The 141,547-nt window shown below is 49.7% G+C and overlaps 2 protein-coding genes across 2 annotated transcripts; both read right to left on the minus strand.

Annotated features, from left to right (window-relative positions):
- Nucleotides 1–3,215: 3,215 nt before the first annotated feature.
- Nucleotides 3,216–33,615, minus strand: Tnfrsf1b (TNF receptor superfamily member 1B). Its single transcript, XM_051171425.1, has 10 exons — nt 33,456–33,615; nt 17,479–17,581; nt 15,424–15,552; nt 13,823–13,975; nt 13,349–13,442; nt 12,805–13,037; nt 11,870–11,947; nt 11,459–11,493; nt 8,485–8,692; nt 3,216–3,847 (listed from the first exon to the last, which is right to left on the minus strand). Exons 1-10 carry the CDS (start codon nt 33,531–33,533, stop codon nt 3,534–3,536), a joined length of 1,425 nt encoding a protein of 474 aa, XP_051027382.1. The 5' UTR covers nt 33,534–33,615; the 3' UTR covers nt 3,216–3,533.
- Nucleotides 33,616–53,931: 20,316 nt separating this feature from the next.
- Nucleotides 53,932–86,416, minus strand: Tnfrsf8 (TNF receptor superfamily member 8). Its single transcript, XM_051171098.1, has 13 exons — nt 86,399–86,416; nt 85,859–85,946; nt 80,870–80,986; nt 79,168–79,317; nt 75,676–75,766; nt 75,210–75,376; nt 72,558–72,648; nt 72,126–72,223; nt 69,468–69,566; nt 69,290–69,340; nt 61,550–61,575; nt 58,611–58,821; nt 53,932–54,260 (listed from the first exon to the last, which is right to left on the minus strand). The coding sequence occupies exons 1-13, from the start codon at nt 86,414–86,416 to the stop codon at nt 54,028–54,030; spliced, it is 1,440 nt and encodes a 479-aa protein (XP_051027055.1). The 3' UTR covers nt 53,932–54,027.
- Nucleotides 86,417–141,547: the final 55,131 nt, after the last annotated feature.

Consider the following 141,547-nt stretch of genomic DNA (forward strand, 5'->3'; position numbering starts at 1 on the left):
ACAGCCAAGGCTATACAGAGAAACCCTGTCTCAAAAACCCAAAAAAGAAACACTTTAAAAAATTATTTTGGGGGCCGGAGAGATGGCTCAGAGGTTGAGCACTGGCTGTTCTTCCAAAGGTCCTGAGTTCAATTCCCAGCAACCACACGGTGCCTTACAACCATCTATAATGAGATCTGGTGCCCTCTTCTGGCATTCAGGCACACATGGGGGCAGAGTGCTGTATAAATAATAAATAAATAAAATCTTAAAAAAAAAAAAAAAAAAGGAAAGAAAAGAAAAGGGTTGCAGGTGATGTCTGCCCAGAGAAGAAGTAACACTAAGCACTCATGCGGCACCTAAAAAAATAAAATAAAATTATTTTGTTGCTACTTCATAACTGTAATTTTACTGTTATGAATTATAATGTACATATCTGATATGTGATCCCCCCCAAAGGGATTATGACTCACAGACTTGAGAACCACTGCTTTAGGGGCTCTTGAATTCCACAAGCATTCTTTAGTAAATAGAGCTTCGACAAAGCCAAGTGCAGAGTTCCCTGGGGCAGCAGAATGCTGGCCATGTGTGTTCAGGGGGACTTAACTCCAATACAGATGTCTGCTTGGCAACAATGTTAATAGCTCACAGGTAAAAAGTAAAGTGTGAGGCTGGGCAAGTCCTCAGTTGGCTGTGTTTGCCTAGCATACTCCAGGCTCCTAGGTTGAATCCCCACATGACCCACAGTATAAACAACATTTGGGAAGAGGTTAGAGGATACAAAACTCAAGGTCATCCTTAGAGGAAGTTTGAGACCTATATGAAAAAAACAAGATTAAGTAAATAAAATGTAATGCCAAAAAAAAAAAAAAAAAAAAAAAAAGTCTTGCCCTGGTTGCACATGCCTATAATCTCAGTGTTCTGGAAACTGAGGCAGGAGAATTTTCAGGTTCAAGGTGCCTAGAGTACGCAGCCAGCTTGGTTATATAGCAAGACCCCCATCTAAAAACAAGCAGAAAATAAGCAAAAATGGGCTGGAGAGATGGCTCGGTGGTTAAGAGCACCACCTGCTCTTCCAAAGGTCCTGAGTTCAATTCCCAGCGACCACATGGTGGCTCACAACCATCTATAATTGTAACCTGTTGCCCTCTTCTGGCCTACAAGCAGACAACACTGTATACTTAATAAATAAATCTTAAAAAAAAAAGAAGAAGAAGAAGAAGCAAAAATAATGATAAAAATCAAATAAACTTATTTTAAATTTTTTATTACATTTATTGTACATATGTGTAAGAATGTGCGTGCACACATGTGCAGAAGCACGTGTGTGGGGGCATCAGAGGACAACTTGCAGGAGTCGGTTCTCTTCCTCGGGATCCAACTGAGGTCATCCGGTTTGTCAGCAAGTGCCTTTTCCCACTAAGCCATCTTGCCAGTCCAAAATTGACTTATTAAACGGGAAGAGAGAGCACCTGGACAGATGTCTTTGTGGACAGAGTGCCTGGTACCCAAGCATGAGAATCAGAACTCAGATCTCTAGTATCCACGTAAATGCCAGGCAGGCATAGCCATAGGCCTATAATAACCCAGCACTCCAGAGACAGAGCATCCCTAAAGCAAGCTAGACTAGCAAATACACAAGGTCTGGGTCTAGATGAGAGTCCTGTCTCAGTACATTGGATGGAGAGTGATCAAAAACACCCAAAGCCAACCTCTGGACCTCACACATACATGGAAACATGCATACACACACACACACACACACACACACACATACACAGGCAAACACATACATATATATGCACACATATACATGCAAACATGCACACACATACATACATATATACCACATACATACACACATATGCACGAACACAGAAGCACACAAATATATTCAAACATGCATATTCGTACAAATAACACACATACACACACACAAAGAGAAAGAGGGAAGTTCTAGAAAGCTGCTCATCCTTCAGGAATGTGTCAGAGGCCAACACTCAAACTGTTCCCCGAACCCCTTCTCTGCTCACTGAGCCCTGAGCTGATCCAAGCACCCAGAGATGGGCTTGTGGTACATTTCAGACCCCATGGTGTGGGTTTCCCAGACGGCAGAACCCACTTCCTTCCAAGAACACAATGTGGAGGCCAGATTTAGGTGACAGGGTAGGAGGTAGGGACACATATAGAGACTAGCTGGCTGGAAGTTCCCTCACGTTCACAGGCTCCAAACGAAAGACAGCCAGGTTCTCAGCAAAAGTGGCTGTAAAGGTGGGATGGGGGTGGGGCGGCTCCAGAGCTCATCACTTCGTGGACTTCCTGGACCTCATACATTCGAGGTATACCTGCAGGACCACAGAAAAATGACAAACCAGCCCCCAGACACAGCCAGGGATCAGTGTAAAAAAACAACAACAAATGCGTTTATAAGCAGGAATTCTCTCCAGCATACAGTGCAAATGCTCCTTAGCAGACCCGGTTGGGATGTACACAAGCATTGGAGCTGAGGTCACACTCAGAACAGTCCTTTCAATTCATGCTTTTGCTGCTTAGGGAGGCTGAAGTAATCTCAGTACTGGCCACCAGGGGGCAGACGTGTTCCATCGGGTGTCCAGTCCGATATCGCAGAGCCTAAGTAGTCAGTCCAAAACATTGATCCAGAGTGCTGAGCTTTTTAAGTCTCCATGGTAACAACTGGGCTCCTCTACTGAGTTCATACCCAGTGGAACTTGTGAACACGGAATCCATGCACCTGAGACTGAACTCGCCTCTTAAGGAGTCTCCTGAATCCTTTCCTTCCAGATCTGAGCCTTCTAGGGGAGCAGGTTGATGAGAAAATGGATACAAATCCTTTGAAAGCTTCAGCTGTTTCTGGGTGGGCTGGTCCAACCCACAGTGCATAACACAGACACACTCGGCGGCAGGGCGGCACAGGGGGTACAGTACCAAGCAGTTGTTAGGGAGTTTGAGGGAGTGCTCCAGGCTGAGGTAGGAAGAGACAGGTGGCTGCAGGGGCCTGGGATCTACAGTCCCTGAAAATCCCTGAAAAGAAGGTGTGGCCTTGGAAGGGCTCATTAGAAGGCCAGGAGGAGGAGGAGCTGGAACCCTCTGTGGGGACTCCCCAAGACTCTAGCACTAACCTGAAGGACCTTTGTGCCCCATGAGGCCACCACTTCCTCCTCCCTGCTGGGACCACCCTGTGGTGTCAACATTGAAGCTTAACAGCTGTACTATCCTTTCTCCAACTATGGAAGAGGATGTTAGCTCTTGAGGAGGGAAAGACACTGGGGCCTCTCAGGAGGCAGAGTCAAGCCAGAGCCCAGGAGATCCAGAGGGTCGCAGAAGAGCAAGAACTTGCTGGAACTTCTCCATAGAACAACCATGGCAGGAGCTTTTGGCCACTCTAGCTGCCTGAACCCTCACTTGACCTGCAAGTGGGGCTGCGGAGGCCAGTAAGGGAAATGGGCCTAGAAAGAGTCATGAAGTCCTGTGGGTTGAGGGTCTAGAAGGACTCGGGGGTGGTCTCTTGGCAGGGTGTCACCCCTGCCGGGGGGTCAGGCCACTTGGACTGCAACCTGGTTATACCAGCCTGGTTGGCTGGGCTTCATGCCCACATCGGGCACACCAAGGGGCAAGGGCTTCTCCTGGCACTGCAGTGTCTCTGGGGTCTCCCGCTGGCCTTGAGAAGGGCACTCCTCCTGGGAGAAAGGGACCTGCTCGTCCTTTGGGGACACTGAGGGGTTGGCATCTGGGTCCCCCACTGTGGTGCTGGCTTGAGAAGAACATTTTGAGCTGTGGTCAGAGCTACTGCACACGTTCACGATACAGGTGACGTTGACATGGGTCCCGTGGCTGCCCTGGGAAGAATCTGTGAAGCACAAGGCGGGGTTGGGAGGTGAGTCTGGGGGTCTTGGAGTTGGGGTGTCTTTACAGCTCACTTCTCATCACAGACGCAGGTTAAGATTATGGGAGCGAGCAGTAGGCCAAGGGCCAAGAGGCCAGAGATTGCTGCTCACCTCCACTATGACATCAGATGCGTCACCTGCCCTCATGTGCCTGTTTGCTCACCTCCCAACTGCCCAGCCCAACTCTCTCCCTATGGTTGGCTGGAGGCAACTACCTAAAGCAGACAAAGGTACTCTAAGAACAAAACCTTGGGCTGAAGAGATGGCTGTGAGTAAAGGGTTTGTCTTGCAAGCACAAGGACCTGAGTTCAATCCCCCGGGAACCCACATTAAGAGGCTGGGCATGGTGGCTCGCACTTGTAATCCCAGTACTTGGGAGACAGAGAAAGGGAGATCTCTGGGATTTGCTGGCTAACCAAACTAGTGTAAGTGGTGAACTCTAAGCCAATGAGAAACTTTGTCTTAAAGGAAGTCACCTGAGGCTGTCCTTCATATGACAGAGAGAGAGAGAGAGAGAGAGAGAGAGAGAGAACACTGTGCCCTAACAGAGAACATGGCCATGGCCAACCCTTTAAAGAGTGTTTCCCCACAACCGCTGAAAGGACAAGGGATAAATGGATCAAAACCAGCCCAGGTGCATCTTGATTTCCATGAGGATCGTGACTTGGCTGGCAACATTGACATTTCAGGGGTCGGCATCTTAAAGCTCCAGGGAAGGAGGCACAGTTCAAGGGGGAAAGGCTTGCCTCCCACACATGAGGAGTTTGATCCCTGCCACCAGGATATGGAGAAGCGTATGCCACTGACAGAATGGAGATCAGGCACAGTGTACCCAGCATGCATCCCGTCTGGCCCCTGTGGGCATCTAACTTCCTAAAGTTGGTGAGGAGTAGATGCCAGACTATCGGGGGGTGAACATAAAGGGCTTGCCACATGACAGTTACCCCCAAATGTCACTTGGGTGTTAGTTGCTGCTACATCTGCAGAACCCGCCACTGGGGCCAGCCAGCATCAGTGGCAGTTGGCTATTCAGCCCGGCTCCGGACTCCAGGAAACTGGAACTCAAGGAAGGCTGGGTTAGGACCGAGCCAGCCACTCTGCTCAGTGCAGCCTCAACTACACAGGCAGAGGGAGAGCTGAAATCAAGGGACCACAAAGAAATTTCTACCCTGGGCCTCCACGGCACCCAAATGTCAAAGTCACCATGGCTTTTGCATGTCATGAACAAGACATTGTGGGGGTGGGTAGGGGCACAGTTCTAGGGTTGACAGACTCCCACCATAGAGGAAGGTGTCTATGGGAGGGAGGGAGGGAGGGAGGGAGGATGGAAGAGGGAGGGAAGAGCAAAGCAATGGGGAGACAGGGTACAGTACATCTGTGAGAAGAAGTGGAAGGGGCAGAGATCGGAGGAGAAAGGGGATAGACATCTTCAGAGGCCAAGGAAGAAGCCACACTGGGCCATCATGGGGAAAAAGAAAGCCAAGAAAGATGACAAGCCCTGACAAGTCACCACGCACTGGTGAGGCTGGGGGCTCTGAGGTTGAAAACAAAGACGCACACACGGGGGCTCCTGTGGGCAGCAGGTGCCAAGGATGCTACAGGAAGAGAAGACTGCATGGGCACAAGCAAGCACAGGGCACAGCAGTCAGGGGAGCAACAGAATGTGGGGAGGGCACAGTGTGGCCGCAGCTGTCAATCCCCTGTCAAGTGCCCAATGCTACAGTCTCTCATCACCAGATAAGGAAATGGCGGTTCATGGGATTTAGGGACCTGCTTAGATTCTCATGGCCCCAGGACAGTTAGTTAGTTGGCTGCTCTGGGTGAATGACCAAGTTCATGTTTACTTTCTATTGCCCCACTGGCCAGTGCTGCCGGGGGAGAGAGGGACAAAGGCCAGTAGACCTGACCTTTCTACTACAAGCCAAAGGGAGTCCCAGGGTTCTAGGGAACCCCGCCAGGGACTCTAGTGTGGACACTAGAGATGCCAGTCACGTCTCTATCATAGGTCATATCTATATCTAGGGTAAGATTCAGACTGAGTAAACGCAAGAAGTCCGAACATCCTGCCTCTGGCTCAAAGTGACTCTCAGTGGGCTACAGTGAGTAGAAGAGCACCACAGGAATGGGGCTGGAGAGACGACCAGCAGTTAAGAGCTCTGGTTGCTCTTTCCAAGAAGGTGGGTTAGATTCCCAGCACCCACATGGCAGTTCACAACCATCTGTAACTCCAGGGCTGGAGAGACGACCAGCAGTTAAGAGCTCTGGTTGCTCTTTCCAAGAAGGTGGGTTAGATTCCCAGCACCCACATGGCAGTTCACAACCATCTGTAACTCCAGTTCTAGGGGATCTGGCATCTTCTTCATGCATGCAGTAAAACACCTATGCATGTAATTTGTTTTTGTTTTTGTTTTTGTTTTTTTTTTGAGACAGGGTTTCTCTGTGTAGCCTTGGCTGTCCTAGACTCACTTTGTAGACCAGGCTGGCCTTGAATTCTCAGCGATCTGCCTGCCTCTGCCTCCCCAGTGCTGGGATTAAAGGCGTGCGCCATGTTTTTGTGTTTCACGACAGGGTTTCCCTGTGTAGCTCTTGCTGTCCTGGAACTCACTTTGTAGACCAGGCTGACCTCAAACTCACAGAGATCTGCCTGCCTCTACCCACCCCCACCCCACCCCCGAGTGCTGGGATTAAAGGCCTGCACCACCACTGCCCAGCTCACATAACTTTCTTTCTTTTCTTTTCCTCCTCCTCTTCTTCTTCCTCCTCCTTCTTTTTGAGACAGAGTTTCTCTGTGTAGCCTTGGCTGTCCTGGACTCGCTTTGTAGACCAGGCTGGCCTCGAACTCACAGCGATCGCCTGCCTCTGCCTCCCGAGTGCTGGGATTAAAGGCGAGCGCCACCACTACCCGGCATCTTTCTTTCTTTCTTTTTTTTTTTTTTTGTTTTGTTTTTCGAGACAGGGTTTCTCTGTGTAGCCTTGGCCATCCTGGACTCACTTTGTAGACCAGGCTGGCCTCGAACTCACAGCGATCTGCCTGCCTCTGCCTCCCGAGTGTTGGGATTAAAGGCGTGCACCACCATGCCCGGCTCTCTTTCTTTCTTTTTTAAGAACTCTGGAGGAACTTTTTTATTCATCTCACAGTCCCAGGACTCTGAAGCCCACAGGCCAGAGCTGACTCCTGGTGCTTAGGGATACTAGCTGTATGCTCTTAACAGGGTGCTTAACCTTTCTGGGCCTCAGTTTCCTCAGCTGGAAAATGGGATGGTAACGGTAACCATTGGCAGGCAGGTTTGGTTCAGGCAAAGCACCCAGGACAATGATCGGTACATCACAGCTCTCCAGGAAGCTTTAGCTTATAAAACTAGACAGGCCAAGATGGGTCTTTAATCCCAGCACTTGGGAGGCAGAGGCAGATGGAACTCCGGAGTTCATCTAGGTCTACAAAGTGAGTTCCAGGGCAGCCAGGGTTACACAGAGAAACTCTGTCTCCAAAAAATGAAAAACAACACCAACAAATCTAGCCAGACTAGTGCTGGGCCCAGGGATATATAGGCAGGGCGTGGCTTTTGGGATCACACATGCTGGTGAAGGGCCGAAGACAGACAATCCTGTGGAAGGGAGGCATGACCTTGGGGATCCTAGAAGAAGAGCCAAGCCAGCGGGGATAACAGCCTGGAGGGAGGGGGAGGGGGGATTAAGGAATAACTTCCACCTGATATGAGAGGGTTGAAAGGCAAAGTGGGGGTGTCTAGCAGAAGAGTGAGCCAGTGAGAGGATCAACAAACAGCAAGGGGGTGTACTGCACGTGAGCAGGGACCAGGAGGTCAGCCGGCAGCCGAGGCTGGCTCCCCAGGGCCTCTCCAGGACACTAGCAGAGTTTAGGTAAGGGACACACAGGCTACATTGTGGGAAGGAGTAAGCTTTGTCACAGGTGGGAGCAGTCTTGGCGGGCTTTACCCTTGGGGCACCCCATGAATACCTTGTGACAGACTGAGTGGAGCCATCCTGGGTCTGGAATTCAGGAAGCAGACCTGGGAACCCCACCTGGACTATTGTCTTTCTAATGGACCCTCACCAGGAGAAGGAGCCGGTCCTTCCCACGTGACTGAAGGAGTTGGGGAAGAGAGAATAAGCAGCGGACAAGCTGGATCAGCACGCCGGCCAGAGAGACACCTAAGGATCCGTCCCGTGGAACGGCTACCGGAAGGTTCACTCTTTCGTCCCTTTAACCTTTTTCCTTCTTTTATAAGCTAGTTGGGTTGCATAATAAAGTTTAATTGCTAAGAAACAGAGTCAACACTACATTACTTACAGTGGCCAGACTCAAGATTTTGCGGCTTGACATTGGTGGGAACAAGATACATGTTCCAAAGAAGCTGTGCTTAACACTGTGAGCCTGGACCTTGTTCGGAACTGGTGGAATACACCAGAGCCACATACATCTATCAGTCATCATGGTTGCCAGGTGCGCTAAAGGCATTTTCTTCTTGGGTTATTTTCAACCATTAGGTGGAGGCCCGCCTATCTGCGCTGAGCAGGAGAGACAGAGAGACAGAGACAGAGAGAGAGACAGAGGGGGGGGGGGCTGGTTCCTGCCTCTTACCTGAACTCCTGGAACCTGCACAGGCTCCCTGAGACCCTCGGGTCTCCTCTTTGGCTGTTGCTTGGGGATGGCCCCTAAGGGGCGCCCTCTTGTCCCCAGTGCTGCCTGAGCTCTCCAGGGAACTGCTGCTGGAACTGGGTGCTGTGGTCAACAGGTGCTGTTGCTCAAGGCCTATCGCACCCCGGGATTGCTCGTCAGGCAGGTGAGGCTGGAAAGGAGATGGAAATTAGTAATTAATTTGCTCTCCTTGTCTCCCCTGTCACCCACACTCCGCAGCTTACACATTTCTGCCCGTGCTACACGTTTCCACACACGGGGCACTAAGAGTTGATTTCTGAATCCAGACCATCTGAGTCTAAAGTTCATAACTCATTGGCTGTGTGACCTTGAAAAAATTACCTAACCTCTCTGGGCCTCCATGTTCCCATGAATAAATAATTATTTGTGTCCTTGGGTTGTTGGGAAAACGAAGCAGCTCGGGATTTCAAGGATAGTTGTGGGGTGAGTGAGCCCCACACAGGGCACTATTTATAAGAACATGGCAGAGGTCAGGCAGTGCACGCCTTTAGTCCCAGCACTCAAGAGGCAGAGGCAGATGGTTCTCTATGAGCTCCAACCCAGTCTAGTCTGCAGAGCGAGTTCCAGGACAGCCAAGATTACACACAGAAACCCTGTCTTGGAAAACAACAACAAAACAAAACACACACACACACACACAAAAGAACTTGGCAGGGGTGCCCCCAGAGGCTGGTACAGCCTGCCAGCCAGTAATGCTTTTCATGTTTTTAAATGGTTCTATGTTTCAGCTGGGCGTGGTGGCGCGTGCCTTTAATCTCAGCACTTGGGAGGCAGAGGCAGGCGGATCACTGTGAGTTCGAGGCCAGCTTGGTCTACAAAATGAGTCCAAGACAGCCAAGGCTAACGCAGAGAAGCCCTGTGTGTCGTGGGTACCTGGTGCCAAATACTGTGCCTGAGTCACATCTGCCTCAGCTCTCCAAGACTCAGTATAGCCTAGCACCATCGAGGCTCTGCAGACGTGAAAACTGAATTTCTTGTCCAAGGTCATGGTTATGATACAGTGCAGTCGAGCTGAAACTAGCCATGCCTTTTCTGGGAGTCTGAGACTCAGCTCTGGAGCCTTAAGAAAAAAAAAAAATCCCTATTCACAGCAACCCAAACTGAGGAGAACACCTAAACATACCACTTCAAGGTCACTGTCTGTCCACACAAGCCGGAAAAGTGGCCAAGCTAGGGAAACTCAATGCCAGGTGTGGTCTGAGCCGAAGCCATAGTCTGACTTTCCTTGCTATGGCTGGTGCTTTCTAACACCACTGAAACCTCCATCTGGGGGGCGGGGCCCTGCCCACTGTTGCCATGGCTTCTTAGATGCCCAGTTGTGTCCTGTGGCCTTGAGTCCTTGTTTCCTACCCAATCCACAGCTTCTGACTCTGGACTGAGAGGATCTTATACACGCCATCTTCATGAGGCCACAAAAGCCCACAGAAGTTGAAGCCTGTGCTCAGAATTACAGAGCTGGCTGAAGGCCACAGCCAGAGACCCTGGGCCAGGGTATAGAAGCATGCACCTGGCATCCTCTTGCCTCCGCTGGAGTCCTGTCAGCCAGGGACCCCAGTCTGGAAGGGATGGAAGGCATTCTGAATTCACAGTCTGACCTCGGCCCCAGCCTTACCCCCAGAGACCTGCAGAAGCACTCATAAATGTCACACATCATCGGCCACAGAAAAGGAGCTTCTCTGCCTGGGCGTCCTCCTCTCTACTTGTGGCTAGAGCAAAGCAGAACAAAATCCCCCAAAGGTCACAGCTATCTTCCTCCCCCAAAGCCACAAGCTGCAGCATTTCAAGTCCAGACACCATCACAGCCATATGTCGCTGGCTGGGACCCCACTGAGTAAGCACCAAAGACCTCAGCTTGCCTGGCTTCTCCTAAAGGTCCCCCTGGTCCTGCTATATGGAGCTGGGACTGGCAGAGACATGGCTGGCTCCTGTAGGCCTCCAAACTAAGGGTGTCTATATATGTAGGGCTATGTGGGGCATGCCTGAGAGTGGCTAGGTAGTGAGATACTTTCCTAAGTTTGAGTTTCAGGCCACGCCCATTAGCTATACCACCTCAGGACAGTTATTTGAGAGTGTCTGGGCCATGTGTCCCTAGACTCTAAAGCTGGCGGGGGGGTGGGGGGAACGACCAACAACCACCCAGCCTGTGTCACAGCCAGCCCTGCAAGAGTCTGTAAGACCTCAGACAGGTCTGGCTTGAGTTCAGGACCCAACGATTGCCGATGACTAAACGTGAGGCCCTGCGCATGACTGGGGGAGGTGTAGATGAATTCACATACTGTTTTTCCAAATAACCCTGCTTTTCCCAGCCCTCAGAGTAGGAATTGAGTCATCGCTGGTTCTGACTGACAACCTCGCTCTAGCACACGAGGACACCATCCACTGGGCTCCCAAGTAGGGCCCTGAGGCGGGCAGCTGACAAGGCACAGGGCTGGGAAAAGAGTGGCATCTAGGCTCTCCAACTTCTGGCAACCAACCTTGGAGAGCAGGCCCTGTTGGGAGAGGCCGGACTCAAACACCTTTGGATGTGTCTACCAAACCTGCCTGCTCAGAGGGCTGGAGCACCAGGGCACACCACAACCTTCCGAGAGGGACCATAGCTGTTAAGCCTTGATTCCTCATCTGTACGAGGAGCCAGGGTTCCTTACTCATGGAGACCAGTGAGGAGTCAGACATAGCAGAGAGAACAGTTGGCTTGCTTCTTCCCAACTAGAACATAGCTAGAAATGAGCTGGCTCCGACGGAGCATTTAAACTTCTGATCCTCTGCCTGTCCCAACTCTTGGGATTACAGGCATGTGCCACCACATTCATTCAATGACAGATAAAGAACTGGAGGAAGAGGAAGGGGAAGAGGAGGAGGAAGAGGAAGAAGAAGAGGACAACACAGGGATGCTCACCACCTGGGCTTCTCTTTGTAGGCAGGAGGGCTTCTCTACAAAGAAGAAAGAGGGAACAAGTCAGGAACTGGGTTCCCCTCCGCACAGCTCCTGCCTCAACCACACTCCACCCACCGAGACCCAGCCCAGCTCACAGAATCCCAGAAAGCCCAGACTTCCTGTATAGGAACCCTGAACTTCAATCCCCTGGGGATAGCCTTATCACTACCTTCCTGTGGCCACTTAGAGGCTGTACCTTCTGCCCCAGGCTCTAAAGCTCTTAGAGAGCAAGAGGCTACAGTCTCCCGACCCATTTGAGTCTATGATTGTGTCGTGCCCTGTACTAGAACCGCAATCCGAGGCACTCAGAAATGTGGCGGGGCAGGGGAGCGGGGAGGGGACACCTAGAAACATGGAGGAAGCAGAACTTACTTTTCTTTTGCACCAGGATGAAGCAGTTCACCAGCCCCAGCAGCAGCAGACCTAGAGCGGTCAACCCCACGATCAGACCTAGGAAGAAAGCAGGGTACTCAGAAACAAAGGTGCGTGCAGGGGGGCTGGAGCTGGGGCTGGGGCTGAGAGCAAACAAATCCAGCCTTAGGTCCTCAAACTCAGTGAGGAGCCAAAGATGAACATCTGTGAACCACACGTAGCCAGAGCGCCACAGTCTAGGGCCTCAGGCTTGGTGCCGTCCCAATCCCAGAGGGAAGCCAAACACCGCCAGTCCTGCGAGCCAAATGGGTTCATCAGAGCCAGCAGCCAGAACCTGTGTTCCCACTCTTCCCACCCCGGCTCCTATGACAACATCAGGTCATTGGAGACTCCACATCTGCATCTGCTCTGAAGGACAGAGACCAGGTTCCGAGGTTCGCTTACAGGGAACCTTCGAGAAGCTAGAGAGGAGGAGAGAAGGAGGGAGAGAAAGCGCCTCCTTTTATATTTCATTTTTGGTTTGGTTTGGTTTGGTTTTTTCAAGACAGGCTGTGTAATAGCCATGGCTGTCCCAGACTCCCTTTGTAGACCAGGCTGGCCTTGAACTCACAACGATCCTCCTGCCTCTGCCTCCTGAGTGCTCGGATTAAAGGCGTGTGCCACCACGCCCTGCCCTCTCATCTTAATTTTGTTGGGGATTTAACCCCCAAGCTAGTCAAACACTCTACCACTGGGGTTACATCCTCAGCTCCCATTAGAAGTATTTTTGTTTTGAGTCAAGCAGGGTCTGACTAAGTTGTTCAGATTGACCTTGAATTCACTCTACAGCCAAGGTTGGCCTTGAACTTGCAATTCTCCTGTCTCGGCCTTCCCCCCAGTATCTCAGACTGTACACTTCCAAGCTTGGCTGGGTCATTCTTGAGGCTGGAACTTACCAATTGGTAGAGAGATGTCACCCTTGGGCTGTACACTGTTCAGGGTTGAGTCCACAGAGACCAAGAAGGTGTCTGAAGTGTGGCTGGGCCCTGGCTTTGGCTCCAGGATCTGGGATCTTGTGGGCTCTGGCTGAGATGCATAGACTGTCCTTGGGACAGTGCTTGAAGTTGGGGACTCCGGTGCACAGACAGCATCCATGCTTGCATTTCCAGGAATGGCCAAAATGCTACAGCTGAGGGAGGAAGAGTATGGCCAGGAGGCCACAGAGGACAGTGAGCTTATTTCAGGGAGCCAGGCCAGAGGACAAGGGTCCCAACAGCCAAGCAATGAGTATAAGCCATGCCCTCTAGCACTAGCCCCCTCATGCACCCCAGCACTTCCACCCGGCGTCACTCCATCCAGCCTTGCCTCCATGTCAGGCTCCTGCTCACATCATCCACTGTCTGTCTGTCCCAGAACCCAGCCCCAGAGATAATGAAAGACAAGTTGTCCTACACCCTGGGCCCTCCTTGCTCCTTCAGAACCCAGGAAGTCAGCACTCACGTGCGGTGGGGCCTGCACACATCTGTGGACGATATGGTATCAGAGAAAGTCCCTGGGGCACAGGCACTGCACACCACATTCCCGTTTGCAGATCCTTAAAGAGAGCATCCAAGGCTTGTCAACGACCTGAACATGTCACACAGCCTGGTGGGGAGTAGCTTAGCAGTGGGGCCACAGGGGAGGCCTGTTTGTAATTCTCTTCCTCAACATACATACACATAAACGTGTACCCACATCTATACACATGCAGGAAACACACATACCCATGCATGTACACATGGGTTCACACATGTACATGGTCCTGCTCTCCAGAGCTTTCCTACCAACTTACGGCTTAGTATAAGCAGGGATGGCAGTAGACATATACAACAGAGGCACGGGGCAGCCACTAGGAAGGTTCCTAGGTGAGGCTGAGAGCTCGATGCTTGTGACACCTCAGGAATATTCATGCGGCAAAGAAAAAGGGGTCCTTACTTGAATGGGTCACTCCGAAGCCGGGGCCACACTTGCTTAGCTTCATGCACAGTCGACAGCTGCCAGAACTTGTTTTCAAGGCGCAGTACCTGTCGGCTTTGCAGGCACACACTCGGTTCTGTTGTTTTGTGCAGGTATAAATCTCCACCTGGTCTAAGGAAGGAAGGACAGCCGAGGTCATTTCTACCTCCACTCACCTGCTCTGCCCTCCCTGCCAGAGCTGGGAGACCCCCTCAGCATGAACCCAAAGGACCCTGGCCATGTTGTCCCTCATCCTGTTGTCTGTGCATCCAACTCCACCACAGCGTGAATATGCACATCTGCTCTCTCAGGCTCTACATCTTCAACTCTGACCTCACCTCCCCACCACCCACTTCAGACACCAGATGAAGATTTGGTGAGATCCAGTAGGAATATGTCATCTGGAAATGGCCAGGCAAGGTGTCACGCACTTGTAATCCCAACAGTGGGGAAGCTAAGGCAGAGGATGGTTTAAGTTTAAAGTTAGCCTAGGTCTCATAGAAAGTTCTAGGCCCACCTGGGCAACTTAGCAGAAATTAATCTCAAAATAACAAACAAATAGCTGATAGGTCATGGCACATACCTCTAATCCCATCACTTAGGAGGCAGAGGCAGGTAGATCTCTGTGAGTTCAAAGCCAGCCTGGTCTACAGAGCGAGTTCAGTTCCAGTACAGCCAAGACTACACAGAGAAACCCTATCTCATAAAAACCAAAACACCAAAACCAAACAACAACAACAACAACAAATAATAATAATTAAAAAATAAACAAAAAACCTGAACTGAAAGCTGTGTCCGGGAATACAGGCCTGTAATCTCAGCTACTCAGGAAGCAGAGGCAGGCAGTTCATAAGTTCAAAGCCAGCCTGAGCCATCTAGCAAGATTCTGTCTTAAAGGTAAAGAAAGGGCTCTGGAGGCAGGCACAGTGACACACGCCTGTAATCCCAGCACTCAGGGAGGCAGAGGTAAGTGGATCTCTGTGAGTTCAAGGCCAGCCTGGTCTACAAAGCGAGTCCAGGACAGCCAAGGCTATACAGAGAAACCCTGTCTCAAAAAACAAACAAAAAGGTGAAGGGCTCCGGAAGGATGTAGCTAACCTACAAGGCCCTGTGTTCAATCCCCAAAATTGCAAATAAAATTGAATTTAGGGGCTAGAAAGATGGCTCCCCAATCAAGCGGTTCTTGCAGAAGACCTTGATTTCAGTTCTTAGCACCTACAGGGTGTCTAACAAAGGTCTGTATGTAACTCATTCCAGATCTGATGCTCTGTTTTAGCCTTTACGAACACTACATGCCAGCAAAAAAACTCATACACATACAATAAAAATAAATAAATCTAAAAAGTAAATACATTTTTTTTTAATTAAAAAAGGTCTGGGGTCTGATGTGGCTCTGTTAAAAAGTGTTTGTTTTGCCAGCATCAAGGCCCAGGTGCCAGCCACATAAATACATATATGTATGTTCCCTGACACACCTGGAAGATGAAAACAACTGGCCCCGGGTCTAGCCATCCGCCTTCCAAGGCTGGAGGGCTAGAGACCAGGGAAGATGTTGAGACCATCCGGCTCAGGCCACTCACCAGCGCCACAGGGAGAACTACAGCTCAGGCAGGTGGAAAGCTGGTTCCAGAGCTGGGTGTACGTGCTCTCCTCACAGTCAGCACACACGGTGTCCGACGTTTCATTGCAGAGGTGCTTTGCGTGCTGACCTGAGAAAGCAAGGAGCAGAGGTCTCAACGAAAGACCTCAGATCCCGGGGCTCCGAACCGTCACCAGGAAAGCCCCCTCAATGAACTGGGTCTCAAGCAAATGACACAAAGTAAATAAAATCAGAGTTCTTCGTGGTGACCTTACTCGTCTTATTTAATCAAATGTGTATTATTATCATGATGGTGGTGGTGGAGGTGGAGGTGGTAGTGATGGTGGTGATGGTGGTGGTGGTGGAGGTGGTGGTGGTGGTGGTGGTGGTGGTGGTGGTGGTGGTGGTGGTGGTGGTGGTGGTGGTGGAGGTGGTGGTGATGGTGGTGATGGTGGTGGTGCTGGTGGTGGTGGTGGTGATGGTGGTGGTGGTGGAGGTGGTGGTGATGGTGGTGATGGTGGTGGTGCTGGTGGTGGTGGTGGTGGTGGTGGTGATGGTGGTGATGGTGGTGGTGGTGGTGGTGGTGGTGGAGGTGGTGGAGGTGGTGGTGATGGTGGTGATGGTGGTGATGGTGGTGGTGGTGGTGGTGGTGGTGGTGGTGGTGGTGGTGGTGGACTTGGTAGTGATGGTGGTGGTGGTGGTGGTGGTGTGTGTGTGTGTGTGTGTGTGTGTGTGTGTATGTGTGTGTGTAATCTGTTCTCTCCCTCCACCATTGGTTCAAGCATCAAATTCAGGTCATCAGGCTTTCTCAACAAGTGCCTTTACACACTAAGCCATCCCACTAGCCCTCATCTCTTGGCCTTTGTCTCCCAGCACTCTCTTCTTTTACTCTGGGCCACACACACCAGCCTCAAGTTTCCTTGAGCTCACTGAACAGGCTCCTTCCGGGCCTTCTATTTGGGTGCTTTCCTCTTACTTCCTGGCCTGCTGTCTCCTGTATATTTGTGTGGCTTGCTCCCGCCCCTGTTCCAGGCCTCAGAGAGGCCTTCCTGGACCACCCAACCGTATCTGGAGCGCACATCCTTGTCTGTCACCATCAGCTCTGTGTAGCCTTCTCCCTGTCACAGCACCTCCTGGCAGACAGCACCACACACATCTGAGGCCATTTGTCTGTCCTCCGTCAGAAAGCAGACTTGAGCTGGAGAGACGGCTCAGCAGTGAAGAGTACTGACTGCTAGTCCAGAGAACAGGGGTCGATTCTCAGCACCCACACAGTGACAACATCTGTACTGCCAGTTCCAAGGCTCTAATGCCCTCTTCTGACATCTAAGGGCACTTTTATGAACGTGGTGCACAGACATACATGCAAGAAAGACACCCATACATGTAAAATAAAAATAAATCTTACTATTTAAAAAACAACAACAACAACAACAAAGAGCCACACATGGTGGTGCACGCCTTTAATCCCAGCGCTCGGGAGGCAGAGGCAGACAGATTACTGTGAGTTCGAGGCCAGCCTGGTCTACAAAGGGAGTCCAGGACAGGTAGGGATCAGGAATGCCTGCCCAGATGTATGCACACACTCAACATTGGGGCCAGCTACTTGGTCCTCCCCACCAGGGTCAGGGCTCGGGCTCACCATCTGTAACATAGATATATATTCACTCACTCAATAACTATGTACAGGACATCTATATGGGCCAGTCATGTGCTGGGAATTTCCCAGGGACCAACCTACAGGCTCTACTCTAGAGGAGCACACAGTAGGGCTACAAGAAGAACCAGGCTACCATTGCAGTGTGAGGCAGGCTTCCTGGCCAAGAGGACAGGGTCTAAGATGTAGGTGGATAGGTATTTAAATAAGAGAAGGCAGTGAGAAGTGTGCTGAGTGGAGGGGACAGCATGTCCAGAAGCCCAGGGCAACATGAATCATGGGCCCTACAATGCACATCCCTTGAAGCAGCCCAGTGAGAATTTAGAGCCCTCATCCCCTGGTCAAGCACCCCTTCCATGGCACCACCTCCCGAAACTCCAGCAGCTGCCGCTCGCTCACCACGTGGACACTTAGCACAGCACATGCGAACCCTCCGGTTATAGTATTCCTCTGGGCTCCGGCAGTTGTTGCCAGGTTCTGGCATGTAGGGCGTCAAGGTAACCTGGAAGGGAGCAAGTGAGGCAGCCATTAGCACAGTGACTCTGAGCTCCAGCTCACCTGGGTTCTTGCATTGGAGGAGGAGGAGGAGGGCTTGAGAAAGTGGAGTCCTGGCTTTTTCCTTCTTGGCCCGCCTCCCCTCTTCAGCATGGCACACTTGTGCCTGCAGGTGGAGGTGCTGGGCGAGGGAGTGGGTTCCTTTAGGCCTTCCTTCCTTCCTGCTGGATGAGTCCCAGGAAGGCTCTGAGAAGATGTAGTTTTTGAAGCCAGTGGCTCTGATCACAAGGACAAGGTCATCCACACAAAGCTGCTCTTTCTAGGACACCTGCCCATCTGTCTTTCTGTCCTTCTGGCTGAGGTCGCTCTCCTCCCAAAAGTACCCCCTGACTCCCCTGGGACATGTGTAGGCCCTTCCTCCTCTGTGCTTTCTCTGAACATAGATATGACCTATTCTGATGGTCATGTCACAGTTCTGAAATGGCACCGTGTGCCTTTTTATTCACATCCATGCATATGCACACAGGTGTATGTACGTATGTTCACAGGCTGACACCTATGACACAGAGGGCCTAGACAGTGGCCTTGTTACCTCTAGACCAAAGCTTCTGACACAGGCCATGGCAGAGCTGCCTCAGGGAGTTAACACCAGGTAGAAACAACCCTGTGTACGTCCTCACACCAGTGCTGCAGTCCTATGGGCTTGGAAAGTTTGGACTAGCGGGGACTCCCGGCCTTACTCAGAATCCCACTGCCAGGAGAATGGCCTCAGCATTGGCTGACAAGTCTCCAACTAAGGGACAACACCTTGGCTGGCCTCAAACCAGGCTCAACGCCCATACATCTTGTCTGGCTGGCAACCATGTGGCCATACTGCCACATCCTGCCACCCCACCCTCTTGCCTGAGAGCCTTCGCCCGTCACAAGAAGCCATGCCCCAGGCTCTACTTCCAGAAGTTGGACCTGAGATGGGAGTATTGTTGCAGTCAGTTCTCTACCAACCAGCCAAGGTGGGCTTTGACCATTATATAAAAAGAAAACATAGGAACGCTGAGGGTAGGTCACCCATCTAAGGTTCCAGAGCCAGCGATACAAATTTGAGCCCAGATTCTGTCTGCCTCTCTTGTCCATGTTTTCAGTGGTTGTGTCAAGTACCTCCATGGAGAAGACGAGCAAAGCAAGGAATGATAGGGGTGGGGGAGGGGTTCAAGAGCTGGACCAGCTGTTAAGAGCACCCAGCACCCATAAGGTGGCTTACAACTAACTGCTTGTAACCCTAATTCCAGGGGATCTGAATCTAAGTTCTACATCCTTCTGCATGCATGTGGTTCACACACATACATACACTCAGGCACATTCATATTATTTTAATATTTTAAATAAGTAGTTATGAAAGACAAATGAGAAAGAGAGAACAAGAAAACACCACCCACACAGCACAGAACCAGCAGTGAGAAACACTTGCAGGCCCTCGCTCAGCCCTGCAAGTAGCCTTGGGAAATGTGCAGCAGGGGCAGCAACTGTCACCACTGTGCCTGCCCTGGTACCCTGGCGACCTGCCTAAGCTCCAGCCTTCCTTCTAAAAGATGGGATGGTGATCTGAGCCTTTGGGGACAAGCATGAATTAGCCACTTCTGCAAGAATGTGACCTCATGAGCAAACACTGGAGTGAGTCTACAAGGGCAAAGAGGGTGCACATGCACACACCCAGCATCCCTGAAGTTCCTGCTGACATCACCTGGAAATGACCAGGGGTGGATCTAGGTTAGAGTCGAGGACTGGCTCCTACTCTTTATTGTACCGACAGCTGCCATCTTGTGGTCAATAGGAGCTCAATGAACGTTTATTTTGTTTTTTGTTTTTGTTTTTTTTTGTTTTTTGAGACAGAGTTTCTCTGTTATCTTGGCCGTCCTGGGTTCACTTTGTAGACCAGGACGGCCTCGAACTCACAGAGATCTGCCTGCCTCTGCCTCCTGAGTGCTGGGATTAAAGGCGTGTGCCACCACCACCTGGCGTCAATGAACGTTTATTAAACCAGTAACCCTGACAAGTCCTCTCTGACTCCTCAGATAAAGATAGAGAGGCATGGTTTAGTTTTCTCCTTCTACCACTTATCAGCTGTATGATCGATCATAAGCCAATAGTCCACCTCCTGACTCAACTCCATGGAAGCAAGAGAGAGACACACAAAATATCCAACAACTATCACAACAAAGGTACCAATCAGTTCCCGTGAAAAGCAGTTTGTAAGACACCCACTTTAATACTGGGCTCATCTGGTCCATACAGACTGAAGAAACGCCCATGATCTGTGGGCAGTGGCTCCACCTCCTGCCTCCTTCCCCACCCCCATCAATACCTGGAGAGCATCACTACCTGTCCAGAGAGTGATGTGTGAGCAGCTTCCTGGATGGTTTTCTTTGCTCAGCCACCAAGCTGCTCAGTGATAACAGCTGTAAGCAGGTTCCCTGCTGTGGACAGTCTGGCTCTTCTGGTCCTGCCACTGTGCCCTAGCTGTCTCATGCTCCTTCTGGCCAAAGTACACACACACACACACACACACACACACACACACGTACACACACTATCCTGACTGTTTCCCCTTTTCATTTCACAACAAAATGATCAGTTGTGGCTGAGCACCCGCTGTAAGGGCAGCCCACATTGCCTGGGGCCTTAATCATTCTGTTCAAGGCGAAGGGTAATGCCAGTGGTGCTGGCTGCCCCTTTCATACATACAGGGGGTGTCTCTGGGCCCGGGAGCCATGCTGCTCAAAAAGAGAAAAAAAGAAAACAAAGAACTCTCCCCAGGGCCTAGAGCACCCTCTGCTGTACTCACCCAGGTCTGGTTAGCCCACCCCATGGAGAAAGAAGATAAGCTGAGAGCAGGGAATGAGGAAGGCACACAGAGCAGACCTAGGGGGGCCCCGAGCCCCAGAAATCAGTGTCATAGTTCATTTTATACCCATCATCCCACAGAATGCTAACTGACACAGAAGGCCTGAGTGTTCCCCCAAAAAACTCCCACATTAGTCTTCCTGAAGAAACTGTCTCACTAACAAAGCAGCGTCTCTTCACCACACTCCTTCCTCTTGATCAAACAGCAGCCTCCCTCCCCACACACAGGGGCAATAGCTGGTCTAGATCTTCTAGAACCTTCTTCTTCCTGCCATCTCTGGGTTTTACCCGCTGGGTGGTGGTAACCAGGGAGCCTCTAACTCATCTGGGGCCTGGGCAGCTTCTAGTGGTCCAGAGAAACCCTGCTTTGGCTAGGAACAACGTCCTGCCAGACCCAGAGGGCCTGCTGGGAAAGGGCCTTGCCTCAGCCAAATTGGACTATGTCACTGATCCACTCATTGACAAGGGCTCCTGGTAGCCAGCTGAACCCCATAACCCTCAGCTTCTGCCTTCTGGGACCCTCCTTGTTCCTACTTCTCTATGCATAAGCTCTCTGGTGCTTTCTCCTGCTGCTATGTGTGACCCCCAACCCCAGCAGCTGGCAAAGGGGCCCAGCCCTCCCTCAACAACCTCGAGGCCTGTTTATTCTCTTGGACAGAGGAAAAAAAAAAAAAACCAAACCACAATCTCGTCAGGGCTAAACAATGAGGAACAGAAAGCCCCTGTACAACGCAGAACAAAAGGTCACTCCTGCATGGGGAGCTACTCAGAGCCCCAAAACATAGCCCTGGGAGCTGGGCCTCAGGGCCACTCAGGGGCTGTGGGGGGGGGTAGGGGGGGTGCAGAGGGCGTATGACTGGACACAGGCCTAGTCCTGAGATTTCCAAGGCTGGGAAGACACACATCTTTTGCTTTGAATTGGAGAGCTACAGATTCGCCCTCACCCCGCCCCTCCCCGTCCCCAAGTCCGTGGGGGATCTGACACTGAGGAATGAGGAAATGGACCCAACTGGACTTGATGTTGTCAGTATGTTTATTTGAGCCAGCTGTTCAAAAGACAAAGCCCCAAGCAAGGATTAGTAAAGTGGTTCATATCTTCAACCCCAGCACTCAGGAGGCAGAGGCAGAGGCAAGAGGATCTCTAAGTCTGAGGCTAGCTTGCTCTCCATAGAGAGTTCAAGGACAGCCAGGGCTACATAAAGAAACTGTCAAAAACAAACAAATAAACAAAATCAAGGCTCCAGGTCAGAACTGGAAACCTTTAGTACAAATGAACCATCCACTGAACAAGTAAGAATTAACTGTACCTGGTAATCAAAGACTGAACAGAGGATAGGTGGATAGAGAAGGATAAAAAATGGATAGATGGCCAGGCATGGTGGCGCACACCTGTAATCCCAGCACTCAGGGAGGCAGAGGCAGGCAAATCCCTGTAAGTTCGAGGCCAGCCTGGTCTACAAAGTGAGCTCAGGACAGCCAAGGTTACACAGAAAAATCCTGTCTTGAGAAAGATAGAAAAAAAGAAAGAATGAATGAAAGAAAGAAAGAGAGAGAGACAAGGAGGGAGGGAGGGAGGGAGGGAGGAAGAAATATGGAGAAATGGATGGATGAAAAATAGAGGAAAGGAGAGATGGATGGATGGGTGGATGGATGAGTGGGTGGGTGGATGAGAAATGGAGGGAGGGAAAGAGAAATGGAAAGATGAAGAGACAGAACGATGGATGGATGAAAAGGATAGATACATGGGTAGGTGGGTGGATGGACAGATGGATGGATATAGAGATGGAGAGATTGGGAGATGAATAGATGATAGAAGAAAAGACCCTGGGCATTCATCTACCACTGAGGCATGGAGCAAGATGGGCGGGGTGGTATGGAAGAGCTTCCAGCTTGTGGTAAAGAGTATGTACGCACCAGCACCACCGTCACCTAAAAGGACTAGTAAGGCTTATTACCCAGAGAAAGTACGTAGTGTGTGAAGTGACAGTCTGGGCACACTCACACGAATTTCCCTGCTTTTCTCTCTGAACCAAACCATTGAGGTCGGGACGAGCCTTTGGAGGTTTGCATGGGAATGGCTCCCATAAATGCATATATTTGAATGCTCTGGCTCTAGTTGGTGGAACTGTTCTGGGAAGGATTTGGAGGTAGGGTTTCTGTTTTGTTTTGTTTTACAGAGTTTGTCTATGCAGTCCTGGCTGTTGTGGCGCTTTCTATGTGGCCTTGTTGAAGGAGGGTGACATGACAAGAGAGCTTCAAGGTTTCGAAACCCATGCCAGGAGGTGTTACCTCCCTCCCTCTTTCCTTTTTCTTCCTCTCACTCCCTCCTCCCTGCCCCCTTTCTTTCTCTCTGCCTCCTGCTATGAATAAGCTGTCCGGTCTCAGCTACTGCTCCACCACCATGCCTGCCTGCCTGCCACGCTCCCCGCCTTGACAGTCATGGACTCACCCTCTGGAACCGTAAGCTCCCTGTCTTGTGTAAGGTGCCCTAGTCATGATATCTCTTCACAGCCATAGAAAAGTAGCTAAGACAAAGCCCATTTCACAGTGAAGAAATGGTGGCTCCAGGAGATTCAGTGCAGGTGCAAACAGGGAACTCATCAGACTTACATCAGCCTCCACAGCTGCGGCAGTGTCAGAACCTGTGGTCTGTGTTGTGTCCGTCTGTGTAGAGGAGATGTGTGCACATCTGTTTGTGTGTGTTCAGGTGCACATGCATGTATAGGAATACAGGGAGGGTAGGCATGAGCGTGTATCTCCCCATGAGTGTGCAGGTATGTATGAGTGCACATATAGCTGTTCTGTGTGTACATATGGGTGTGTGTGTGTGCATGTGTGTGTGCGCGCGCGTGCGCGTGCGCGTGCATGCATGCATACGTGTCTGTGCCAGAATTCAGCCTCAGGTGTTGTCTCTTCTCAGTGCACTGTCTTGGGCCTGGGGCTCACCAATTTGGCTAAGCTGACCATTCAGTGAACTGAGGGATCTGCCTATCTCCACTTCCCCAGTGCTGGGATTCCAAGCATGTGCTATGCCTGGTATTTTTACATGTGTTACAGTCCTCATGCTTGCACTTTCCTGCCTCACCATGGTCATTACCACCCTCCTCCTCCTCGAAGCCCTTTGATACAGCCTTCTCCGCCTCCCGCTGGCTCTCCTCAACACCTGGGCAACTCCTGGCAGCTAGCCTCCTCACTGTTGGTCTCCAGTATCTGTCCCTTTGTAGGCAGACCTAAGTCCCCTTCCTACTTCCATATGCTGTGGTCTTGTCTTGCTTCACAGAGTGGTGAAGAAATCAGTGATGTTTCCGGGCTAAAGGGCAACCGCATCCCGGGGCAAAAGAGACAGCATCAGGGACAGGCAGAGGCATCTGCCCAAAGACCCTCCACTCAGCCGGAAGCTATCTGCCAGCACTAGAGAGGCCACATAATTTGCATGGTAGGTGTGGGGGGGGGGCTGCGTTTCAATTTTGACCTCGGAGGTTCACAGAAGGCCCATGGACTGTGGGGGTACAGCCACATCAAGCCAGGCTGTCACAGGGACGCAAGGCCTAGGCGGCCAGGCTTGTCAAGCGTCATGGAAACAAAGAGCATTGGCGTCAGGAAGGGACCAACCACATCACAGGTGGGTGGCCCAGGGGTGACACATCCCTCCTCCAAGCTACCGCCTCTGATGTGCTTCAGAAGTGAGCTGAAGCAGACAGGAAACCCACGCTGGGATCCGGTTCTTAGGGCCAGGCTCCTGGCTCCATGCCAAGGTCTCTGCCACCACGTAACACTCAGCTCAGTGACAGAGAGCAGGCCACTGTCTTCATCCGTTATCATCCTCCCTGAGGCCCTTTGATACAGCCCTCTCCACCTCCCGCTGGCTCTCCTCAGCAGCTGGGCAACTCCTCTCAGCTGGTCTCCTCACTGTGGATTCCCCAGCATCTGTCCCTTTGCAGAAAGACCTAAGCCTAACCCTTTCTACTTCCAAGACTGGCCTTCCTCAGATGTGTTCAGCAGCCCACATTGCCCTCAGTCCGGAACAAGCCCCTCTGGCACCTGCTGCACCTGTCTTCATCTGCCACTAATGCAAAGCATCCGACTCCCACACTCCTCTTCCACACCCTGACCTCTGCTGCTCCCTCCGGCCACATGGACCCCCCCCAGGCTTCTCCAGAGCACCTCCACACACACTGCCTCCCCAACCATCATCTCACACTCATGTAAACCTCTGAAGCCCAGATAAGAGTCACAGATCCTTCCAGGAGGCTCCTGTGGCAACCTAGGACTATTTCTATATGTCCCAGGTTAGAACATATTTAGGTTAATTCTTTGTTCACCTTGTGTCTCCCCTGACACCCCCATTGTGATCTCTCCTTGAGGCAGAACCTGGGCCAGGTGTCCAATACATAGACACAGTGCTAATCAGCAAAGACAAAAGACTGAATTTCCTGTTCAGTGAGCCAAGTTTGGCTCACATTAGAACCGGACAAGGAATGGACAACAAGACAGTGTCCCCAGAAGCATTCAGATCACAGCCCAATGTAGTGGCCTCAACCAACCACCATCCCATCTGGGTGGTAGCCAAAACGTGACTCTGGTACCTAAGGATGGAAGCCGGGTTCTGGCTGGTGAGACAGCAGTAGGACTGCAAGTAGGCCTGGCCCTCCCATCTCTTCTGCCAAGAGCAGCGGCCTGCTGCCCCGCTGGCTGAGCATGGAAGGGCACCATGCATTCAATGCACCAGACTCATGTCCGGCTCTCCAGAGACACCACAGACACCAGCTCAATTTCAAGTCCACCCCAGTCAGCGTGGGCAGCCAAGGTGATTACAGCAAGACTGTTCCTGTGGCTGACCGAGAAAACCTCAGAGAAGGCTGGAGCGAGGCTCAGTTGGTAGAGCGTATGCCTAGCATGTATGCGGGTTCCATTTTCCAGCGCTGCATAAAAAAACAGGAATGGTGGTACATATCTGTGATCCCAGACACTGGTATGAGGAGCCAGGAGGGTCACCCTCTGATACTTGGTGATTTCAAGGCCAGCCAATTACATGACAAAGACAGGTCATCCAACTCAAGTTGGGCAGTAAACCTCTATACAAGACTGAGATAGAGGGGAAAATATGGCCTGACCCCCACCTCAGCCTTTTCTTGTCTCAGCCCTCCCACACCCCCCCCCACCTGCTGCCCTCCCCACCTCACCTGAGTCACCACCACAGCCTCCACCCGTCTGCCCTTCACACTAAGGCCTGATGATGAGCCCACCTATTCTCTGCCCCAGGCCACCTCCTTGCCTCCAAACTATTGGTGGCTCCCCACTGCCACCTCTTCTGAGGGGAAGAGAGTGTGGCAGTTGACAACAGGCAACAGTATGAAAGCGTGGCTTTGAACTCAGACTACACCCCCAATCAGCAGGCATCGTGACAGAATTATTTTTCTTTGGGGCTTATTTTTTAATTAATGTAATTATCAATTCACTATACATGTCTTCTTTCTTGCACAGTAGTATCCTCAGCCCATTTGCTGTATTTTTGTCTTTATTACATTTGAAAAAGATACATTTATTTATTTATTTGTTTTTCAAGACAGGGTCTCTCTGTGTTAGCCTTGGCTGTCCTGGACTCACTTTGTAGACCAGGCTTTCCTTGAACTCACAGCGATCCACCTACCTCTGCCTCCTGAGTGCTGGGATTAAAGGCGTGCGCCAGCACACACCCAGCTTACAGTTGCTTCCCCGCCCCCCCCCCTCGCCAGAACAGTGCTGGCCTGGAACTTTCCTACTCCAGCCTCCCAATTACATATGCAATCCACCACACCTGGCCCAATAATTGTTTAATGTAACTGGCATTACTTCTTCTATAACCTGGCCCCAGACATACAGCTTCATGTATCTTGTTGACTTTAGAAAAGTCAACAGCTAAAGGGGTCTAGACTGCCCAGTCCCTCCAGCCTCCAGCTGGTACCCACTCCTCTCCAGTCTGCCATGCTTTAGGACTCAAGGCTAGAAAAGCTCCCTGGGAGTTCTTGCAGGAGGGGAGAATGTGGAGAGTATCAAAAGGGTGACAAGAGAGGGCAAGGATGTGACCGCAGGACCAAGCCACAGGGAGTCGAGAGGAGTAAAGACGGGAGAGGATTGGACTCCTGCCAGAGGCAGCAGGAAGGAGCAGGACCCAGGTTCATGGCCAGAGGCGTACACAGGCGGTCTGAGAGGCAACAGCTGGTGACAGCCTCATTAGGAGCCTTGGCGCTGGGACTATAGACAGAAGCGGGGACTGTAGGTCCAGGGAAAGCTAGGCACAGGGGATAGCTAGGCTACTGGGAGGAGCTCTGCAAACTGAGTCAAAAGGCCAGAGACCTTCTCCCGTAGAATCACTGTCCCAGCCAGAGCTACAGTCTACCCTCTGTTCCAAGCTACTGAGCTTCCTGCCTCCTTCCAGCAACTGCAGGCCTGGATTCCAATGCTTGGCCCTGAGAGGTCCTCACTGGCCCAGTGAGGGCTGGCGCAATGGAGATTCAGAAAAGAGAACCGGTGACCCAATTCCGGCCCAAAGTCGAAACCACACCAGGCCTGGGCTCGGCACTCTAGACCTCGGGCTCTAAAGCCTCCACCCTGTCCTAAGAGGACAGCAAATGTCTTTGTGCATGGCCTGTAAAACTGCCTCCAAGTTCCTTCTGACTCAGCTTTCAACTTCAGACTAACGCAATTTCCTGAACCTCAGGTCACTATAGTCCTAAGGCCAAAATCAGATGAAACCCACACTGGCCACCCTAATGGACAACACCAAGGGTAGTGGAGGAGTGGGGAGTCTTATCTGTGTCTTGACCCAAGGCCCAGGCTCCCAAAGAGGACACAGTGGTGGTTCCCAGGCCTCTCGAGGACCCGGCACCCCCAAGCGAGTCACTGGTCACTGTCACTTTCCGGTTTCAACAGAAAAGCATCCTCACGCAGGCTGCGTGTGGGCTGGGAGCAGGGCCTTCTTAAATGGGGAACAGCACAGCATCCACAAACCTAACCCTTCCAGCTCCACAAAGAGGAATCAGAGCCTGGTGTGGTAGCACAAGCCTTTAATTCCAACACTCGGGAAGCAGAGACGTGTGGCTCTCCTGTGAGTTCGAGACCAGCCTGGCCTCCAAAGCAAGTTCCAGGCCAGCAAAAGCTACAAAGGAAGACCCTGCTTCAAAAAACAAAACAAAACCAAGAAGAAACAGGGTAGGTGGGGAAAGACATCAAAGAGATCAGGTAGCCTGTCAGTCATAGAGGTCAGGTAGCCGCCTGTCATCATAACGCCAGCTGGCAAGGGTCAGGCAGAACTACAGGTTGGAAACACACCAGCTACCCTAGCACAGCTCACACTCGGGGTACAAGGAAACCCTCTCCCTCAACTTCCTGCTGGCAAACTAAGCAGACTTCCTCTTCTCTGGCTCACAGCCAAGCAGCCCCCAAACCACAATGGTGTCGCTGTCAGCTATGACATCACAAGGTATCATGGTGGAAAAATATGTGAGTGGGCCCCAGTAGGGTAGGTCCGGGAGCTTCAGAGCCCCTGTCCCACCTGAGGGGTGGGCCCCAAACCCCAAAGTCCCTGCCCTGCATCCCAGGACGAGAACACGCACTGTCAGGCCAGAATCACCACCAAATAAAGTTATTCCCTCTATGGATGGCAAAGAGCTTCTTCTAGGAAACAGCCTCCCAAACGGGGCTTCCTTGGGCCTGTAAGCTCCTTTGCTTGCTGTTATGCAAACCCTGACTTCCTTGGCAACTGGAGGCCCGCCTCACTGCTGACACATCAAAGGTGCTAAGTTCTAGGGAACAGGGTCAGGAAACGCAGACTTCCAGGCTTGCCTGAGATATCAGCACCCCAGCTACGGGCAAGCTGATGGACAGCAGCCATGAAATCTGGATGCCAATGGGGCCTAAGACAGGGAAATAATTCTAACCAAAGCAAGAGGAAATCAAGTGAGCAAGAGGGGCTGGAGAGAGAGCTCAGCACATAAACACTTGCCTACAAGCCTGAGGACCACAGCTGGGCTCCTCAGCGGCACAGGGGAGAAAGGGACAGAGCTCCTGAGACAAACTGGCTACCTAGACTAACTCCATCGCTGAGCTCCAAGTTCAGTGAGAGACCCTTCCTCAATCAAATAAAGTGCAGAGTGAGCAAGGGAAGACATCTAATGTTAATCCAGGCACCGGCACACACAGACATGCACCTACACACATGCAAACATGCCCACACATGTGCTGGCACACCACTCATACATACATACAAAAAAGAAGTGAGAAATAAGAAAGAGAGAGAGATATCAACTCTTTTTTTTTTTTTTTTTTTTTTTTTTTTTTTTTTGGTGACTCACAAAGCTACCAGCCCCACCCCTTCTGGGAGAACATTGAGACTAGTGCTGCTGGAAGGTTTAAGTTCAGAGAGGTTAAGTAACCAGAACAAGGACACACAGCAAGGCAGTAAAACTCTGCTCTTCTAATACCCAAGCCATGTCCTTGCCTCAAGGCTGTCCTGTCTTAAAAGTCACTTGGGCACAGGGATCTAAACAGCATCAGCTCAGAAGAGGGCTTCCCCATCTAGGGTCATAAGTAAACAGAATCTCAGACACACACACACACACACACACACACACACACACACACACACACACACACACACATTGAAGATGGAAAAGATTAGACAGGGACCAGCTATAGCAGTGGATCTCAACCTTCCTAATGCTGTGACCCTTTAATACAGTTCCTCACGATGTGGCAACCCCCTCCCCCGGCCATAAAAATTATTTTCATTGCTACTTCATGACTGCAATTTAATATCTGATATGCAGGACAGTCTTAGGCAACCCCGTGAAAGGGTCTTCTGATCCACAAAGGAGTCACAACACACAAGTTGAGAACCACTGAGCTAGGGCCTTCTATACTCCTTCTGTCTTCTTCAAACATACCTCTCATTGTCCCCAAATGACATTTAACACCTGCTGCTGAAAGGGTAAGGTGACGGCTTCCTGACCACATAGACTTTGCTACGATGCGGGGTCCCAGGCCCCAGGCAGGCAAGTGATCTGAGGGGCCCGGCCAGGGGAGGGATGGGGCCAGGAAGCACAGCAGGAAAAGGTGACAGGAAGGAAGTTGGTCTTGGGGTACCAGGCAGCAAAGTCACTCAGGCAGGAACTTGGGGTAACTGGATATCTGACGCCTAAGCTTTGGGGTCCTATGGCTCCCAGAGATTGGCTCTGAGTGTATTGTGGTTCCCTGCCTAGCTGAAAGCACTGCATATAACCAAGTCAGGGCAGGCTACTGGTGGCTCCAAAAGACACCAGTGGCTTCAAAGCAGGTAAAACACCTTAGTCCTAGCCGCCGCCGCCAAGGGAGTGTTTTCCACTGTACAGAGAGCAATGAGGGGAATCCAGATCACGCAGCCACAGGCCTGCAGAGTAAGGTTGTGAGCTGACATCTATGTGACTCAGGCCTTGGGCCTTGGCTGAGGGAGCTGGTACCTGATAGTGTGTGAAAACAGGAGTGTATCATGTGCACCTCACATCTTCTCCCTGGGACCTCCCCCAGTGTCAACCCCCCCAACTTCCCTCCTTGTCCGCACCAGGGCCTGAGCCACTACCACTGAGATGGTCCAATCATAAGCCAGGGTGGGCAGGGGTAGGGGTGTGTGTGAGCTGTTTAGGGAGAGGATCTCTGTCTCATCACAGCAGACGGAGGAGCCCAGAGAAACTTTGAAAGAGAAAGGCCACCAGAACCAGCATCTACCCACCAACCTGTCACATTTAGCTGTAAAAACAGGGTCACGAGTCACTACAAAGGTCAGCCAAGTATCTCTGACATTTAGTAGAACGTTTTTTTGGTTTGAGTTCTTTTTTTTTTTTTTTTTTTTTTTTTTGAGACAGTTTCAGGAAGCCCAGGATTGTCTCAAACTCCACATGTAGCCAAGGATGGCCTTGCATTGATAATTTTGCCTGTATCACCTTGAGTGCTGTGATTAAGTCGTCAGCATGAGGAAGAAGAAATGTAACACATATACCAAGCACGGTGGCAAACCTCTCCCTCCCCCTACAAAGCCACCTTGGGTGAACTCTCCCCTCTCCTGACAAAGGGGACCCTGACAAGCAACCCTGGCTCCTTCTCTAGCATTGGCTAACAAGGGCCACAAAGTTATCAAAGTGTCACCTAGCCCTGGAGACAGACAAATGCTTCAGGAAGTCACGGGGCCAGGCACCAGGACTATTGTCTGGGTCATTCTTCAACCCAAGAATGCCAGACAAACACTCAGGATGGGATGCAGCTGTGAGGGTCCTAGCCTAGCGTGCAGGGACACACGTCCAGCCCTACACAAGTAGGATGTTGATGGCACACGGCTGTAATCCCAGCGCTGGCGATGTGAACGGAAGATCAGGAGTTCAAGGTCATTCTAACCAAACCAACATAGTGAACTGAAGGTAAGCCTGGGCTACACACAAGACAGCATCTTTAAAAAAAAAAAAAAAGAGCCAAGCAAGTGCTCTCTTCCCACGAACAGAGGAGTAAACAAAAGCTAACTTAACCCAGGTCACATAGGCAGTTCGGAGCAAAACCTGATCCTGTAAAGTGTGTAACCGTGCTGGCAGTGTGGTTCCTAGCGTCCTAGAGCTGGGCGTGTGTGAGAGCTGATGCATGCGTGGCACTGTAACAGGGTGCCTGGCCACCTGCCCGCTGCCACCTGAAGGTCCCAATCACAATTCTCACTCACAATACAGATGCTCCAGAAAGATTCTGGTTAGTGAACAAAGGACAGAGGTGTGAAGAAAGAAAGAGCTCTTGGGCTCAGCAGTACCGCAGGTACCCATCTCCACTCCAGTGCCAGCCAGGGATGCTGCAGACTTTGGTCCAATCAGCAAACAGTAGCACCAAGACTCCCAGGGATCATGAGGCCACACCCACCAGGTTAAGACCCTGCTCAGAATAAGTGCTCATCTACCCTGCCTTCACATGCATTTTATTTGCCCAATAACTGAAAGACTTGAACAGGTGAGTGGTAAGTTTCCTGTCAAAGGGTGTGTGACAAGAGCCCCAAGGGTAAACTGAGTCTGCTGCCCCTAGAATCTGCTCAAATGTCCTCAGACAGTTCTCACCCACCCAACCTAGCTACACACAATGTCTGTGAGTCCCATAGTAGGGGCAGGAGTGGGGATACAGGGTCTGGGGTAAAGAACACCGGGAATCAGGCCAGCAGCTTGCCTTCAGAGCTCACCCCATCACCTTCCAGTCCTGTGTTAGTGAGAAATGCCATAGCTTATCACCCATTCCCACACCTTTCAGTGTAACAGTGGCATCCCCCTTGTAGAAACAGCTGGAAGGGAAGTTTTGGAGCCAATATTTGACAGTGTCCAACAGTGTCTGGCATGTGAGTGTACCAATCCAGGAGCTACCATAAAATGCGTTCCTTTCATCCTTGAGGTGGGTAGGACATACAGACAAGAAAAAGTAGTATGCAATCTGTGCTCCAAAGAACAGGTCACGTAAGTCTGGGAATGCGGACAGGCCTTTCTGGATAATTGGTATTTACAAAAGGCTTGGAAGAGTTAAGGGGTGGGTGGTAGAGTGGACAGCGTGTGTGCAGGGCTCATACATGCACAACGGCAGCCACCTAGAGACATCAGTTTCACAGAGCATAGCTGCAAGTGAGCTGGTAGACACCTAGTCATCAGTTTCACAGGGCATAGCTGCAAGGGAGCCAGCTGCACAGATACCTCTGGCCTGGGATACCTGGAAGGGAAGGGTTCTGCCCCAACCCCTCCACTAGGAGGCGCCACAGAGGCTTCCCAGACATGGATGTCTGAGCTTGAGCAAGGTCTTTCTGTCTAAAGGGGTTTGTGTAAGTAGGAACAAGGGCAGGCCAGCTATATGTCCACGGCAATAGTCATAGAAGGCAGGTGTCCAAGCTGACCTGGCACTGGTCACGTAGGAAAGGAAGTGTGAGGGAGACCCTCTCCGATCACACCAGCATGCCACCCAGATTCCCAAGGAGCCTGTGCCTCCCGTCTTGTATGGAAGCTCATAAGCTCTGGTCCCAGGGACAGACCCCAGCTCAGTGCCCAAAGGGCTATTCTTCCTTGGAGCTCAGAGCACAGCCCGCAGTCAGGCTGGTGGCCACAGCCATGCATAGTCACACTCAGGCCTCAGAACCAGGGCTGTCCTGACCCAGAGTGCATTCAAAGTGATTTCTCTGGGCCTCACCTTCCATACTTGTAATCTGTGTTCCCTGTACCGCCAGTGGAGACAGGATGGAAAAACAGAATAATAGGTAGATCGACCCTGTTCTTGTGTGAGTAATGTGAATACGGGTATCTTTACTCTCCGTTTTCCTGAAGCTCGCTGGGTAGCTGCCCTCGTCTCAACTCTCCACTGTTCCGAGCACACAGAGAATGTTCTGAAACGGACTCTGAACACAGCAGGCGGACCCATGGGAGGGTTCTGGGTGAGTGGCAGAGAAGTGACTCACTGCCCAACTGTCTCGTTAAATTAGGTGCCTACTTAGATTCCTGGCCCCAGTGTTTCTAGGAAAGAGATAGCCCGTGGCACAGAGAAGGAAGTCTTCAGAAGAGGCAACCTGCTCAGGCAGTGGCGTAGTGGCTAATCTGTCTCCATCGACCCGTCCCAGATTTCACCTTCCCACCTCAAGCGCGCGGGACAGAAGGGAAGGGAATTCGCAGGGTCACTGGGAGGAACGGTGCTCCTAAGCTTAGCTGGGGGTTACCCACGCCCTAGCCGTCCTCGTCCTCGCAGAAAGAGCCACGGGACGTTTCTGGACCATGAGGTTGGTTGCTGGGTCCCGAGCTCCAACCCAGGCTCCCAATGTGCCAGGCTTAGGGTCCCAGTGGGTGCCCCAGAGGTGCGTGGCGCGTGTCTGTTGGGGATGAGATGGTCTCCCGCGCTGTCCCGGAATTGTGCAAAATTGGGCACTTTGTGGAGCACGGCTGTCCCGCCCCCCCCGCGTGACCCCAAGAGTCACTCACCTGGGCGGGCACGCTGTGCCCGGTGGCGCACAACTGTAGTCCGACGACCAGCGCGACCCAGAGGGCGGTGGGCGCCATAGGGGCGGCGGTGGCTCCCGCCCTTGGGCCTGGAGCTCAGATGCCTCAGCTGCGTTCTAGCTGGTGACTGAAAGCGAAAGCCTCAGGCCTGGAGCTAGGGCAGACTAGGGGGTGGGGGAGGGCGGGAATGGGCGGGGCCAAGACCTGAGGACACGCCCCCTCAAGTAGTCCTCTGCTCTCCCTCCGCATCTCCACCTGGACCTCCCTGGGAACCCTCTGGGCCTCATTTCCCAGCATCTCTCCTAGCCCAAAGTGACTCAGTCTCTCTCCAGCTCCCCTTCCCCTTCGAGTCACCCTTCCGGTAGAGGAGAACAGACTGACAGCGGAGACAGGCGCTCATTATATTTATGACTGAGTGCCCAGGTTGGGCCTCCCCTTAGCTAGTCTGTCTCCATCAACCTGTCCCAGATTTCACCAACTTCCCCAGTGGTAGGACATTGGGGAAAACAGCTCCAAAGCTGACTCCCGCTCTAGGGGATCAAAACGTTCTAGATCATTCACCCATTTAGATCTAAAAGCCAGACTAACTACATGTGAATGTTTGTATTTTTTTTTAAAAAAGGAGCTTGCTAATGTAAGGTAAGTAGTATAGATCCTATAGAAAGTGGCATGTGAGCCGGGCGTGGTGGCACATGCCTTTAATCCCAGCACTCAGGAGGCAGAGGCAGGCAGATCTCTGAGTTCGAGGCCAGCCTGGTTTACAAAGGGAGTCCAGGGCAGGTAAGGCTACACAGAGAAACTCTGTCTCGAAAAGCCAAAAATATAAAAATAAAATAAAATAAAAAGAAAGTGGCATGTGTCTGCTCACTCGGAGTGCACAGTGACCGTGTAGGCAGCATTGCATAAGTACAGCTCTTGTAATTGGTTTCATTTGTTCGCATTCCCTTAAGCTTGCTGGGAGCCTTCCGTGAGAGCAGTCCTCCCCTTTGGCTGACAGGTAAACAGAGGCTGAGGGAGAAGCCATCCAGGAAGTCACGCTTCCTAGAACTGGTCTCATCAGAGTAGCTGCCATCTGAGTGGCGGCCCCCCAAGGCCAGCATGTATTCCTACAGGCCTGAACATCCAGCATTTGGAGAGGTAGGGTGGGCAGGGAGGCAGGAAGGCAGGGAAATATTCTACCCCCTCCTCACACACACAATTTCTCACTGTAGGCTGATAGGAGATACCAAGAGGCCAGCAGCCACCAGCCCTTGGGAGGGAGGGCAAGTTCAAGGATGGTGCTTCTAGGTGCTGGGGAGAAATTAGGAAGTGACCCTTCAAAAGATGGGAAATCCCACCTGCTGGTCAGGAGTCTGGGAAAGCACCTGGTTCCCACATGTTTCTGAGACATAGGGCCCAGTCCACAGCCTTCACCAGGAAGATGGGCAGCCTCTGAGCAAGCAGGGAGAGATCTGGTCTCTAAGCCAGGGTGGAAGACCTGAGGGTGGGGCGGTGGGCGCTCTGGTCTGTCTGGGAAAGCTGGAAGCCAGGAATGAGATGTCAACCTGTCAGAAGCAAGAGTCAGTGGTCTGCCCTGGATTCTGCCCAGTGGACCCAACTCACTCACCCTCTCCAGCCAGGGAAGACTGCCACCAGGAACTGCACATGGGAGTCCATAGGCTAGCTCCTCTCTTAGTCTGCATTCTGCTCTTGGTACCTAAGTACCAACACTGCACGCAGTATAAATACAAGGGGATGATTTGGACCCATGGTTCTGGACCAAGGTCAAGGGGCTACCATTGACAATGGCCTTGCTGCCAAAGTCTACATGGCAAGAGGCAGTGAGCAAATGTGAACAAGGTGTGTGTGTTTCTTCCTCTTCTTATAAACCCACCAATGCCAATTACAGGGGATCTACCCTGATGATTTTTTTAAAAAGATTTATTTATTTATTTATTATGTATACAGTGCTCTGGCTGCATGTACACCTGCAGGCCAGAAGAGGGCATCAGATCACATTCTAGATGGTTGCTGGAAACTGAACTCAGGGCCTCTGGAGGAGCAGTCAGTGCCCTTAACCTCTGAGCCATCTCTCTAGCTCTCTGATGATTTTTTTTTTTAATGCTAGGCATAGCTTTATATAACATTAGCTGTTATTCTGTGAAAATACCACAGCCTGCCCCCCCACTGCACCCCCTCATCAGCTAACTTTGTACCTGTGCAGGAACCTTGCAAATGCTCACCAGGGGTCACTTGCTGTTCACACTAATAATGCTTAGTAATTGTAAAACCAACAGTTACTGGGAGGCTACTGTGGGTCACCAACCTGTGTCTGTGGGTACACATGGTCTTGCAGGGAGACGAAGCTTTGTAGAGCCTTTCACAGCCAGGAGGGACCATAGATTCAAATCTAGTTTAGTTGCCTTCATAACCAAGTAGCTCCTACCCAGCTGGTACCTAGAAAACACACAGAAGAAACAGCTCAATAAAGCAGGTGTGAGTGAGGACTTCTGCTAAGTATACACAGGAGGCAATAAAGAGGTGAAAGCTAACTAGACACAGTGGTGCCTGCCTTTAATTCCAGCACCAGGGAGGCAGAAGCAGGTATAGATCGGTGAGTTCAAAGTTAGTTTGATCTAAATAGTGAATCTCAAGACAGCCAGGGCTACAAACAGAAACTCTGCCTCAAAACCAAGTAGGGAACATAAATGAATGAATGAGTGAATGAATGAATGAGTGAGTGAATGAATGAATGTGTACTTATCTGGGTTGGAATCCAGCCCATCCCAGTCAGTCCTTGGCTCTACCTACCTGACCATGCATCTTTTAGGCCTTCAGCCCTATCGTACAAAAAAAAGCCCTTTTACTCTTATATGGGATCAGCAGAGAAAGAACGGTGGCAGACAGATCATCTGAATCCGGTCCCTCCCCACTTCCCAGGGCAGCCCAGTCCTGCCCAGTCCTCCCACCCACACCGCACCACCTTGAGCTAGCTTCTCTGCTCTTGTAAACAAAAGACTCACCTTTGACAGGCAAGACCCACAGGGCTGCCAAGGCTGTGAACTGAGCACGAACTGTATGCCAGACAGCCTAGCAAGCCTCTGCAAGGAAGCATTGCAGCTTCAGCCAGCATCGACACCCACCTGTATGCACCCAGAGAGAATGAGCCAGAAATGGCATTATTCCCAAGGCCCCAGTGCCAGCATCCCATGGCTTTTTTTTTTTTTTTTCTTTGCTGGTGTTGGCCTAACCCTATTCGTGAGCTTGGAATGACAAACCAAAGCATGATTCTACCCAAGTTCACCCTGGGGAACCACTGAGTTGGCCAGACTCTGTAGAGAGAGCATGGTGACCCCAAAGCAGCCACACTGGAGAGTCTTCATCCAGCATGGATAATGGCTTCCACAGAGCAGCATGGAATCCCTCCTCTAGCCTTCCACAGTCAAATACTCTAGCACTTCCAGGGACACACTCAGGCCCCCAGGAGCAATTCAGACAGAATTGTGTACAAATGTCTTGGAGGAGGCAGGTGGTGGTGGCACATGCCTTTAATCCCAGCACTAAGGAGGCAGAGGCAGGAGGATCTCTGAGTTTGAGGCCAGACTGGTCTACAGAGTAAGTTCCAGGACAGCCAAGGCTACACAGAGAAACCCTGTCTTGGAAAAAATAAAGTCTTGGAGGAGTGGCTGGAATGTCAAGGTGAGGATCCAATGGCCTCTCCACCCCCCCCCCACCCCCTGCACCAATCCCCCCCCCCCCCTGCCCCGCTCCGGCCCCGTGCTGCCTTTTCCTAGGAAGGAAATGTAACGGTCCATAGACCTGGCAGCGGTGATGGGCTCTTTTTTGGCACAGCTGCGTTTTTGGAAGACTGCATTGTTTTCTAGGGAAAAAAATGCCTTCTATGACAGGGTGTGGTGGTGATGGTGTGGGCACACTCAGAGGCACATAAATGTATGTATGTGCATCAAGACCAGAAGTTAATGTCAAGTGCCCTCCTCAATTCTCTGTACTTTGAGGTAGGGTCTCTCACTTGAGCCCAGCGCTCACCTATTTGGCTGGTCTAGCTAGCTTGCTGCACAGATCCCGTTTCCACCTCCTCAGTCTAAGATTACAGGAGGACCACCATATCCACTGTGCTCCCTCCCGACGTGGGTGCTGGGGACCCAGTGGGTCTCATGCTAGCATTCACTGGGCCATCTCCACAGATCCTTCATGATCTGATTGTTGCGGGGGGGGGGGTCGTTGTTTGGTTGGTTTTGGCTTTGGTGGTTTTGCTTTTGTTTGTTTTTCAAGACAGGGTTTCTCTGCATAGCCTTGGCTGTTCTGGACCAGGCTGGCCTCGAACTCATAGAGATCCGCCTGCCTCTGCCTCTGCCTCTGCCTCCCTGAGTGCTGGGATGATAGGTGTGAGCCATTGAGCCTGGCTGGTTGTTGTTGTTGTTGTTTGTTTGTTTTGATGGGCCTACACACACCCCCTGGACTGAGAGAAAGCACCAGAGGGTTTAGGTGCAGTATGCAGTGGCTTGAGGGGTGCTGGGAGAGGCAGCTTCCACTAAGAGGAAGAATCTCTAACATTGTTTTCTTGAACTCCTAGAAACAGCCCCAAAGCAAGCTCCTTCCAAGATGGCCCCTAGGCGCACAGTCTCTATAGAGATGCCTCAGGGCAAAGGGATCCCCTCTCCTTCCCCATCAGTGTTCCCAGCCAGGACCTCTCTTGTCTGACTCTTGCTTGGTTTTTATCTGCACACCCAGAGTGTGCTGGGTCAGCCCCTTGGTGAGTCACAGACTAAAATCATGAACAGGAAGCTGTGCCTGGTGCTAGCCACAGGCTCACAACTGTCTCCCCTGGACACACACACACACACACACACACACACACCTAGAGCTAATGTTACAGGTGGTTCTGAGCAGCCTGCCACAGGTGCTGGGAACTGAATTCTGAAAGAGCAGCGAACAGTTGTAACTGCTGAGGCATGTCTCCAGCCCCTCATTTCAAATTCTTTCACTCTATCATTAGACTAGAGGTCTTTGACCCTGAGCTCCAGTTCTTACTCATGTGGTTCCTTCCCAAGGACAGTTGCTTTGGGTTTACTCTTTCTGTAGTCAATTTTCTGCCTTGGTAGGAAAATAAACAACACAGAGGATTCCAGCGGGCCCTCAGATCTGTGGGCTCCACATCCTGAGGTTTACTCAGCCAGGGACCAGGCATGTTCTAGAACACAAACAAGCAAACTGAACACACACAGACCTTTTTTCTTAAATAAAATAAATAAATAAATAAATCTTTATTTATTTATTTATTTATTTATTATGTATACAATGCTCTGCCTGCGTGTACACCTGCATACCGCAAGAGGGCATCAGATCTCATTATAGGTGGTTGTGGGCCACCATGTGGTGGCTGGGAATTGAACTGGAGACCTTTAGAAGAGCAGGTGGCTCTCTTAACCTCTGAGCCATCTCTCCAGCCCCCAGACCCTTTTTTCTTGACATTGTTGATTCTCTAAACTCATATAGGCGTTAGAAGGACCACCCAACTGCCTCAAAGTCTGTAGGCGAATCTGTGTGTTACCCAAAAAGCCCCACACTCTTTTACATAAGGTACTAGAATGTGCACGGTTTGAGCATCCTGAAAAGCAGGGATCCCAACTGTGAGCATCCATGGATTGGAGTATCTGTAGAAAGGGGTTCCTGGAAGCCACTTCCAGGAAATGCTGAAGGGCAACTGTGTTTCATAGGCATGTGTACTCACCTGTACAAACCCAAAGGGCAGGGGCGTGGTCCAACCTGTAGACAGCACTGTCTTTGAGATGAGAGCATCATCCACATTGCCGAGTTCAGTTCTAGCTTACTTTTTCCCTTTCAGTTGCTGTTAAAGTTGGGCGGTGTACTTGCCCCAAGACCTACCCCTTTTTTTCACTGCTCCTCTGTCGTGGACTTTTGAGGGTGTGCAGCGAGCGCTCTATCTCTTAGACTGCCAAACATAGTCTTGTCAGAGGCACAGGAGAGTTTCCCCAGGTGGTAAGCCTAGAAAGTAGGGCAGGTGGGGTGGGGCAGGATGCACATTTTCATTTTCACTGGGTCTTGTACTCTGAACGCCAGACTCCCAGGACCCACACCTGCAGTGCCATCTCATCTCCTGTCTCCTTTTATAAGTACTCTTTCTCCTCTTTCCCTCCCTTTCAAATTAAAAAAAAAAAAAATTCTTTTTTTTTTTTTTATTATTTATCTTTATTTCATGTGCATCAGTGTTTTTGCCTGAATTTATGTCTGTGTGAGGGTGTTGGACTCCCCTGGAATTGGAGCTACAGACAGTTGTGAGCTGCCACGTGGGCGCTGGGAATTGAACCCAGGTCTTCTGGAAGAGCAGCCAGTGCTCTGAACCGATGAGCCATCTCTCCAGACCTTACAAAAAAAAAAAAAAATTTTTTTTTTTTTGAGGCCAGATGTGGTGGTGCACACCTTTAATCCCAGCACTTGGGAGGGAGGCAGAGGCAGGCAGATTGCTGTGAGTTTGAGGCTAGCCTGGTCTACAAAGTGAGTCTAGAACAGCCAAGGCTACACAAAGAAACCCTGTTTCGGAAAACAAAAACAAACAACCCCTCCCAAAAAGGGGGGGTCTTATGTAGCTGAGGCTGGCCTCAAGCTTACTATGTAGAAAAGGATGATCCTGAGCTCCCAATCCTCCTGCCTCCACTCCCTGGTGCTGGGGTTACAAGTGCTCACCAGGTGTCCATTCATGTCATGTTAGGGATGGGACCCAGGGCTTCTTGAGTGCTAGCAAGCATACTAATAACTGAGTTATAGCTCCAGTCTTCCCCACACCACACACACCCTTTCTTCTTTATTTTCTCTGGTGCTTGGATAAGAACCCAGGACTCTGCAAATCCTAGGAAGGGGCTCTACCTGAGTCACGGCCCTGCACTCTTTATCCTCAGAGTGATTCCAATTTACCTGCCTTCCACACCCTGACCCCTCTTGCCTGAAATCTGAGAGCCCGTTCCCGGCTCCAGTCCTCTTACCCTCACTCCTCTCCCCCCACACCCATTCTTCTTTCCCCCATCTTCACCATCTGTCTCCACACCACCTACTCCCTCAGCAACTCCGCATCTCACATGTTTCTGAGGGACAGGGAGATGCTGGGTCCCATCCATGGACCACAGGCTTCTAGAAACAGTCTGTAAAACAAGCAAAGGCTGCCCCCCACCGTCACACACTCCATCGACTCTGGCCTCAGTGTCCCTGCCTCTCTCTCGATAAATGGCCTCTCTGCCCTTTGTTGCGCTTTCATGTGTTTCCTGGGCATTTCATAATTGGGTGGCAGGTCTGAGCATAATTTATGAATAACCCCTCTTGATCACTAGCTTATTTGACCCTAGGTCTAGAAGGTAGAGTGAATTATATGATTCAGACTTTGCCATACAAGGCTCCTGTGTGTGTGTGTGTGTGTGTGTGTGTGTGTGTGTGTGTGTGTGTTGGGCCTGAGCTCAACCCTCTTGCACATTAAATATGTACTCTACCACTGAGCTACTCTCCAGCACAATTCTTTTTTTTTCCCCTCTCAAACTCTGTTCTCCTCACTGCAACTAGGATCCCTACTGCTGCAATCGGTCTGGTGTGGCTTAGGGGTGTTGGAGTGTCTCAGGAGTGGGCTGTGGAACCACGGGTTACCAGGTACATGTGGACCCATTTCCCCAACACCGTGCCGCCCACGCGTCACACCCCACCAGCGGGCCAGGGAGTTCTTATTTTGGCACGTTTTCCCCTGAACTCCCCACTGGCCAGCGGGAGTGCTGGGTGTGTAGCGGAACCCACTGGCACCCTCATTTGCATTTCTCTGAAGTTCGGGGCTCTGAGCACCTCTTCACTGCTGCTGAGTCATCCGGGTTTCCCCTCCTGTGAACTGCTTTTTCAACATCCTTTCAGCCGATCGCTATTATTTCCTGTCTTCTTGTAGATCTGCTCTAATTCCTTGTATCTTCTAGATATTAATCCCTTGTCATTTTCAGATATTATAAATACCTCCTCCATTCTGATACATGTTTGCTGTCCTTACTCACGCTTTCCCCTCATTGTTTAAAAATTGCTTTTTCTTTCTTTCTTTTTTATTTTTTATTTTATTTTATTTTTTTTGGTTTTTCGAGACAGGGTTTCTCTGTGTAGCCTTGGCTGTCCTGGACTCACTTTGTAGACCAGTCTGGCCTCAAACTCACAGCGATCCGCCTGCCTCTGCCTCCCAAGTGCTGGGATTAAAGGTGTGCATCACCACTGCCGCGTTAAAAGGTCTTTTTATAAAAGTCCTTAGGTTTTTTTTTGTTTTTGTTTTTTTTGCGCGAGGAGGAGACTGTTTTGTTTTCTGAGGCAGGATTTCTCTGTTTAACAGCCCCTGGCTGTCCTATGAACCAGGCTAGCCTCAAACTCAGGGATCCACCTGCCTCTGTGTCAAATGTTGGGATTAAAGGTTTGAGCTATCACTGACAGGCTCAAAATCCCTTAGTTTTTTTTAAAAAAGATAATTTATTTCTTTTTATTTTATGTATGTTGATGTTTTGCCTGCATGTATGTCTGTGGGTGTCAGATCTTGGAGTTACAGACAGTTGTAAGCTGCCATGTGGGTGCTGGGAATTGAACCCAGGTCCTCTGCAAGCGCAGCCAATGCTCTTAACCTCTGAGCCCCAAAATCACTTAGTTTTAATGTAACAAAAACCCCATCAATATTCTCCATTAGATCACAGTTTAACGAGCCTTCCTTACCTGGAAGTCTTGGAGATATTTTTCTCTATCTTTTCCTTTCACTGGTTTTCTAATCTTAGCTATAATAGCTGGGCCAATCAAACGTGTGAATTATATGCACTATATAAGATCCAAAGACCCAACTTTGTTTCTTTCAGCCCATCTTTCTTACACCACCAACCACACATCCCATGCCCCCACTGTTATTGCAGGTGTGTGGCTCAGTTGCTGAAAGAGCTCACCTCCTCTTTCTTGTTATTTCTGGACGGTTCCACACTGTTGTTAGGAGACCCTTGAAGAATGTTTAGTAGACAGGGCGAATTCTTCGTTTTCATAATTGGCTAAAGGTAAGACTATCCCCCCACAGCAAATAATAATAATAATAATAATAATAATAATAATAATAATAATAATAATAATAATAACTGACAAGATGTCTTCGTGGGTAAGAGTGCTTGCTGTATAAGCATGCGGACCTGAGTTCAAATCCCCAGCACTCACGTAAGAAAGCAAGTTTGGTCATGCATGTCTATGTCTGTAACCCTAGTGCTGTAGAGGGCAGAGACGAGGGTTTCTGGGGCTTGCTGGCTGCCAACCTAGCTCCAGATACGGTGAGAGACTCTGTCTCAAAAGAAGAAGGCCGAGCGTGAGAGAGCAGGACCCCTGAGGTCTTCATCTGGCCTCTGTGCGTGTACACATGAATATATGCAGCACTGCCGCTCCATCGCTTCCCCCCAACTAAATCCATTTGTCAAGTTCCACTGGAGGTGAGATGGCTCTGCAGGGAAAGGCACTTGATGCCAAGCCTAACAACTTGAGTCCAGTCCCCAAGAGGCACGCTGTGGAAGGAAAGAACCAGCTCCATAAAGATGTCCTCTGACCTCCACACACTGTGGCACGTGCACGCGTGAGCACACAGATAACGAATATATGTAGACATGTCTGGATTGAGACTTCACTGCACTGACGCGTGAGTTTCGAGAACCAACTTACTCCATTCACCAGCACAGTCCAGCATGTTTCCCTTCATATATCTTCTCATGGTTGTCTTCTCTCTCTGGTCATTTGGATGTGGCGGGGGCCGAAAGACTTACATCTCCCCCCTCTCACACACACCCCTCACAGCTGGTTCCCAGGTGATGTCTGCAACACTCCAGAACAGACAAAAGGCAGGGCTTTATAAGCTCATCTTTTATTTTAATCAACTCCCACGAGTCCTCACGGCCAATATAGCTCGGGCACCCCGCACAGAGCAAATCTCATGAGAATCCCAAGTCTTTGTAGTACAGTTTGCCAGGCCATGGCTGATTGTTATGTTGCACAAGGCACTCCAAAGAGGCTCCAGTTCACAGACAGGGAACTTAAGGTTCTTCGGGTGCCCTGAACATACAGGATTTAGAACTCAGACATCGAAGCAAAAAAAAAAAAAAAAAAAAAAAAGCCATCATTTTCATCAAATTAGTGGTACTTCTTGCAAGGGTCCTTTGTGATCTAGCTTGTTGACCATTGACATCCACTCATAGAAAGAGGGGGTAAGGAGGGTCACTGGACCCCTCACTTGAGTTTGCAGCCACCAAATTCTGCCCTGACTATGTGTGCCTTGTGGTCTCAGGAGATGATGGAGTACACAGACTTGGAAATGATAACAAGGAGGGGCTCTTATAGGGAAGCCACCATCGATGAGCTCCATCTGTGGGTTACAGAGAAGCCACCATCTTTGTGGCTCTGTCTGTGGGTTAAAGAGAAGCCACCATCCATGTGGCTCTATTTATGGGTTATAGAGAAGCCACCATCCATGTGGCTCCATCTATGGCTTACAGAGAAGCCACCATCCATGCGGCTTTGTCTGTGGGTTATAAAGAAGCCACCATTATTGTGGCATGAAAAGTTTTCCAGTGTGGCAGCTTTGGGGCCAGTCAGGCTTCTGTAAGTCGCCCCTCTTTCATGCTAGTCAGGAAGCCCAGTAAAGTCAACTCCCCAGTGTGAATTTCAGTAAAATCTTACTTTGGAGCCGGGCGGTGGTGGCAAATGCCTTTAATCCCAGCACTCGGGAGGCAGAAGCAGGCGGATCGCTGTGAGTTTGAGGACAGCCTGGTCTACAAAGGGAGTCCAGGACAGCCAAGGCTATACAGAGAAACCCTGTCTTCAAAAACCAAAAATCAAAAACCTAAAAAAAAAAAAAAAAATCTTACTTTGGTTTGTCCTCAGGGCCTTCTGATGAGGGGGTAAAGATTGTGTCAGTCTCCCTCTGGGAAGAAATTCTCAAAACAATATGACTTCTTCCAGGAATAGTGCCTTGAATGTGGCCCTGTGGCCACTGACTTTGTATGACCTCAGCATGCCTCCCTCCTCCCTGGGCCTCAATTTCCCAGTCTGCAGTCTGAGAAGGAAAGGTTACGGGGCCACAGAGTTATGAAGGCCTCGTGTAGCTCGGGTTAGGCCTGCATGCTTCTTCCAGGCTATGCCACCACACTGCCTCTCCCTGGGCACCAGCAGCCCATGAGCCAGCATGGAGTGTCTGCATTTCTAAGTTGTGAGCCTTCCGCTTAGAGCCAGAGTGGAGATGAAGAGGAGTGGTGGGTGTGGTCTCAGTTCTCTGCCAGGCTGGACACAGGATGGCTCTAGTCCCATTTCAGGAGGCAGCAGTCAGCCTCCCCACCCCCACCCCTGCCCTGAGAGGCCTGGCTCCTAAGCTCATCAGCAAGGGGCTCAGGAAGCCCATAGTCCCCATGTCACGGATTGCGGTTTCCCCAGCCACTCTTCCCTTCCTCTCCTCAAAAGGGAAAAGAGAGAAATCATTTCCCCTGGGCTCAGTTTCTCAATCTTCACTCGGTCATACGTTTATGAGTCTGTACCTTACAGCAAGCAGCCTTGGCTAGAGTGGAGCACAGTGAGTCAGTGTGGACCAGCTCCTTGCAGATGGCCCAAGGGAGAAACAAAGTGATTCTTGCTGAGGGGCCCTGGAGCTTCTCAGGGGGACAGTGACTAAGCTATCTCTAATCAGTCCCCAGAATAGAGTCTGTCTTCAGCATTTCCCTCCCAGGCCTGTTCTGCCTGTCCTGAAGATTCAACATATTATATTGGGTACCTACTGTATGCCAGGCAAATCACTGTGCCCCTTTTGCCCTCATTCAACTGAAATACAGCCCTGTGGCACAAAGGAGAACCAGGAACCTTTAGCTCCTAGAATCACATGGCATTTCAGTCACCAAGGGGCTTCCCAATGAGGCTATTTTAGGAGATGCTGTGGCATACTTGCACTAGCTAAAATAAACAATGAAATCAAAGAAGAAGGTGACTTTAGCCAGCTGGGCTACCAATTTAGCTATCACCTAGACTTGGGATCAAGCCCTAACTCAAGCCATTTACTGGCATATGACATTAACCATTAGCAAATCTCTTCCTAAGCCCACCTTTTCTCAACCGCCAAACAGGGCTGTCAGGTGTCTATTCAGTGGGGACTCTGCCTACATCGGAGTGGATGGATGTCGCCTGGGTGCTCAGCGAATGCAGGCTCAGGAAGGCTGGAGATGTGGTCAGGTGGCAGAGTGCTTGTCTGGGATGCACACAGCCCTGGGCTTTACTCCTAGCAGCCCACACACCAGGTGTGGTGTACAGGAACATGCCTATAATCCCTGCTATAAATAAAAACAAAAACAAAAACAAAAACACTGCCTGGCGTGGTGGCACACGCCTGTAATCCCAGCACTTGGGAGGCAGATGCAGGCGGATCGCTATGAGCTCGAGGCCAGCCTGGTCTACAAGTGAGTCCAGGACAGTCAGGGCTACTCAGAGAAACCTGGTCTTGAAAAACCAAAAAAAAAAAAAAAAAAAAAAAAAACCAAAAACCAAAACAAAACAAAAAGAAAAGCAGACTCGGAACTTGAAGATGCAGGGAAGGGGTTCCTGAGATACCAGTTCTGTTCCCGGGCAGAAGGAAACCTCTTTTGACAGTTTCTCCAGCCTCTTCTGAGGCCAGCATGAGTTCTAGCTGACTATCCCACACAGCACTCCGGCCTCTCTTCCCAGAGCATGTAAAGGGAAAGTCAGGCCACACATCACTTCACCCCTCTCCCCTTCAGCAACCAGGACAAGCACATGCCACGGGGCAATGTGTACCCCAGATTCACAAACCGCTCATTCCTTGTCATTCTGCCAACCATTCACTTCCTCCTGCTGCTCCATTTATCACCCCCTTTCCAGAGTAACCCCTTATGATGGTTAATAGTGACTGTCAACTTGACAGGGTCCAGAATCACCCAGGAGACACGCTTCTGGGTATGCCTATGGGGAGTGGGCGGTTTTGAGAGGGAGGTGGGGAAGACCCACCCTAAATGTGGGCAGGTTCATGCCATGGGCTGGGGTCCTGGGCTGAAAGGCAAGCAGGGCGCCAGCAATTCTCTCTTGGTTTCCTCATTTCAGATGTGATGTGACCAGTTGCCTCACATTCCTTTTTCTATGCCTTCCCTACCATGGTGACCTCAAAGTGTGAGCCAAAGTAAGTCCTTTCTTCCTCAAGTTGTTTTTGGTCAGGCATTTTGTCTCAGCTATGAGAAAAATAACATGTCCTCGTAACTTGGGCTGCATCTTCAAGTCCTACTATGACCCTCACCTACCTTGAGGTCCCTGTGCCACACTCTTTATCAGTTGCACAAGATAACGTTAGCTCATAGTTTTGACGGTCCATGAGGGCATGGCCTATGCCCTCGGCACCACGAGCCTGCAGTTTGGGCTTGATACTTATTCATTTAACAAATGAAGAGCTCCATCCTAACTGCATTCTTCTGGTATAAGCAGGCTTATTAGAACCACTCCACAGAGGAGGGCGGAGAGTTCCGGAAGTCAACCGGAAGCCGTACTGGCCTTAGGAGGGGCTGGAGAAACTGGCACGGGGTTTCCTTCTAGCCTGAAGGGGACAAGCAGAATGGAAGGCCTCCCATGAGTCCATCTACTTGACTTTAAAGGCCCCAGCTCCCCAAGGTCAGAGCCCAACTCCAAGCTACCCCTTCCTGGGTGGGCCTTGACACTCAGAATTGTCCTGTGTACCCACGCATCCTCCTGCATCCTTGAAGTGCTCTGCACCATCTTGCTTGACACATATAGGCGGTCTCCATCTCAAGCAACTGATCAAGTGAATGGATATGTGGTGGTTTAAACGACAAAGCACCTCCCAACCCATACGCTCATATATGCACATGCTTAGTTGCCTGTTGAACTGTTTGGAAAAATCAGAAGATTTGGTCTTGTTGGAGGAAGTGTGTCAAAATCCCACGCCAGCCCCAGTGTCTGTCTTCCCGCTGCCCATAGACCAGAGGTGTAAAACGGTCAGCTACTGGTCCAGCACCATGCCTGCCTGCTGCCTCACTCCCCACCATAATGCCAATGGACTCACCCTCTGAAACTGTAAACCAGTCCCCAATTAAATGTTTCCTTTCAGAAGAGTTGCTCGGAATGGTACCTCTTCTCAGCCATACAGTAGTGACTAAGACGGAACGAATTCATCTTCTCAGACACTGATCATTTTTTCCAGGCTGCTGAAACGTGGCCTCCATTCCTCCTGCAGTCAGTGCTACCGGAGCTGCGTGACCTGCAAGGTCTTCTAGAAGGGAAATGGTGGTGGAGTTCACTGTGGAAGCACTAAGCAGATGCTTGATGCTGTGATGTGTCCTCCATGCTGGAGGCTCAAGGGGCACAGTTGGGGCTCAGAGACAGTTAAGACAGAGTGCTATGGAAGGTAACAGGTGCATTGAGGAGGACCAGACTGGTGGAGTGTGACTCTAGGGAGCCATTGAAGGTTCTGTGGGACAGCAGCTTGACTGACCAGCACACAGCTTTGGGAAGGAAAGGTGGAGTGGAAGCCAGGTGTTTTCTGAGGACCTGAGTGTCAGCGCGTGTTGTCCAGGGCCAGCATTCTAATGTGGCCAGGTAAATTAGGCAGGTTGCATGTGACTTAGCTCCCTGCCCCCAATTCTAGGACGGTGGAAAAGTACTGAATTTAAAAAAGCAACTGAAGCTGGGCGTGGTGGCACATGCCTTTAATCCCAGCACTCGGGAGGCAGAGGCAGGTGGATCTCTGTGAGTTCGAGGCCAGGACAGCCAAGGCTAACACAGAGAGATCCTGTCTCAAAAACAAACAAACAAACAAAAGCAACTGACAGAGCCAAGTGGTGACCCCTGCCTGAACCACAGTAGATCACAGCAAGTGGCTGGGACCTGGAGTTCTGGCAAGGTGACCTGGGTTCAAATCCTGCCTGCACTATTTAGTAGCTGTGTATCATTGGCCAAGTGACTTCACTTCTATTCTGAGCTTCCGTTCCCTCCCCAGTAGCATAGGGGTATCCATAGCCACCACCTCTGAGCACCCTGTGAGGTTTATGAGAGAGAGAGATAGTACAAGAAGCCTCGGAGGGACTTGGTCCTATCTCTCCTCAAAACGTGTGTGAATTGCTGGAGGCCAGCGATGAAGCCCCTTTATCTGATGCAGAAGGGCCAAGCGGCATTCAGGGAAATCTGATGACTGACCCTGGTCCAGAGGGCCCTGGTTTATCTTGTGAGTGCCCAGTATGGCATTCAGGGAAATCTGATGACTGACCCTGGTCCAGAGGGCCCTGGTTTATCTTGTGAGTGCCCAGTATTTGCAGAGGGTCTCTGCCCAGGGTGGGGCCTTCCCTGATGTGTGTCAAAGCTGCTGGCCTTTCCCAAGTGATACAAGCCAGCAAATTAAAAAAGAAAAGAGAAAAACCACAACCCGTGACATCGTGCTCTTGAGTAATCTGCTGGCAACTCCGGCTTCCTGACCAGGCTCCTTGCAACTTGACAGGCCACGGGTTGCAGGAGAGGGGTCCTACCCTAGAAGGTGGCAGATGCTGTGCTCAGGAGGCCAGGCAGAAACTCCAAGGGCCTCAGTTTCCTCCTCTAAAAAGAAACAGAATGGAGCCACCAAGGTTCTTGAGTCCGACAAGGGAAGATGAAGCTCAGCCCTGCCCCTCTGTGTGTGCACTGGCCCTTGGGTGCTCCAGCCATCCCTGAGGACTGCAGAGCACTGGAGACCTGGCTTGGCAGTTAAAGCACTTGCTACCCAAGTGTGAGACTAGCGTACAGATCACCAGAAGTCCACATAAACACCGGATGGGAGTAAAAACTCACCTGTAATTTCAGCCTTGGCATGCAGAGACAGGGATCCCCCAGAGCCAGCTGGCTAGCAAGACCAGCCCCATCAGTGAGATCTGGGCTTGACTGAGACCCTGCCTCAGAGAATAAAGTGGCAGAACAGCAGAGGAACATTCTACCACCTCAGGTATTTGAGAGCACACACCTGAACGCACGCATACCACACACCCACGAAGTCTAAAAAGAAAATAGGTAAGAGAAAGTGGGACATGGAAGGGCTTGACACACAAGATGTTCTCAAAAGTCCTTCCGCACCCCTGGAGTCTGGGATCTGTGTCTACTTGGTAGTGATAGGGCAAACAGAGTGATAGGGCAGCCAAGGCTACACAGAGAAACCCTGTCTCAAAGAGGGGGGGAAGGGCAGCTGATAGTGACTGTGAAGACTGCCAGCTGGCCTAGGCGCTTCACTCCCCTCCCCTCCCAGCCTCTTCCCAGGTAAGAGTTCAGTGCATCCTATCAGTCAGCTACAAGAGAGTGAAACTGTGTGGCTGGGAACCAACTGACCCCAACGCTGAACCCTGGAAGCCCAGACTTCTCCATCTACACTTGGAAGGCAACAGACAAGGAACCTTGACCTCCGCAGCGGTACCTGGGAATGTTGTCTGGGTGCCTGGTCAAGTGCTTCCTGTCCCAGCAGGCCCAGCTTCCCTCTGAAATCTGCTCTTGGGACTTTTTGATGCCCTTGTGGTTTGGCTTTTGTCACGTAGTCTGATTGTTTATTGTACTTACAAGACAATAAAGCCAAGCATGGAACCGTGTTCTTTCTATACAGCCTGGGCCTTGTGGTGGCTCAGCAGCCTCCCTGGCTAGCCTTCTCCCCTCCTGCCTCCTTTCTCCCTCCCTGCTGGGCTTCTGCTATGGCTGTAGCCTTCCTGAATCTCAAGATCAGGAGCCTTTCCACCTCAGGGCCTTTGCACTGGCTCTTCTCGCCTTCTGAGCCTTGCAGGTTTATTTCACTCAGGTGGAGCTAGGGGGCATTTCCTCAGGGAAGCTGTCCTCAACCTCTTCATTGCAAACCCTCAGTCCTGCAGCCCAAATCAGGCTAATTTTCAGAAGGTAGGCATGGCGGGGTCTTTATATGTAACCCTGCCTACCCAGAAACTGACTATCTGACTATGTACACCAGGCTGGACTCGAACTCACAGAGATCCCACCTCCCTCTGCCTCACTAGTACCGGGATTAAAGGCTTTCACCACCACATCGTAGACTAGCTCTTGAGCCACCATTGTCACACCTGCTGGCCACAGGATCCCTGGGAGGAAAGCTGTATGCTGGGAACTCTTTGCTGTCCTGGGCTTGTCTTGGGGAGTGTTTTTGGGAAAAGGCCACTATGAAGAAAAGATTTTCGAACAGTAACGTAGTGTGCCTCTGGAAGGCATTCGAGCCTCAAGGAACTTCAGCAATATATGCAGAGTTTTAGATGCCTATCACACAGCTAGCCCTCTGACGGAACTGAAGGGTTCCCAGGGCACCTCATCAGTATGAGGCAACTTGCCCACTGTGGGGGCAACTTGGCCCCAGGGGAGGCAAAGTATCAGGCTAGTCCAAAAAGTTTTGGAGGACCAGTCTTGGTCCACTAACCCTAACTGGAAAAAAAATTTTTTTTTCTGAAACATACAACATATGTGTCCTATCTAATGGCCCCCGAGAAGGGACTCTCTTATATGCAAGAGAGAAAGCCCAATTCCATAGCACAGGAAGAGGTCCCTCTGGACAAGTGGCCACTGGGACGAAATAAAAAACCTGACGTCACTAGTGTCATCCGCAGGAAGACTCACAGCCTTCTCAGGTCAAGTCGAATACCCATGTCACAGATGGAGAAACAGAGCCCTGTGGTGAGTACGGTGAGGCTCCCTCCAACGGTCATGCTGAGATCGGACTGCCTTTGTAGCACTAGTGGGAGGCAGGGACCATGGGATGGCTGGGTCACTAAGGGCACTCGTGGTCCATAAGACTCCATGGGCTCCTCAGGAGTGGATCCATGCTGTCGTGTTTTACCTACTAGCCCTGGCTTCCCCACCTCAGCTGAGCCAACGAGAGAGCATCTTCAGGTGAGGCTTCTCAGCTGTGGATTTCCTATCTGCCTGAGCCACGAGCCAGAAATATAAGCCTCTTCCTTAATAAACTTCTCAGTCTCAAGCATTGTGCCATAGCAGCAGGCAATGATGGCTTTCCAGAGATCAAGCATGCTCCCTGGTGGGTCTCTGGGAGAGATGGGATTTGACCCTGACTCTGAGCATCACTTCTCCAGGTATAAGAGGAGACACATGGGGGACTGCAGCTGGGGACTGCCCCTCGTGCCCGTACACTGTCAAATCTACTCAGCTCGATGAAACACTTCCTGGTAAAGATGACCAGCAACCAGTCCTTGCAGAACTACTGCTGGGAAAGAAGGTCAGGAAGGAGAGGGGACAACTTAGGGGACTTAGTCCTCTTATCACATCACAGGGACCCGTGCCACGTCTTGAATATTCTGCAAACTGCCTTGGGAAGCAACAGCACCAAAGAACTTGACACTTACCAACTGCAGATAACCAGTCAGGAAGTGGTGGGGGCGGGGCACACAGAACTGCCCCCCTCGAGAACAAGGGCCCCCATCCCTTCACTGCCCTGGACATCAGAACAGGTAGAGCCTAGGATGGTCCCCATCGGGAGAGCTCTGGCTCTTGGCCTGACTGCACAGTTAACCAGCAGTTGGTTCGGTGTCAAGCTGAAGGTGAGATGCAGGTGTGGGCTATAGTCCCAGGAGTGGAGTGGACGGATGCCAGTGAGGGGGCATTCTGGGCTGGCTGCCTGGAGCTGGAGCTCTGCCCTGCGGTGTGCAGGGTGATGGGACCTCTCCTGTTTAGCCACAGTAACTATGGGTTCACAGACTCCTGGCTCCTCCAGCTACATGGAGTTTCCTCTTTTCCAAAGCTGTGTGGCCCAAACATGGTTGTGGGAAGAAAAAGCCCTGGAGTGGTCCAGGATTTGTCCTATAAATACCAAAGGTAGCCCTGTGAGCAGAGATCCTTTATTCCCAGAATCCTTGGAGGATAGACCTTGAACAGGAAGGAAGAGACTTCTTGAGTGGACAAGGAGGATTTAAGGGGCACACAGCTGGCCACAGACTCCTGTCCTTGGCTGGGAGTGCCACGTACATGAGGCTATCCATGCCTGGGGGAAGACGGACTCCCTTCCAGCCTTTGTGCTCAGGGGTTCCTCATCAGTCATCTCTGCGAAGGAGAACAGGTTTGGCAGTATATCCCAAAAGTGTGGCATCCGTGTGGTCATCATGACATGGCTTTGGGGTCACTGTGTATGCCCACACATCCACTGTGTCCTGACACAAGACAACTAGGCAATTCTCCAGCCCCCACACATCCCTCTGGCCAGTATCCAGAGCCTGGCATAATGCCTCCAGTAGCTTCAGCTTTCCCCCAAAGATTCAGGCGGTTTCAGAAACTCCCCTCATGATTCCTGACAGGCCTCCAACTTCCTCCAGATAGCGAGCAGCTGGTGAGTAAACAGAATTCTCCCTGCCTGGCCCAAGGGTAAGTCCAGAGTCCCCAGGCTGCCACAGAGCAGATGTGTCATCGAGTTGGCTGTGTGTTTGTTCCAGGAGGCTGTAGGTGCCGGAGGTGTGGGGGGGGGCGGTGTCGAAGCGAAGCCAGGCTGGGAGTCACAAGCAGCTTTATAGTGCTTTAGTGTGAAATGCTAGGCCAAGGTTGATTGGCCCTGCAACGTTTGCCTGGCATGCACAAGGCCATGGGTTTGAGTCCCAGCGTCTCAGAAGGAAACAAAACAAAACAGTGAAAGCGGAACTTCAGATGTGTACACAGCATTGGCTCCTCCCAGCGCTTGAAGAATATGACAAGCCATGTGACCACGGTGCCTTCAACACCCAGGCTCCAACCTGCTAGAGACCATGGGGAGCTAGACGCCAGGCCTGATGCTGGTGGCTTAGGGACAATGCTCTTTCATTTCCAAGGCAGAGTAGGTGGTGGCACAGCATATTAAGGACCCCCAGGACTGCAGTATCCCTTCATCTCTATGGGACAGGAAGTCTTTGGCAAAGCAGTCTTTAGCAGTACTGAGTGGGTAGGGTCACTGCAGCTGCTGGGGGATCCATACATATCTGGCTCCCAAAAGGCTTCATGGTAGGGTCATCTGAAGACAATGAGTTGATATCTAGCCCATTTCATAGGTTTCGGAACAAGAAGGCTGTGCTAGAAGGGCCTCCCTGTGGTCCAGAGCCCTGTGTGATGGGCGCAGGCTATCAAGGTGCCAGTCACAATAAGCAGCCTCATCATTGTTAGCTTCCCTTGGCCTCAGGAGTAGAAGCAATAGGTACAGGTCCTGTGCCCACGGGGAGCCATGTGTACAACAACTGGAGGCTGGTAGTATGCCAGTAAAGCCATCTCTCCAGACTCATGGAGAGGCAGGCCATGGGGCTGTGGGCAAGGAGGCTTAGTACCAGCCTGTGGCTTCTCCTTTATCAGACGCTAGCCTGACAGTGAGTGCCCACTGCTGGGGCACAGAGGTCAGCACTCTTGGCAGCAGCTGAAGGGTTCATGCTGGGCTACTACTGGATGTTGGGCTCAATTCAAGCCACAGTAGTTTCCCAGCTTGGTGCTGACCTGATCTCAAGGGTACAGGCGGCTGCTCTCTAGCCCCAGCTAACGATGGGTGTCACTTCTCAGGGACGGCTGTAGGTCCATGGTCCTCTTTTCCTCCTTCCTCCACTGAGAACATGACATCAGCGCAGCTGCCCAGAGGCGGCTCTGTCTCCTGCTCTGGGTAGTGGGGGGCATGGTCCACCTCCAACTCGGGCCCTACAGACCCTGCTGGAGCCCAGCCCTCAGGGACTTCGGTCTTTACAGAGCCCACAATCACTGTGTCCGCTTTCATGATGTAGATTTTCTCTGTAAAGGCAAGAGGATGATGGGTGAGAGAGGAGAGACCAGGGCCTCAGCCCACGTCCACCTCACCTGCCAGGTGACGTCAGACAGATAACACAGCCTCTCCGTTGCATAGGGAGGTATTTTTAAGGGCGACCCATGTTTTCCTAGGCATGTCATCAGAGATGAGCAGAAAAGGACAGGATGCAGTCAGTCCAGGAAATCAGGAGTAAAGGAAGGCAGGCTAACAGGAACACTAGGGGACACAGCAGAGCCACGTGCATCCCTGGCTCTTCTCAAGCACCCACTGTGAGGTCCAGCACTCCCATGGACAGCCCCTTACCACTACCACCACCACCACCACCACCATTAATCGAATCCCCTGCATGGCTAAGAACCTGAGGCCTCCCCAGGGTCAGCAGGTAAGGCTAGGGAACCCCTTTCCACTTGCTTCCCTTCCGGGTGACCAATGTGCCCCCAGTTTGCCCAGAACAGATGGGCCCCAGGTTCCAGAAGCCTCATTCAGGCAAACTTAGCAGGTTGACCATGCTGTTCAGAAGGCTGGGCCCCGATGGTCTGCAACAGCAGCCAGGAGTCCCATGATGCTATGAGCCCTACTCCTGAACTTTGCGCTGCCAGCACTAGGACGCGCTACAGTCCTCAACAAAGGCTGAGGCAGGAGCTTGCTGGGATGGCCTTTCCATGGAAGGAATCAGGGAGCCTTGGGGAAGCGAGGAAGCGGTGAAGCAAAGCCTTCCACAGTGGGGAAGTGGAAGCCTGCATTCACCAGAGCAGCTCTATTCCCTGGACACTGTGCTTATGGCCTCAGCCCGGGGTTGTATGCCGCACACCCCTCCTGCCCCCTTCCCCCGCCCCGTACCACCCCCCCTCCTTCCCCCCATCCTGCAATGGACTCTGCAGATGGAATGGGGAAGCTCAAAAAGGAACTTAAAAAGTGGGGGTAGACAGACACAGAGGGCACATGGACCCCTGCATTCAGGTTACACCCTCAGATTCAGGAAGCCCAGAAGATTCTCAAGCACCCTGGCATGGCCACAAGCATTGCACCATGCCAGCTCTTCTATTTTGGTTTCTCACACACCCAGGAAAAGAGAGAAGTGTAGGAAGCAACAAGTGGAGGGAAGGGCAAGGAAAGAGGACAAACTGTGTGTCCCGTGTGTCCCGTGTATCTCGTGCATTCTGTAGCCGAGAGCAGAGTCTCAGGCCCCACCCCACATCCTCCTCCACCAAGGCCTGCTGGAACCCTCATCTCAGGGGCTGAGCCTGGTGGCACAAACCTGTCAATCTGGAGACGCTAAGGCGGAACAATGTCACAAAGACATCTGAAGGTTAGTTTGGACTACAAAGTGTCAGTGAGTTCAAGGCCAGCTAGGGTACCTCAGTAAGATTCTGTCTCAAATAAAAAAAAAGTAAAAAGGGAGCTGAGGCCATGTGCAGAACTGCAAGCTTGAAACATCAAAAACTGGACAAAGTGAGCCGGGCGTGGTGGCGCATGCCTTTAATCCCAGCACTCGGGAGGCAGAGGCAGGCGGATCGCTGTGAGTTCGAGGCCAGCCTGGTCCACAAAGTGAGTCCAGGATGGCCATGGCTACACAGAGAAACCCTGTCTCAAAAAACCAAAAAAAAAAAAAAAAAAAAAAAAAAAAAAAAAAAAACTGGACAAAGTGACGGGAGTGGTAGCTCACGCCTTTAATCCCAGCACTGGGGAGGCAGAGGCAGGTGGATTGCTATGAGTTCGAGGCCAGCCTGGTCTACAAAGTGAGTCCAGGACAGCCAAGGACACACAGAGAAACCCTGTCTCAAAAAAACAAAACAAAACAAAACAAAAAATTGGATGAGCCCTCTTCAGGATCAGAAGTTCAAGATCATCACCCTTGGCTGCAAAGCATGTTCTAGTGCTGGGGGACTTCACACACACACACACACACACACACACACACACACACACACACACACACACCACACACACCGCACACACACACACCGCACACACACACACAACACACACACACACAACACACACCACACACACACACACACACAACGCACCACCTACACAAATTTTAAATTTAAAAATAAAAATTTAAAACAAACAAAGGTGGGTCCTGACCCTCTGGCTCCATCCATCATAGGCTTCCCACCCCCAGCTGCTTAAATTCTGTCCACTCCCCAGCTCCCAGTCAGGTGAAAGAAAGAAAACACAGAGGGAGCACATCCAAGGGAGGAGGAAGTTTATACCCATTTGTCCTTGTTGGGAACTAGATGGGGAGGATGTTCTTCTGGTGTGCCGCGAAGAGAACAAAGGGCCACCTGAGTCCTGGTGTCCCTGAGGACCTCCAAGGCTTTCCCTCAGCAGCCCTTGCTACTCCCATTCTACACAGGCTCTGGCACCGCTGGCTCCAAGTTCCAAGCCCTTTAGTCATCTTGGACCCAAATGCCATAAGAACTCCCTGGGAAACTGAAGGAACCCTTGGCATTGTTTTCCCAAACACATTGTGTTTTTCCAAGTAGAACTTACAGAAAACTGTAACTGCAAACATTTCTTTGAGACAAAGATAGCTCTAGCGCGCTCACCAACACAGACTGCCAGGGAAACTGTCACCGATGCCCTTCCACCAGCCCTCCAGGGCTGGAAAGCTGGGGGCAGGGACACTGGGTGGAGAAGCTCAGCAGAAAGCATTGGCGTGTTCAGGGTAGACAGCATGAGAAGGCTCCCTCCAGGACAGGAGGAGGCAACCAGGCATAAAGGAGGGGAGCTGCCTGCTGCAGATGAGGAAACAGCCCTGAGGAGCAGAAGCAGCTTGGGATGGAGGGAGGGAGGAAGGGAAGGAAGGAGCAGGAGGGAGGGAAGGAAGGAGGAGGACAGAGGGAGGGAGGGAAGGAGGGAGAGGGAGGGAGGGAAGGAAGGGAAGAGGAGAGAGGGAGGAAAAGAAGGAGGAGGAGGGAGGGAGGGAAGGAAGGAGGAGGACAGAGGGAGGGAGGGAGGGAAGAAAGGAGGGATGGGTAGGGAGGGAAGGAGGAGGAGGGAGGGAGGGAAGGAAGGAGGAGGAGGGAGGGGGAGGGAGGGAAAGAGAGGAAAGGACAAAGAGAGGGGGAGGGAAGGAAGAGAAGGATGGAGAGAGGGGGAGGGAGGGAGAAGGAAGGAGGGGAAGGAGGGAGAGAGGGGGAAGGAGGGAGGAAGGGAGAGAGAGAAGGAGGGGGAGGGAGGAAAGAGGAAAGACAGAGAGAGGGGAAGGGAAAGAAGGAAGGAAGGAGGAGGGAAGGAGGAAGGGAGGAGGAGGGAAGAGGAAAAACAGAGAGACAGGGAGGGAAGGAAAGAAGGAGAGGGGGAGGGAAGGAAGGAAGGAGGGGGAGGGAGGGAAGGAGGGAGAGGGAGGGAGGAAGAGAGAGAGCTGAAAATTCAAAAAAACCATCCCTAAGATGGAGAGCAGATTGGAGCAGGCGGAATGCCAGAGTGGGAACCAACTCTACCTTCCTGATGCCGTGACCCTCTACTAGTTCCAAATGTTGTGGTGCAACGCCCCCAACCGTAAAATTATTTTCATTGCTACTTCATAACTCTAATAATATTTTTGGAGATAGAGGTTTGCCAAAGGGATTGCAACCCACAGATTAAGAACCACTGATATAAGTGAGTCCAAGACAGCCAAGGCTACATCGAGAAATCCTGTCTCAAAAAAATAACAACAACAAAACAACAACAAGAACCACTCATATAGCCATTCTAGGGAGGTGGGAAGGAAGGAAGGAGGCAGGGCCCACAGGAGCCATAGCAGATGTCTGCCATGCCTGGAGGGCTGCAGAGACAGGAAATGCCAGAGGGTCAGGCTGGTTTCTGGGCTCCAGATGAGACCCATGGGTGGGATGGAAAAATCGGTGTTCCGGAACCCAGCAGAGGTGGGGCTGTGTCTCAGCAATTCAATAACAAAACTTGCTCCATACCCGCTACCCTAAGCCTCAGTTTCCCCAGCCATGAAAGAGAGGTAGTCATCATTCCCAGAAGTGTGTGACAGACATGAAGAGATGTCATCAGGTAAAGTGTCTGATGTCACCAGCCTTCCTTCCTCCCTTCCTTCCAGCTCTTCTGGCTCCGTATTAAACCAGTGAGGAAAGATCCTCTTTCTCTTTAACAATGACAAACACTGCACTCATCACTCCATGTCCACTTAGCGAGTGTCCCCAGCAGTCCCCATGAAGTGACACTCTGGCCACTCTCCCTGGACAGAAGCCTGACCTGGGCCAGAGTAAGTGGTGGTGACGAATGTATACCTCCCCCAAGCCCTATCCAGAGTTTAGCACACATCTCCCTCTGCCCGCTTGACTAGACCAGGACTTCCCACCAGGAGGACTCACCGATTCTGTTATTGGTGTGTTCCGTGGATACCCGGGGCTCTGGAGGGTCCCTGGGAGTCAAAGGATTCCCAGCTGTGCCTTCATCCAGCAGTGGCATGCTCTCCGGGCAGGCTGCCCCAACACTGGCACAAGTCTCCAGAGCAGGAGGGCTCGCCAGGCTCAGCTTATGTGCAGTGCTGGGATCTGTCACTGATCCACTTCTCTTCGGCTGCTGTGAACAGGAGTTAAGTGCTGAAGCATGGATCCCCCAACTCCCCGGTTGGGGAGCCACCAAACTGCCAGGGAGCTTTAAAACTGCCACAAGCCACATGACAGCATAAGGCATCTGTGTGTAGCATTCCCAATAGTGTCCACTTTTTTCATGACTTTGCTTCTTTTTTAATTGGGCCTGGCTGACCTAGAACTTAATAGATACACTAGGCTGGCCCGTGAACTCACAGAGATCCGCCTGCCTCTGCCTCCCAAGTGCTGGGACTAAGTGCCTTGGCTTCTCAAGTGCTAGGATTAAAGGTGTGCATCCAGCTATGTGTTTTGTCTTTGTGTGTGACAGTCTCTGTTGCCCAGGCTGGCCTCAAACTTGATATGCAGCTGAGGATGACCTTGAACCTCTGATCCTCCTGCCTTCATCTCCTCAACACTGAGATTATGGGAGTATGCTACCACGCCCAGTTTATGCAGGGCTGGGACTCCTCCAGCTTGGAGTCTGGGGCTTAATAGGCAAGTAGTCTGCCCAATAACCACACAGTCAACTCTTGTTACCGTCACACTAGGCTGAGCAGCACTCAGCAGTTCACACACTCATGCTACGTCTGGGTCTATTCTAAGAGTGATGCGCCACCCGTTCAAGCACACTGCGTGGTTGTAACATTAGCACCTGCCCCTTTTACCAGCGGAGAAGCTGAGGCCTGGAGGGGTAGAGCAACTCACCCAGGGTCATACGTACAGCTAAGTCTCTAGCCAAGGATGATTTAAATGCTAGTGTCACCTCCAGGCTCACACCTGGTGCCACTTTACTCTCAACTTCTGGGAGAGAAGTCTTTACCAATATTTTAATACACTAGACAAGAAAAGCCACATCTTTAGAAATGTGTTGGTTTGGTTTCTCACATTTATGAGTAAGTGCAAAGGGAAACGCCATACCTGGTATGTGACAGAAGACTGAGGGACCCAGGGTGAGGGATTCAGTGAACAGATCTACGGAACCTTGATTGGGCTTTTATAATAATTTGAAGGCCAGGGCTAGGATTATGGCTCAGGATTGAGGTATTTGCCTAGCACCCCGATGTGATTCCCAGAACAGGAAACCCACACTCATATTAATTTTGGCCAGGCACGGTGCATGCACACAATCCTAACACTCGGCAAGCGGAGGCAGGAGGATCAGAAGTTCAAGGTCATCCTCAGCTGCATAATGTATTTGTAGCCAGCCTGGGCTACCTGAGATCTTATCTCAAAAATAAATAAATAAGGGGCTGGAGGGAAAAAAAAAAATGACTTCGTGGTTGAGAGCACTGGCTGCTCTTCCAGAGAACCAGGAATCGGTTCTCAACACCCATGCAGTGGCGCACAACTATCTGTAACTCCAGTTCCAGGGGATTTGATGCCCTTTTCTGACTCCTGCAGGTACCGGGCATGCACGTGGTACACAGACACACACACGCAGGCAAAACATCCATCCATATAAAATAAAAAACAGGGCTGGAGAGATGGCTCAGTGGTTAAGGGCACCACCTGCTTGCTCTTCCAGAGGTCCTGAGTTCAATTCCTAGCAACCACATGGTGGCTCACAACCATCTATAATGTTATCTGATGTCCTCTTCTGCAGATAAAGCACTCATATGCAATAAATACAATAAATAAATCTTTAAAAAAAAAAGAGTAAACCAAGAAAAAGGTAGCTGCTGTGAAAGAAAGACAGAGACAGAGACAGAGGAGAGAGAGAGAGAGAGAGAGAGAGAGAGAGAGAGAGAGAGAGAGAGAAAGAGAGGTGATAAGTAACTTGGTCGGTGGAAAATAAGCAAAAAGTATGTGAGCCATAAGCACCTAGCATGTGGCCACAGGCAGGTGCCTCATTTTGAAGCCTGCACCCCTCCCTCAGTTCTGCCCCAGCAGCACATGTCTCCTGGGCATGTCTCCAGCACAAGCCTCCAGAGGACTCAACAAATGTGTAGCCTCTGCAAACCCCTGCACCTGACGTACACAGAGCAGAGCACTCTGTAAGAGATGATGCCAGTGCCCCCCAGGAGGCGGCAAAGGGATTGGAGGCCAGCACCATCTCCTTTAAAGTCCCAAAGTGCAGGCCGGGGCTCTAACAGGCTCCAGTTGGGTAATCCCGGACTTGTCTGGTTGGTTGCCATTTCCTCTTTTTTATTACCAATGTGACTCCTGAAGAGTCAGACCAACTCTCTGAGGCAACATCTAGAAAGCACAAAGAAAAGTGTCCAGCAAGCCAGATGTGGTGGTGCACACCTGGAATTCAAGGCCAGCCTGGGCTACACAGTGAAAGCCTGAAGAGGGGAGAGAGCATGAGAGCTAACTCTGGACGTGGCTGCCGCTGGTGTCTGTCATCCAGTTCCGAGGACAGGACTCCCAAAGTAAAGAAGACAGATAAATAAACAGTCTCCCTCCACACCAGACTTGGTACCTCAGAGTGGCCCAAACCAAATTTCTGTCTGCAATCCCTGCTGGAAATCCCCTGGGGCTGAGCCAGGAGCTGGAGGTTGCTGTGGGTGAGGCTCTCTGCCCCTGGCTGAGCCCTACCATGGGGCCCTAGGCCAACCCCTTAGGCTTCTAACTCCCTGCCCCGTAACCCTGGGTGCCAGCAAAGAGGATAGCTCTCCTATCCTTTTGTGGGCCCCAGCAGCCCTGAATCCACAGATCTATAAAGAAACCAGACAAAACCACAGAGGCTGGGGTGGGGTATTAGAGATGGTACTTACTGTTAGCTTCTCAGCAGGTCTGGAATCTGCAAGGAAAAAAAAAAGCGGTCACTAAAAAGATTCTGACACCCCTCCACTACCCCTCATCTGTTGACAGACAGCACCCCAGGAACTCAGTGGGGCTGAGCCTTGCCCTCCCCAGGGCTCAAGCCCTTAGGCTGGCAGTGGACAGTTTCAGGATGGGCCCCTGGCATGCCTGAAGCCTGCCTCTGGAGCAGGAGTGAGCTGGGGCCTCCCTTCCGCCAGCCAAGGGGACCCAGACTATAGCCCATCTGCAGGACACCCCTGCTCTGTCAGCCTCACTTCTCTTTGTACCACCCACCTGAGGGCCCTAGCGATGCCTAGGTCATAATTCTCAGAGCGCAACCTTTCTCTGCCAACCTCAGCCCCTGCCATTCACCCCAGTGCCTTTTCGTTCTAAATAAAGACCAGGTACCCAAGAGCAGGTGACATTTAACCATAGCTCACTACCCATCTGAGAAAGGAGGAGATAGCCACATATTACCAAGTCCAACCATAGGCAAGCTAGCCCAGGCCCAGCATGGACTGTCCTGTAGGGAGACACAGCCATTTTTACTGACTCCCAGAGGGCCACCTAGGGATGCCAGGAAAGGCCAGCATGCCTGCTGAGCTGCTTCTACACCATGCTTTCTGGCTTAGCAGCCTGACCCTGAATCCTAGCTGACGTACACACAGCAGATTAACCAACAACAAACAAACGGAAATGTCATGCGTCCACTCTGCAGCCTGGCGTGAACTCCTCTTAGAGGTCTGACAGGAAGATACGACCAAGTCTCAGGCAAGCAGATGTGCCTTGCTTATGTAACCTGGCAACCACTATCCCCAGTAGAGTGGTCACTTCAGGAAGTCACAGCTTGTTCTCTTGAGGTGGCTACTAATCACTAAGTCCAAGCCATTGATTGACACTTAAGTTACTCTCAGGCTCAAGGCATATGGGCGGGTGGTGGTGGTGGTGGTGGTAGGGGAGGTTTGTTTGATGGGTTTGGGTTTTGTTGTTGTTTTTCGAGACAGGGTTTCTCTGCATAGCCTGGACTATCCTGGACTCACTTTGTAGACCAGGCTGGCCTCAAACTCACAGCGATCCACCTGCCTCTGCCTCCCAAGTGCTGGGATTAAAGGCGTGCACCATCGCCGCCCGGTGGGTTTGGGCTTTTTAATATATATATTTTTTATGATGTTATGTGTATGCGTGCTGCTTGCATGTGTGTTTGTACACTACATGCATGCCTGGTACCCAAGGAAGGCAGAAGAGAGTGCTGGACACCCTGGAACTAGAGTTACAGACAGTTTTGAGGTATCATTTGGGGGCTAGGAATTGAATCCAAGCCCTCTAGAATAGCAGCCAGTGCTCTTAGGCACTGAGCCATCTCTTCCGCCCATGGTTTGCTCATCTTGTCTGATTTTTGTTTAGTGAGACAGGGTCTGGCTGACCATTTTAAAAAGTGACATCAGGGAAACTGAATCTTTGTCCTTTGGAAGCAGTCTTGAGGTCAGCCAACTGCCATGCGATGCCAAGACATAGTGGGAGCCTGGAGAAGAAAAAAGTATGTGCCGAAGCAGCAAGAAAATAAACAAAAGATGGTCAACTCCATCTTGAGAAAGAAGCAGGCTGGCAAGAGGCTGGGACACTGTAAGTAGGCACCATCTCTTTATAGGGCCTTCTGGCTAAGACCTTTGCTACCTTTGAACCAGAGGCTGCGCCCCACCCCTGCCATAGGGACCACACTTTCAGGAAGTCACACTAATGAAGACAAAAGCAGGAATGTTCATAATTACTTCAAAACTGGAAAGATGCCAAGAGCCAAACAATAGTGTGAGCGAGCCACCCAGCAGGACACCTCCTTGGAGGGAAACTAGCTCTGCTTCACAGCTCTAAGACTCAGCCTTTTTATCCAGGGAAATGGGGCAGACCCAGCCAACTTTGGAGGGGTTTATGAAGCTAGAACAGAGAGCTCAAAATAGCAGGTAGGGCTGGAGGTGACCAGTGGAGCAGGATTAGTGGCAGAGCAGCTGTCTGTCATGTGTGAAGGCCAGGACTCTATTCACAGCACAAGCATGTGCATGCACACACACAGACACACTCACTCCCATGCACACAAACGCAAACACACGTGCACATACGCACACACACACACACACAAACACACACACATGCACACAAACACACACATGCATGCACATGCACAAACACAAACCCACGCATTCTCACACACACACATGCACACTGGCGCACACCTACTCGTACACACACTCACAGTGCACACGCACTCACACATGTGCACACACATGCGCATGCACACACACGTACACGCACAGTAGAATTCCTGTGATGAGCCATCTGGAGAACAGGGGGTGATGAGCACAACTCTGTGCTCTGTGGTTTTCATCCTCCAAATGCAGGACCCTGATCTCATTGTATAAAAGAATTTTAGACAAATCCCAGCAGGGGGAATCCTGCAAATATTCTGACCAGTGCTATCAAAGGCCACTTAGGTCAAAGGAATGCCTGAGAGGCTGTCCCAGGCCAGGGGAGCTTAGGGAGAACTTAAAAAGGGTCCCCGGCACCTTAAATAAAGAAACAAAACAGTGTGGCTTTTGTTATTTAACCGCAATACACTGAGGCTGGGGAGATGGCCGAGACCTTATAAGCACTGGCTGCTAGTGCAGAGGCTCTGGATCCATTCCCAGCATGCACACAGTGGTTCACAACCTCTGTAACTCCAGTTTTAGGGGACCCCGTGCTCTCTTCTGGGCCTCAGTGGGTGCAGTTACATACATGCAAGCAAATGCTCATATATATTCAAAAAATTTAAAACAATACATTTCTGTGTATTTATTTACTATGGTAAAGGTACCACCCCAACATAAGAGGTCAATAGTAAAAACTCAGCTGGGCATGGGCCTGGAACTCCATTATTTTCTCAGTTTGGGGAGGGGAAAAGGCTCGGTCTTGTGTCTAAGTGACAATGACCCTTGGTCTCACCTGGCAAGTGCTGATATCACAAACGGCACCATCACATCTGGCTTTGAAACAGGTTCCTACTATGTAGCCCTGGCCAGTATAAATGCACAGAGATCCACTTGCCTCCGCTGAGATTAAAGGCACACATCACCTGCCTCTGTCTCCCAAGGGCTGGGACTCTAGGTGTGTAGCTCCATGCTCTGTGTTGGGTTGTGGATGACTGTCCTCTTTTCTGGAGCCCTCACAGGCCATCTCTTCAGCTGGGGAGTCTATTGACTAAGTCTGCTGGGTCCTCAACTGCTCACTTCTACCTTGGGGCTGGCCTGCCTCCCGCAGCTCTGAGGTGGGACTGACAGGGAGAGGGCCAGGCGTGAAAGGAACAGAATCCTTTCACCCTAAAATTCTTCTAAAAAGTGAAGTCTCTTGAGAATCTATTCAAGCTAAATTATTACCAAGGGAAGATGCCAACGACATCTGTGTGAAGCGCCAGGTGCTAACACCACTTAGACATGCTGTGACAAGGGAAAGAAAATACAAAATTCTAAGTCTCAGAAATAAGCACGCTCTAACACCAAGGTAAACAAAACAAAACCTCAGAATCTAAGCCAAGCGGTGGTGGCCCACACCTTTGATCCCAGAACTCCAGAGGCAGGCTGGTCTTTGAGTTCAAGGCCAGTTTGGTCTAAAAATTGAGTTCTACAACAGCCAGGGCTACATAGACAAGCCCTGTCTTGAAAAGCCAATAAATAAATAAATAAATAAGCAAGCATTTTTTTTTTAAGTGAAAAGGCAGAATCTAGAAGGCCTCAGCATCTACAGCCTGCTTTACAAACCGTGAGTACTCTGAGAAAGGCCCCAAGCAGATCTTCCCAGGGGCAGAGTTCAGATTGCCCAAGTGCTCTTCCCCTAAAATGATTGCATTAGCCTGCCTGTCCTTGTTTGCTGGTTTCCTTGCTTTATGGAATAATCATAATTGTCTTGTAAATCCACCGGGCACCCTGGGACCTAAGTCCAGGACACACTGTACAGCAGTGGCCTCAGGATGGCATCTCCTGAGCTGCTCCAAAGGCCACGCTTGGAGACTCGTGAATGCCGAGAATTCAAAGCTCTGTTCCATGCCTGGACTGTTCCCTCTCAGTCCCATCCCAAAGCTGCGGGAGGCAGGACAATCCTAAGGTAGGTATGTGCAAACTGGGGACCGAGAAGACTTAGTCAGTGGGCTCCCTAGCTGGAGAGATGGCCTGGAAGCGGTCCAGAAGAGAGGTCAATTGCCTGCACCTCAAAATAGCACCGTGGCACACAGCTGGAGCCCCAGCACTTGGGAGGGAGAGGCAGGTGGCTCTATGTGTATTAGTGCCAGCCAGGGTTACATAGTGAGAACCTGTCTCAAACACACAAACAAAACCCACAAGAAGCAAGGCTAGTCTCGCTTACATGAGGACCTCTGGGCTACACAAGACACCATCTCCAAAAAACAAAACAAAACAAAACAAAACCTGAAAAGGTAACGTCAACACAAAAGGACAAGGACATGTCCTGAGGGAACTCCTGCTGCCCAGCTCTGGGAGAGTGGTTAAGAATCTGCTTCAGGCTAGGCGTGGTGGCACACATCTTTAATCCCAGCACTCTGGAGGCAGAGGCAGGCAGATGGCTGTGAGTTTGAGGCCAGCCTGGTCTACAAAGCAAGCCCAAAACAGCCAAGGCTACACAGATAAACCCTGTCTCAAAAAACCAACCAACCAAACAAACAAACAAAAAAAGAATCTGCTTCAGTGATGGCAACATTAAAATAATGAAAGAAATCCATGAAGCCACACAGATGTAAACACATCAACAAGGAAACAAAAGTGCAATTAAAAACAGAACAGGTTATTTTGTTGGACAAGTCTCAAAACCATCTTTCACTAGTCATTGCCAAGTCAGTATTGAGGCGGAGCCTGGCTGATGGATTTGCAAGAGTGCTGCAAGCACACAGCACCAGGAAAGAAACAGACAGAAGGCTGGCAGGAAGCTCCCCACAGATCCCAGCACTGAAGACTGGTGGCCCAAGTCCACTCTCAGTGAAATACTAGAGGTCAGGACCCAAGATCAGGACCATGGGCCAGACCAGCTCATGACTCTCCCAGGCGTCAAAGGCTGTGATACCGAAGGAAGAGCCTGGGGAGTGACCCAGATGAGAGGGGAACCACACAGACCTGGTTACCAAGGCAACATGGGATCCAGGCCAAAGACATTAGGACACATCAAGAAATCCAGTCTGGCCAGGTGTGATGGCACATCTAGTCCAGCACTTGGGAAACAGAGGCAGGCAGATCGCTGTGAGTTCAAGGCCAGCCTGGTCTACATAGCGAGTTCCAGGACAGCCAGAGCTATGCAGTGAGACCCTGTCTCAAAAAAAACCAGACCACACAAACAAACAAATGCAGAGTAGGCCTGAGCAGGCTGGATTCTCTGGCTCTGAAGGTCTTTCTGCAATGCCCCAGTTACTATGAACTACACAGGGAAGTATTGAAGAATCATAAAACACCAAGTCTGGTAAGTGACTCCCAAAACTGTTTTGGAAAAATAAGTTTTTCTGTACTGCTTGCAACTTCCGGAAATCTGACACTGGATCAGAGCAAAACGATTTTTTGTTGTTGTTGTTTAGCCTACATCTTCCTGTGGTAACAGCAAGGTGGGGGCTGGCAGGCTTAGCAAGGCATGGTGGCCCATCACTTTAGTCCCATCTTGGGAAGCAGAAGCAGGAGAGTTCAAGGCCAACCTGGCCTAGAAAGTGAGTCCCCAGGATAGCCAGAGCTACAAAGAGAAACCCAGCCTCAAAAAAAAAAAAAAGACACATAATGTTCTTTAAGAGGACTGTAGCTCAACCCCCAGTACCCATGTCAAGTCACTGACAACCACCTGTAACTCCCTGCAGGCAAGCGCAACCACACCCACACACCTCCACACCCATATACCCGCACACGCATACCTGCCCCCACATACACATCATCAAAAATAATTAAAAATAATAATAATAGTAATAATAATTTTTAAAACAAGTCAACTCATTCAGGTGTATATTAAAACGAAGGGATGAGGAGGAGGACTGAAGGCTGGGGGAGGTGGCTCAGTTGACGAGTGCTTGCCATAGGTTCGTTCGATCTACAGCTAGGCACAAACTGCACGTGGCAGTACATCTGCCTGTAAGCTCAGCGCGTAAAAGGTGAAGACAGGAGGACTGAAAGGTCAAGGCCATCCTCATCTGCGTTGCAAGTTTGAGGCCAGCCTGAGCTATATGAGACCCTGTCTCAAAATTAATTAATTAAAAACAGAACAGACTGATGGGCTGGATGCTTGGGGACATTCTGGGCTCTGTTGTAGCTCAGGAGGGGATACGCCTGGCATCTGGAAGGCTGCTAAAACATCTTACAATGCCCATCTCAAGCCATTTGCTGACAAATGTCCTTAGTGCTGAAGATGAGACACCCTGTTCATGGAAACCCCAGTGACAATAACAGCAAGTCCCCATCCTGGTGACTGCTCAGCACATGGCCTGTGCCAGTTGACCTCATCTTCCTGCGCCTCATGCAGTCAAGTCATCTGGGAAATGAAGAGAGTGGTAGTGGGTGCTGGAAAGGTCACCCCAAGAGTAAAACAAGATGGTGTCTGTGCTTTGCAAAGATACCCAGGACACTTGCAGTGATGTCAGGTCAAGTTAGGTGATGGGTGACTGGCACCTGATTGCATTTGCACAGACCATGGTTCCCACTCACAGGTCACTAGGAGAACAAGAGCCTTCCCTGCAGAGGAGTGAGTGGGGCCAGAACACGTATGCCTGTCCCCCTGGCCAGCCACTCTTACCAGCTAGCATACTTGTCTAGAAGTTTGGAAGATCTAGGACAGCCTGTCCCCAGACAAAGCCTGTGCTGAAGATGCGTTTATGAAGACAGCAAGGAAATGAATACATGCTCCTTTACCACTCACTGCTCAGGCCATGCCCACCCTGCTCAGGCCATGCCCACCCTGCTCAGGCCATGCCCACCCTGCTCAGGCCATGCCCACCCTGCTCAGGCCATGCCCACCCTGCTCAGGCCATGCCCACCCTGCTCAGGCCATGCTCACCCTGCTCAGGCCATGCCCACCCTGCTCAGGCCAGGCCCACCCTTGCCTAGAATATAGTCACCTGGACCCTGTGTGTCTACCCTGATTTAAACTTCCTCTCACTTAGCCCTGGAAATGCAAATGTCGAGGAACCCAGTGGAAGCTGGAGGTCCAGAACCAGCCTCAGACACAATACTGACCCCAGTGAAGGCTGGAGGTCCAGAGCCAGCCTCAGACACAATACTGACCACAGACTCACTCAGTTCCCTGCAAGCCTAGCCTCTTTGGGTACTGTTTTTTTTGGTTTTTTGTTTGTTTGTCTTCTTTCTTTCTTTCTTTCTTTCTTTCTTTCTTTCTTTCTTGTTATAACAAAACAGTTCTCACGAAGGTTTGGAGACAGAGAGAAAAAAAAGTAACTGACGGCAGTGGAAACTCTAATACTAGAAAAATGTCAAGAAAGCAAACAGCGGTTTCACTAAAGCCTGCCTGAGAGCTCATGGAAACAAGCTTGAAACCATCAAAACACAAAAACCCCCTTGCCTGGGAGCGCTTCAGAGGTATGAGCATGTATTTATGAAACTTCTCCAACTCAAAACCCCCTTAGTGGACAGTGTTTTGGTGTGAGTCGGCCAGACCCCAGGGCCTACACTGGTCACACTCTGCACCGCACTCACCCGCCGGCTCCACCTTGGGCTGGAAGGTCTGGCCTAGGTCCAGGTGAAACTCTGCAAAGACACCAGGAGTGAGGGTTAGGGGGTGAGCAGCAGGGTAGGGGGTAGACAGGGCAGGCACCCAGGCCAGGCCAGCATAAAGCAGCCATCCTCCCCAGGACCCCAAGACACGTGTACTTACTCTGCTGGATCTGCCTCCTGCAGGCCTTCCAATAACACAGGAGGAAGGAGCCGGTGCCGACCAGCACCACTACCATGGCCACCCAGAAGAGCACGGGCCCTGAAACACAGTGCCATCCTGTACTCTGTGCACAGCCAGGAGCCTGGGAACTTCCCTGGACCACACGGGACATCCCTAGGCGCAGCCCACATCCTACTTCTCCTGGGACATGGATCCACTGAGGCGAGCAGTTTCTGGACCTTCCTCAAGCTGGGACCATCTGATTCACCTGCCTGCCCTCCCTCACCTGGCTCCAGGAAGCTCATCAGCTAACTCAGAAAGTAAGACAAACAAACCATGGAGGGGGAGTGAAATTGAGGCATCAAGAATCAGACATGGTGCACGCCTGTAATCCCAGCACTAGGGAGGCAGAGGTAGATAGGTTAGCCTGCTTTACATAGCTAGTTCTGGGCTAGCCAGGGCTACACAGTAAGAACCCCCCCCCCCCCAATATTAAAAAAGAAACAAAGAGCTGGGCGGTGTGGTGCACACCTTTAATCCCAGCACTTGGGAGGCAGAGGCAGGCGGATCGCTGTGAGTTCAAGGACAGCCTGGTCTACAAAGGAAGTCCAGGACAACCAGGTCTACACAGAGAAACCCCTGTCTCGAAAAACCAAAAAAAAGAAAGAAAGAAAGGAAGGAAGGAGGGAGGGAGGGTGAGAGGGAGGGAGGGAGGAAGGAAGGAAGGAAGGAAGGAAGGAAGGAAGGAAGGGAACTGAACTCTAGATGTCTGAGTGCCGTTAGGACAGAACAGGGAGGGCGAAGGCTGGTTAGGAAAACCCTGAGACCACCAGCTCCGGAGGGCAGGCACAAAGTCAGCTCTGCACCGAGCATGCTCAGCACACGCTCTCTCCATTAAAACAAAGGAGAGAAAGCCGGGCGTGGTGGCGCACACCTGTAATCCCAGCACTCGGGAGGCAGAGGCAGGCGGATCGCTGTGAGTTCGAGGCCAGCGGGTCTACAAAGTGAGTCCAGGACAGCCAAGGGTAACACAGAGAGACCTTGTCTCGAAAAACAAAAAACAAACAAACAAACAAACAAAAACAAAGGAGAGGGCTGGTGGGATGGCTCTGTGGGTAAAGGACTAGCTGCAAGCCCGATGGCCTGAGTTCGATGTCCAGAAGCCACACAAAGGTGGAAGGAAAGAACCCCACAGAAGTTTCTCTAACTTCCACACGTGCACAGCAGCACAGGCATGCATGTGCTCACGTCATAGGCGTATGAACGAATAAGTAGTTTTTAAAGCCAAAGGAGGAAGGCTAAAGCTTGTCCAAAGTCACCACAAAGAGTCACCACCCAGGCGCACGCACACACACACACACACACACACACACACACACACACACACACACACACACACGAGGAACGAAACACGGGACCTAATGCATGCTAGACAGGTCTGAGGAGTTACTGCACCGGGATTAAGATCCATGGTAGCTTCAAACTTGCTGTGTAGCCAGTGATGAGCAGATCTCAGATTTACCTACCTCCACTTCCTCTGTCCTAGGATTTCAGGCACGTACTACCAGTTTATGTGGCTCTGGGAATGGAGGCCAGGCCCTCTGGAAAGCTAGGTTAGTACTCTGCCAAGTGAGCCCCAGCCCCAACCCTCAGACTTCTCTAAGACACGCTGAGAACTGTAAACCTGAGAACTACTGCCACCGTGTGTCCATAACTAGTACTGCTAGTCCTAAAACCGATGGCCTGGTGTTAACCTCCTTAGCATAAATGGCAACTGTCAGGTCATGTGAAGACCCTGCATGTACTGTACTATATGCTGACAACCCTGGGTGCCTCCTGGCTTTCCATTTTACATCCGGGGAAACTGCGGCTAGATGGAATTAAGCTCTAGTCTTTCAGTTACTATTCAATATTTCTTTTTTGTTGTTGTTGTTTGTTTCTTTTTTTTTTTTTTTTCTTTTTTTCTTCTTTTTGCAACAGGGTTTATCTGTGTAACTCTGTCCTGGAACTCACTCTGTACAACAGGATGGCCTCAGACTCACAGAGACCTGCCTGCTTCTGACCCCCTCCCCCCAGATGCAGGGATTAAAGGCGTGTGCCACTACCACCCAGCAACTTTTTTTTTCCCTTTGTAATAGTGTCTCATGTAGCCCAGGCTGGCCTTGAACTGGCTGTAGAGCAGAAGGTAACCTCTAAAAACTATTTTTTTTTTCTTGAGACACAGTCTCACTATGTAGCCCTGACTGGCTCTGAATTTACAGAGATTTGCCAGCCTTGAGCAGATGGCACTGGCCCAAGCCTGACCCTCCCCTACCTCCACCTGTCAGCACTGGGATCATACACATGCACTGCCAAGCCCTGTGTATACCCTGGTAGGCACCAAACCCAGGGTACTGGGCATTCTAGGTGAATATTAAAACAACCGAGCCACGCCTCCAGCCTCGCAACTATATTTCAGGTAGCAATTATAGGTCACAGGATGAAAAAAAAAAAGAGCCCTGTTCCAAGAAGGAAATAGTATTAGGAGGTGAGAGAGCCACAGCCTCGGTTCTGGAAGCCAGAAAGCTGGGATCAATCTCCGCTTCCACATTCACCTGAGCCCACAGCCCTGCCAGGATGCCCACCGCCCCCTTGCTCTGGACAAAAAGCAATCGATACCTGGATCCAGAAATGGTGTTCCTGTGGACAAGGGCGAGGTGGGCTGCAGCGTGCTGCTGGTCTGCGCATCTGCCAGGAGGCTTAGGGTAGAGGCAGTACTGTACCAAAGGAAACCCAGGACAGGAATGACAATCACAATCGCCATGCAAAAAGCCTGTGTCTAATGAAGGTTGACTTTTTCTCTAGAAAACTGAAGATGAATGAAGCCTGGGAACTTAGAACATCTGCACTGTCCTGTCAGGCATTGTGAGGCCTGGGAGCAAGCTCTAGGCCCTCTTGCTCTACAGATACACAGCTGTGTTCCTCTCCAACCCCACCAAAAGAGTCTACGGGCCAGATGCCCCCTGCACCTCCAGCCCAGACTACCCCAGCCATCGCCTGAACATACAAGGGGTCATTCCATTCTGCTCCACAGGAGGGGCTAAGGGTCACCTGGCAGGCTCCTCGCTGTTTTCTGAGGTGCTGAAGTCAGGGAGGGTCCGTGGAGGTGGCAGCTCCAAGGTCATGTTCACCTCTGCATTGCCTATAGGGATGGGTGACAAATCAGAATCCGTGCCAGAGAGTTTGAATCTCCAGGAAAGATTTAACCAGCATGCAGTAGGAAGGTGCAGGAGACAGTGGGTGGCAGTGGGTGATGGTCTTCCGTAGGACACAGTTCCTAGCTACAGCTAACAAACACCATCCGGGTGGGTTATAAAAGATCAAGATTGGAGAGGCTGTGGTCACATGGGAACAGTGCACAGCAGCTTCTGCTTTTACTTAAAAGAGGCCCAAAGACCAGTGGGGCGGCTCAGGGAGTAAAGATGCTTGCTGCCATAACCTAAGTTGGATCCCTGTGACCCACATGGTGGAAGGAGAGCACTGACTGCCTCAAGATGACCCCTGACCTCTAGATGCACACTGTGGCACATACATACACATACACACAGGCACACACACAAGCACACACTACACGCATGTACACAGGCATATACACGCATGCGTACACACATGAATACACACACACACACACACACACACATACACAGAAGAAAAGCTTCAGAAGTCAGAGCACAGTAGAAGGGAGACAGGCTATTAGGGGTATGCCCATGAAGGAGAGCCTGCCTCTCTCTCTCCTTCCTTCCTGGCTGCCATGGGGTGAGCAGTCTCTGTGAGCTGTAAACAAAAATCCCCCCAACTGGGAGCTGAAAAGAACCTTTTCCCTTATAAAATTGTTCAGAGACAGTATTCTTGTCACAGAGATGAAAAGCACACTAAAAGTCCCTATATTAAAAAAAAAAAAAAATCAGATGAGCAATGGTGGCGCATGCCTTTATTCCCAGCACTCAGGGAGGCAGAGGCAGGCAGATCTCAAGAGTTCAAGGCCAGTCTCATCTACAGAGCAAGTTCCAGGACAGCCAAGGGTACACCGAGAAACCCTGTCTCAAAAAGCAAGTAAACAGCTGGGCGTGGTGGTACACGCCTTTAATCCCAGCACTCAGGAGGCAGAGGCAGGCAGATCACTGTGAGTTCGAGGCCAGCCTGGTCTACAAAGAGAGTCCAGGACAGCCAAGGCTACACAGAGAAACCCTGTCTCAAAACAAACAAAAAAAACAAAAAGCAAGTAACCAAAACAAAGACAAAATAGAAAAATAAAAACCACCAACAATAAAGGCAGAATAGGTGGGCGTGGTGGCACACACCTTTAATCCCAGCACTCGGGAGGCAGAGGCAGGAGGGTCTCTGAGTTTGAGGCCAGCCTGGTCTACAGGGTGAGTTTCAGGATGCCAAGGACACACAGATAAGGCCAGTCTTGAAAAACAAACCAAAAAAAAAAGAAGAAGAAGAAGAAGAAGAAGAAGAAGAAGAAGAAGAAGAAGAAGAAGAAGAAGAAAGAAAGAAGAGAGAAAGAAGAGAAGAGAAAGAAGAAGAAGAAGAAGAAGAAGAAGAAGAAGAAAGAGCCAGGCGTGGTGGCGCACACCTTTAATCCCAGCACTCGGGAGGCAGAGGCAGGTGGATCGCTGTGAGTTTGAGGCCAGCCTGGTCTACAAAGTGAGTCCAGGACAGCCAAGGCTACACAGAGAAACCCTGTCTCGAAAAACCATATAAAAAAAAAAAAGAAAAAAGAATGAAAGGTGGCAGAATAAGAATTACCATTTCCCTCAAGGCCAAGGCCTGAAGGGCGTTCTGAACACAACCACAGAGGCAGGGCTTGAAGTCAAAATCATAAGCCGTCCACGTAACACCAGTGTTACAGTCACGTGAAGTTCACGTTCAGACTGGGGAGGAGGGGCTTACTGCACAAGTCTGAGGACCCAGATACAAAGCCGAGCATGGGGGAGCACACTTGTAACCCCAGTGCCGGGGAGGAGAGACAGGTCGGTCCTGGGGACTCACTGGCTGGCCAGACAGCCTAGCTTAATTACTGAGCCCCACACCAATGAGAGGCCCTATCTCAAAAAGCAAGGTGGATGGCTCCTGCAGACTCCCAAGGTTGACCTCTGACCTCCATGTGGGCAGGCATGAACACCTGCGCGCGCGCGCACACACACACACACACACACACACACACACACACACACACACACATTAATTATTCACTAGTCATCCCAAGGTGGAAATACCCCCAAGCCTCGAAGAGCCGCTTGGATGAGCCAAGCACAGTGAGTCTGTACAGCACAGGCTGTTCACTCTTTTCAGACGGATGAAATAGCACCTGAGTCCTCAGCTGCTCCTGGGAGACATGAGGACATTTAGGAGCCATAGCCAGAAGCCACTTGTTCTGTCACCAGCACCCTGAGTACAGGGCAGGGACACCCAGCCCATGGCCCAGGGCCAAGCATGCAGGACACTCAGGAATTCTGGGTGTGAAACTGCCCTTCCAAGGACCTCTGGCCCCCTGAGCCTCAGCAGCAGAAGCTGCATCCTGGAGATGCTCTTCCGTTCCTGCCAAGGCCGCAGCTCAAGGCCCTCTGCACATCTAGGTCCCCGAATCAGGGCCAGCCTCCCCTGTCCCTCCCACCCCCCACCTCCCGACTCCCCTCCAGCCCCTCCACCCCCATCCCCACCCTCCAGGACACTGCTGCAGCTTCAAGTTAATGGTACCTGGATCGGGACTGGGCGCTCGTGCCTGGGAAGAGGGATAGTATGGAGCCGTCAAGAGGCCAGCAGCGTCTTCCTGCGCAAGGTGGGTGCCCCCCTTGGGCAGCAAACTCCTCACACTGTCAGTGGCCGGGGACTTTAGAGTAGGTGTGGCCTGAGGAGTGGCATGGCTGGAGAAGAGGTCAGACAGTGTCTATGGAGGAAGGCTCCTGCCTCAGCCTGTGGGGCTGCTGTGAGCTTCTGAGAGGAAGAGCCCTGTTCCCTAGGCCGTCTGGGTCTCTCATGGGCACCAGGCAGGGCTGGACACACACAGCTGGGGTCTCAGATGACTGGGGAACTTGGCGGAGAGCCACCCTGGGGTCCTGCTATCCTGGGCTGATCCCACCCATGCACCCTGTGTGTCCTGGAGGCAGGGGTAGCCCATCCAAAGAGCACCTGGAGGGGGAACAGAAAGGGGACCAGGAGTCACCTAGTAAGTGGCTGGCAGTCATTTGGATTGGAGCAGTTGAGGCCAGGTGTTGGGGGAGGCAGCTCACAGACGGTGTCCTTCTCCGCTGTGCCTGCGAGGGGGACAGCGACGGCTTCAGAACAGACACCAAGAAGCCCAGAGTCCCTAGGAGGCACCAGCAGAGTCATGGATAAGGTGCTGGGATGACACAGTGGCCACCCAGAGAGGGTGGCTTTCCCGGCATCTGCTCACTCTGGAGTGAGGAGAAAAAAATCTAGCCCTCCACTTGGCTGTCAGGGGGCACCTATAGTTGCTGGCTACTTCCCGGTTCACAGGTGAAACAGCACAGATCTGAATGAGAAGTGAAGAAAGACAGAGTCCCTGGCTTCGGCCATACCTGAAGACACTCGGCACTGCCCTCCACACTTTTGTTACAGGAGACCGGAAATGTTATTTAACAACCAAAGAGTCCCAAAGAACACTGGGTAAAAGCAGAATGTCGAATAACACCTACACACACACACACACACCAGGTGCCCTGGGCTTACCCTCCACCTTTACCAAATCCTTATGATGCCAGGCAGTCAAATGATGGATCACAGCATCGTCTCCACTGGGCTGCTGTTTACATAAGCAACCACATGTAAACAAGCCTGTGGCACTATGAGATAAACAGTCAGGGCTCATCGCTGAGGAAGTCACACACAGTAGGTTGGAAGATGCCCCAAAGGCTTTGGCGGAGGTGAACACAGCAAGGTGAGATGAAGTTGACAAGGCTTAGCTCTTTTCCTCGGGCCACTGACTGCCACGAACTCCCCAACTTACAGAGAGGGGCTGATGGAGTCTGCCCTGCAAACACTCTAGACTCGGGAGAAAGTCTGTGACAGCTTTGAGCAGGTGGTTATCTGTAAACTGCACTGAGTTACTCCTCTTTCACAACTGGAAAGCCGACATGCCCCGGAACTGCCTTCTGGGCGAGACCACAGGGGCTCCAGAACTGAACAGGACCAGGTGGCCACGGCAGGGCTCCTGACAGAATGTGCTGTGGGTCACTACACCAGCCTTAGTTTTCTGGGGACAACATTTAAAGGGGTAAAAAGAAGAGCCTCAGCTGGTGGCACACACACACACCTTTAATCTCAGCACTTGAAAGTCAGAGGTAGGCAGTTCTGTGAGTTCCAGGCCAGCCTGGTCTACACAGTCAGATCCAGGCCAGCCTGGTCTACATAGTGAGCTTCAGCCAAGAGCTACATAGTGAGACCCTGTCTCAATAAAAGAAAGAGGTGTGTCTTGAGAGGTGCCTTAGTAATTAAACACATTGGCTGCTCCTTGAAAGGGTGGAATTCAATCCCCAGATTCCACACGACGGCTCACAACCTTTTTAACTCCAATCCTAGGAGATCTGATATGCTCTTTTTGCCTCTCTGGGCACTGGCATGCATATGGTACCCAGACATACATGCAGGCAAAACACTCGTATACATAAAATAAATAAATCTAAAAATAAAAATAAAAACAAATCTGGGTATAGTGGCACATGCCTGTAATCCCAGCAGTCAGGAGTCTGAGGAAGCAAAATCACAAGTTCAAATCCAACCTGGGCAGCAGAGTGACTCTGTCTCAAAAGATAAATGAAGATATATGAAATGAATTTTAGCCAGGCGTGGTGGCGCACGCCTTTAATCCCAGCACTTAGGAGGCAGAGGCAGGTGGATCACTGTGAGTTCAAGCCCAGCCTGGTTTACAAAGCAAGACCAGGTCAGTCAGGGCTACACAGAGGAACCTTGTCCCAAAAAAACAAAAGAAAAAAGAAATTAATTTTAATAATGTATTAATTTGAGCTAGGAGTATTGCTTACTGGTATAGTACTTGCCTTGACACGTAAGGCCTTGGGTTCAGTCCCAGATAAAGCATGCACACACACGCATACTGGGCACAGTGGCTCACACATGTAATACACACACTTAGGATTATGAGGCAGGGAGATTGCTGTGGATTTGATACTAGGAAGATTTTGATATTAGCCCAGTCTGGTCTACAAATTGAGTCCAAGACAGCCAGGGCTGTCAGACAGAGAAACCCTGTCTCAAAACCTAATCAAAAAAAGAAAAGAAAAGAAAAGCCATACTTTGACAACATAATGATTTATGTCAGTCGGTATAGATATAATGAGCTATGTTACATTCTTGATCACATGCCGGTGTGTGTGTGTGTGTGTGTGTGTGTGTGTGTGTGTGTGTGTGTGTGTGTTTTGAGACAGGGTTTCTCTGTGTTAGCCTTGATTGTCCTGGACTTGCTTTGTAGAACACTGGCCTCGAACTCACAGCGATCCACTTGCCTCTGCCTCCCAAGTGCTGGGATTAAAGGCGTGCGCCACCACTGCCCGGCAACCACATGCCAGGTGTTTAAAACCCACTGTGCATTACACCCAGAACATCAAAACCTAGACATTTTAGGTGCTCTGTGGTCACATGTTGATGGCTCTCTGTTGCCCCCAAGTGGCAGCCCCAGGAACTCCACCCAGATGCCTAGCCTTGCTGGCTGCAAGGCTGAGGATCTGACAGGCTCTAAGCAGAAGAGTTTCTGAGCTGGAAGAGGCCCTGAAGCCTCTAAGTTACATTTCCTTGTCATATGGATGAGAAGAAAGAGCAGAAAGAAAAGCTTCCACAGGTGAACAGCTAAGGCCCAGCCTGAGGCCCTGAGGGCCACCTGAGCACTTTCCCTCAGGCGCCTTGCTGGAGCTGCAGACAGGTGTGCTTCCCACACACAGAACATTCCGGGATGCGGGCATTCAGAAACATCCCATAAAGCCAGGAACCAGAAATTCCATGGACACGGGTTATAGAAAAAAAAAAAAAAAACTCTCCACAAGAGCCCACAATTTTCAGCCCTCACCATCAGTTTGTTGTGGGATGGCCATTTTGCACCCCCATCTCCGTGTCTCCCTTCTAGAACGCTCACCACCACCACCATTTCTGAGATCAGAGTCTCACTATGTAGCTTAGGCCAGCCTCCTAATACAGCAAGCAGAGAGGAGCCATGATTCTTATCCCGTGCTCTCCAGAGGGCTCAAGGCAAATTGGGCACACACACACACACAAAAAAAGTTTTTCCTCAGCCTTGAATCTGATGCCCAGTGTCTCAGTACCTCTCCCACCTAATACCCACCTTGAAAACAAGGAAATCCACTCTTAATTTGTCAGGAAACTCCCAGGCAGAGGCTTGAGGCTTTCCTACTTGTTTGTGGGCCATCAGAGAATCCTCTCAGACCCCAAACTTCAGATAGGCCCATGACCTCCTCTAGCCAGGCCTGGGCCTCAGCCAAGAGAGCGTCTCTTATAAGACACAGACGTACGTGAGAAGTGAGCAACAGAAGTCCCGCGTGTTGGACAGGGCATGGCGGCATGGGGAGAGAAGCTTCTTTGAGCTGTCTGTTTCACAGGGACGGGGGCTGGGGGAAGGGGGAGGGAGCCCATGACAGGTACAGAAGCAGCTGCAGGTGGGGACACTCACCTGGGAACTTGACCACCTTCCCCCCAGAACAGCGGGAGTGTGGAAAGCAGCGGGCACAGGAATTGACGGCTGGTGTAGAGCAGTACGTGCCGGGCTGACACTCACAGACGCGAGAAGAGTTCCCGGAACACGGAACCTTCTCCACGAGGCCTGAGGGACACAGAGAGGGTCATGGAAGGGAAGAGGGAACGCAGTAAGATGCCACAACCAGCGAGCTCCAAGTTCCGTGAGAGTCTCTGTCTCAAAAAGTAAGCTGGAGAGGGACTGAGCCAGACCCATGACATCAGCCTCTGCCTCAACATACACAAGCAACATGCATGTGTGCATACATGAACATGTATATATATATAAAAAAATAATGTCCCAGGCTATGGAGGGAACTGACATATGTGTCACTGTGTGACAAGCCATTCTAGAAAGATTTTATACTGTGATTCCATGGGCCTCCTGCAAAAGATGAGGTTCCAACTGCAGAGGCAGGAGAGCCATCAGTGGTTGCCATGGTGAGGAGGAGGGAAGGATAAAGTCCCGGAGCATGAGAAATTTAAGGAAGTTCACTCTGTCCTGGGCTGAGACACACACTGCCCATTGCCAAATCTCACACCATGTGCACCCCAGCTGAAGCAGGGTACGGGGTGAACTTGGCAACACCATGCCCACACTAGCTTGTCCCGTGTTGGAGTAGTTGCTTCTGAGGGAAACAGCCGAGGGGATAAACTTGCTGTGCAAGCTTAAGGTCCTGAGTTTCGTTTCCAGAATCCACGTTTTAAAAAATGAGGGTGGGGCTGGGGGGAGGGGCTGGAGAGAGAGAGCTCAGTGGCTAAGAGCACTGTTTGCCTGGTGTGTTCAAAGCCCTGCATAACATCCCCAGTATTGAATAAATCAGGCAAGGCAGTGTACTCCTGTGATCCCAGAACTCAGGACGTGGAAGCAAAAAGATAGACGGACGGACACAGAAGTAGGAATAAAATACAATCTTTAAATCATTTTTTGCATTCGGTAAACAAAATAACTTTTTTCTTTTTCTTTTTTTTTCTTTTTTTCTTTTCTTTCTTTTTTTTTTTTTTTTTTTTTTTTTGAGACAGGGTTTCTCTGTGTAATAGACCAGGCTGGCCTCAAACTCACAGCGATCAGCCTGCCTCTGCCTCCCGAGTGCTGGGATCAAAGGCGTGCGCCACCACACCCAGCTCTCAAAATAGACATTTTTTTCAAAGACACTAAAAACTTTTTTTTTTTTTTAAATATGATCATCATTAGGTTTTGAGGGGAAAAAAATCTCAACACATCTTTCAACCTAACCACCCCCCACAAACTCACATAAAAACAAAAGAAAACACCAGACCCATCACTAAATACAAGCAATTAACATAAGAGGAACCTCTTTCAAGAAGCCTCTTGGAAGCATCGTCTCCTTTGTTAGGAAGGGATGCAGCTCTTGATGCCGGGCCCGGGCTCACACTGCTTCCGGTACCCCAGGAAGGCCATTCGCACCACGAGCCCTCAGATGCCTCACTATAGAAACCGCCTAAGAGAAGAGTCCTCCCTAGTGCCGTTGTGAGGATGTTGAATTCTGCCTCCAGGGAACACACTAGGTCTCTCCAGAAAGGTAAACTGAAGCACTCAGGGGACCAAATCCTGATACTTCCTGCTTCTCGGGTTCCCCTCCAAGACGTGTGCCTGGGAGAGAGAACAGGTTCCTTACCTTGCAAACAGGTCACGCAGGCTGTGCAGTACCCGTGCTCGTTCACGTAGTAGTCGGGAGCACATCGCTTCTTGCAGTGGGCGGGACCCTGAGGGCACGGCTGCGTTGGAGACAACCCTGGGGAGAGCAGTAGAGAGGTTCTAGGCTAGCTCACCTTGGTAATGAGCTGGCCTTCCATCTTCCAGGTCTCATACCTAAACGCCACCCATCTCTCCTTTAACCCACGGTTGTATGACCCAGGTATGGGAAAGGCCTGAATCTGGCATTCCTGACAACCTGTGTGGCCTTGGATAATTGCAATGACCTCATCCACACTAACACTATGATTTCTGTTTCTCCTAAGGTGGAAAGGAGTAAAGGGGCAGTGAGGGGACAGTGAAGGTCAGTCAGCAAGCACAGGCTGAGTGCTGGCTGTCATTCTCAGCAGAGGTCCTGATTCTCTGAAGGAACTGGGGGGGACCGTGGGGAGTCCAGCCCATGACGATCCTGACCGGAGCTGACTGGCCCTAGAAATCACCCAGCAGTCTTCCTCCCATTCTTTGAGGATGGGAGACGCAAGGGATAAATGCGGAATGACCAACCCCAATAGCTGCAAGGGATGCTGTCTACTCGACCAGAGTCGGCCATGTTTTGTTCGGGTATGTTTCCCACAGCTTAGTCACAGAATGAGCACACGACCCAGCAGGGCCAATCAGAGCACGTCACTTTATCCATCATCCCACTCAGAATAGACACGGGACTCCAACAGACCAATCAGACCACGCCATCTTTCTCACCACGTTGATTGGCTCAGCGCCGGCACATGACCACAGCCACTACGCTCCATCACTGAGGGTTTTCCGGCTGAACGTTCCAGCTCTATCACTGAGTTTCTGGTTGAACAAGCCGGCTTTGCTGACATATTCCCACTTTCTAAATTGCCTGAAATTCTGCCGGACTCTCCAGGACGGCTGTCTCTTTCCAGCCACCACTAAGTCACCTGTGGCAGGGTCTGGCTCATATTTGGCGAACCCCTGTTCCCCGGATCCTGAGTAGATGCTGGAGGGATGCCAGGCCCTTCGCCATCTCCACCGTCTACAAGGTCTGGGGTCCAGAAACCCAAGGAAAGGAGAAGGCCAAGGAGAAGGGCTCAGGACTCTGTTTTAGCCCAGGCTGAGCTTACTGGAAGGTGGCTGTGGGCCATGTCGAAATTCCCCCTCTTAGTCCCTTTGGAGTTGAAGCCCTAATGTGGGTAAAGGGGCCAGGCCTTCATTGTAGTGGCCTGCTCCATTGGTAAGTACTGCTGGCCATTTTATGAAGCAGGCAGTGAGCTTGCCACCAAGGATTTGTAAACAGAGAACCCGGAAGTGGCAGTCAGGAGTGTCGAAAGGCACCTTTCCTAGTGAGGAAAGCCATTCTCGGCTTCCTTTCTCTGCCAGCCCACCCGCCTGCAAACTCTGCCAACACAGCTGAGCGCTGATTTGAGTGGGCGGGCAAAATGTCAGAAATTTCCCCAAAACAAGGAAGAAGGGGGTTTTTTGGTTTTCCTCTGTGGCTTGCCCGGAAGCACAGGGTCAATAAAACTCCAGCAAAATGCCCCGCCCACCATACCAGCCTAAGGCGCTCACCTACCTACCTTCGGCACTGGGTCTAGGGGCTGTGGGAGGAGGGAGTAGTCCCACTTTGTAAATCCCTGCTGTTCAGTGGAGAAGGCCTAAGACCAAGAGGTCACATTCACAAGCTCCTGTCTTTCTCCCTGTGGCTGGGATTGTGGCTACCGAATGTCACAGCACAGTGGCCACACCTCACCGTGGGCAGAGGGATGGAAACGCGGAAAGGAGAAGTGAGGGAGCCAAGTCTCTTGTAGCACAGGAAGGTTCCTAGAGGTGGGGTCCCAGAGCTGCAGCAGGGTTGAGATGGCAGAAAAGGGACACTCAGGGGTGAAGGAGACAGGCGGAAAGCAAAGGACTAGAGACCTGAAGCCAGGAGCCGGAAGAAGTGACCCCCTTCCAAAAGCAGCCACTAAACTTGCTGTTGGACTGAAGGATGGGTGGACGGAGGGAAGAGATGAGGAGGGGGAGTGGGTGAGAGGATGGGGAGGTAGGAGGAGAGTGCTGTGGACCAGAATTCATAATGTGGGCCCCAAGTCATAGCGAAAGCCTTAGCTTCAATGTAAATATCTGAAGACAGAGGTTTAGAAGCTCAGCAAGGAGAAAGGAGCCCTAAACCCACGGGATGGGTGGGCCTATGTAGGAAGGTGGGCACGTCACACTGCAAACCAGGATGAGGCCTTGACAGAAATGTAAGCAGGCCAAAACGTTGACCATGGTGGGTCCTCCAGTTTCTAACCAGGGCAAAGTAATGGCCTGCAGAAGCCCACACAGGAATGAGCTGCATTGGGGAGACCAGGAGGGGAGTGGAGGGACCCACGAGAGGCTGGGTATGGTGGCACAGACTTGGAATTAATGCCAGCACTCAGGAGGCAGAGGTCAGAGTAGCAGGAGTTGAAGGCCAGCCTCCTCTACACACAAAGCTCAAAGCCAGCCTAGACTACATGGGACCCTGTCAAGTTGTCATAAAAGACTCGTCACAAGAACATTTAAATTCTTGGTGGCCACATTATTATTATTATTATTATTATTATTATTATTATTATTATTATTATTATTATGGTTTTTTGAGACAGGGTCTTTCTCTGTAGCCTTGGCTGTCCTGGACTCACTTTGTAGACCAGGCTGGCCTCGAACTCACATCGATTTGCCTGCCTCTGCCTCCCAAGTGCCGGGATTAAAGGCCTGCACTACCACGCCCAGCCCGGTGGCCACTTTAAATGGGAGACAGAGGCAGGGTGATCTCTGTAAATTTGAGGCCAGCCTGGTCTACAAAGATAGTTCCAGGACACCAGAAGCTATGTAGAGAAACTCTTGTCAGAAAAAAATTAAATAATTAATTTTATTAATGAGTGTTGGGAACTGCACCTGGGTCCTCTGGAAGAGCAGGAAGTGCTCTTAACCATGGAGCCATCTCTCCAGCCCCACAGGAATAGATATTACTAAATTCTTTCTCAAATGCTTGCTCTGGTAGCCTGTGCAAGGCTGGAGTCCCATCTCATGGGGCGTTCAGCGAACACAGGCCTAAGAGCAGTTGTCCAAGAATGTTACCCAGCCCCAGCCACATCCCCCATGACCTCGTACTGTACTCCCTGTCCCCACCTCCAGACACTGTGCCAGTAGTGGGTACATGGGCCTACTACTCCCCACCCACAGGAAACCCTCCAGACACAGTGACCTCTGTGTTGTCCTAAAAGGGGGCAGCTACACTGCGCCACTGACAGAGACTTCCTCCCACCCTCAACTGTCATAGCTAATGCCTTCCAAGTGGATATTTATCCCTGGAGCTCAGAGACCAACGCTACAGCTGCACCTCACACCCCAAGCCACCAACGGCCCTCACACAGTACTTGGAACTTCTGACCCTAGTCCCAGGGGACCAAAATGCCTCAGAACCCTTTTTTTTACTCTTCAGGCCTGAAGATTGTTCCAGAAGGATTTCCTGACATTCTTCTAGAACAGTGCTGTGCTGGGGTGGGTGAGCATTCCAGGAAGCCAGCAGTAGTTAGGCAAGCTCTGTTCCCCAGAAAGTTGTGGCCTGGCTCAAACTTGGCTTGGAGCAGACAGGAACTGCAAAGGGCAGGGGGAGGTGGCGTATGCCTTCCGAGAGAGGAGGACAGCAGGTTCAAGATCAAAGTGGGCCATCGAGACTCTATTGCAAACTTAAAGGAAAAACAGCGACGACGACAAGGACAAGAACTGGCCAGTGATACAGCTTGGTGGTTAAGAGCAGTTGCTACTCTTGAGGATTCAAGTCCCAGCGCTCACTCACATGGCTGCTCACAACCATCTGCAACTCCAGTTCCAGGGAAATCCAACACCTTCTTCTAATCTTTGGAAGACCTCCATGAATGTAGTGCACATACATACATACATACATACATACAGGCAAAATACTCAGACACATAAAAAGGAAAAAAAAAAATGTAAGGGGGAGCAAAGGATTAGGGGGGAAGGAAAGAAGAAAATGAACTACCAAGGATTTTTGAGCTCCAGAAATGACAGTTGATCATAGGGGGGTGCTGGCTGGTTGAGATTCTGGGTCACTTAACTTGCTGAACCCCAACAGCCCTATTTGCAAAGCAGTATGAAAACTTAAGGCGGGAGAATACTGTCTCAAACCCTGGGACAAACGGCTGAGGTGCCTGACATATCAAAGCAGACCTGGCTGCCAGGTTCTCCCAGCATCCCTCAGTTGATACCTGTTACAGGGTATGGCTGGCATACTCCACCTTCTATCCCCCACCCCCTTACCCCAACTCTTCAGCCCAGAAGTTGGGCTGCCCTTCCCCGTGAGGCTCTTCCCTATATAATCCAGCCCTCTTGGTGACCTGCCTCCCTCCCCCCCTTTTTTTTTCAACCTTTTGCCCTCTTGGCTGCTATACCTGGTTCCCCTCTCTCTCCTCTCCCACCCTCTCCCTGTTTCTGCATATGGCTTAGGGTCATGTCCACTCTGGACCCTCCCAAATGTCCCTGTCTCTGACTATACTCTCCTTTTTTTTTTTTATCTACAATAAACTTTCTCCTCCACCAGACCTAGGAGCAGTCATGTCATCTTCTTTTTATCTTTTTTTCCCCTTCATTCAGATAGCAGTGGCTGAGACAAAGGAGGTCAGAGTGTCAGCCGGAGTGCTCCTAACTAGAGCCCTGGGTAGGCAATATCAAAACCTCAGGGAGGGTCTTGCATCCTTTGGGCAGCCGCAGACCTAGCCTGTCCAGCAGGCAGCCCTGCCCTTCCCCAGACCCTATGACATTAGGGATGGCCCTTTGTAAACCTTTCCCCAACCGTGTCTGCTGGCTTCTATGATGTCCTCCCCAAACCCCACTTTTTCACCAGTTCCCCCATGGAGTCGCACAAGGAGTCTACCTCCTGCCGTCAGTATCCCACTCACCCACTCACCTGAGGGGCACCGGTGACAGCAGCTCCCAGCAGCCTCCCCAGGGTAGTAGCTGGGGTCTCCAGAACAGGTGGTCTTGAGTGGGCGATCCTAGAGGGTCAGAGAAGCTGGTGAGACAGGGCCAGACTTCCATCCTCATCCCCTCCCAACCTGGTGTCCACTCACTGCCAAGGCCAGCCTGAGACTTGCTGTCATAGAAATGAAAAAAAAAAAAGAATTTCTGACTCCACATCTCCTCTTGGGGCTAATGGCACATTAAATGCAAGTGGAACACCCAGGAGTGTCCATGCCAACCTCTGCTCACAGAGACCCCCGCCCCACACACACATACACACCAGCCAGTTCTCTCTCTCTCTCTCTTTCTTTTTTTTTTTTTTTTTGGTTTTTCAAGACAGGGTTTCTCTGTGTAGCCTTGGCTGTCCTGGCTTTGTAGACCAGGCTGGCCTCGAACTCACAGCGACCCACCTGCCTCTGCCTCCCGAGGGCTGGAATTAAAGGCGTGTGCCACTACTCCCAGCTCACCAGCCAGTTCTTTCAGCTACCTTCAAGCCATCAGCCATGGCTGCAGCTGGTCCCACCTGGTGTACCCCTCCAGGGGACTGACATGCCTCCTACTTTGTCTCTGGGACAAGTGCAACAATAAAAAACATCTGGTACAAAGCTTATCATACAGTTGAAGTCCTGCACACCTAGATGAAAAAGTGCCCAGATCCCAGGATGTAGGCAGGACCCACCCAGCATATTCAGATCCCCCCCTGCTGAAACAAACCACTAACCCACCTCTGTGTCCTGTCTATTAATTAGTTCTGTCTGCTCTTAAATCCTCTCCACTGATTAGTACTGTCTGCTCTTGAATTTGACATGGGTCAAACTGCCCAGTCTGTCCTTTTGCAACTGTCTTTGTGTGTGTGTGGCACACACTTTACTCCCTATATTCAGGAGGCAGAGATAGGCTGATCTTTGTGTCTCCAAGGTCAGCCCAGTCTGCATTGAGTTCCACGCCGGCCAGGGCTACATTGTGAGATCCTGTCTCAAAACAAAAACAAAAAATAACGTGCTTAACTCAACAAACACATCTATATATCGCCATACTTGGCTTGCATTCACTGCCATAGCCAGCTTTGTTGAAATCTGTGTGTGTGTTACATGTGTGGATGCATGTGCCTGGAAGTGTGTGTGTGTGTGTGTGTGTGTGTGTGTGTGTGTGTATGTGTGTGTATGTGTATGTGTGTGTGTGTATGTGTGTGTGTATGTGTGTGTGTGTGTATGTATGTGTGTGTGTATGTGTGTGTGTGTGTATGTGTGTGTATGTGTGTGTGTGTGTGTGTATGTGTGTGTGTATGTGTGTGTGTATGTGTGTGTGTGTGTGTATGTGTGTGTGTGTGTGTGTGTGTGTGTGTAATACATGTGCCTGGAAGCCAGAGGACATCAGGTACCCTGCTCTATCACTGTCCACCTTATTCTCTTGAGACAGGGTCCCTCACTGAGCCTGAAGCCAGGCGGCAGGCCCCCAGCAATCCTGTTTCTTGTCCCACAGCATTGGGGTACAGGCCTGGTGACCACACTTGGCTTTTTAAGTGAGTTCTAGGGATCCGGGCGTAGACTCTCACGCTCATGGAGCACATATTCTTACCCACTGAGCCAACTCCTCAGCCCTACAATCAGCCTCTTTAATTCAGTATTAAGTTTTGAGAATCATTCATTTTTGGAAAGTCACCAATGCCCATGGTCTTGCAATATGGCCAATGTATGTGTCTTTTAGTCCAGACGGGCACTGGGTTGTTTTCATCTTTTGGTTGCCATGCTAATACTGCTTCCTTCCATCATCAGCATCAGCATCATCATCATCAGCATCACTTTAGACAAGGTCTATATAGGTGGCCCTATGTTTTAGGACTTCTGTGTAGACCAGGCTGGCTTCAAACTCACAGACTCACCTGCTTTGCCTCCTGAGTTCTAGGATTAATAGCGGGTGCTTGCCTGTGCGCTTATTTCCGAACACAGCTACAGTGAAATAAGTGCCATCCCAGATAGACCATCATCTAATCTTCCTTTCTTCCACAACCCCACCCTGATTTTCTAGATAGACTTTCATGTAGGCCAGGCTGGCCTCAAACTCACCATTATCCAAGGACAACCGTGAACTCCTGGTCCTTCAGCCTCTACCTCCCAAGCACTGGGGTTATAGGCATGTGCCACTACACCCAGTTGTAATCTGTGGTGGGAGCCCAGCACCCCAAGACATGCTAGGCAAGCACTCTACCAACTGAGCCACACCCCTAGCCTTGTTCTCCATTGGACTTTTCCAAGCACCTGCACTGGTCAGCTAGCTGCAGTGGGTAAGGCTGTCTTCTCTCCTGCATCCTTGCACTTTCTAGAGTTCTTTGAGCCGTAAGCCCCGCTGTGAGCTGGGCTTTCTCACGGTTAACATTGAGTTTTCAACTTGACAGGGTCTAGAATTGCCTAGGAGATGAGTCTCTGGGCACGCCTGAAAGAAATTGTCTAAACTGAGTTAACTTGGACTTGGGAAGACAAATCAAACTGTGCTCAGGGAACATCCCAGAGCCCAAAGCCACCCAGGTGGCCCTAGGCCACCAAGGCTAGAGCCACTGGCTGGGATATTGCCAGCATTTTGCCAGCATTAAAGGAGTACTCAGCAAGCAGGAAGTGGCCACTTGTGGCCTACAGGACTTCCTTGATTTGGGAAGGAAGCAGAAGCCATTTTTCCTGACTGGACTTTAGGACTGTCCAGCTCTGCATTCCTCTTAGGAAAACAAAGCTGGGTACTATGGTGCCCACCTGGCAGCTTAGCATGTGGGAAGTAAAGGCAGGGGGATCAGGAAACTGAAGTTAAACACCATGACCAAAAACTACTTGGGGAGGAACGAGTTTATAAGGCTTGTGAGTTACAGCGCATTGTTGAGAATCAGACCGTGGAGGAGAACTGCTTCCTGGCTTGCTCTCCGGCTCACAGCAGCTACCTTCTTGATACAGCCAAGAGCCATCTGCCCAGGGATTGCACCTCCAATAGCTGGCCCTGCCACATCAAGTAGGCAACATGAAGGTGTCCCACCTATGTGCCCACAGGCCAAACTGATGGGAGATGACCCCTCCGCTGAGCTTTCCTCTTCCTAGGTGTGCCAAGGAAACGAGATTAGTCATCACTCCAGGGTCCGGTGTGTGGGGGTGGGGGTGGAGTTGTATTTATGGAAACTTGAGAAAGCAACACCAAGCTCAGTGGGGCTGGAAGGTGGGTATGTGGGTGCTAATTACATTTATTTTTTTTTGACACTTCTGAAACCACGTCACCATACTAACTTGAAATGGTAAATATAACCTAAGGTATAGGGCTCAGTTTGTAGCCCAGTGGTAGGGCGAGTGCCTCGCATTCGAGAAGCCTGGTTCTGACTCAGCTACAAACACTGAGACGTTTGCACAGGCTCCTTCAAGCAGTTTTTCCTTCTTCACAAGTCACTGGGGGCTCCTGGAAACCTTCAGGCAGCACCCCAACCCCTCCGGGCAGCACAAGCTGCAGTTCCCTGAAGGCAGCACCTCCCTGGTTGTGCACAGAAATCTGAGGTACAGCTGGGGCTGTCAGGACTCAGCCCTGTGGGGCCCTCAGAGGATGAGAAAGTTTTTATGTCCTTGCCCTGGGTTTTCCCTCCTGGCCTGCCCCCACCATCTTACTGACAGTTAAAGAGTGAGGGAGTGTGGCTCTGGGCCATCTGAGGGCCATCTGTCTGCCTGCCTTCCTGATGTCCCCACCCTGGATCAGTGGGGGTTTGTGGTGCTGCGTATCACTCCCCCAAATCAGGCCTGCTTTCAACCAACCCTGCTTTACAGATAAAAAAAAAACCTAGCCCAGAGAGGCACTGCTGTCTGCCTAAACTCCTATTACAACCAAGAATATTTGAACCTTGCCATGTCTCCATTTTTCACTTCTCAGCCACAGGCTATCCTTACAAAGCCCAGTGTACCAGAAAGGACAACACATCTCCCCATAACCCATATAAAATCATGAGCCCAAGTAAGGGACTTTCTTCAATTTATCCATCTTTAAATGTCAGTACAGATACTGAAGAGATGGCTGGGCGACCAAGAGCACTCGCTGCTCTGTGATAAGGACCAGAGTTTAAAACCCCAGCACACACATAAGTTGGCTCACATAAATAATAATGAAAATGTCAGTTCAGAGCCAAACACGCTGGCACATACCTGTAATCCAGCTCTTGGGAGGCAGAGGCCTTGGGTTTAAAGCCATGGCACCATTAAACTAACAGACAAACCAATCAGTGTCTGAATTACAGGCTGCTAAGAATGTGAGGGAGGAGAACACGCTAATGGACAATATTTAATAACTGGTCAATTATAATGCCAGCTGTTGGTTTGCTTTGCTCTGTTGACATGGGATCATGCTAGGTGGTTATGGCTGGCTATGAACAAAAGTCTCTCAGGCCTCAGCTTTCTGGGTAGCTGGGATTCTAGATGGGTCCCACCATGCCCCAGACACAGTAAGCTCAGGATAATAATAAGCTTTCAGGGTAACAAAAGCTCAGGATGGTGGGGGCAGTTCTCTAAAATTCTGTGCATGTTCACTTTCTGCCAGCAGGGTGTGCTGTCTTCTCGCTGCCCAGGGAAGCAATGGCAGCTTGTCGTCGAGCTGCTCAAGGAAGGGGGCTGCCAAGGGGGCTGAGGGAGGAAGGTGCTAGCTCTCCTAGTCCCACAAAGGAACTGAGCCACAGGCCCCCTCCCAGTCATTCCTACAAATATAAGGGGAAACCAGGTGGAGGATCAGCTTAGCCCCAAAGCCCACCCTGAATGCTCCCAGGCCACAGAGCCAGCCCTTTTATGAGAAGAATTCTTTTTTTTTTTTTTTTTGGTTTTTCGAGACAAGGTCTCTCTGTGTAGCTTTGGCTGTCCTAGACTCACTTTGTAGACCAGGCTGGCCTCGAACTCACAGCGATCCACCTGCCTCTGCCTCCCAAGTGCTGGGATTAAAGGCGTGCGCCACCACGCCCGGTGAGAAGAATTCTTTACTGCCTATAATGTCATCACTTGGGAAGAGCCCAGAATACAGGGTCAAGTTAACACAGTCTTGTTAATGAGATGGCTCAGGGGGGTAAATGTACTGCTTGCTGCCCATTCTGACCAACTGAGCTTGAACCCCAACACACATGGTGGAACCGACCTAACCTGTCCTCTGACCTCCACCAGGACCTGGCAGAGAGGTGGCACCAGCTTTTTTGTTTGTTTGTTTTTGGGTTGGTTGTTTTGTTTTGTTTTGTTTTTCTGAGACAAGGTTTCTCTGTGTAGCCTCAGCTGTCCTGGACTCACTCTGTAGACCTGGCTGACCTTAAATTCACAGAGATCCACCTGCCTCTGCCTCCCAAGTGCTAGCCACCCCTGCCCGGCTGGCACCAGCCTTTGTGTCTTTCTATGGTAGTCCTACCCTCTGAGCTGTGAGGACCTTCCGCTGCCATTGGAGATGGGCCCAGACAGCCTGTCAACTTCTGATGTCCCTTAGGGGGTTGGGGAGGGTGGAGGTGGGGGTTGGGTAGAGGGGAGATGGAACAGTTGGGCTCTGGCCTTTGTGTGGGAGAGGAGAGGGAGGTCTGAAGGGAAGAGTAGAGTGGGGGGGCGGGGGGAGGTGGAGGCCAAAGATCAAAAATGGATGCTTTTAGGTGGGATTGCCCATAGGCTCAAGGCAAAGTAAATGTCCACAGGGTGCTGAGTTATAGGACCAGAGGCTGTGGCCCTACCTGGCTGTCCTAGAATGAAACGAATACCCCAAAACCTCCCTATCTCTGGGCTATTTTCAAGTCGGTTTGGTTATCTCTAGCAGACCTGGTAAATTTTACTTTTAGAAAGTCCCACCTCGTATCAGCCAATAGAGAGAGAGAATGGCTGGGCCATACCTGTGGGAACTAAGTTAGGTGGAAGCAAAATCCCCAGAGGGGCCACAGCTGTGCAGAACTGAGGAGGTGAGGCCCCCTTGCATCTGGGACATTTACCCCTCCGTGACAGCACCCTCGTGCGTGAGTACTTATCAGCCACTGTAAAGCTTGGGGTGTTGCCTGCACACAGACTTAGAGGCACCATCCAGACAGACAGACGGACAGACAGACAGAATCAACTGAATGAGAAGCTGCATTTGCTTCCAAGGGAGAGGAGGGATGGCTCAGCAGTTCCGTGTACTTGCTGCTTCCCAGCATCCACATGAGGCAGCTTTTACCTGCCTGGGACTCCAGCTCCAGAGGATAGGATGCCCTCTTCTGGCCTCCAAGGCACCTACATTCTTGCATGTAGTTTTTTGTTTGTTTGTTTATTTAAAAGAAAGTTTGCAGACACAGACACACACACACACACACACACACACACACACACACACGCCACCGTGCCCTCGTGGAGGTCAGAAGACAACGTTCTCTCCTTCCACATTCCCTTCTTGAAGCGGGGACTCTAATTGTTTCTGCCACATCGTTCCCTGTCACCTCCTCCCATCTCGCCTGGGATTACAGATGTATGCTTTTACATTGGTGTTTTCACAGGAGTTCTGGGATCAAACTCTAGAGCGTCAGGCTTGTGCAATAAACACTTTCACACACTGAACCACCTTCATCTAAGCCAGACCCAAATAAAAACCTCTTTCAGGCACTCAGCCTCCTGTATTTTGTTAGAACAACAAACACATACTACCGGGCCACAACTTCCATCTGCAAAGCCAGCGGTAGAGGACCAAGTCCTCAGACACACATCTGTTCTTCCATATTTTCTCTATGCTCTTTGCTGTAAGGACTTATGATGGTGGGCAGAGCCCACCCTCCCAACCCCTAGGGTTCTCCCACTCTGCCTCAGTGAAATCCTCAGTAGGTGAAGGTGATTGTCTCCCAAGCCGGATGACTTTAAGCCGCAGGACCCACACAGTGGAAGGAAAGAAGCACTTCCTCCACAGGCACACTGCAGCACGCATGCTCACACAGACATATGCACAGATGAGTAACGGTAACAATAAAGAAATAATTGGGTTAGTAACACATGTCTGTGATCCCAGAACTTGGGAGGCAGAGGAAGGAGGATTTGGAACTCAAGGTAAACTTTGGCTACACAACGAGTTCTCAGGCAGTCTAGGCTGTCAGCAGGGAGGGGGGAAGGAGGATGAAGAGGAGGGGCATCCTGGTAGGAAGTTGTCAGGTATTAGAAGAGTTCAGTGTTGGGGCTGGAGAGATGGCTCAGAGTTTAAGGGTACTTGACTGCTCCTCCAGAGGTCCCGGGTTCAACTCCCAGCAACCACATGGTAGCTCACAACCATCCATAATGTGATCTGATGCCCTCTTCTGGCCTGCAGGTGTAACGTGCAGCCACAGCACTGCATACATAATAAATAAATAAATAAATAAATAAATAAATAAATAAATAAATAAAAGAGTTCAGTGTAATTCCCAAGGAACCCAGTTAGTTCTCAATTGTTAATGTAAGTTTAGCTTGCCTCTATGGGACCCAGCACAACTGCAAAGTCTAGATGATGCAGGCAGATGGGTCAGAGCCCTGGAGAAGATGGGGCTGCAGGAAGCAACTGGGAAGAGCAAGAAAGCCCCCTGGAGCCTAACAGAAGCTCAGTCTGTGACCGCCTTTCAGCCTGCCACCCTCCAGAGTCACTAAAGAATACACCCGTGTAACTCTCGGCCACCAAATTACGGCAGTGAGAGGAAACTAACAAAATGGCCGTAGCCTAAGTGAAAAGTCCAGAAAGCGCTAGGAATTCTGCAGGAATTCTGGTACCAGAGGCCTTAGAACAGAAACCGAAGCCTCTTGAATACCCCATTTGACACCTGAACTTGGATGAAATAGAACATCAGTGTTCCTACCAAATACTTGCTGTGTCTCCTCAGGCTTTTCCCACCATTCATCCAGGTGCCCACCCCTACATACAGCCAGAATCCCCCACACCCCCGCATCTTCCTGCCCCTCTCTGAACAGCTGCCATCTTGGGCTCTGTTTTGTATTTTTGTTTTGTTTTGTTTTGTTTGTTTCTCTGTGTAGCCTTCACTGTCCTGGACTCACTTTGTAGACCAGGCTGGCCTCAAACTCATAGCAATCCGCCTGCCTCTGCCTCCTGAGTGCTGGGATTAAAGGTGTGCACCACCACTGCCCGGCTTGGGTTCTGTTTTTAAGGCAGATGTGGCATCTGACTGGGTTGACCAGTGACACCGGGGCCACAGCCCACTGAGGTCTGCACAACTGGACTCCTCCTTGCAGTGCTGCCTCCTTGCTTACTCTGGACTGGGCACCATGGCCACCTTCTTCCTGTGCCCTCTTCCTGGGCCAGGCTCCTCTGCTAATCTCTCTTGGACAGATCCCTTCCTTTGGGGAGAGGGAGTGTGAGGAGTTGGTGTGTTCTCGAGAGGTTATCTGGTCTGCAAGTCGAGCCAGACCCTTCTGCTACTTGGAAATCTACAGACTGTGATCTTAGACAGACCAAGCCCAACTCAATAGAACCACCCAAGCCCAAACTGGGCTAAGGCTTCTCTGTGCGAGGACCCCCTCCCCCAGCCTCAAGGGCTCCCCACTTTCCTGCTGCCCTGAGATGCAGCAGATGCCGGAGTGTGCAGACTTTGAAATGAATCACATCTACTCAAGAAGCGCTTGGGTCAGATATGAGTGGGAGCTGCAGAAACTTCCAGTAAGGGCCATCCGGGTCCCAGCAGAACTGCTTTCAAGCTGAGTAATGCGGCAGCCCTGCCTTGGCCTTGGAGCCCTTGCTGCCTATGGATCTCAGTGAAGGACCGCAGCAGTCTCGTTTGGAGCACCTCTTCCCTTGTTGGTCGCACCCCCCCCCCCCCCCGCATCCTCCCATTTCTGAGACGTCTCATGGAATTCTGCCTCTGGGCAAAATTCGATTGGTTCTGGAAATCACTTGTCCCACAGGACTCCTAGAAAGCTCTCTTGCTCTCTGTTGAGTGCCAGGACCACCTCTAGCCTCACCGTGCGGGGTGAGTGGGCACGCTTCACCAGTGGGGGCCCAGAGGCTGCATGTTGCAAAGACTCATTGGTAAGAATTCCCCTATGGGAACCTTAGCAAGTTAAGCCAAAGCTGGAGGAGGGAAATCAGACTGCAGCAGGACGTGTCTGGGAAGATGTTGGGGGAATTCTAAACCCATGGAATTCACCAGAAGGCCGGGCCCTCTACCATCCCAGGGAGTCTGGAGAAAAAAGGATGGAACCTGGGGAAACTCCATCTCTCTGGGCTTGCACCACATGAGTCCCGGATACTATTACAAGACTCATCTCTTTTTCACACAAAGCAAAACAAAACAAAAACACTCACAAAAAAACATGCTTGTCACAAAGTGACAAAAGTTGAGAAAAAGCAGAAGGAGTTGGAAAAAGGATTTGAAATTCCAGACCCCCCCCAAAAAAAAATTTTTTTTAAGACAGGAACTTTCAAAGTAGCCCAGACTACCTTGGAACATTTTTAAGAATTATATTCTAAGCCGGGCGTGGTGGCGCACATCTTTAATCCCAGCACTGGGGAGGCAGAGGCAGGCGGATCACTGTGAGTTCGAGGCCAGCCTGGTCTACAAAGCGAGTCCAGGACAGCCAAGGCTACACAGAGAGACCCTGTCTCAAAAAACCAAAAATAAATAAATAAATAAATAAATTATATTCTATATTTTGTGTTCATTTGCATATATGTGTGCATTTTCATGCATGAGGTGGAGATCAGAGAACACCACCCAAAGTCAGTCCTCTCCTCCCATCGTGTCATGCGGGTCTTGGGGATTAAACTCAGTTTGTCAGGCTTGGTGGCACGTACCTTTACCTGCTAAGCCATCTTGTTGGCCCTGCGTTTAGACTTCTGATCTTCCTTGCCTCAGCCTCCCAAGTGCTGGCATTCCAGGCGTGTAGTACCCAGCTCTTTTAAATAGGGCTCTTTTGTGGGGAGGTTGTTTGGCTGGTTTTTGGTTTTGTTTTTAAGACTGGGTCTCTCAACATAGCCCCGGCTAATGTAGACCAAGCTGGCCCTGAACTCACAAAGTCTCACCTCCCTCTGCCTCGTGAGTGCTGGGATTAAAGCCGTGCACCGATACACCCAGCTTTAAAGAAGTTTGCTGCTGCTGCTGTTTTGCTTTAATAGGGTTTCAAACACCAACTGGAAGGGGAAGGTGGAAGAAGTCTTGAGGGACCAGAATCTCCAGGCTGAGCAGGCAGCTCCTCCCCCACAGACACCCCAAGTTCTGTCATGAAAGGCCCACAGACTTGAGGTTTGATGTTCAGCCTACAGTCACTGGGAAATGCAAATTAGCATATGAAGGATACAGCCCCATTCAAGACCACAAAATAAGTTGATAAGATCAAACGCCGGTTAGGATGTGGGGAGCTGCTACTGGTTTGCCCTGTTGTGGGAAAGGACTTCGTCGCCCAGCACACTGGACGGCATGTCATTTCACTCCAATGCACGCTGTGTCAACCGCTGGTGCCCTCTTGTCTCTTCTCTAGAAAAAAAACCACCCTTACTCCCCACACAGCAAACAAACACACAGAAGACAAACGATGAGGCCACGTGGTGGTGCACGCCTTCCCTCCCAGCACTGGAGAGGCAGAGGTAGGCACATGTATCCGGTCAAGGCCAGAATCCAGTTCCAGGCCAACCAGGACTACAGAGTGAGAAGACCTTAGCTCATAAAAACAAAACAAAACAAAACAAGGGTGGGAACCTCAGCAGGGATGTGAATGAGAGAGCAGGTGGAGGCGTACACCCTTAATCCCAGCACTTGGGAGGCAGAGGCGGACACTGGAGATCAACCTGGTCTACAGAACTATTCTCAGGGAAGCCAGAGCTACACAAAGAAACCCTGTCTCAAAAACAAAAACAAAAAACTAAATAAGTAAACACAAACCCCTATATATTTCTATAAAAGTGAGTCAAATACAGATACACATTTTACAAAAACCTGTAAATGAAGTTGTAAATCAAGAAGATAGTTACAGCCTAAAAGGTATTGGTATAAAACAAGCAGCTATATCATAGCGCTTATATTTTTCGTTTGGTGTATTTTCACATGTTCCAGAAATTAACAAGTATATTCTTTGCTCTCGCTGTAGAAGTGTCTCCACAGGCCCGTAAGATGAGCCCGTGGGTAAAGGTGCTTGCCGCCAAATCTGATGACTGGAGTTCTATTCCCGGAGCCCACATGGCCAAAGGAAAGCGATTCTCAAAGTTGTCCTCTAACCTACACACACACACACACACACACACACACACACACACACACACACACACACGAGAATGTGTCCTGCTCTGACCAAAAGATGTTTCCGCTTTGTAGGAGAAAAGCGGCCAAGCCTCTACACTTTCACATCACACTCTCCTCTTTATCTCCCAGGATCCTCACTGCTCCAAACTCTTACCTTCCCCAGATGAGGAGCTGGGGCATGAAGCAGAGGTGGGGTGGGGGAGGATTCCTCTGCTCACTTCTGCCCTCTGCAGGACAGGTGTAAAACTGCCCATTAGAGATGCAAGGGCCACCTTCTTTTTTTTTTTTTTGGTTTTTCGAGACAGGGTTTCTCTGTGTAGCCTTGGCCATCCTGGACTCACTTTGTAGACCAGGCTGGCCTCGAACTCACAGCGATCCGCCTGCCTCTGCCTCCCGAGTGCTGGAATTAAAGGCGTGCGCCACCACGCCCGGAAGGGCCACCTTCTTACCTTCCAGCAGCCCACCCTCTCTCCTCCCCTGTCCTCGCCCACCCCTCCATAGCAGAGGCACCCCATGCCCGTACAGCCTGCTGTGATCCCTTCCTCTCCCCTCCCCCAAGCTTCCATTCAGCCATGTGCTTTTTTTCCCCCCTCCACGCAGACCCTGGGTTCCACACAGTAGCTCACCTGAGTGCCTCCTCGGAGTCCCCTCTCCTTCCCACAGCCTAATGCCCAGTGTGGCGTTGGCCCCTGGGAACTTTTCAGTTTTCCTAACTCATTTGCCCAGACTCATTTCGGGTGCTTCCAACAACAGAGCCAGAGGCAGCACTGACTTGGTGTGCTCCCGAGCCCACAGCACTGGCTGGCCAGGGCCTCACCTCAGTTCTCATCCACCCCCTCCTCTCTTTGCTGAGACCTTCCAACCTGTGGAAGCACAAGCAGCCCTATTAGATCCTCCAGCCAGAATGACGCACACGGTTTCTTTTCATCTTTCCAAGACCCTGACTGGCGCTGCAGTAAAGGGACGGGAACAGCTTTCTCTGGCCCCAAGTTCAATTCTCTGTGAATGAATGAACAATCCTCAGCTGTGTACTACCTGCGAGTGAGAAGAGGCGATGCTCTACCGCTGCCCTTTAGTTACCCACCCACCTGTGGATACTTGTATATTTCGGTTGCCTCTTGCGCCCCCTGACTCCATTTTGGGTGGAGAAATGAGGTGAGAGGTAACCCGGTCCCCCCTTGCTCTACATTGTCTGGGGCTACTATCGTGCCCTTACCTTTGGGAAGGCTCGAAGCATCCCCAGGAACAGCAATCCCATTGCCGCGCGGAGGGCGCTCATCCTGGCTTCCCGAATCTATGGCGCCTGCCTGGTCACCTGCCGGCACCGTGCCTCTCGCGGTGAAATCACTTCTAATGTGGCTGAGCCTTCCTTGGGTTCAACCCTAATTCTTCCCTCCCCCGGCTCCCCCACACGCCTTACCACCTGTGATGCAGCGATCTGCTTGCTTGTGAAGCCTAAGACAGAGAAGGGGCCACCACGTGCAGAGATGACTCAGGGCTAGCCACAGCGCACGCAGGCAGGGGGCTCCCCTGCATTTTGAATGGCCCGCCCCGGATTTGAGGAGGAACTGGGAAGGCAGCTCAGCTCTAAAGGTGCAAGACTCAGGAGTTTGTGAGGTGCACAGAGTCCTGAGGCCCCTAGCCCCATCCCTACTCCAAGGAAGAGGGAGGCTGGAACGGTTTCCTGCTCTTAGCCTTACCGAGAAACCTGGCCGCCTCCCGTGTCGTTGGGATTCTTCGGAAGAGACAGAGAGAGGACAGTTCAGAGAAAATGAGTGTTTCTCCATCGTGAACATTTGCTGTAAAATAAATCAGCCCACGGAAAAGGAATGGGTGGATAGAGACGACAAATGGATGGATGCATGAGGGGTGGATGAGTGGAAAAAACAAACGGGTTGGTTTGTGGATGGATGGAAGGAAGGTTGGATGGGAGGATGGAGAACAAAAGGATGGGTGATAAATGGTTGAGAGGCCGGGCGTGGTGGCGCACGCCTTTAATCCCAGCACTCGGGAGGCAGAGGCAGGCAGATCACTGTGAGTTCGAGGCCAGCCTGGTCTACAAAGTGAGTCCAGGACAGCCAAGGCTACACAGAGAGACCCTGTCTTGCAGGGGAAATGGTTGAGAGGATCACAGGATGAAGGGATGGGTAGCTATATGGATGAAGAAATTACGAGATAGATGGGTGGGTGGGTGGGGCTGGAGAAGATGTGAGGAAGTAGCTATATGGGTGATGGGTGGGTAGGTGATAGGAGGGCTGATGAGATGAGATGAGGGCATGGGCGCTGCTCAGTGTGGTTCAACCTCTCTCAGAAAGCACCATGACAGTCCTTTGCAAAAGAACAAAATTTTTAGAAAGTTTATAACTTGTTGCTCCGTAATGTCACCAGCAAAACAATGAAAATCAACAGTCCTGGGGCTGGAGAGATGACTCAGAGGTTAAGAGCGCTTGACTGCACTTCCAGAGGTCCTGAGTTCAATTCCCAGCAACCACGTGGTGGCTCATAACCACTTATAATGGGATCTGCTGCCCTTTTCTGGTGTGCTTGAAGACAGAGCCCTCATATACATAAAATACATGAAAAAATAAATCTTTAAAAAAAAGAAAGAAAATCAACAGTCTAACATGGAAATGAAAAGAGACTATAGATTCACTAATGTCTCCTTAAACTGTGTTTATAAATGTTAAGAATACTCAGTCATAGTAGGAAATGAGTATGGAAACTGAGGTCCACCCAGTTTGTGGGATAGTACACATACACTCAAAATGATAATAACGATAATACTTTGGACATAGAACTTTGTCTCTCCCCTCTCCCCTCCACACAGGTAACTTCTGCTATATATATATATGTCCCCGGGTCTTTGTTCAGCATGGATTCTAGCAGAGGCTCACTGTGAATAGAGTGGGGAAGGGTCTCTGGAGACTCTTATTCTCAAGAAAACAAACAAACAAACAAAAAGCCCAAAAAACGAATTATTTTAGTGTATGTTCATGTACAGGCGATATACGTGTGTGAGTCTGGATGCACAGGTGCCTTGGGGAATGGGTGAAGTTCAGAGGACCGCTTTCTGGAGCTAGCTCTGTGCTCCCCACCTTGCTTTGAGGCAGGGTCTCTCCACTTTCTGCTAGAGGACTGTGCATGCCAGGCTGGCTGGGCCAAGACCTCTCATCTTGCTGCAGAAGCTCTGAGTTCGCAAACACGTGCCTCCTCATCTGGCTCTTTACCTGGTTCAGAGGTTCAAACTCTGACATCAGCACTTAGGTCTCAGACAGTCTGTGGGTCTCAGAATGAGGACAATAGAAGGATTTCTGGCAGCTAGAGGATGAGCCAGCATCCCTCGGGAACGTGTGCGAAATAATTGCATCTCCACAGGGAGTCATTTCCTCTCTCTGGCAGAGGGACACGCGGGTTCCACGAACATATACCTGTGGCTGCATTCCCGAGCCCATGCCAGTCTCCGGGCTCCCTTGGTCCCTGTTCAAACGCACGTGTCATACATTTCAAAGTCCACACCAGTCTCCCTCCTCCCAGATGCTATCCTTCTTACAATGCATGTGGTTTGTCCACCCCCACCCCCAGCCCCACTCTCTCCCGCTAGCCCTGGCCATGTCCAGTCTGCTTCTTTTTCCCGCTGCTCTGGACTCTTCCAGAAGCCTCTGGATATTTTCTCTATTTACCTCCTCCCTTACCTATACCACAGAGTGGCTACTTCAGTGCTTTCTTTATTGCCCCCCCCCCCACATCCCCCCATACAGTCAGGCATTCATGCAAGTGCTTTTAGTCAACAAGACGTGGCACCAGCCCTGGATTCTAAGGTCCATTGGTCCTGCTTACTCTGTGCTGAGAGTTTGCAGGCGTCCAACACCAAAATCCTCTCCGAAATCTCATGAAGATCTTACTTTTGAGATCATTTAGCAAGTCTGAAGCTAACTAACGCTTGGAGTGAGAAGAAAGCGGTCAGAGTCTCTGCCCATGCACTTCACAGCCTGGGTTCCACCCCCCCCCCCCAACGCCTTTAGATCCCCAACCCCGCAAGTTCTGTTCCTGCCCACCACACTCCCCACTCAGAGCCCAGGGCCATCACTCTCTGGGCAGCCCCCCCCCCCCCCCCCCGCGTTTGTAGGTTACCTAGCACAGTCCCCTGTACTTTCCGGTCAAATGGCCATGTCTGCTGTTTGGTGTTGTCATTTTCGAGCTGATCTAACCGTGTCATAACATGATGTCCCTCTACCCTAGGACACTGTGGGGTCTGGAGAACCAGAGTACTCGGGGACACTGAGGACAGTGTCTGGCCGGAGGCTGTGGCCATGACTACTCAGATGGAGAGAAAGCTGCATCGTGCAGACAGCGAGTTGGTGGGCTACATCTTACGCAGCCGGTGAGAGGCTAGCGTCCTAGGGAAGTAGCTGCTTCTGGGACTCGGAACAGAGGCTCTGGTGCCTCCAGCAGGTCCCAGGCAGTTCGTGAACCCCTAAGCAGGTGTGAAAGTGCTTTGAAGAGCAGGAGGGGAAGTCCCCAGGTTGAGAGCAGCAGCCCCTGAGAGGGACTGAAGGGGCTTAGGCACTCTGCAGAGGCCAAGTCCGCAGGCCCGCCTGAGGCTGGAGCCACTAACCCTATAGCCCTATAGCGTTGTGTTGACCGGATCCCCAGAGCTAGGAAAGGGCAGTGGGCACAGTGGACCGCCTTCGAAGGGAACAGGAATCATGTCACCTAAAGGATGCTGAGCAGGATGCCAGTCATGATGAGGCTCAGGAAATTCAGGGACTTCCCCAGCAGCTGGGAACCCCAGCCTCAAATGGCCCCAAAATACCCTCAGCAGACAGAGATTGTCTCTGCCTCCGGTAGCAGCCGGCAGGTAGGCGGCTGAAAGTTGGAGCGAAAAACGTGGACTTTTCTCCTCAGAGCGGCCCAGAGCTTTTCTTTTCTTTCTTTCTTTCTTTCTTTTTTTTTTTTTTTCCTTTTCTCCTCTTTCTTCCTTTCCTTTTGAGATAGGATCTCTAGTGCCCCAAGATGGCCTTAAACTCACAATGTAACTAAGGATGACCTTGAACTCTGTTCCCTTTGCCTCCACCTCTAAAGTGCTGGCATTACAATAATTTATCACAATACCCAGTCCATGCCCCATGAGTGTCGGCAAGCAGTCTCCAGGCTGGGCTACAGTACCTGACAAGGGATTTTTCTTGAGAGCCTCAATTAAGCAGGGGTCTGCATGACATGCCTCACAGGGTCATCCTTAGCCTTTCTCACCACTGGGTCCCAGTCAACCATGCTGTAATTTCAGGCTTTGTCCAACAAAGGCTTGATACCATTTGGTACCCCAAAGGTCCAAGTGTTCGCAGCTTGGTCTTCAGCATGGCAGCGTGGAAGCTGCTTATGGATTCTTGAACAGATAGGGCCAAGCCAGAGGTCTTTGATCTTTGGGGACCTACCCTCAGAAAAGATTTTGGGTCCCTTAGTCTCTCTGGATTCCTGTTCTGTGTGTGTTTGTTTGTTTTGTCATGTCATTCGGACTGCTCTTGAACTTGCTGTACAACCAAGGATGACCTACCATTCCCTTTTATAGGTAACCAAAGTAAGGCTCAGGGTTGCCAAGTGACTTTCCTGAGGCCACACAGGTGAGAGACAGAGAGAGAATGTGGCTCAAGCCTTCTCTTTCTCGTCCTCCCCTCTCACCCTGGCTTTTGCCGGGAGAAAGAGCAGTTGGGAGGAGTCTTGCTCAAGCCCCGTTGCTGTGGGCATGCGCCTCTTCTGAGCGTATCACGTGTGTGCTGCCATTGCCTCCACCTAGAAGCCTAAGCCCGTGGGAAGCGATGCCTAGCATCTTCTGCTTCATAGCGATGTGGGAGGGCTTGGTAAGAATGGGTTGGGGCCGGGCGTGGTGGCGCACGCCTTTAATCCCAGCACTCGGGAGGCAGAGGCAGGCGGATCGCTGTGAGTTCGAGGCCAGCCTGGTCTACAAAGTGAGTCCAGGATGGCCAAAGCTACACAGAGAAACCCTGTCTCGAAAAAACAAAACAAAACAAAAAACAAAAACAAAAAAAGAATGGGTTGGGGCCGGGCGTGGTGGCACATGCCTTTAATCCCAGCACTCGAGAGGTAGAGGCAGGCGGATCGCTGTGAGTTCGAGGCCAGCCTGGTCTACAGAGTGAGTCCAGGACATCTAAGGCTACACAGAGAAACCCTGTCTCGGAAAAAAAACAAAAACAAAAACACAAACAAACAAAAAAAGGGTTGGAAAGCCGGGCATGATGGCGCACTGCTTTAATCCCAGGGAGGCAGAGGCAGGCGGATCGCTGTAAGTCTACAAAGCGAGTCCAGGACAGCCAAGGCCACACAGAGAAACTCTGTCTCAAAAAACAAACAAACAAACAAACAAACAAAAAGAATGGGTTAGGGTAGAGGGGATGAGGCTGGGGTGTGGGCTCTGGCTTAGGGTTCCTCATGGGATTGCAGTTAGGAGGTGAACAGGACGCTGGAGGATAGATCCCATGGCCACACTCGTTGCAGTGGTTGGGTCACCGAACCTCAGAGCTGTTGAGCCCTCGCTGTCTCTCAAGGAAATGACTGCAACTAAACAAGACAGAGACCAGCATGTTTTTGATGACCTAGCTTTGGAAGTCCCCCAGTGCAGGTTCCAGAACATTCTGTTGTTTCACAGGCCATTCTCCTCAGTACAGAAGGAACTGTCGTCTTCTGCCTAGCCTGGACTGTAACTCACATGGTGAGATATGGGCTCACCATGCCTCTAGGTGTGTCTGGGTGTAGTCCCTTTTAAGACAATTTTGAAGCCAGGCATGGTGATATATTCCTTTAGTTCCTAAATTCTAGGATAGCCAGGCTACACAGAGAAACCCTATCTTGGAAAAAAAAATCAATTAATTAATTAAAATATAAAATAAAATAAGAGTTTCAATTAGCCCAGGCTGCCTCAAACTCACCATGTAGCCAAGGATGCCCTAGACTCTTAGTGTTCCTACCTCTACTTCCTCGGTGCTGAGACTGCATATATGTGCCACCACACTCACCATACTTACCTGGTTGAGGACACTTTTGGAAACTTGAGGGAAGAAATGGAAGGGGCTCTGGTTTCTTTTATCCCCAACCCTGAGTCCTCAGGCTTAGGTTTCCGCCCTCTGTAGTAGAGCCTGGGCACCTCCTTCTTGCGGGCCACATGATCCAGTGGGTTTTGGGGCACTGTGGTGGGTCCCTGGGAGAGAACCAGGTCTCATGTTCTTTCCTTGACCCTCAGCAAGGTTAGGTGGGTGGCCACTTCCTGCCCCTTCAGACTGGTCAGCCTGCTAGTCACATTTTTTTTTTTTTTGAGACAGGGTTTCTCTGTGTAGCCTTGGCCATCCTGGACTGGCTTTGTAGACCAGGCTGGCCTCAAACTCACAGCGAGCCCCTGCCTCTGCCTCCCGAGTGCTGGGATTAAAGGCATGTGCCACCACGCCCAGCCCTAGTCACATATTTCTTAAGGGGATACTTCCTTTGGCCCCTGGCACTAAGCTTAGGTTTCCGCCTGAGAGGTGTAGGAGACCCCAGGGAGGGTCTGGAAACTTAGAGGAGCCAGGTTGGCATCAGTCACATGACTCCTCATCTCAGGCCTTACCACTCTAGTGTCTAAAATGAAGGCTGGGAGGGTATCAGTGAACCTGAAGTCCCTGGGAGGGGCCTAGGAAGGACAAGCAAGATGGCTCCAGGTAAAAAATGCTTGCTACCAAGCCTGAAAACTTGTGTTGAACCCCCCAGAACACACATGGCATTTGCATACATATATACATATGCACACAGTAAATAAATGCTAACTATTTTGTTTTGCTTTGCTTGAGACAAGGTTTCTATGTCACTCTTGCTATCCTGAACTCACTTTGTAGACCAGGCTGGCCTTGAACTCACAGCAATGTGCCTACCTCTGCCTCTCAAGTGTTGGGAGTAAAGGCGTGCGCCAGCCACTACGACCTGTGCTAAAGGTTTTAAGTAAGTAAGTAAAAAGAGAGGTGAGGCCCTGGGAGAATGAAGTTTAAACCTCCCCTTGAGGCATCCGAGCTCACTGAAGCCACCATGAATGGAACTGAGTCATTTAGACTTGCAGGAAACCCAGCTTGGTCCACTATTAATCACGGACTCAGAGGCGCCAAGCACAATAAGGAAACAGAACCAACGGTCAATAGCGGCAGCTTAATCGTGAAGTGCCCACAGAAGTGTTTCCATGGGTGTGGCCCTGCTGGGTGATGGGGACCCTGTAGACCAGAGGGTGTATGTCTTGATCTTATCTTAGAAGGTACCTCTTGCTGGGCGTGGTGGCACACGCCTTTAATCCTAGCACTCGGAAGGCAGAGGCAGGCGGATCACTGTGAGTTCGAGGTTAGCCTGGTCTACAAAGTGAGTCTAGGACAGCCAAGGCTACACAGAGAGACCCTGTCTCGGTGGGGAAAAAAAAAAAAGGTACCTCTCACAGGAACTTTCTTCTCCCTTCTGGGAAGTTCTGCTCCTGCTTGGCCATGAGAAAATAAGGTCTGGGTCTGCTAGTTTCCTGAGAAGAAAAGAAACTACCAGAACATAGATTTTGCCTATCTTGTTCCATGTCTGGGAAATGTGGGTGTCATATCATGTCAATGGCAAAGCATGTGTTTAACATGCTTGGCATCCTGGGTTCAGTCCTCAGCAACACACAGGCAACACAGACAAGGAGACACACACATATACAAACATGCATGTGCAGAGATACATGCGCACAGATGCACATAGAACAAATAAGTCCCATATGCTTACAAAATAGGCACCGTAGACTTGCAAAGAGAATTGTTCTCAACTCTGGGAAAATAGATACTCTATGAACTGACTTGGCCAGTCTTTCCAGAGCTACAGTGCACAGACAGAGCTGCAGCTTCAGGGTGAGCCTTACCCTGTGTAGGATGGTTGCTGTAACATAAACACACACACACACACACACACACACACACACACACACACACGACTGTCATAGTACGTGTCCCTATTTGCCACGGACTCCCCGGGACCCTCTGTTGTAAAGGAATTTCTCTAAGGAAATTCACCTCCCTGTCACTCCCCTAAGTGACAGTTTCCCAAGAAGCAAACTGGACCTGTGGGGCCCCAAAGCATGCTGTTATCAAACCATATCTTCCAACTTTCAATGTTCCAGAAAGCAGTACCCTGGGCTCTTCTGAAGGTCGACATTCCAGAAGTTGGAAGGACTATTGGAGGAAGGCTCCACCTACTGGCCTGCCCCTCAACCCTGAAAAGCCACCCGTTAGTCACTGTTCTGGTCAGGGTCCTGAAGGCTTTGTACTATGTAAATCACTTCTGGAGAAACCGCTTGCTAAGTCATTAGTGAGTGTCAATGCCGCACACGGGCTGTTTTCTCAGAAGAGCTCTGGAGAACGGGGCCAGAAGGTTCTGAGTCAAGCACAGCCTGGCTGCAGCAGCTCCCAGCTCAGGGCATGACAAGATCTCAGCTGCCCACCTCAGCCAAACAAGGCCCCTAGGTGAGGCACCGGAACTGAGCCACTGTCACATTTTCCTGTTGTTTTTAAAAACAAAATCCCAAATGAAGACTCAGGAGCCAGATGCTGGGGTGAAAGCCTAGCTCAGAGAGGTAGAGAAAGCACCCAGCTGACTTTCCTCCTCAACCGATGTTCCAGAAAGAAATGGTTGTTCCCCTCAACACACCTTCTCAAAAACCCTTCAACTCAATGTCTCTCCTTTCTACTTCCTGTATTTTCTTTCTTTTTGTTTTGTTTTTTTGTTTGGTTTTCGGAGGACTGGAGTTCCAACATCCATGTCCAGTGGCTTCCAAACACATGTATATAACTTCAAATTCCAAGCTAGCCTCAGGAACCCACCTCCTCTGGCCTCTGTGTGGGCCTTCATTCCTTTGAAAGAGCTCAGTAAAGAGAAAAGGTGGGCTAGGCGTTGGTCCCTTCCTAAGCCAATGCAGGAAGTAATCACTATAAAAACCTAGAGGGGTAGACATGAGGGTGTGTTCAGCTAGCACCTTCAATGGCTGACTCACCTCTGTTGTGGTACCTTGCTCCCTTTATTCCAGCCCATACTTCCCAGAAGTCATGGTGGGCATCCTGAAAATTCAGCAATTCAAGTTTCCACCTCCTGTGGGTCAAACAAGAAAAAAAACCCAGATGGTGGAAAATGCAATTTATAACCTTCCTTGTTCCTGTCTCACCCTCCCTCCGATACGTTCTCTTTAAATCCCACGCCGTGTAGGGGAAGGACACACATGAGGAAACAAACCCTAAGTTAGTTTTAACTATACTTCATTTGCCTTTTGGGTTTCTTTTCGGTTTTATTGTCATTTTGAGACAGGGTCTCATGAAGAAGCATTTTCTGGCCTGACACTTGCTGTGTAGACCATACTAGTCTTCACCTGATAGAGATCGGCCTACCTCTTCCCAATGGGGCTGAGATTAAATGCAGGTACCCACCCCACCCCAGGATTCCATCTTATTTAGACATAAGGCCTCCCTATGTATTCCAGGCTGGCCAGGAACTGAAGACTCACATGCCTCAGGCCAGGCCGTTAAGTCTGAGCTGTCACCCTCTTTTTGTCTTTCTTTTTAATTTTTTTACAGGGTCTTATCAAGTTCGCCTTATCAAGGGGGTCAACCAGAGTAGGTGAGATGAGCGGCCTATTTTCCTACTCTATTCTCAATATTGTTCTTGAGGCCCAGGTAAAGGAAAATGTTAATTTGTATCAAGGGCTAAAGAGAGCTGACTCCTTCGCTTAGAGCACTGGCTGTTTTTCTAGAGCACCTGGGTTCGATTTCCAATACCTACAAGGCATCTCATACCATGTCCTGACAGGGCAAGACAACGCCATGATTCCCCCATTTTGTATTCTTGCTGAGGCCATTTTAGGTTTAACTGGAATTTGATCTCCTTGATGGAGAATCCTGTTGGGGACAGTAGGCCATATGGCCAATGTTCAGCCATCTTGTCAGAGCCTAGGTTTCTATCTCTCCAGCAGTCTGTCATTTACCAGAAACTAGCTGACCTTGTGTGGTTCGGCAGTTAGACTAAAGATAAGATTTAGATGGAGCCACCCTTTTGTAGTTTAGCATAAAGATAGCATAAAGATAGATAAAGATTCGGTGTGGCAGAACATTGTGAACTGCTTGGAATTCCTCGCATCTTGAGATAGCCTGCAGCTGGGTTGCCATAGCAGTATGCTTCCCTGACCCCTGCCTTATAAAACCTTCTACCTGAAAAATAAAATTTGAGAGCTTGATCAAAGACTTGCTCTCCTTCTTCGTGTCTTGTGTTCTGTCCCTATACAGGAGAATTCTCCTCCCGAGCTTTAGTCGAACCCCCTGCTGGCCTGGGCAGAATCCTATGGAAAATTACCCAATTCCATCATAGGAACTCACGTTCAGGATATCCTAGCTAATTTATCTCAGCCAGTTTATGCTGGACCCCTCTCTGGCTAACTGCTTTATCTTAGCTTCTGTTAGACTGCTTGCTTCAACTGCATAGTGTGAAAATCTGGTGTTATGGACACTCAGCTCCCCTGGCAGCTCATCTCTCCAGTATCTGGAGTCATGAGCAAATTTGGGGTAGAGTTATCTCGCTATGGGTCTCCATATGCTAACCCTAATTTTCACTTGAAAAGCCAAATCAACCATTTTGGGCCAAATTTAAAACAAGCATTTATTAAATATTAAATACCGACCAAGAGATGGACTTGGTCAGGAAAATCCCCCCAGAATTTGCCAGCTGGACCGGCCCCAGTCACGTGTTGCAGGGGCTTACAAGGACAAATCAATTAGGCCACCATACTTTCCCATGAGGCATTGTTATTTCCAAAGAACTACAATTCCCAGCATTCCAGGAAGTTACCTGGTTCCTGGGCTGGGGTGGCTTACAGGTATAACTTGGGAATTACATATGCAAGCTATCCACATTGATTACAGGAGGAAGGAGGACCTGCTGAGTGCTGTGAGAGGAGCTCAGGCAGGCTCGAAAGTCACTGCGTAGTGAGCGCATGGTCACTGCCCACAAACGGGAGGAGCAGGTGGCTGAGCAGCAGGAGCTGATGTGGTGGGTCCTCTCTGGGGCTGTGGCCACCTGTAGGGTCCCTTTTAGTCCTAGTCATTACCAGGACCCCGAGGTGGGCTCCAAATAACTGTGGGGCTGCACCTGCACAAAACATCTGGAGCAGGGGCTGGTGTGTGTGTAAATGCGTCCTTGGCAGGATGCCAAACGCGGAGAGCCCTAGTTTCGCTCAGTCTCTTCTACAGGTTTTACCCTTAGCATTTAACATTTAGGTCTAAGAGTCATTTGGAGTTAATTTTGTAGAGGCTGTAAAAGGCGTCACATGTTGGGTGGCGCTCCAAGATTCAACTATGATGTCGAGGAGTTGAAAAGAAGCTCTTGTTGTGTTGAGGGCTGGCTTGCTGAAGTACAGGCTTTCTCTGGGGCCCTCGTGTACGGAGAATGACATAGCTCTTTCCCAAACCCAGGAAGGTGCTTGACAGAGCCAGTGACAGCCTGGGGCCTAGGCCTTGGGAGCTTTCCCTAAGATTTTGATGGACTGAGAAGAAAATAGAGCTCCTTCTCTAAAGCAAGGGATGTGTTTGGGAGAGCTAGTAATGGTCAGGGCCAGGCTCTTTGGGGAGGGCTTGCTTCAGATCCTCTGAACCCACCTCTCCCCAACACAAGGGCTGTGGTTGTCAGTCCCGAGGCCACCATGGCCTTGGTCACTAATGTTCTTAAGATAGCCTGTGTTCCTCTTGTGCCGCACTGTTTTATCAGACTCCCCCTGAGTTTGTCCCATTGTATGATAGTTTCTGCTGACTTCAAAGAAGTCTCCCGTTTCTTTCCATTGTCCCCCTGTAAGTAGTATACAAAATGCTATTCTTAAGCTGTTTCCTTGGCATACGACATAGCTTGTGCGAGACCTCTGTTGCAGGGTATTTGATCACACTGTGAGCCCAGAGATTGCGTCATTTACCGGAAAAAACCTGCTTTTAGTTGTGGTGCAGCTCAGACTTAGCACACACCTCTAATCCAAGAGCTTCCTGCTTCAATATTGTAAACAGGATCAAATAAAGGCAACCATAGGCTAGGAGGTGGAGCAAGCAACCAATTGACAGGAAGCAAACATAAGATTATTAAGGGGAAAAAACATAAAGGACAGCCGGAGCTGTTAGACAGAGAAACCCTGTCTCGAAAAAACAAACAAACAAACAAACAAACAAACAAAACGGGCAGAGGGGCATCCAGTTTGGAGGAGGTTGTTTGCGATGGTGCGGGAGACGGGGATTCCTTCTGGGATGCCAGCTGAAGAGGGAGGTCGGCTGGGTGCCTCCTCTCCTGCTCTGAGCTAGCAGGCTTTCACCCCAGTATCTCGTTCCTGAGTCTTCATCGCTCCTCACCGCAGCTTTTATTTATTTATTTATTTATTTTTTCTACCTTCTCATCCTCTGGGATTTTTCACTTAGGCCCCTGTCACTGAAGAATGACTTAACCGTTTTTCGGGCCCTGGTGTCCCTAAGAAATAATTCTGGGAATATCTTTGCTGTGTAAATCTCCCATCTGTTTAACTGGCTAAACGTGCATTTTCTGGTCCACATTTAAATTGATCAAAACATAACCTGGGGCTGGAACCTAAAAGAGACTTAAGGGTGACAGCATACAAGGAATGCAAAGTCTGTTCTCAGCTGGCTCTTTTTTGAGCATTAGCCACAGCTGAATGCATGCAGTCATTAAAGAGATTTTTCTTAATTAATCTTTTGTGTGTGGAGTCATTTCAACCTGGGAAGGCACATTAATTCCAGGCCAGCTGGATCTTCAGCCTTTGAAAAAAACTCTTTCTGAGACAAGCTGTGTTGGCTCAGGTCACCTTGTTTCCAGCTTGTTGCTCCCCAGGGCAGTGACCTTGTTTTTCTCTTAATTAAATTCCCCAAATTCTTTAGCTAAAAGACTGTACCACAACAGAGTTTTAAAAATTACCCACTTGAGGCCAGGCGGTGGTGGCGCACGCCTTTAATCCCAGCACTTGGGAGGCAGAGGCAGGCGGATCGCTGTGAGTTTGAGGCCAGCCTGGTCTACAAAGCAAGTCCAGGACAGTCAAGGCTACAGAGAAACCCTGTCTCAAAAAGCCAAAAAAAATTTTTTTTTGCCCACTTGAGTTATGTAGTGAACTCCCCATTGAAGTAACAAGAACAGAAAGGTTTGCATGTGGAGGGTCTCTTCTATGTCCTGAGTAGGAGGAACAGCTTGCTGTGCACGCTGCAGGGTGAAGCAGGCAGGAGCTAGACCACAGACTAAAGTCTCAGGGAGTCAGCTGCAAGGGTCACCGTTATGAAGAGAAGCATTCGGGCAGGGCGAGTGATTTTGTAATTTCCCGGCATGTATTAATTCATGCATGTGAATGACAGCAGACCAGAATCCTGGCTGTACAATTTGGGTAGGTTAGCTTGAGCCAGTGACTATTGAATTTCCAATTAAGGGACTGTCCTATAAAGGAAAATATGTACAGTCCTCACTGACATGGTTATGTCAGCCCGGAAACTTGAGAGACACAGGCCAGTGGCTGGAGCTGTGTGTGTCAGGTTACAGATGGCAGCAGCTAACATTGCACACAAGGGCAAAGGTCAAATAGTTTTCAAAGTCAGTATACCTATGATTTTATTTATTTATAATCTTTTTTTTTTTTTTGTATACAATGTTTTGTCTGCATGTACACCTACAAGCCAGAAGAGGGCACAAAATGTCATTATAGACGGTTGTGAACCACCATGCAGTTGCTGGGAATTGAACTCAGGACCTTTGGAACACCAGGCAGTGCTCTTAACCTCTGAGCCATCTCTCCAGCCCCTATTTTTATCTTTTTTTAAAAAGTCAGTTGTTCGAATTACTTTTATTGTTTGTTTATTTTTGTTTTGAGACAGGGTTTCTCTGTGTGTACATCTGGCTGTTCTGGAATCAATCTGTAGACCAGGCTGGCCTTGAACTAACAGAGATCTGCCTGGCTCTGCCTCCTGAGTGCTGGGTTCAAAGGCGTGTGCCACCACCACCCAGGTTATTGTTGTTTGTTTGTTGAGGTAGGGTTTCTCTATGTAGCCCTGGCTGTCCTGGACTCACTTTGTAGACCAGGCTGGCCTCGAACTCACAGCGATCTGCCTGCCTCTGCCTCCCGAGTGCTGGGATCACAGGCATGCGCCACTGCGCTCAGCCCTTGGATTTACTTGTTACATTTTATTTCTTTAAGCATCACTGCTCTAATATCTTATCTGTTTCTATTCTCTGATGTTTCCCAGTCATTAAGAATCTCGTTCCTTTTTCTCAAGGGCTTTTATGTTGTTTCTGTTTGGAGCAACCTCTTTTGTAGCTCAGTCTTTCTCATGCTGTGTAGTTGAGACTTGCTTTGATGGGCTGGAGAGATGGCTCAGTGGTTAAGAGCGCTGGTTGTTCATCCAAAGGTCCTGAGTTCAATTCCCAGCAACCACATGGTAGCTCACAACCATCTGTAATGAGATCTGGCCTGCTGGCATACATGTAAGTAGGATATTGTATAAGTAATAAAGAGCCGGGCGTGGTGGCGCACGCCTTTAATCCCAGCACTCGGGAGGCAGAGGCAGGCGGATCGCTGTGAGTTCGAGGCCAGCCTGGTCTACAAAGTGAGTCCAGGATGGCCAAGGCTACACAGAGAAACCCTGTCTCGAAAAAAACAAAACAAAACAAAACACAAAAACAAAAAAAGAATGGGTTGGGGCCGGGCGTGGTGGCACATGCCTTTAATCCCAGCACTCGAGAGGTAGAGGCAGGCGGATCGCTGTGAGTTCGAGGCCAGCCTGGTCTACAAAGTGAGTCCAGGATGGCCAAGGCTACACAGAGAAACCCTGTCTCGAAAAACAAAAACAAAGTAATAAATAAATAAATAAATCTTAAAAAAAAAAAAAAAAAAAGGACTTGCTTTGAACACCTAATGCTGCCTCTGCTGCCCAGTTCCTGAAAGACAGTCCTGGAAGTCCTTCAGGGCTGGGCCCTGACTGGTTGGTGCGAAGAGACCAGTGAATGAATGTCTTCCTTCCTCCCTGGACTTTGTTGGGTTTTGTTTGGAAGTGGGAGGAGTTACAAATAAAGGCCCTGTGTAAGAATTCAGTTCACTGACCAACTCTGAGGATGATGTAGTCGCAGCGGAGAAAGGAATGGGGAGGAAAGAAGGTGAACACCCCTTCTAGGACAGGTGGCATTAGCAGTGAGTAGTCAGGTAATCAATTTCAGGTGATCAATAAAAGTCCAGACTGGGGCTGGAGAGATGGCTCAGAGGTTAAGAACACTGTCTGCTCTCGCAGAGGTCCTGAGTTCAATTCCCAGCAACCACATGGTGGCTCACAACCATCTGTAATGAGATCTGTGCAGGCAGAACACTGTATATGTAATAAATAAATAAATCTTAAAAAAATAAAATACATAGCAGGGCGTGGTGGCGCACGCCTTTAATCCCAGCACTCGGGAGGGAGAGGCAGGCCGATCGCTGTGAGTTCGAGGCCAGCCTGGTCTATAAAGTGAGTCCAGGATGGCCAAGGCTACACAGAGAAACCCTGTCTCAAAAAACCAAAAAAAAAAAAAAAAAAAAAAAAAAAAGTCCAGACTGGCCATTTGTGGGGATTCACATAATTCTGGATGAGGGACTGAACTTATTTCTAGAAACCAAGTTCTGCTCAACCACCACAGGTCTGGAGAAACTGGTGTGGCTGTACCTAACAGGAATGCAATATTTCCTGTCTGAAAATGCACAGCCTGAGAGAAAAGGTGCGAGCCATTCTTGGTGTGCTCTAGTAACTGTGTCTAGTCTTTGAAGAATATTGGGCCATAAAAACCTTGTTCGACTTTCTAAAATAATTGTTGAGATTATAATTAAATCATTTCACCCTTCTCATTCCTCCCTACCGTTAAGTCTCAAACCCAGGAACAAATGGCTGAGGTGCCTAATTAACCAATCACAGCAGACCTAGCTGCCAGGCTCTCCCAGTGTCCCTTAGTCCCTACCTCTTATAGGGCATGGCTGGCACACCCCACTCTCTAGGCCAGGGATTGGGTTGCCCTTCCTCATGTAATCCAAACATATTAGCTGTCCGGGCTTTTTATTTATCATTTACCTCCTTGGCCTCCTGGTTTGGCTCTCCCCTCCCTCCCCTCACATGGCTCAGGGTCACGTCCGCTCTGGACTCTCCCAGATCTCCCTGCATCTGGCTATGGTCTCCTTTTATCTATAATAAACTTCCTACTCTGCCATACCTAGGAGCACCCATGTCCTTTTCTTTTCTTTTTTTGTTTTGTTTTTTTGTTTTTGTTTTGTTTTGTTTTGTTTTTCGAGACAGGGTTTCTCCGTGTAGCCTTGGCCATCCTGGACTCACTTTGTAGACCAGGCTGGCCTCGAACTCACAGCGATCCGTCTGCCTCTGCCTCCCGAGTGCTGGGATTAAAGGCGTGCGCCACCACGCCCGGCTTCATGTCCTTTTCTTTTTCTTTCTTTCTTTCTTTTTCTTTTTTTTTTTTTTTTTTCATTCACCTCTCATTTACCGCTCCTTGCTTTCAGATTCAAGTTCACTGTTTGCTTCAATTGTCGTTATGGTTTGGCTTTGACTGAAGTTTGCCTGCAGGACTCCCCAGCTGTGAGGTAGAGATGGCTGCTTTGGACATTGAGCGTGTAATGGAATGTGCACAAAGGACACTGTGCTTTGGAAGAGGAACAGGAAGTGCTCTGGGAGTCTGGAAAATTCTACTAAAATACGAATTCCCAAGACCAGGGCTCTGTCTGCCCCTAGGGTGGAAGGGCAGATCTGGGAAGGCCTCAGCTGGCTGGCCCACGCTAACGAGGTACTCCGGTCAGGCCCAGGAGTCAGGAGCATCGGTGGGAGGTAGCCTGAACCCTCTCCCCAGGATTCTCCTCAGAGTCTGAGCTGCTGGGACTGAAACCAACTGTGGGTCAGACTGTGGTCCTGTTGGTCCATGAGGTGACCTGGCCAGAGAGACCCTTGGCCTCTGACCCTCCTTGAGTGTAGATTCTCTGCGGCGGAGGGAAATGGAAACTGATATGAAGTACAAAGCCATAGAAAGGGGACTTCAGTATGAGTTTAGTGACACAGAACACACTGTTAGGGTCACATAAAAGCTGTCCACCAAATGTGATTTAGTCGAGAAGACAAAAAGTGAAAATGAAACACGACCCAGCATTGAGCAATGCATCTGACTGTGACAGGGGGCTGTGCATTAGCACACCAAATAAACTCTGACAAGCAGAGGTGGGGATTTTCTACAGAGATCAACTGAAATTAGTTAAAAACCATACTGTGTTGTTACAGTTAAGGTAAAGCTGCACATATTTAGTGGAAGTACTCTGATACTACCCACACCCACAGAACCTTCCCCCTCCCCCGCCCGAGACAGGGTCTCTCTGTGTATAGACTTGGCTGTCCTGGACTCGCTTTGTAGACCAGGCTGGCCTTCAACTCACAGCGATCCACCTGCCTCTGCCTCTCGAGTGCTGGGATTAAAGGCATGCGCCACAACCACCCGGCCACCCACAGAACCTTATTACAACAAACAACACAGTTAGCCAAGTCCTCCACACACTCTCATTCTGTCCGTGCTCGGGTGTGTCCGCAGCCTCCAGAGGTTCCCATAGGATGACAGGACGGCTGTGGGTCCCAGCGGTCCTTCTCAGGATAGTTCCATGCACTTGAAATTAGCTTTATGATGCATCAGAATTGCTCATGCTCACTGCAGGTATGTTCTTGGTGGCCTAAATATTAAAATAGGCCCACTACTCACTTGATGAGGACAAGCTGGGTGCCTCTGGAGGACATGGCGCTAAATGGATGAAGACAAGCACAATGGTTACTTACGAAGGACTCTCACAGTCAGTGCCGTATTGGTCACGAATGACAGCTTAAGCAGTGGCCAGCCCACTTCTTTCTCCCACCTGATTCTACCCTTTAATGCACTCTCCTGTCAGAGGGGTGATAGCTTCAGCCATCTTGTCTACACTGCAGGTAGCAATAGAAAATGAAGGGCACAAAGCACAGAATGTGGATGAAGCAACCACCTTCAAAGGCATTTTTCTTTTCTTTTCTTTTCTTTTTTTTTTTTTTTGGTTTTTCAAGACAGGGTTTCACTGTGTAGCCTTGGCTGTCCTGGACTCCCTCTGTAGTCCAGGGTGGCCTCGAACTCACAGCGATCCACCTGCCTCTGCCTCCTGAGTGCTGGGATTAAAGGCGTGTGCCACCATGCCTGGCTCGAAGGGATTTTCTAACGTACTTTTAGTTGGTATGTGGAGAAGATAATTGAACTATCAAGCTCTTTGTAGCAAGCTGTTTGTTTGTTTGTTTGTTTGTTTTGTTTTGTTTTGTTGGTTTTTCGAGACAGGGTTTCTCTGTGCAGCCTTGACTGTCCTGGACTCACTTTGTAGACCAGGCTGGCCTCGAACTCACAACGATCCGCCTGCCTCTGCCTCCCAAGTAGGTGAGAAGCAAGCGCGCTATTACAGAATACTGGGAAAGTGTAGAGAGCTGCTTTATTTGGATGGGACGAGGGCTTTCTGCCAATGAGTCCTCATACCGCATGAAAAACTAAAACATGAGGTTAAGAGACAGACTGATTTGTTTTCTTTGAATTTACATAATGACAACAAATTAACAAAAATGTCATAGTCCTAGACAAGTGACTCATCTCTTTGTTGTCTGCTGATCAAGTAACCCGCTTAGATGGTGACACTTTCACTTTTGCTTTGGAGAATGTGTTTAAACATTTAACATTTTTATATATCAGTTTGTATATGTTTAATGTACTGTATAATTAATGTAGCAATACTGTATCTCATTACATATGTACTTCTATTCAAGTATTAGTTTTCTATCAATATTATTCAAATATTATCTTCCCCTCAAGAGAAACAAGGGTACTCTTTTGGAGTTAAATGATCAAGAACCTCTGTAATTCCACAATCCAAACACGTGAAAATGACGTGAGAAAATGACCTGGGTTTGTTTCCTGTGTGGTATATATTTCAGGTTGCTGAGAGCAAAACTTCTGATTTCACAGCTCTAGAAGGGGCCGAAGGCTGAGCTTGTCGTAAACCCCTCCCTGTGTGATGCTTACCCACTACACACACAGAACAAGAACTGTACTCATTCAAAGCCTTGCTTTGCCTGTCTTCTATTTGGCATCTCTTTATTCACTATTGCTTTCTTTCTTTGCATTTTCACTTAAGACAAATTGAATTGATTTTTTAAAAATTCAAATTAAAAGCCGGGCGTGGTGGCGCACGCCTTTAATCCCAGTACTCGGGAGGCAGAGGCAGGTGGATCGCTGTGAGTTCGAGGCCAGCCTGGTCTACAAAGAGGGTCCAGGACAGCCAAGGCTACACAGAGAAACCCTGTCTCGAAAAACCAAAAGTATATAAATAAATAAAAATTAAAATTAAAAAATTCTCTCAAACAATATATTCTGACCACTGTTTTTCCTTCCTTCACACCTCTCCTAGCCTCCTCTTCCTCTGTTTCCTCTTCAGAATAGAGTGGGCCAGACAAAACAGAGAGGACAGTCAAACAAGATACAAAAAAAATAAGGCAGTACACGTCACATTGAGGCTGGACAAGGCAACCCAGTAGGAGGAAAAGTCTCAAGAGCAGGTGAGAGAGTCAGAGCTACACCAGTTCCCACATTAAGAGTCCCACAAAACCACCAAGCTAACAGCTGTAACATAGCAACAGAGGACATGGTGCAGACCCATGTTTGCCCTTTAAGTCTCTGTGAGATTCTTGGCTGTCAAGGTAGCATAAGGCATGGGTTCCCTCTCCTTGTGTGGGCCTCAAACATTGGTTGGCTATTCAAATGCATTTGGTGCCACCATGACCCTGCACTTTTTGCAGGCAGTACAGATTTTAGGTGGAGGTTTTTTTATTTTTTATTTATTTTTTTTTAAGTGAGGTTGGTGCCTCTGTTTCTCTTTTTGTAGCCTGTAGAGTACCTTCTCACCCCAAAGGGACTAGAACATCAGGGAAAAGTCTCCAATCCTGCACCTGCTCGACCTCTGCATCCAGTGAGCTGTGTGGAATGCAGCCCTGCTGTTCATTTTCAGAGAGCAAGCTTCTGTCCTCGCATCAGCCTCGGTGGTTTAGGGATCTCCATCCATAGGACAACCTCGGCCAACAACTCAACCAAGTGTAAGCCAGCCCCACCGCTGAAGCCCTGCCTGCCTACACAGGATGGCCAGTTCAGACTCCGTGTTCTCCGTTACTAGGTATCCTCACTAAGGTCGCCCTCATAGATTCCAGGAAGTTAGCAGTGCATGACATTTCTACACCCCCTAATTCCTGCTGTTCCTTCCTGCACGGCACTCTCTCCACGTCCTCCAGCTGACCCCTCCTACTCCTGTCCCATCCACCCCGAGTCCACCCACAGAATCTATTCTATTTCCCCTTTCCAGATAGATCCATGCTTCCTCCTTCAGCCCTCCACTTTATCTGCCCTTTCTGTGTCTGTGGATTGTAGCTGAATTATCATTTATCTAATAGATGACATCCATTTATAGGTGAACGCATACAATATTTGTGTTTATGGGTTTTGATTATCCCACTTATGGTGATTTGTTTTCTAGTTGCATCTCTTTTTCTGTATATTTCATGATGTCATGTTTTTATGATGTCATTTTTTAAAACAGCTAAGTAATACTCCATTGTATAAATGTACACATTTTTTTTTTATACATTCTTCAGTTGAGAGAAACCTATCTTTTTTCCAGTTTCTGTCCAGTACGAGGAAAGTTGTTAAGAACAAAGTTTAGGGGCTGGAGAGATGGCTCAGAGGTTAAGAGCACTGACTGCTCTTCCAGAGGTCCTGAGTTCAATTCCCAGCAACCATCACATCCGTCTATAATGAGATCTGGTGCCCTCTTCTGGCCTGCAGGTGGACATGCAGGCAGAACACTGTATACATAATAAATAAATAAATAAATAAATAAATAAATAAATAAATAAATAAGAATGAAGTTAAACAAGAGTCCTTGTGTAGAATAGAGCGTTCTTTGTGTGTATGCCCAAAATTGGTATATCTAGTCTTGACATAGACCATGTTGCAGTTATTTCTATAAAACTGAGGTTCTCAGTTTCTCTCTTAACCTATCATACAAATAATTGAGACTTTTATATTTGTTTAATAATAAGCTTCACAATACAATAACTGAGCGATTACTACTCTATTCTTTTTTTCATCCAGAGCTGAGGACCGAACCCAGGGCCTTGCCCTTGCCAGGCAAGCACTCTACCACTGAGCTAAATCCCCAACCCCTATTACTCTTTTTTTTTTTTTTTTTTTTTTTTGAGATAGGGTTTCTCTGTGTAGTCTTGGCTGTCCTAGACTCGCTTTGTAGTCCAGGCTGGCCTCGAACTCACAGCAATCCGTCTGCCTCTGTCTCTCGAGTGCTGGGATTAAAGGCGTGTGCCACCACGCCCAGCCTATTACTCTATTCCTAATCATCTAAGCTAATTTGGCTTCCTCCCAGTGTGCATCCCAGAGACACTTGCACGTTATAGCTTCCTACTCCAGCTTCTTCTCCTAATGTCTGTTGGACCTCTCCCCAAGGCTGAATTCCTTGTTTCCTCCTCTAACTCCTTCTCCCCCCCTGGCTGGCAGGAAGTCCAGTCCTATTCACTCCCCTGATCAGCAGGAGCCAGAGGCTCAAAGATTTCCCTTGAGCAGTTCTCTCTAGAAGCGATGAGCAGCCAAAACTATCCGAATTCTCCCAAAAATCCCCGCCTCCAGTTTTCAGCTCATTTATATACCTCCTCCCAGAGTCTGTTCACAGGATCTTTTCAGCTGGCAACAATCATGCTCCTGCACAAGGTGGTTGGTCTTCTAGTGGATTAACATCACCTGTTCTCTTACAAGACCATTCCGATCCCACACTTGGGATCCTAAAAAACAGGTTTCTCTCTCCTTCACACTTGGTCTTGAGTTTTGTGTAGGTGATAAATATGGATCTATTTGCATTCTTCTACATGCAGAGATACAGTTTAACCTGCATCATTTCTTGTCTTTGTTCTAGTGTGTGTTTCTGGATTCCTTAGCGAACATCAGATGTCCATAAATTGGTGGAATTATGTCTGGGTCTTCAATTGGATTCCATTGACCAATATGTTGGTTTTTAATGCAGTGCCATGCAGTTCTTTTATTGTTCAAGATTATTTTATCTATCCTGGGCTTTTGTTATGCCATATGAGGTGGGAATTGTTCTGTAAAGGGCTGTAAACAATTCTGTTGGGATTTTGATGGGCACTATGTTGAATCTGTAGATTGGTTTTGGTAGGATGCCATTTTTACTGTGTTAATCCTACTGAACCATGAACATGAGAGATTTTTACATCTTCTGATATATTTTTTTAAGATTTATTTATTTTATGTGCATGAGAGTTCTATCTGTATGTGTACCTGCAGGCCAGAAGAGAGCATCAGATCACATTATAGATGGTTGTGAGCCACCATGTGGTTGCTGGGAATTGAACTCAGGACCTCTGGAAGAGCAGACAGTGCTCTTAACCATTGAGCCATCTCTCCAGCCCCAACGACCTGAGTTTTTATGATGCAAGTCATTCACTTGTTTTTTTTTTTTTTTTTTTAGAGGTACTCCAACATATTTTATATTGAGGCTATTGTGAAGGGTGGTGTTTGCCTGATTTTTCTCTCTCAGTCCATTTGTCCTTTTTATAAAGGAGGGCTACTGCTTTTTTTGTTTTGCTTTGTTTTGTTTTTTAGTTACTCTTGGATCCAGACACTTTCCTGGAAGTGTTTATATATTTTTTTTCTTTTTGGAGACAGGGTCTCTCTGTGTAGCCTTGGCTGTCCTGGACTCACTTTGTAGACCAGGCTGGCCTCGAACTCACAGCGATCCACCTGCCTCTGCCTCCCGAGTGCTGGGATTAAAGGCGTGCGCCACCACGTTTCGCTCAGAAGTGTTTATCAGCTGTAGGATTTTGGTAGTTGAATTTTTGGGGTCACTTACCTGTACTGTCATGTCATCTGCCAATTAGAATACTTTGATTTCTTCCTTTCTGATTTGTATACCCTTGATCTTTGTTAGTTTTCTTATTGCTTTAGCTAGACTGTCAAGTACTATATTGAAGAGATATGGAGAGAGTGGACAGCCTTGTCTTGTTCCTGATTTTAGTGGAATTGTTTTGTTTTCTCCATTTACTTTGACGTTGGCTATAGTCTTGCTGTAAATGTATTCATTATGCTTAGGTATGTCCCTTGTATCCTTAATTTCTCCAAGATTTTTATCATGAATTGGTGTTGGATTTTGTCAAAGGCTTGTTTGGTGTCTAATGAATGATCTTGTGTTTTGGGTTTTTTTTCCCCTTTCAGTTTATTTATATTGTGAATTACATTTACTGATTTTTGTATGTTGAATCATATCTTCCTCTCTGAGATGAAGCCTCTTTAGACATTGTGGGCTATCTTTTTGATCTGTTCTTTGATTCAGTTTGCAAGTATTTTATTGAGTACTTTTGCATCTATGTTCATGCGTGAACTTGGTCTACAATAAAAGAAAATCTTGTTCCATCTCTTTTTCGTCATACCTTGGAAGAAAGTAAATTATTTACCACATTCACTCAAGTGCAAGGGTGGAGATCCCCAACTGTTGTGGCGGTTTGTATTTTGAAACCTTTGGAGTAGGTACTGACGTTTGCTGTGTATGTGGCAAATCCATTTACAGACGTTTGTTAGACCATTCTTATATTTCTTCTGTGGCTTCTGTTCATCTCCTACTGCACTTTCTTCTGTTTGTTTGGTTGGTTGGTTTTGGTTTTTCGAGACAGGGCTTCTCTGTGTAGCCTTGGCTGTCTTGGACTCACTTTGTAGACCAGGCTGGCCTCGAACTCTCAGCGATCCGCCTGCCTCTGCCTCCCGAGTGCTGGGATTAAAGGCGTGCGCCACCATGCCCGGCTCCTACTGCACTTTCATTTGGTGATAGGTATTTTTTTGCTACAATACATAGAATGGGATGCCCATCATCTAAATGGCCCATTGTTTGTTCACATATCAGGCAGCACGTGCTCATACTCTTCAAGTAAGGGTGTCTGTGGAAAGGTGGTGGTGGGTCGTCGTTCTTTGTTTTGTTTTTCATGTTTTCACAAATTCCCTTGAGATGTTGTTTGTTATCCAGCCTGGCTTGGATGTCAGTAATTAGTCAAGGCTACATTTGCACTCTTGATTCTTGTGTGTCAGCCTCCCGAGTACAAGTCCAAGGGTAGAAGATGCGCCCTCAGTGTGTCTTGTTTTGTCAACACATTTTAACAATGTTAATGTCAAAATTCTTAGTAGAAGAGACTATAAGAAGCATTAAATACATAAATACACACACACATGTATATAACACACACACATACACACACATATATAACACACACACGTAAACACACACACACATATATATAACACACACACACATATATAACACACACACATATATATATAAAACACACACATATATTAACACATACACACACACATAAAACACACACATATATAACACGCACACACACATATATATAAAACACACACACATATATAAAACACACACATATAACACACATACACATATATATAAAACACACACATATATATATAACACACACCCACATATATATAACACACACACATATATATAAACCACACACACATATATATAAAATACACACATATGTGTAACACACACACACACATATAACACACACACACACATATAAAACACACACATATATAACACACACACATATATAACACACACACATTAAAACACACATATATAACACATACCCACACACACATATATAAAACACACACACATATAACACATACACATATAAAACACACACACATATATATAAAACACACATATAAAACACACACACACATATAACACACACACACACACACACACACATATATAACACATATATAACACACACATATCCAGAGCAGTATTTCCATCTCTGGAACTCACACAGGAGGCATGGATAATAGAGACATAAGCTGTCCTCTCACTGCCACATGCACACTATGGCACAGTGTATACACACAAGCATGGTTCAAACAGGTTTTTTTTTCAAGACAGGGTTTCTCTGTGTAACAGCCCTGGCTGTCCTGGAACTCCCTCTGTAGACTGGCTGGCTTGGAACTCACAGTAATCCGCCTGCCTCTGGCTCCCAAGTGCTGGGATTAAAGGTGTGCGCCACCCCCACGACCTGGCTTAGCTCAAACAGTTTGTCTAAATGGATGAAATTAACAAAGCAAAGAAGATAACCCAGTTATTGAGAACATGTGAAATGATTTCCCAGTTTAAATTGTTATTGTAGAATCTCAAGAAGAATTCCTGTCCATCAAAACTAATGATGGTTCCTTTTTAAATCTTATTTTATTCTTTAATTCTCTGACTCAAAGATAGGTCATTTTAAAATTGTATCTCAGCTGGTCCTAGAGGGGCATCCCTGTAATCCCAGCACTTGGGAGACAGTGGCAGGAGGATCTCTGTGAGTTCGAGGCCAGCCTGGCCTACAAAGTGAGTCCAGGACAGCCAAAGCTACACAGAGAAGCCCTGTCTGGGGAAAAAAAAAATGTAAATAAGAGGCAGTGTTGAGAGTCCATTCACATAAGGATAGAAATCCATTGACTCCTTTGATAATAATCTAGCAGGGATTTCATCACCTTCAAGTAACAGGACACAGAAGGAATCATGGAATCATCTTCATCTTCTGCATTGTAATGATGTATTTGGGAGCTGGAGAGTTGGTAGGACTGATCCTCTTGCATGCCCACGTTTGGTTCCTAGCACCCACATCAGATGGCTCAGAACTACCTGTACTCCCAGGCGGAGGACATCTGAGGAATTCTTTCCGCATCCTAGAGTACCAGATATGCAAATGGTGAAAAGACACCGCCTACATATGGGATTCCACATGGTTAAAAAAATGGTTTTTTCTTCATTTTTTTTTAATTAAAATTGATTTAGGGCCGGAGAGATGCTCAGCTGTTAAAGGCTAGGCTCACAACCAAAAATATATAATTGATTTAACTTAGGTGCACAAGTTTTCCCACTGTGTACAGCAAGTGCGTGCCAGGTATCAGTGGAGGCCAGAAGAGAGTGTCTGATTCCTCGTGGTTGGCGTTACAGATGGTTCCTGGGAATCAAAGTTGGGCCCTGTGCATTAGCAGCCTTTACTCTTGGGTTGGGGGCTGAGCCATCCGTCGAGCCACATGAGCATGCCATTAATAGCAGTAAGGTGTGAATGGTTGATCCTAAGTTCATCTTTACCTCAGCCCTGACGACTCAGAAGAACTATAAGATTGATGGCATCAGAATCTAACTTAGACTTGGTGCTTAAAGACGTTTCCCAGCCCAAATCTCCACAAAATTAGGGAAGTGTCAAAAAGAAAAGAAAAGAAAAAAAAAAAAATCAGGAGAGAAACTGGCAAATACAAGTCTTTAAAAAGTGGTTGACTACTTGACCAAAGCCACAAGACTGGGTTTACCGCAGATGTGGTAAATGGGCAACAGTGGAAGTTAGGAGCTCGTCCGGAGAACCTGAGACTCAAACAGAAGCCATCCTACAGCTGGGGAAATCACTGAAGCATTTACAAAGAACTCTGGAATGTGGGTGAACTATTGGGGAAGGAGGTTGGGATGTGAAAGAAAGAGAAAAGGCTGGAGAGCAATGCTTGGGGTGTACCCAAGGACCAGCTGGCTTCTACTGTATTCTCTGTACCCACTCAGCTGTGGTGGGTGAGCCCACTCCAGGTCTTTCACTCCTTCCTTGGCAACTAATTTAGCTGTCAGTGACAGCGCCCTGCGCGACCCCACTTGGTAGTCTCCAGTTGGACCTTAAAGCTCCTTATTCCCCACTCTGTCATCTGGGTAACCTGTTTACCTAGTAGAAATAACGATATTCTTTCTTTTTCTTTTCTTTTCTTTTTTCTTTTTTGAGACAGGATCTCTCTGTGTTAGCCTTGACTATCCTGGACTCACTTTGTAGACCAGGCTGGCCTCAAACTCACAACCATCCTCCTGCCTCTGCCTCCCTAGTGCTGGGATTAAAGGCGTGCGCCACCATGCCCAGCTGGCAGTTCCCCCTTTTAAAGGATAAACATCACCTGTTCTCTCACAAGTCTGTTTGCAGCGGAAAAATACCGCACACTCTCACACAAGTCTGTTTCACATTCCACACTACTTGGGATCAAAACAAAACCATTTTTACATCCACTACAAAGCTAAGTACATTTCCTTGATTTCATCCGTTGGTTTGTTTATCTGGGTGGCGGCACAGCATGCACATGGAAGTCGGCAGACAACTTGCAGTTCTCATCTTGTTATGTGGGTCCAGGGAAATGGGACCCAGATAGTCAGACTTGGTGGCAAGAGCCCTTACCCGTGGAGCCACCTGGGTGGCCCTAAAACGACGCTTTCAAATGTTTCCTGCTCGCTTTTATTTTGAGACGCGGTCTTCCTGCGCAGCCCTGGTGTGTGCTACTGTGTCTGGCTCAAATGCTATCAAGACCCTGGCTCAAGTGAAATACTTCCCTAGGGCCCCACCTAGGGCCCCACCCACCCATGGTTCCATTCTACCACAGGCTCGCTCCCGCTAGGACGGGAACAGGGGGACAAATGCCGGGCTGCCTTTTGTGATGTTCAGATTAGTAAATAGTGGGGTGTGTTTAAGCTCACTGAGAAGCTGGCTCCGGAAGTTGGGCTGTCCACCACCAGCACCACCACTTCAGACTCTCGCATGTGTACCTGAACGTGTCCCCAAGAACTCTCATTTGGGGATGGGCTGGTTCCCTTAACTCTGACACTAGAAGGGAAGAGAGCAGAAATACTCCCCAAGAGCAACACCTTGCATCCTTGAGAACAGCGAGGAGGGCGGCCATTTTCCACGTGTTACTATAGCTACCACCCGGTGACGGTGGGGGGGGGGGGGAGAGCACGTGCCTGCGGAGGGAGAGAGAAGCCAGAATGTGAAGAATCACTGCAGTGAAACCTTAAACCCCTGAGGAAAGAGACAGAGAAAGACATCAGAGAGTGGAAAGGCATCTTATGCTCATGGATCGGTACAACTGATATTGTGAAAATGATCATTCAGCAAGAGATACTTAGATTAAATGCAACACCAATCAAAATCTGTTTTATCGTTTGGATAAACAGGGAAAAAAATCATGAAATGCATATGGAATAATAAAAGACCCAGGTAACCAAATAGTCCTGAGCAGAAAGAACAGTGCTGGAGGGATTACAATTCCAGATCTTAAGCCATATTACGGAGCAATAGTAATAAAAATATATGACACTGGCACACACACACACACGCACAAGATGTAGACCAATGGAAGACCCACATGTGAACACATGTAACTTCAGCCACTTAATATTTGACAAAGGTGCCAAAGACATACACTATATTAAATAAAGCATCTTCAACTAATTATGTTGAGAACTGCATGTCCACACACAAAAGAATGAAAATAGACCTGTATTTATCACCTTGTACAAAAACTAACTCCCAATGGATCAAATACCTAAATGTAAAATACTGTGATACTCAGCTGTGGGGAGGAAGCTCCATTAGAAATTTCAGATGGGTTGGGCTGGAGAGATGGCTCAGAGGTTAAGAGCATTGTCTGCCCTTCCAAAGGTCCTGAGTTCAACTCCCAGCAACTACATGGTAGCTCACAACCATGTATAATGAGATCTGGTGCCCTCTTCCAGCAAGCATGTACATATGGGGGCAGAATACTGTGTGTGTGTGTGTGTGTGTGTGTGTGTGTGTGTGTATAAAGAAATGTTTTAAAAAAGAAAAAAGAAAAAGAAATTCCAGCTGACTGCCTCAACTTCCCCTGTTAGATGTTGTGAGACCCCAGTTGATGATGTCACATCTCTGTTGCTATTTGTTCTGTTACATGTGAACCTCACCCAGGGGACTCTTGCTCTGCCCAGGACTCTCACTGGGAACTCCAGCTGGCTGCCTCAGAGGGGCTTCCCCAGTCAATTTCTGATGGATGTTTCAAGAGCCCAATTTAGTGATGTTTTGCCATCGATCTATCATCACTTGCTATTTATTCTTTTGGGTTTTTTTTTTTTTTCTTCTTCTTCTTTCTTTGAAACAAGGTCTCTCAATGATTTTTTTCTACATAGTCCAGGCTAGCCTTGAACTCACAGAGATTCTCCTGCCTCTGCCTCCTGAGTGCTGGGATTAAAGACATCTGTTATCTCACCCGGGCTTATGATTTTTAATTATTCCTGCTCCATGACTTGAATTCACTCATTCAAACCTGTAGATCATACCTCAGACAGTAGATGTAAGTGAGTGGCCCTATCGGTGGCTAAGAGCAAGAGCCCTAGGAGGCGTGACAGAAGGAGGTGAGATATGCTTGTGGGGCTCCCTCCAGGGGCGTTGATCAGACCTGGAAGGACCAACACTGAAAAAGTAAAACCCTGAGAGAGCTAGGAGCCATCATCCCTGCTCTCACTGCATGAGGCAGGAGGCACTTGGCGAGGAAAGACCCTGTCCACCCATGAGTGGCTCTCTGAGAAAATCCCTGAGATTTCCCCCCAATCAATGGCAAGAAGCCGCCAAGTAGGGCCAATGCCAACCAGAATTCCTCTCCTTTCCAACAAAAGGTCTGAGGCATAAAGGACCGCTCTAGCCTGAGGCTCCCAGCTGGGAAGTCCTGGGGATCTGGGGAAAATGAGGTGTTAACCCCCCGACTCAGGCTTCAGCCGGATCTGAAGCTCATGATGTCACCACCTCTAGTAACAGGAACAACTGAGAAAAACCCATTTGTCACCCATAACTCCCAACAACTCACTGTGTTTTGGGCTGGCATAGGAAAGCCTCTCAGTCAAATGGCATAAACTCACTTATATCTGGACACTAGCCCAAGGGATATGCCCCATGAAAGTCTTCACTTACCAGGAAAGCGGGACAGAGAGGAGGACATCCTATTGGGACTCTAGGTGAGAGAAGCATGGGAGAATGGGGAAATAGAAGGATCCAGAGGGTCCTAGAATCCTACAAGAACAACATTATGATGGGCGGATCTGGGCCCAAGGGTCCTGCTCAAACTATGGCACTAGCCAAGGACAATACGTCCAGTAAACTTCGAACCCGTACCCAGATCTATCCAATGGACAGGACATTCTCCACAGTTGAGTGGAGAGTGGGGTCTGACTTTCACACAAACTCTGGAGCCCCATATTTGACCATGTCCTCTGGATAAGGAGGCCTGGTGGCACTCAGAGGAAGGATAGCAGGCTACCAAGAAGAGACTTGATACCCTATGAGCATATACAGGGGGAGGAGGTCCCCCTCAGTCACAGTCATAGGGGAGGGGAGTAGGGGGAAAATGGGAGGGAGGGAGGATGGAAGGATACAAGGTATAGGATAACAGTTGAGATGTAATATGAATAAATTAATAAAATGTATTTTTTAAAAAAGGAAGAAAGCCTTTCAGGGATCCAAGGCTCCACTTGACAATCTTTCCCCCCACCTGACTGACCCAGGCCCTGAGGGACCACAGCAGCAGTCCCTTGGCCACCGCCAGCCTCGGTGTACTCATCTGTGGCTCCTGATTAATGCCTCCTGCAGACCTCCAGATCAGGGAGTGAGGACTTGAGGCCAGGGATTCAGACTCTACTATGGAAAGAGGTGCCAGGGACCCTAGAGCCCCACACGACTGTGTCTGCAGCCTGTTGGGACTGCATGAATGACTGCACATCTCACACACGGTCATCCCGAGTGCCAGAGGCTCAGTTGGTAAAGTGCCTGCCTAGAATACCTGAAAGTCCTGGGTTTGCCCCTAGAAGAAGTAATCACAGCTTTGGGGAGGAAGAGGTGAGGGCAGAAGGATCGCAAGTTCAAGATCATCTACAGCTATAAAGGGAGTTCAAGGCTGGTCCAGGACACATGGGATCCTGGGTCAAAACCAAACCAAATGTCTGTTGTGGCTTCTGTGTCCTGGATGTGGAGACGGTCTGTCCAAGGAGCCACAATGAACAAAAATCAAACCAAAACGGCGGAGTGTGCTGAAGCAGAGAGACACACGGGCATACGGGCATGAGGTAGTCAATACGCTAGGGGTGAGAGTAAGAGGTAAGCCATGTCCTAGTGTGGGTGAAGTCCAAAGGCTCATGACTGTATTATATTGTGTCACCAGAAAGACCTCCCTGAGAAAGTGGCTTCTTGAAGCAGGAGAAAGAGCCAGACAGGCAGAGAAGATGCAAAGGCCCTGAGGTAGGAAGGGATCCTATATCTGCTGAGAGGCCATTATGGGGTGTGTACCTCTCCAGGGGGTCACTTGAAGTCTGCTATGTTGAAAACAGATATGGGGGAAGGGCAGGCAGAAGTTCTCTGCTATACCAGGGTAAGGGAAATGGAGGATCCCACCAGGCAGGGGCAGGGAGGAGAAAAGGAACCAGATTTCGGGTAGAACTGAGGCAGTCGACTGATGATCGGAGGTGAACAAGAAGCAAGCAAGATAACGCGCACAGGCTATACTTGGCTTCCGCAGAGCTGGGGAGGGTGACTGTCCTGAAAAAAGCAGACAGCTGTGGGGACAGTGATCATGGAGGGCTTTTCTGAAGAGGACACGTCCTAACTGAGACCTAAATAAAGAAACAAAGCAGAAAGGGGATGCTGCAAAGACCCTAAGGAAGGCTTTAAGGGGACTTCCAGCAGCCCCAGGGGACCCCAGTATTGAAGACAAGGGGAATGAGCCACCCGAAAAGGGCCCAGAAGCAGGCAAAGCCAGTCCAGGCTGCTGACTCAGCTCTGAGAAGGAAGGGGGTCGGCCTGTAAGCAACCCAATCAGATCAAGAAATGCTGGGTGAGAAATAGCGCTGGGTGACTCATCTCATGCCTGCTGTTTCAAGCCTGCCTTGCAGCTCAGGCTACCTAGGAGCGGGGCCCTCCCCTCCAAATGACCAGGTCAGACCCCGGGGGGCCCCTGTGTGGGGAGTGCCACATTGCATGGGCTCAAGTAGTGGAACAGCTTTTCTTTGCCTCAGCTGGTCCCCGTGGCCTTCCTTGGGACTCAGATGAAAACAAACGGCACACCGAGACTCAGTTTGAGTCATGAAAGTCCGGGTGTAATTGAAGGTATCCAAGCGTGTAAGAGAGAAAAGGGGGGGCAGCTTTTGGGGAGGAAGAGTTCTCTGTAGTGTGTGTGTGTTGTTTTGGGGGTTTTGTTTGTTTGTTTGTTTGTTTTGGCTTTTCAAGATAGAGCTTCTCTGCGTAGCCCTGGCTGTCCTAGACTCCCTTTGTAGACCAGGTTGGCCTTGAACTCACAGAGATCTACCTGCCTTTGCCTCCTGAGTGCTGGGATTAAAGGCGTGCGCCACCACGCCCGGCTTCTATAATGTAAGTAACATGCAGGAAGCCCTGGGTTGAATCCCCTCCACTGCAGAAAACCCACCCACCCCCCTCACCCTTGTATGGCAGCATAAGCCCATAATCCTAGTGTTTAGGGAAGTGGAGGCAGGAGGATCAGAAGTTCAAGAGTATCCTCAGCAAGACAGTGAGTCTGAAGTCAGCCCAGGCCATTTGAAAAATCATATCAGAAATGGGGGTAGGCAGGCATGGTTGGTGTCCATCTTTAATCTTTTTTTTTTTTTTTTTTTTTTTTTTTTTTTGGTTTTTTCGAGACAGGGTTTCTCTGTGTAGCCTTGGCCACCCTGGACTCACTTTGTAGACCAGGCTGGCCTCGAACTCACAGCGATACGCCTGCCTCTGCCTCCCGAGTGCTAGGATTAAAGGCATGCGCCACCACGCCCAGCCCATCTTTAATCTTTAATCCCAATTCTGAGGAGGCAGAGGGAGGTGGAGCTCTGCGAGTTTGCGGCCAGCCTGGTCTACATAGGGAGTCCAGGAGAGCCAAGGCTACGCAGTAAGACCCTGACTCAAAATAAATAAAAATAAATAAATAAATAAATAGAACTCAGGTATGGTAGTGCATGCCTGTAATCCCAGCTCTGGGGCAGAAGAGGGAAGTTATCCTGGAACTTCTTTTGTAGACCAGGCAGGCCTTGAATCTGCAGAAATCCCCTCTCCTCTGCCTCACATCTAAGGTAGGAACTGCCCCCCCCCCAGCCCCAATCTCACAAGGGGCTGTAGCAGGCCTAGCCACTCTCTGCTCTGAGAGGCTCCTCTATCCCAGAGTGGCCTCCCACCTGGAGCTTCTGATCCTTCTCCCTCTGCCTCCAAAAAACTGGGATTCCAGCCCGGATTATGTGGTGCCAGGGCTGGATCTCAGGCCTTAGTATGTGCTAACAAGCACAATACTGACTCAGCCGGATCTTCAGCCTTAAAGACACGGCTTACTGCCATGGGATAGCCATCTCCAGAGGGAGGAGAAGGCATTCCTGTGCCAGGCAGTACAAAAATGACAGCAGATCTCTAAGTCCCAGCACATTTTCCTGGACAGACAATAATACCAGTTACCTCACTGGGCGATTGTTAAGTGGATGGCAGCGATCTCAGAGAGGCTGAATACCACTAATCTGTTTTTGTTTTGTTTTGCTTTTGTTTTTTGTGTTTTTTTGAGACAGGGTTTCTTTGTGTAGCCTTGACTGTCCTGAACTCACTTTGTAGACCAGGCTGGCTTCGAACTCACAGCCTGCCTCTGCCTCCTGAGTGCTGGGATTAAAGGCATGTGCCACCACCACCATCCGGCTGACCACCCCTAATCTGAAAATCCAAAATCCAAAACATCACCAACTTCAAACTTCTTCAAGTGCCAGTGTAACACCAGCAGTGGAAAATCTCATCCCCGGCCTTATATGATGTCCAGTCTTCACTGTCAGCTTGTCTGGGTTTAGTCACCTGGGAAACACGCTGCTAGAGCGGGTCCATGGGCCAGAATTCAGGTCATCAGGCTGTGCAGCAAGCACGTTTACTGGAGAGCCACCTCACTAGCCCTCGTGTCAGGCATTTCCCCACCACCACAGTGCACATGTATAACGCATGCTTGAATCATGTGCTTGAATTTGTGCCTCGTGCCCAAGATATCTCATTATGTACCTAAATACTTTAAAATCCTGAAATCTAGTTCTAGTCTCACACATTTCGGAGCAGGGACAGTGGGGCTGGAGTAACCTCCATTGATCCGCCTGGACTATGACAAAACACCAGAGACTAGGATGTTTGCCCAACAGAAATCTAACTGCTCTTGTTCTGGAGTCTGAAGTCCAAGGTCCGGCACTGAGGGGTCTGACTATCCAGAAGGTTTCTCTCTGTGTGCTTAAACCACTAGCCTGAAGACTATCACCTGTTTCTCCCCTCAGTCTAAGGCTGGGAGAGGCCCAGAACTTCCCTGCTGGTGAGCGCAGTGGTTTGAGAGTTAGAAGGAGGAGAGGAAGGAGACAGGAAGACCAGATGTGGGGGAGGGAAGGGGGGGAGACAGCTGCCCTCTCACAGGTTCCCACACCAGCCTCTGTGCTTGCACCTTGCTGAAGTCCCATTTAAGAGGACAGCAAATTTACTGGAGTAGGGTCCCACACTAACATGCTCACCTTCCTAAAGGCTTTCCCTCTAGATAGAGCCACGTGCTGGGGAGGCCAGAGCTTGGACATGGAGGCTGGGGGTGTGGGGGTACAGTTCAGGCCATGCTCACCTCTCTGCTCTACACCCCACAAAGTGGGCATTGTAACAGGCATTTTTGTAGGTAAGGGACTGAGTTGAGGAGGCTGGAGAGCTGGCGCAGCGGTTCAGACCTGAATTTGGTTCTCAGCATTCAGATTGGGAAGTTCACAACTGCCTGTGAATCCAGCTAGGCTCAGACAAGTGCGCGCTCACGCACACACACGCACGCATGCACACACACACACACGCACACGCACACGCACACACATGGCACATACTTTTTTTTTTCCGAGACAGGGTTTCTCTGTGTAGCCTTGGCCATCCTGGACTCACTTTGTAGACCAGGCTGGCCTCGAACTCACAGCGATCTGTCTGCCTCTGCCTCCCAAGTGCTGGGATTAAAGGCGTGTGCCACCACCGCCCAGCCTAAGGCACATACTTATATGGACATATACACATAAATAAAAATAAATGTGTTAAAAAAGATATTGAGTTGAGGCAGATGTGATGATGCACATTTTTTAGAGTTCTCAGCATTCAGGACATGGCGGCATGAAGAGCTCTGTGAGTTCGAGGCCAGCCGGAGCTGCGCAGTGAGAATCTGTCTCAAAAGAAAAGAAAGAAAAAAGATTCTGAGTTGAGAGGTGACTTGTTCAAAGTCATATCAAAAAAAAAAAAAAAAAAAAAAAGAAAGAAAGAAAGAAAGAAAAGAAAAGAAAACCAAGGGGGTAGAGTGTTTGTCTAGCATGCATGGGGCCCCGAGTTCAATTCCCAGCACTGGAAGGAGGAGAAAGAGAGAAACAGAGAAGAAAGTGTAGGGGAGGAGAAAGAAGGGGGGTGGGGGTGGGGGGAGAAGGAAATTGATCATCTGGGTGTGGTTACACGGGCCTGTAATCCCAGCAGTTTTGAGGCAAAGGTGGGAGCATTGGGGTTCAAGATCAACCTCAGCCACACACGGAGCTTGAGAGCAGCCTGAGCTTCATAAAATCCTGTCTCCAAAACGGGGAAAGAGCAAAGGGCACTTTACTCCCCACTACTCCGTGATCCACACAAGGGAAGGCAGACACAAGTGGGGCTGGTGTCCCAAACGTCCCTGAGCGGCTGGCATCAGCCTCGCCCCAAGCTGCTCACGTGATCACACCACCAGCAGTGGCCCCAAGATCCCACCCAGCTGCAGCAAGGGTGTGTAAGTGCCAACAGGAAGACACCCCCCCCCCCAGATCTGACGGAGGGAGATGAGGTGTGCAGGTGGCAGTAGCCCTGGGGAAGTTCTGCCGCCAGCTGGTGACCCCAAGCACCCTGCCGGTGTCCCCCAGCTAGTTCAAAATGCTACTTCTCTGAGCCAGCACTTCTCGGATGGCCCTCAGCAGCTCAAGATGAGGAGGAAATCTAAATGACATACATAAGCCCTGGGGTCTGTGCCTGCAACCCTCCCCCCACCCCCATGACGTCACTTCTGGTCTTCCTGTCTCCTTCCTCTCTGCCTTCTGCCTCTCAAACCGCTGGGCTGGCCAGCAGGGAAGTTCTGGGCCTCCCCCAGCGCTAGTGGACTGACCAGAGAAACAGCTGGCGGTCTTGAGGCTAGTGGTTTGAGCACAAGCCACGGCTCTGTCAAAACCACATGAGAGAGATCGAAAACAGCCCTTCGCAGTCAAAATGAAAAGTGAGACCAAGAGAAACGGAGTTCGAGGCCTCGGCTACGGAGAAGCCCAACGGCGGCTTCTGTGAAAGACATGCAGTCCCAAGGCTGTTAAATGACTCAGTCTTGGGGCCCGTGGCGATGAAGGTGGTATGCCTCCTGAAACACGTGTGTGCATGCACGCTTGTGGACGTGTGTGTTGGGGCATGTGTGGCTGCAGGAACACAAGGTGGGGAGTGCATGTAAGTGCAAAAAAAAAAAAAAAAAAAAAAAAAAAAAAAACCACAGCTCTCATCCTCATGGGAATTAGAGAGAGCTTGCTCTGGAGCCATTTTGAGTGACCACGGCCTGGGAACACAGATCTGAGTTGCTAAAATTCTGCGTTCCAATGTGCAAGCAGTTTCAGGAAGTCTTTTATAGTTTTACAGACCAAAGAAGAGTCATAATTCAAGGCAAATTTAAAAATACATTGGTGAGCCGGGCGTGGTGGCGCACGCCTTTAATCCCAGCACACGGGAGGCAGAGGCAGGCGGATCGCTGTGAGTTCGAGGCCAGCCTGGTCTACAAAGTGAGTCCAGGATGGCCAAGGCTACACAGAGAAACCCTGTCTCGAAAAACCAAAAAAAAAAAAAAAAAAAAAAAGAAAAGAAAAGAAACAAGACTCTTCCCTGTAGTGAACAAAGAGAACAAAGAAAGCTAAGGTCTTGGCACCTTTTCCTGTAGCCTGTCACCTTCAGACATTTATTTGGCTTCCTTATGTTACTCAACCAATAGGCGCTTGCCAGGCTGGAAGTCCCCTGCTTTGAGGCTCAGGGAGGGTAGGAAGCCTATAATTTTACCCTTAGCTCAGAGATAGGGCTCTTTCTGGATACCACTGTGTTGTGACTGTCAGATCCCACTCACGTTGAAAAAAATTAAAGGTCTTCCTGTGTATTGCATCGGTATGGAGTCCTAGTCTTTTTTGGGGTTCTTGAGATCTGCGCACAGTACCTTTCCTTGCTGGTCTATTCCCTATTCACTTTCCTCAGCAGGAAGGACCCCATAGACACCAGATCTTAGATCTGGAAGATTCTTCAGGCCACCCCAGGCTGAGACTTGATGATGTGTCCCCAGTCCTGGCCAGACTCCTCAACATGGGAGCAGGTGCCCATCCCAAAGGCAGAGCCTGGGAAATCCAAGTGGTTTCAGTTGTCTCGGGGAGGAGGAACCTGTCACCTTGACTATTAGAACCAGACCAGGTGGGGCCTAAAAATAGTCTGTGGCAAGGAAAGGCTCAGATTTGTGCTAGTCATGGGAATGTTTACCTGACTGCCAGCCAGAAGAGCTCACGTTCAATTCTTGGATGGCTCACCAAATGCTTTACAGGAGTTATTGGGGTCAAAGCTTGGGCCCTGGCAGCCCTAATAAGTCAGACCCAGCCACCTTTCCTCAATTTTCAATTTTTTAAAAATATATTTATTTATGTATATATGAGCACTCTGTTGCATGTATGCCTGCATGCCAGAAGAGGGCATCAGTTCAATTATAGATGATTGTGAGCCACCATGTGGTTGCTGGGAGTTTAACTCAGGACCTTCAGAAGGGCAGCCAGTGCTCTAAACCTCTGAGCCATCTCTCCAGCCTTTTTGTTTGTTTGTTTGCTTGCTTTGAGACATTTTTTTTTTCCTCTGTATAGCTCTGGCTGTCCTGGAACTCGCGCTGTAGACCAGGCTGGTCTTGAATTCATAGAGATCCACCTGCCTCTGTCTCCCAAGTGCTGGGATTAAAGGGGTGCCTCACCACCACCCAGCTTCAAAAGTCAACTTTAAAACACAGTGAAAAGAAGAAAAAAGAAATTTATTCAATGTGGCCACAACATCCCTGCTCCCTCTCTACCAAGTCCATCCTCTGGGCCCTGACGTGCAGTTTGCATTTAAAGTAGAAGATGAGAGGTGTGCAGGCTAAGCAGCCCTGCTAATGGTGTGGCCCCTCCCATCACTTCTCTCTCCCTCTCTGTGTCTCTCTTTCTTTTTTGAGTTCAGGTTTCCCTTTGTAGCCCTGGATGGCCTCGAACTCAGTGCTCTGCCTGCCTTTGCTTCCCAGTGCTGGGTTTAAAGCTGTGTGCTATCACAACCAGCTCAACTGGCCAATCATTTCAAATGCAGACTCTCCAGGAAGGTGACCTGACATGCCAGAAGTATAAAATATCACTTTGTGCTCCAGGAATGGCAGCCTTTTTCCTCCTCTCCCCCCCAAGCACAAGATTCCTGGGGCAATTCCCGTTTCTTGGGATTCTCGCTTCAATGGTTTGACAGCCAAAGAATAGCTTGGTTCCTGCCAGGCTGGCAGCATTCCACCCAAACCACCACAGAAACCCTGTTACTGTGGACCCAACCTCAGGCCACGCTCACTGGCCACATCAGTCTGGATTTCCCCTTTCAGTTTCCTGTGTACCTCAGCCATCCTAGGCAGCTACCCTCAGCCCTCAGGTGCTGGCCATAGGGAAAGCCCTGGTCAGCCACAAGCCTTCTTCCCCTCTATGGACAGAGTTCTGAGACCAAAAATGGTAAGAAGATCCATCCCCTATGTGTTCCCAGGCAAGCAAAAGCAAGAAGCCCGGGGAATGTCGAACAAGAGTGAATTCAATGCTCATCCTTTTGGGGGTGTTCTTGATGCTACAACAGGCTAGAGCGGAGGTCAGAAAGAGCTGAGGATTGTTTGGTGTCTCCCAGGTGCAAACATCCCCTATTTATGATGGTCCAACTTACAACCTTCCATGTGACTATAATGTTTTTACAGGAAGCCGTAAGTCAGCCACACCTTGATCATACCTTGATTCTTTCCACGGGTTGGTGCTGCACGGCCCACGACCAGATCCTCGTTCTTTTTGTTTTGTTTTGTTTGAGACAGGGTTTCTCTGTGTAGCCTTGGCTGTCCTGGACTCATTTTTGTAGTCCAGGCTGGCCTCGAACTCACAGCAATCTCCCTGCCTCTGCCTCCCAAGTGCTGGGATTAAAGGCGTGTGCCACCACGTTCAGCCTTAGATCCTCGTTATTTTTTCTCTTTTTCTCTTCTTTCTTTTAAAAATTTTAAATTTATTATTGATTTTTTTTGAGACAGGGTTTTTCTGTGTAGCCCTGGCTGTCCTGGAACTCGCTCTATGTACCAGGCTGGCCTTGATCTCAAGTGATCCTGCTACCTCTGCGAAACCGTGTCCGGATTCAGATCCTCTTCCTTGATGCTGGATGGAGACCCCCCAGCTCAGGTCCCTGCCACAAGATCAAGAGGACAAACCGTCTAGCCACTACAGGGGGTAAAGTCTGCGGCAGCCTGTGTGGCCGTGGCCACTGACAGGTAAAGTGAACTACAGCTCATCAGGTGGTAGCTCTGCTAAGTTGTCCCCGTCACCTCTCACTGCATTGCCATATGTTTATGGGAGATTAAAACCTGCTCAGGAGATCACACAATCTACCCAAGGTCACGATGTTGAGAGGGGGTGTTTCTGAAGCCATATACTCTGCTCTCCCCATTGGGGTTGAAATGCTCAGAGCAGGAGGACCTTGGGTTGGGGCCAAAATGTGAATTTCCAGAACATCAGAGTATCACACAACACTTGCCTTAGACGAAGTAAATAATGTTCCAATTCATGCTACATACACACGCAGAAGGGACAGGAAAGACAAATAAATAAGCAAACAACAAATACAAAAAGGCAGGAAGAATCTGGTGAAGTGGCACACACCTGTAATCCCAGCCCTGGAGAGGTAGAGGCAGGAGGGTCAGGACTTCAAGGCCAACGTGGCTTCATTAAAAAATAAAAATAAAAATAAAAAAGAGGTGAGTGGGTAAACAAAATAGCTACACAATGGAATATTATTCAACCTTCAAAAATGAAAGCTATTCTAAAGGAAAAGAGAAAAGTGTTCTGTAGTATTATTATTACCTAGTCTACTGCCCATGATGTATACTTAATAAACTTGGTTTCTTCCAAAAAATAAGGAAATTCTGACACATTACACTATGGGTGAAACTTAAAGACATTCTATACTGTGAAATAAGCCAGGCAATGAAGGCTAGATGTTGCTTGATTCCAGTTATGCAACGTTCCTAGACTAGTTAAATCCACAGATACAGGAAGAATGATGGCACCGGCGTGGTGGCACATGGCTTTTAGCCCAGCACTCAGGAGGCAGAGGCAGGTAGATCGCTGAGTTCAAGGCCAGCCTGGTCTACACAGCGAGTTCCAGGACAGCCAAGGCTACACAGAGAAACCCTGTCTCGAAAAATAAAAACAAACAAACTAAACAACTAAACTAAATAACCTGTCCACAAGTGTAAGTAAGTAATCAGTCATCTCCTACTATGGAAATTAATAATGAGAAGACGTATTATGTGAGACATTTTTAGAGCTGGCTCAGCAGTTAAGAGCACTGTCTGCTCTTCCAGAGATCCTGAGTTCAACTCCCAGCAACCACATGGTGGCTCACAGCCACCTATAATGAGATCTGGCACCCTCTTCTGGTGTGCAGGCAGAATACTGTATACATAATCAATCAATAAATAAATCTTTAAGATTCATTTATTTTTATTTCATGACTAGGAGTGTTCTGCCTGTATGTATGTGCATGGAGAACATAGGCCAGAAGAGGGTGCTGGACTCCCCAGAACTAGAATTATGAATGGTTGCCAGCCATCATGTAGGTGCTGGGAACACAACCCTAGCTCTCCAAGAACAGCGGGCGCTCTTAACCACTGAACCATCTTCTCTCTGCGCTCTTAACCACTGAACCATCTTCTCTCTAACTCCAAATGAGGAAAACTTGTTTCTTAAGTAAAGATACAACATTGTATGCAAATAAATAAATAGAAAAAATTTTAAATGTAACAAGATAAGTCTTTACACTAAACCAGAGATTTGGGGCACTGGCTTGCTTGTGTAGCGTGACCTGACTTACCCTAACACAAGGAGCATGGAAAAGAGGGAAAGCAGGAGCCACAGGACAATACAAACTGCTAAGCTGAGAAACGTTAAATTAAAAAAAAAAAAAAAAGCAAATGCTTGGGGCTAGAGATGGCTCAGTGGTTAAGAGCACTAATTGCTCTTCCAGAGGACCAGGGTTCAAGTCTCTGCACCCATATGGTAGCTCACAACTGGCTGTAACTCCAAGAGCTGACACCCTCACACAGACATACATAAAAGTAAGTAAATTATTTTTTGAAAAGACAGAACCTAGCAGGATGTGGTGGCTCACGCCTTTAACCTGAGCACTCGCTGTGAGTTCGAGGCCAGCCTGGTCTACAAAGCGAGTCCAGGACAGCCAAGGCTACCCAGAGAAACCTTGTCTTGAAAACAAAAAAACAAAACAAAACAAAACAAAAAAAGGACAGAACCTTAAAAGAACAAAAAACAAAAACCCAGACGCTAAGTCTTGAGTATTGTTATGACTCTGAAGCCAACCTGGTAAGGTCCAGGTCACCTTGATCTAAAAACAAAAACAAATAAAAAACCAAAACCAAAACAAAACAACAACAACAACAAAAAAAACAAAACACACAAGAAAGCAAGGGCCTCTGAATGGTTCAAGTTCCCATTTGCTCTGTTTTGATCTATGAATCTGGCATTTAAGAAAAAAAGCAATCTTCTTTTTCTTTCTTTCTTTCTTTTCTTTTTTTTTTTTTTTTTTTTTTGTTTTTTTTGTTTTGTTTTGTTTTTTTGAGACAGGGTCTCTCTGTGTAGCCTTGGCCATCCTGGACTCACTTTGTAGACCAGGCTGGCCTCGAACTCACAGCAATTCACCGGCCTCTGCCTCCCGAGTGCTGGGATTAAAGGCGTGCGTTTTTTTTTTGTTTTTTTGTTTTTTTGTTTTTTAATGAACAGGTGTTTGGCCTGCATGTACACCTGTGCACCATGTGCCTGCCTGGTGCCCATAAAGGCCAGAAGAAGCCATCAGACTTCCTGGAATTGAAGTTACAAAAGGTTATGAGCCACCATGTGAGTGCTGGGACTTGAACCCAGGACTTCTGGAAGAGCACCCAGCACCAACTGCTGAGCCATCTCTCCAGCCTGAAACTGGAACTGAAAAGGAAAAATTACTTATGCGTGTGTGCACACATGTGCACAAGTGTCTACAGAAGCTGGGGTGGGGAGGGGGGCTCGGGCGCCTGGCAGCTGGAGTTACGGGCGTCTGTATGCCACCCAATATGGACGACCCAAAGGCCAGCCCTCTGATGGAGCAGTGTCTTTATTATTTTTCCACTGCTCTGATAAAACACTGAGACCAAGGCAACTTACAGAGGGAAGGCTTTATTTGGGGCTTATGGTTCCAGAGGGTTAGAGTCTATCATGATGGAGACAGCGTGGTGAGGTGACAGGGTGGCGGGATGGCAGGGTGGCAGAGTGGCACTGGAACGAGGACATTCTTCCTGCAAGGCCACTCCCCCTTAGAGACCAAGCACCCACATGCCAGAGACTACAGGGGACCTTCAAGCCATCACAGCTGATGCGTGCTCTTGACCAAAGCGGAAGTTTAGCGTCACGCAGCCTACAGCATACAGGGCGCAGGAGAAACAGGATCCCACTCCCTAACACCCGCCAGATCTGTTTCTGACGTGATGCTCGGCTGTCAGTCTCCCAATTTATCTTTCCTAGGGTTGTGGGTCACCCAGTGTCTAGAAGTGGGCCCAGAAATGAGCATGCAGGTACCAGCGACCTCAAGAGGACCCTCCCACTGAGATCAAGGACAGAGAGCTCACTCAATGAGAGGCGCCCTTCAGTGAGCCCCTTGCTAAGGCACCTGTTATGTGTGTGTGGATACAGGTACAAAGAAAGTCAGACGACCACATCTGGTGCTGGTCTACACTTTCCACCTTGAGGTAGGAGGTTTCTTTGTTGTTTTTCTAACATGTCTGCCAGACCAAACTGGCCCATGATCCTTAGAGATCCCTCCATCTCCCATCTTCATCTCCGCACAGAATTATGAACACACACTATGCGCCTGACTTTTATGTGGGCCCTGGGTATCTGAACTCAGGTCCTGAAACTTCCATAGCAAGGACTCTTATCCACTGAGCCAGCTCCCCAGGCCTGAGAGATTTTAGCACTGACCTTGGCTCTAGCCTGCCTTGGGGACTCATGCCCCCATCAGT

This window comes from Acomys russatus, chromosome 29 (assembly GCF_903995435.1).
Source record: "Acomys russatus chromosome 29, mAcoRus1.1, whole genome shotgun sequence".
NCBI lineage: Eukaryota > Metazoa > Chordata > Mammalia > Rodentia > Muridae > Acomys > Acomys russatus.

Excerpts from the sequence above, each read along its gene's own strand:
- Tnfrsf8 (XM_051171098.1), bottom strand. Across the intron at positions 61,576-69,289 it reads GCCCAAGGTGGAGCCGGCGG|ATTCCAGACCTGCTGAGAAG; the intron begins GTGAGTGCGGTG and ends TTTTCCTTGCAG. Across the intron at positions 54,261-58,610 it reads ACACACCAATAACAGAATCG|AGAAAATCTACATCATGAAA; the intron begins GTGAGTCCTCCT and ends TTGCCTTTACAG.
- Tnfrsf1b (XM_051171425.1), bottom strand. The coding sequence starts at position 33,533 with ATGGCGCCCACCGCCCTCTGGGTCGCGCTGGTCGTCGGACTACAGTTG. Across the intron at positions 8,693-11,458 it reads TACAAAGAGAAGCCCAGGTG|CCTCACCTGCCTGACGAGCA; the intron begins GTGAGCATCCCT and ends TCTCCTTTCCAG. Across the intron at positions 3,848-8,484 it reads TGCAGGTTCCAGGAGTTCAG|ATTCTTCCCAGGGCAGCCAC; the intron begins GTAAGAGGCAGG and ends TGTGCTTCACAG.